The sequence below is a fragment of the Balaenoptera physalus genome (genome assembly GCF_965194825.1).
Source record: "Balaenoptera physalus genome assembly, chromosome: X".
NCBI lineage: Eukaryota > Metazoa > Chordata > Mammalia > Artiodactyla > Balaenopteridae > Balaenoptera > Balaenoptera physalus.
Window position 1 is genome coordinate 133,600,277 of NC_138903.1, and position 112,439 is coordinate 133,712,715.

Sequence of the window (112,439 nt, forward strand, 5' to 3'; positions counted from 1 at the left end):
CCGAAGCAGCCACTCACCCGCTTTCTGGCTGTGCGGTTTACCTTCTCTAGACATTTACTGGGGACGGACTCCCAGGCCCTGTGGCTTTTTGTGTCTGGCTGCTTTCACTCAATGTCGTGTTCGCGTTAGTTCACCCACAGCATAGCACGAGTCAGTGCCTCCTGCCTTTCCACGGCCGAATGGTGTTCCATCGTACAGATAGACCACATGTTAGGCGTCCAGTCATTTGTTGACGGGCATTTGGGGTTTTTTCACCTTTTGGCTGTCGTGAGCAGTGCTGCCGTGAACGCTCCAGTACAGGTGTTAGTGCAGACGAGTGATCTCATCGCTCTGGTTGGATAGGTAGCGAAGGGTGGCGGCATTGCAGCAGCGTGTGGTTGCTTTACACGTCACTGTTCAAGCAGCCACCAGGCGACTCCCCAGGGTGGGCACGCCATTTTGCCCCTACTCCAGACTGGTCATGCCCCTGCACTTGCCCCCGTGCCCTGCAGGTGAATGTGGGAGCCGGCAGCCACCCAAACAAGGTCAAGGTGTACGGCCCAGGAGTGGCCAAGACGGGACTCAAGGCTCACGAGCCCACCTACTTCACTGTGGACTGCACGGAGGCCGGCCAGGGTAAGGCCCTGCCTCGAGAGCGCGGGTGGGCGAGTGGGCGAGGCGTCCCCGTGAGGCCCCAGCCTCCACTCCCTCCTCGCCCGCAGGTGATGTCAGCATCGGCATCAAGTGTGCCCCCGGCGTGGTGGGCCCCGCCGAGGCCGACATTGACTTCGACATCATCCGCAATGACAACGACACCTTCACGGTCAAGTACACACCTCGTGGGGCGGGCAGCTACACCATCATGGTCCTCTTTGCTGACCAGGTGGGTGCTGCCACTCCCGGCCCCTAACGCTGCTGGGTGTTGGGGTGCTGCTCTCCTCTCAGCCCTTCTCCTCCTGCCCCCTGCAGGCCACGCCCACCAGCCCCATCCGGGTCAAGGTGGACCCCTCCCATGACGCCAGCAAGGTGAAGGCCGAGGGCCCTGGCCTCAGTCGTACCGGTGAGGACAAGTACCCCATGGGGAGGTTGGGGAGCCCTGAGGGGGTGTGGGGCAAGGTGCCCCTACAGGGTAGCTGTGTCTCCTCAGGTGTCGAGCTTGGCAAACCCACACACTTCACGGTCAATGCCAAAGCTGCCGGCAAAGGCAAGCTGGATGTCCAGTTCTCGGGGCTGGCCAAGGGGGACGCGGTGCGTGATGTGGACCTCGTTGACCACCATGACAATACCTATACCGTCAAGTACACTCCTGTGCAGCAGGTAGCTACCTTGACCCCCTGTGGCCACGCCTGTCCATACACCTGCTGAGCCCGTGGGCCCCCTCACGTGGTGGGCTGGGTGGGCAGCTCCAGGGGGCTTCCCGCCCACTCTCGTTTTCCACCTGGGAGAGAGCGGGCATGGAAGTCCAGGGGGTGCAGTGGCAGAGAGAAGCCATTGTCTCTGAAGCCCCCTCCCCATGCCCAAGTTGGGAAGCCATGACCCACGACCCTGCCCTTCTGTACCCTTCCCAGGGCCCAGTGGGTGTCAGTGTCACTTATGGAGGGGATCCTATCCCCAAGAGCCCCTTCTCGGTGGCGGTGTCTCCAAGCCTGGACCTCAGCAAGATCAAGGTGTCCGGCCTGGGAGAGAGTAAGTAGTTGGGGCCTGTCACAGCCAGCCACTGAGCGTGCCCCGGGGCTGCCTGGGCCCATGTCACAGTTCTCGCCTTCCTTTCATCGTGTCAACAGAGGTGGATGTTGGCAAAGACCAGGAGTTCACAGTCAAGTCGAAGGGTGCCGGTGGCCAAGGCAAAGTGGTGTCCAAGATTGTGGGCCCCTCAGGGACAGCAGTGCCCTGCAAGGTGGAGCCAGGCCTAGGGGCTGACAACAGCGTGGTGCGTTTTGTGCCCCGTGAGGAGGGGCCCTACGAGGTCGAGGTGACCTACGACGGCGTGCCTGTGCCTGGCAGCCCCTTTTCTCTCGAAGCTGTGCCCCCCACCAAGCCTAGCAAGGTAACTGGGGCATAGGCGCCACCCCCTCTCTTCTCCAGACTCGCCCTCGCCCCTTCTCATTTTTGTCCTTTTGAGTGGTGGCCCTGCTCAGGCCTGCCTGTGCCCGTCTGGCGGGGGAGGGGAGCCAGAACGAGAGGAGGCAGGCGGAGTCAGGCTGGGGGTCTGAGGGTCGAGGGTCAGGGAGGTGGCGTGGCTTTGGCTCCTGACCTGCCCCTCCTCCCGCAGGTGAAAGCCTTTGGGCCGGGGCTGCAGGGGGGCAGCGCAGGCTCCCCTGCCCGCTTCACCATCGACACCAAGGGCGCTGGCACAGGCGGCCTGGGCCTGACAGTGGAGGGCCCCTGTGAGGCCCAGCTTGAGTGCCTGGACAACGGGGACGGCACATGCTCTGTGTCCTACGTGCCTGCGGAGCCTGGAGACTACAACATCAACATCCTCTTCGCTGGCACCCACATCCCCGGCTCCCCGTTCAAGGCCCACGTGGTTCCCTGCTTTGACCCGTCCAAGGTCAAGTGCTCAGGCCCCGGGCTGGAGCGGGCCACCGCCGGCGAGGCGGGCCAGTTCCACGTGGACTGCTCGAGCGCGGGCAGCGCAGAGCTGACCATTGAGATCCGCTCCGAGGCGGGACTGCCAGCCGAGGTGCACATCCAGGACCATGGCGATGGCACGCACACCATCACCTACATCCCCCTGTGCCCCGGGGCCTACACTGTCACCATCAAGTACGGCGGCCAGCCCGTGCCCAACTTCCCCAGCAAGCTGCAGGTGGAGCCCGCAGTGGACACCTCAGGCGTCCAGTGCTATGGTCCCGGGATCGAGGGCCAAGGTGAGAGGCCTCCCACCATAGGGCATGCGAGCGGGGAGAGCCGGGGCCCCTGGAGCCCCATTCTTCCTCTCCCTGCCCCCCTGTAGGCGTCTTCCGAGAAGCCACCACTGAGTTCAGTGTGGATGCCCGGGCTCTGACGCAGACCGGAGGGCCGCACGTCAAGGCTCGCGTGGCCAACCCCTCGGGCAACCTGACCGAGACCTACGTGCAGGACTGTGGCGACGGCACGTACAAAGTGGAGTACACGCCTTACGAGGAGGGTGCGTGCTGCGGCGCTGGAGGGATGGGCCGGGGGCGGGGGCAGGGCGACCTGGGCTCCTCCTGACCCAGCCTGCCCTCCTGCAGGACTCCACTCTGTGGACGTGACCTACGACGGCAGCCCTGTGCCCAGCAGCCCCTTCCAGGTGCCCGTGACCGAGGGCTGTGACCCCTCCCGAGTGCGCGTCCACGGGCCGGGCATCCAAAGCGGCACCACCAACAAGCCCAACAAGTTCACCGTGGAGACCAGGTGAGCGAGAGCCCCAGAGGCAGGGGCCGCAGTGGGCCTTGGAACCCAGGGGATAACGGGCTGTCTGTTTGGACCAGGGGAGCTGGCACAGGGGGCCTGGGCCTGGCCGTAGAGGGCCCCTCCGAGGCCAAGATGTCCTGCATGGACAACAAGGACGGCAGCTGCTCGGTCGAGTACGTGCCCTACGAGGCCGGCACCTACAGCCTGAACGTCACCTACGGCGGCCATCAGGTGCCAGGTGAGGAGGCAGGTCAGCTGGGGCCGGGCTGGGACCACCCGTCCGCCCTCCACTCTGTCTCACACAGCTGCCATCCCTCTGCCCGCCTCCAGGCAGTCCTTTCAAGGTCCCTGTGCACGATGTGACAGACGCGTCCAAGGTCAAGTGCTCTGGGCCTGGCCTGAGCCCAGGCATGGTCCGTGCCAACCTCCCTCAGTCCTTCCAGGTGGACACGAGCAAGGCCGGCGTGGCCCCGCTGCAGGTCAAAGTGCAGGGGCCCAAAGGTGAGTGTTCCTGTGCCTGGGAGCGGGGGTCAGGTCAGGAGAGTGTGGTCCTCTGAGGGAGGGGACCCAGCACACGGTGGGGGCGGGGGGCGGGGCCGGTGGGCAGGCAGTTGACGGAGGAGCCTCAGGTGACCCCAGAGCCAGTGCCCTGGGGCAGGGGACCAAAAGGAGGTAGAAGAGACAGGACTCGGCCACTGAGCAGATGTGGCAGGCGGGAGGCAGGTAGAGCGGGCAAGGGTCTGAGATGTCACAGGGGCTCAGGGCTGTTCTGGGGACGGGCAGGTGAGGGCAAGTCGAGCCCCCCTGGGGTGAGGGCTGGGTGCGTGGCCCAGACTCGGCTTTCTAGTGTGGTGGGACTAGGGGCCCAGGGCACCGGCTAAGGCTCTGTCTGTGGGACTGGGGCCAGGCCTGGTGGAGCCAGTGGATGTGGTGGACAATGCCGATGGCACGCAGACCGTGAACTATGTGCCCAGCCGTGAGGGGCCCTACAGCATCTCAGTGCTGTATGGGGAAGAAGAGGTGCCCCGAAGGTAAGAGGCTGGGCCCTCTGCCTGTGGGGAGGGGCCTGGGCTGGGCACCAAGAGCCTTCCTGACCGCTCACAGCATCCTGGCCCAACAGCCCCTTCAAGGTCAAGGTGCTGCCTACACATGATGCCAGCAAGGTAAAGGCCAGCGGCCCCGGGCTCAACACCACTGGCGTGCCCGCCAGCCTGCCTGTGGAGTTCACCATTGACGCAAAGGACGCGGGGGAGGGCCTGCTGGCGGTCCAGATCACGGTGAGCTGGCCGTGCGGGTGGCCGCCTGGTCCTGCTGTTTTGCAGCTCCGGGCACAGGGAAGGCGAGGGAGGGGAGGGGCCCAGGCTGCAGCGGGGTGCAGCGCGGGGTCCGCGGCCTGGGGCAGATGGGCCAGTCCGGCTCTCTGGTCTCCCTTAGGAGCTGTGCCAGCCAGGGCAGGCCCCCCCGCCACACAGGCTTCCCCACGCACGCACTTGCTCACTTCTGATGTCACCAAAGCCCTTAGTGCCTCAGCTTTTCTGCCTGTAACATTCTCTGGGGCCAGGTATTAAGGCTAGGACTCTGAGATCTTCGGGGGAGCTCGTCCTAGTGCTGGGGCAGGCCCTGGGGTAGAGGATGGGAGCTGAGAGGTCCTCGTGGGGGTAAAGCAGGATGGGCGCCAAGTCCCTGGCCCTGCCTGTTATCACGCAGGGTGGGGAGGGGGGCACTGGGCATTTTGGCGCTTCCCTTCTGGACCTTGCCCGTGGGGAAGTAAAGGACAGTGGTGGATGCAGGCAGCCGTCTTGGGCCATGGTGGTTGAGCGGCTCGGAGGCTGTCCCTGCAGCAGTGGTGCTTGACGTTTGGTCCTTTGAGAGGGCCTGAGGGAACCCCAGGCCTGGCTGGGCTTGGGCCAACTGCCTCCCCTGTGCTCTGCCACACAGGACCCTGAGGGCAAGCCCAAGAAGACGCACATCCAAGACAACCACGACGGCACGTACACGGTGGCCTACGTGCCAGACGTGACGGGCCGCTACACCATCCTCATCAAGTACGGTGGTGATGAGATCCCCTTCTCCCCGTACCGCGTTCGGGCCGTGCCCACTGGGGATGCCAGCAAGTGCACCGTCACAGGTGAGCCAGCCCGCCAGCGGCCACGGCGCTCAGCACGGGGCTTGGGTGTGCCTGTGTGCAAGGGCTCGCTGCTTGGGGCGGCGTGTGGGAGTGGGGGCCGCCCCCTTGAGTGACTCACCTGACCTTTCTCCTTGCTCTCTGCCCTCTCACCTCAGTGTCAATCGGAGGTCACGGGCTAGGTAAGCTGCTTGCTGGGGCCACTCCCAATGCCCCTCCTGCCCAGAGGGCAGCTTCCTTTCCTCTTCCGTGCTGATTCCCAGGACAGTTCCAGCTGCAGCTCTTGGCAGGGACAGAGGGGGGAGCTGGAGGATTAGGGCCCAGGGGGGCCTCTGGAGCTGAGCATGAGCGCTCCGGCCCTCCCCCTCTCTGGGCCTCCGTTTCCCCATCTGAGAAGTCGGGTTGCAGCTGAGAGCTTTGGGGTGAGGTGCATCCTGAGAGGCACCCCCCTGGGGGCTCTGGGGTCTGGGGATCTTGGCTTCCCGGGGAAGTCCCGGGGGCGGGCAGCAGGCCCTTTCTTTTCACTTCCTCTTTCCGCGTCCAGGGCTCTCGCGTGGGGTCTCCCCAAGCAGCGGGAGTCCCCGGCCCTGGCCGGATCCACAGACCCCCATCCCCACCTCCCAGGGGCCTCTGCGTCCCAGGCCGGGGGAGGTGCAGGCTGCATGAGTGGGTGGGGCTGGCTGGTAGTGCCATAGCACCAGCGTCGACTGCTTGGGCGGCCAGCATGGCGGGGCCTGGCCCGGCCTCAGAGCCCCAAAGTGCACTCGGTGGCCCCCCTCCCCCCCCTCCCTCCCCCTATTCCCCAAGCAGTGACGTTATTCAGATGGTCCCCAACCAGGCACGGAGGTTCTCCTGCTCAGGCATGGGAGGGGAGAGCCAGCCCCAGCCAGGGACACCAAGAAGAGGCAACGACTACATGGGAGCCTCTGAAGGCTGTCGGCCTGGACCTTGGCCGAGGCAGCCAGGGAGAAAGTTAGAGGGTGGCTGGGGCTCCACGGCAGGGGCTCGACGACTTTGGACAGCAGGCCTCGGGGTCTGAGATGCCAGCCCTGCATGCCTAGGGCAGGGGGTAGGGCCTGGGGGGGCAGGGGCAGGGGCAGGACTGGGCTGAGGGAGTGGTCTCGGTTTACCTGGCCACCGTGTGCAGAATGGAGACAGGGCGCCCAGCTGGGGAACCGAAGTCACTTCTGGACCAGTCGGAGGGGTGGCTTGGGCTAGGCTGCTGGTGGTGGGGCTTGAGGGGGAGCCAAATTGGGGGGTTACTTTGAGGATGGAGCAGCTGAGGGGCTGGGCGCTGGGCAGGGAAAGCGGGGAGTCGGGGCTGACCGTGAGGTTGGGGCCCGAGCTACTAGCTAGGTGGCAGGTCCAGGTTCTGAGCCAGGGAGACCAGGTGTGGCTGTGTGCGAGGTGAGGCCTCCCAGGGCAGGGGGGGCAGCAGGGGGGGCCAGGTGTAGAGCTCAGGAGAGCCGCGGAAGGCCAGCATGGAGCCCAGCAAAGTGGGAGCCCTCGGCGGACAGAAGAGTTCAGTGGCAGGCTGGCCGGGGGACCCCCTTGCACTCAGCCCTCGAGCTGGTCTGGTGCTCCCAGCTGCTTCCCCGGCAGGGGCTCCAGAAAGCACTCTCTGCCAGGCCTCACAGCCCACAGCCCCCCCCGAGCCTCCACGGCTGAGCCCAGATCATAACGTCACTGTCCCTCCCCTCTCCTCGGGCACTCTGGGGCCCCGGAGGCTGCTCCGCTGCTCTGCTCTCGCCACCTCGCAGCCGCGGCTCTGGCTCGGGCCTCCTGCCCCCCTTCCCCCTGGGTGCTGCCACTGCCTGCTGCGCTGTGCTGCCTCCCTGCTTCCCTGCTCCCAGCTCCCTGCCTGCGCCGGGCCGCGCCCGGCCGCCCCTCTCTGCAAGCCTCCGGTCGAGCGAGCGTTCTCAGTTGTCAGGAAACTCCAACTTCACCTTCAGGCCCGGGGGGCGGGGGGCGAGTGTCACGTTCCCCACGCTGCAGCAGGACTCCGCCTCACCGCGTCCGCACACGGCACTGGGGGCCAGGGCCAGGCCGCGGGGGCGAAGGCAGCTGTGGGCCCAGCCGGAGCGCTGGCGCCGGTCAGCATGGTCCACGGCGCAGGCTGAAGCCAAGTGGGCGGGGGCGGTGGCAGCAAATGCTTGTGCCCTGATGGCGGCGGTGGCCTCGTGGGCTTCCCGGCCCTTCCTTCCTCTCAGACTCCTGGGTGCCACCCGTTGGGCCTTTCCCATGTGGGGGACTCCCCCGAGACAGGACTCCCAGGCTTGAGGTGGCTCGGGGGAACCTTTCCTGCCTTCTGAGAAATCACTCACCATCCCAGCTTGGGGGGGGGGCGGGAGCGGGAGGCCTGGCTGTGCTTGGTGGTGGCAGTAAGAGGCCTGGGCGGGTGGCAGGTGGACAGGAGTGGCCCGAGCGCTGAGCTCATGCACTGGCCCCCCCTTTGGGGACCCACCCTGCCCCACCAGGCGCTGGCATCGGCCCCACCATCCAGATTGGGGAGGAGACGGTGATCACCGTGGACACCAAGGCGGCGGGCAAAGGCAAGGTGACCTGCACCGTGTGCACACCCGACGGCTCTGAGGTGGACGTGGACGTGGTAGAGAACGAGGACGGCACCTTTGACATCTTCTATACGGCCCCCCAGCCGGGCAAATATGTCATCTGCGTGCGCTTTGGCGGCGAACACGTGCCCAACAGCCCCTTCCAAGTGACGGTCAGGAGGGGTCAGGGGTGAGGCGTCCGGGCGGGACTCACCTGCGATGACAGAGTCTCCAGCTGTTGTGCGTTGCTCTGCAGGCTCTGGCTGGAGACCAGCCCACGGCACAGCCCCCATTACGGCCTCAGCAGCTGGCCCCACCGTACACCTACGCCCAGGGCGGCCAGCAGACCTGGGTATGGCCTGGCCCACCTCCTCCCAGCCCTAGGGGACACTCGGGGACCGGCCAGCTGGGTGTCCCGTGAGGCCCTGTTCTGCCACCTGTTAGGAGGGACCCCAGATCCTCCCACACGGGACTCCCTTCCCTCCTGCAGCTCCTCACTCAGGCCCTCTGTCTCCACTGCAGGCCCCAGAAAGACCCTTGGTGGGTGTCAACGGGCTGGATGTGACCAGCCTGAGGCCCTTCGACCTTGTCATCCCCTTCACCATCAAGAAGGGCGAGATCACTGGTGAGCGGGGGCGGGAAGGAGCTAGGGGGCCACAGAGGCCAGAGTGTGCCAACGGGCTGCCCTGACCCGGGCCCCACTGCCCTGCAGGGGAGGTGCGGATGCCCTCGGGCAAGGTGGCGCAGCCGGCCATCACCGACAACAAGGATGGCACCGTGACCGTGCGCTACGCACCCAGCGAGGCCGGCCTGCATGAGATGGACATCCGCTACGACAACATGCACATCCCAGGTGCGCCCCCCAGCATGCCACCACCACCTTACAGGGGCGTGGGGCTGGGGGAGGGGCTTGGGGGCAACACGAGGCCCCCATTCCACGTGGCCCCTCTTCCTGCCTCAGGAAGCCCCCTGCAGTTCTATGTGGATTATGTGAACTGCGGCCATGTCACAGCCTACGGGCCTGGCCTCACCCACGGGGTGGTGAACAAGCCTGCTGTCTTCACCGTCAACACCAAGGATGCGGGAGAGGGTGAGCGGCAGCTCTCGTCTTGACCTGCCTGTGTGTCGCGGGCTACTGTCAGCCGGTGGGGGGCTGGACACTGGAGATGCTCCCCAGATGAGGCTCCCTGCCCCACCCCCGGCCTCTGCTTGCCCGTTGGGCTTCTCCTCATTGGCGCAGTGTCCCTGGGCACAGTTCCCACCCTCACCCACAACTCTCTCCAGGGGGCTTGTCCCTGGCCATCGAGGGCCCATCCAAAGCAGAAATCAGCTGCACTGACAACCAGGACGGGACGTGCAGCGTCTCCTACCTGCCCGTGCTGCCTGGTGACTACAGCATCCTGGTCAAGTACAACGAGCAGCACATCCCGGGCAGCCCCTTCACTGCCAGGGTCACAGGTAGGTGATACCCAGCGCAGTGACAAAAGGAGGCAGGTGGCAGGGTGGGTGCAGTCTCCCTCTGTGCCTGGACACACAGTGACCGTCCCCCGCCAGGTGACGACTCGATGCGCATGTCCCACCTGAAGGTGGGCTCTGCAGCTGACATCCCCATCAATATCTCGGAGACGGACCTCAGCCTGCTGACAGCCACGGTGGTGCCGCCCTCGGGCCGGGAGGAGCCCTGTCTGCTGAAGCGGCTGCGCAATGGCCACGTGGGTAAGAGGCTGGGGAGCAGGGCCTTCTGGGAAGGGGGGAGGCTGGGGGTGGGGGCACGCCTCTCCCCAGCTGACAGCCCCTCCCCGCGTCCAGGGATCTCATTCGTGCCCAAGGAGGCCGGGGAGCACCTGGTGCACGTGAAGAAGAGTGGCCAGCACGTGGCGAGCAGCCCCATTCCCGTGGTGATCAGCCAGTCGGAGATCGGGGACGCCAGCCGCGTGCGGGTCTCAGGCCGGGGCCTCCGTGAAGGCCACACCTTTGAGCCTGCGGAGTTTATCATCGACACCCGCGATGCAGGTAGGTGGTGGTGGTCTGGAAGCTGGGCTGAGCCCACTGTACTTGGCCCCCCAGCTCAGGGGTGTCCCTCCCGCAGGCTATGGTGGGCTCAGCCTGTCCATCGAGGGTCCCAGCAAGGTGGACATCAACACAGAGGACCTGGAGGATGGCACATGCAGGGTCACCTACTGCCCCACGGAGCCTGGAAACTATATCATCAACATCAAGTTCGCTGACCAGCACGTGCCTGGTGAGTGAGGCACCCACGCACCTTCCCCATGGCTGGGCAACCCTCCTTGCCACGCCCCAGGGTCCACCTGCAGAACGTAACTTGTGTGGGATGTGGGTTGTGCTTTCTTCCTGCAGGCAGCCCCTTCTCCGTGAAGGTGACAGGCGAGGGCCGGGTGAAAGAGAGCATCACACGCAGGCGACGGGCCCCTTCGGTGGCTAACGTTGGCAGTCATTGTGACCTCAGCCTGAAGATCCCTGGTAGGAGCTACAGGAGCCAGGGAGGGTCCCAGGGAGTCCCAGGTGCCAGCCCGAGGTGGTCCCAAACAGAGGGGTGGGCCCTCGGTCTCCTGCTCACCAGGCTGTCCCCCACCTACAGAAATTAGCATCCAGGACATGACAGCCCAGGTGACTAGCCCATCAGGCAAGAGCCATGAGGCCGAGATCGTGGAAGGGGAGAACCATACCTACTGCATCCGCTTCGTGCCCGCTGAGATGGGCATGCACACCGTCAGCGTCAAATACAAGGGCCAGCACGTGCCTGGCAGCCCTTTCCAGTTCACCGTAGGGCCCCTGGGGGAAGGGGGAGCCCACAAGGTCCGCGCCGGGGGCCCTGGCCTGGAAAGGGCTGAAGCTGGAGTGCCAGGTAGGCCCACTTCCCGCGGGGCTCTTGCCACTCCTGGGCGGGGGCTGGGGGGGAGGAGGGGGCTAGCAGCCATGCTTGGCGGGGGCCGATGCCAGGGGAGCAGCCCTCCGTGAGGACACACTGTACCTTCCCACAGCTGAATTCAGCATTTGGACCAGGGAAGCTGGCGCCGGGGGCCTGGCCATTGCTGTCGAGGGCCCCAGCAAGGCCGAGATCTCCTTCGAGGACCGCAAGGATGGCTCCTGTGGCGTGGCCTATGTGGTCCAGGAGCCAGGTACTGAGATGTGGCTGGGGCTGGGAGGCAGCACCCGGGTTTGGATGCTGGTCTGGGTCTACGCGGACAGCCCTGCCCGGCTCCCACCCTCCACCTTGAGGTCCCAGGGCCACTCAGGCTGTTCGTGGGAGGCGGCAGGCTCGAATGCTGACAGGTGGGGACCTCCCGGCACGCCCTCTGTTCTCTCTCCCTGCTCAGGTGACTACGAGGTCTCAGTCAAGTTCAACGAGGAGCACATCCCCGATAGCCCTTTTGTGGTGCCTGTGGCTTCTCCGTCTGGTGACGCCCGCCGCCTCACTGTTTCTAGTCTTCAGGTGAGGCACCGAGAGAAACCGCCCGCCTGGGGCTCCTGGGCCCGGCCAGACCAGAGCCGCCGCACAGAGCAGGCCTTGGCCCTGTGTCGAGTGACCCGCCCAGCCCAGCTCGGGGCGCCGGGCTTCTGCTCTGGCCGGGTGCAGCCCACGCTTGGGGTCGGAGGAAGTACCCCTGACCGTCGCGTGGAGTTTTTCTCGTGTCTCAGCTCTAAAGGCTTTGAACAGAAGCCTGTGCCCCTTGAGCACCAGGGCTGAGGTTTAAAGAGGGACAGCCTGCCAGGGCTGAGTGCTGCCCGCAGGGCGGGGCCACCCCCTTTCCTGCCGCCCGGTGTGTGACTGTAGAGCGTGGGTCTGGGAGCGGGGGTGTGTGCCTGTAGCTTGCTGCCCCTCGAGAATCAATGGCTCTCCCTCTTTAAACCAAGCTGGACGCCAGATGGGTAAGTGCAACCCCGTGGGCCTCCTGCTTCTGGAGCCCTGCCTTCCCTTGCCCCGCCCCAGCCCCTAACCGCGTCTGCTGTGCTTCCAGGAGTCAGGGCTAAAGGTCAACCAGCCAGCCTCTTTTGCAGTCAGCCTGAACGGGGCCAAGGGGGCAATCGATGCCAAGGTGCACAGCCCCTCAGGAGCCCTGGAGGAGTGCTATGTCACAGAGATCGACCAAGGTGAGGCCCTGTCCCTTCCCGGCCACCCAGCCGTCTGCCCTGGCCCCACTGGGAGCAGTGGGCCTCCCCCGGGCCTGGCCCACTGGCTGGAAGCAGGCTGAGAGTACAAAGGGAAGGCACAGATTCCGGAAGCAGCTGAGACAGGGCCCAGAGGCCTGGGCTCCTTCAGCCGGGCTCCTTCAGCCTTCAACTTGTGACCCAAGCCCTTGGGGACCTGGCTCAGCAGCCATGCTGCTAGAAAAGAAAACGCCTTCTGCAGGCCGTATAGCGCAGTCTCTTGAGGGAGAGACCTGAAGTCCAGTGATGGGGGCTGCCCAGGCGCCTGGAACCTGGGGACAGGCCCGGGACAGCCCCGGGGGTGGGGGGAGCTGCTCAGCCCAGTTTCACTAGTTCACAGCCTAGTCCTGCCCCTTCCCAGCTGCGTGACCTCAAGCAAGTTCCTGCCTGTCTCTGGGCCCCAGTGAACACGTGGGGGATAAGGCACTCATGGTACCCTTTGGAGAAGGAGGCATCGAGGTGGGCGTTCTGCCTACAAAAGATTCCAGTCCGAATGAGTCCTATCAGTAGCTTGGGCATCTAAGCTTCACCCCTCAGGCTTCAGGAGGTCTGTGCAGTGGGGTGTGGGTGCCCAGCACGGTCTCCAGAAAAAGCTGAGTGGGCCCCCTAGACCTGCTGGGCTCAACGCTGGCGGGCAAGGGAAGCCCCTCGCCGATGCCAGCTGCTCACTTTTGGAGAGACCCCAGGCCCACAGCACGCTCCTCTGCTCCTCAGATAAGTACGCCGTGCGCTTCATCCCACGGGAGAATGGCATCTACCTGATTGATGTCAAGTTCAATGGCACCCACATCCCTGGAAGCCCCTTCAAGATCCGAGTTGGGGAGCCTGGGCATGGAGGGGACCCAGGCCTGGTGTCCGCTTACGGAGCTGGCCTGGAAGGCGGCGTCACAGGTAGGTCAGTGGGTGCAGCTTCCGGTGTGTGAACACAACTGCTCGGGTCCCTCCTCCGAGCTCTCAGTGACAACAGGAGGCGTGCGGAGGTGACAAGGCTACACTGGGGGGCTGGGGTGGGGAAACAGGCCAGGCCAGCTCTGCCTAACCTCCCGTGCCCCCAGGGAGCCCAGCTGAGTTTATTGTGAACACAAGCAATGCGGGCGCTGGTGCCCTATCGGTCACAATCGACGGGCCCTCCAAGGTGAAGATGGATTGCCAGGAGTGCCCTGAGGGCTACCGCGTCACCTACACCCCCATGGCACCTGGCAGCTACCTCATCTCCATCAAGTACGGCGGCCCCTACCACATTGGGGGCAGCCCCTTCAAGGCCAGAGTTACAGGTGAGCCTTGTACCAGACTGCTGCTACCCAACCCAGTGCGTGACACTCTGGCCACCTCTTAGCCCCGCCTGCTCTGCCCTGCAGGTCACCGTCTGGTCAGCAACCACAGCCTCCATGAGACGTCATCAGTGTTTGTGGACTCCCTGACCAAGACTGCCAGTGCCCCCCAGCATGGGGCCCCAGGCCCAGGTCCCACCGACGCCAGCAAGGTGCTGGCCAAGGGCGTGGGGCTGAGCAAGGCCTACATGGGCCAGAAGAGCAGCTTCACGGTGGACTGCAGCAAAGCAGGTGGGCGTCCAGGCCGTAGCCCGCTTCCAGAAGATGAGGCTGGAAATAAGAGCAGACAGCCAGTGCCTGGGAATACGAGAAGGGGAGTGAGGGGGCGGGAATGCCTTTGGGAGCGGGCCACTTCCAGCCTGGGCCTCCCTGCTGTCTCCTCTACCCTTCAGGAGAGTGCCCTGGAGGAGCTGGAGTTTCCTTTGCTGGTCTTGCCGGGCGGGTGCGGGGGTGGGGTGGGGGTTGCTGGCAGCTCCTTAGGAAGGGCTGTCACCCCGAAACAGGCGACGAGGTGGGAAGGGGAGGAGACAGGACAGGAGAAGGGAGTCAGCGTAGTCACAGCTGTGGGGAGGGACTTGGGGCCTGGCACTGAGGCCCCTTCCCCCACCCCCAGGCAACAACATGCTGCTGGTGGGGGTACATGGGCCCCGGACACCCTGCGAGGAGATCCTGGTGAAGCACGTGGGCAGCAGGCTCTACAGCGTCTCCTACCTGCTCAAGGACAAGGGGGAATACACGCTGGTGGTCAAATGGGGCGACGAGCACATCCCAGGCAGCCCCTACCGCGTCCTGGTGCCCTGAGTTCTGTGTCCGTGCCAGCCAGCAGCTCCCAGGATGAGAAGTGCCCCTGCGCCCGCCCTCCGCCACCCAAGCAGCACCCGCCCCAGCCCTGGCCAGCCCTGGCCACCCTGTCACCGCAGCCGACCCTGCCCTGTGCTGCGCTCACCTGCCTCCACTTGGGCAAACGAGAGAGGCGAGCAGAGGGAGGCTGCCTGTCTTCTTTGCTCCTGGGAGGGGTGAGGGGTGGGGGTCTTGTGCACAACTGCCCGCTAGTTCTCTTCTCTAGCCAAGAGGAATAAAGTTCTGCTTCCATTCTCCTGAGGGTGGCTCGAGCTCTCTGGCAAGGGTGCTGACACGGTAGACAGGCTGGACGGAGGCACGGGCCCAGACCACAGGCTGCTGGATCTCCAGGCCCGGCCCCCTCCCACTGCCCTGGCACCCAGCGGGTCCTGACTCGGGTCCCATCTGCACTGGCCTCCTCTCTGCCTCCCTGAGTCCAGACCAATGTGGGGCAAGGGGTGTGTCGTGCCTCCAGAACAGGGCCTGACGCTAGTGTGCTTATCCCAGACCCCACCAGCAACGATGCTGTCCCGGGGGAAGGCCAGGCCATGGCCAGGCTACAGGAGGTAAAATGCTGGGTGGGAGGACCAGATAAGCAGGACCTGAAGTCACAGCGAGCCCTGGCCATCCCGCAGACAGCTTAAACGCGCCACCATCCCCCGAGGAGGGACTGTCACCAGGCCCCCCACCCGGGGGGCAGGCTGTGGGTCTCCAGGCCCCTCAGTGGGCAAGTGGCAGCAGGTGGACGCATTCCAGGCACTGGCCACAGAGTCCACCCCATCCCAACTCCAGCCTCAGGTGTCTGCGCCTGTCCTGCCCTACCTCCCTGGGTGGGCCCTGCCATGGCTCCGCCTTGCCATTGGTGCACAGGGGTGATCCCAGCCACTCAGGCTCCTCTGCATCCCTGCTCAGAGCCTCCCTCACCTCTGTGCCCAGTGCCACAACCGTGCTTTTCCGCCCTCTGCACACAGCTCTGATGTCCCTCCCGCGGCCGCACAGCCACCCTGCTCCTCCCCTGGGCGGCGGCCAGCCTCGCCCCCTGGATGTAGGGAAGCGCCTTAAAGCCAGCCAAGGCTCAAGCTTTCAGGCCTCCTCTCCCAACTGGGCAGCTGGAAACATGCTGGCCATGCCCCCCTTCTGGAAGCACTTTCTGGGCCACCATGAGCCCAGATTCAGATCACAGTTGCTTCTCAGCCACAGCCCAGTAAAAAAAAGCATGAGCTCAGGAAGGGAGAGGAAGAGGAGCAGGCAGGGGCCAGTGGCCAGCTCCCCAACACCCAGGCCAAGGGCTCCACCCAGCCTCCAGCCCCACCTCCCGAGCATGCAGGGAGCAGGCAGAGCAGGGGCAGTCACTGATCTGCAAGAAAGGGTCGTGGTCCCCACCGCTACTGCCCCTGGGCTGGCCTGCGGCCAGTCCCTGGAGACTCTTCTTCTAGAAGCTGCTCAGGTGGAGAAGGGTCAGAGCCAGGCCCAGAGAAGTCCAGCCCCAGTGGGGGGGATAGAGGTGGTCCCCCCCAGGCACCGCCTTCTCCCCTCGGCCCACCAGGCACCCCTGCCGCCGACTCACCCAGAGCCTCCTGCCTGCTCCCCGTACCAGTCGGCCAGGAGGAGACAGTCCTGTCTCCCGTCCTTTCCGAACCCCACCTGCTGGACGGGCCCCCATGGGAGAATGGCCCCAGAGCCAGGCTGAGCTTAAACAGGAGGCTCCGTCCCCGCCCCGGACTCCACATCACACCCAGGCAGCCATGAGGCACGCTAGGCGGCAGCGGGGGAAAAGATGCCACCCTGGATGGGGGGAAACAGGACCCTGACGACAGCCCTGAGGACAGAGGCCACGGGACAGACCAGGCCTGAGCCTGAGGCCTGCCCGGGCAGGGGTCAGGAGGGAGCGAGACTGGGGCGCCATCCCTGCCAGGGCTTCTGGGGCGGGGGGGAACAGGCAGATGGCACCAGGAAAAGGACCACCGAGACCCCATCCTGCTGGGGGCAAACGGCTTGGGACCTGGCCCCACTGAGCAAATCCCCCAGAGGACACCGCGGCCGCTAGGAGACAGGGAAGTGCGAGGCCTGGGCCTCAGCCAGGTTCACACGCAGGGTGTCCAGCCCAGGCCACCCACCCAGAGCCAGCAGGGGTGGTGGCCCAGCTCCAACAGGCCCCACGCCCATGCCCGAGCCCCGCTCACCAGCAGGTGCCAGGAGCAGAGACGAGGTCCCAGCCACACGCCTTCCCCCAGGCTGGCCCCATCTCACCTACTAAGTCTGCGGAGGGGGTGGCTGGTCGCCCCAGTTGGCAGCAGCCCCGCATCCTGCAGGTCCTGTCTGGCCTGAGTCCAGGCAGGGCAGGGGGATGGTGGAGCTGACCACCCACACCCCACGGCCAGCCTCCACCCCTGCTCTGGCCACACCTATGCAACCGACCCTCCCTGTTGCCCGCTCCCCCAGGAGGATGGGAGGGACCCGGCTGAGGAAAGGGGAGCACCGGCCCCTCAGGATGGGACTGCCACCCACCCGACAGTGAGGGAGCCCCAGCACTTCAACAAGGGAGACATCAGTCTGGAGACCCTTGGGATTCCCATGCAGGCCCCCAGCACGGGCGGCCTCACCCAACTCCAGGGCACAGGGCCACGGCGCTCCAGGGCAGCCACCTCCACACCCCCCAGGAACCCCGATGAAGCCAGTGATGGGAGTGTGTGTGTGTGTGTGTGTGTGTGTGTGTGTGTGTGTCTGGAAGGTCCCCACAAGCCCAGCGAGGCCACAGCCAGGGGAGCAGGACTGAGGACAGCGCTAAACAATGGGCGGGGCTGCGGGACTGCCCTTGGGTCGGCGCACCTACTGAGGATGGGCCAGGTACAGACGCCCGTGCTCAGCGGGGGGGGGGGGGGGGGAACCCAGGTCCTCAGGCGGGCGGAGAGGGTGAGGGCCAAGGATGAGCACTGCAGGGGGGTAGCGGCTGGGTGGGGACAGGGCCTGGCTGCTGCCCTGATTATGCCCATCCACAGAGCGGGCTGCTAGGAAGAGCTCCCCCGGGCAAGGGAGGACCCGTGTCCACGCAGTGCCCTGGGCCCCCGTGGGCAGGCCGCCTCAGAGGGAAGACTGCAGGGAAGCCGGGCCCGCCTCGTCGTTCCTTCTGCCTAGGGCTGAGGGACTGGAAGGTGGCTCTACTTAGGGGGACAGTCAGATGGCCCAGGAGTGTGGGGCTGCAGCGGGCCCGAGCATCTTCCGGAGCCCCAGGACCCTGCGGCCCCCCATCCCGGCCGGAGGGTGTCCCTGGCAGCCACCACCACAGCCAGGAGGCCGGGCCCAGCAAGCACGGCCTCGGCCTCGGCCTCTGCTCATGGGACGGAGACAGAGAGCCCGGCTCTCCTGACACCCACGGTCCTGGGGTTCAAGAAGTGCATGGCGGCCTTGGACGGGGCCGGGGAGCTGTCGCCAAGGGCCCCGGCGTTGCCCAGCAGCGAGAGCCAACAGGAAAGGCACTCACCGCCCACAGAACCTGCGTGACAAATTCAGAGCCACCAAGCGTGTCATCAGGGAGTCACGTCTGAGTCCCAGCCAAGAAGGATGCGGCGGGCACCTCTCCCTTGGCCACAGTGGGAGCTCCTTCCTGGGACCAAAGGGACACTCGGCTGCCACCCCAGGCTGGCGCCTGCCACTGCTGAGCCATCACAACCCAGCCCGGGGCTACCTGGCATGGTCACTGAGGACAAGGGGCTCGCCAGCCTGCACCCTCACAATGGGGCCCACCCCTCTCTGCTCCCTGCCCCTACCCACTTCCCAGCTGCACGGTGGGAGGCTGGTGGGGTGGGGAGGGGAGCGGGGAGAGGAGGGCCTGCACCTATGGGCACAGAGAGGCCACCCCAGCCTCAGGCAAGGTAGCTGCCCCCGCCCCCACCCCACTGGGAAGGAGAGGGGGTGGGGACCTTGGAGGTCAGAGAGCACTGGGGCCCAGGCCTGGGTGCGCACTTGCATGGCCCTGGCAGTGGATGGGCTGCTGTGATGAGAAAGCGCTTCCGGCCCCCGCGCCCACGGCAGTGCAACTAGCCAGGACTCCCACCAGAGCTGCAAACTCCTGGGCAGGGGGCACGCACCGCTGGCTTTGTGGGCCACGCTGGGGTCCAGTCACATGTTCTTTCTTTCCTCTGGCTCTTTTTTTTTTAACTTTTGTTTTTAAAATTTTATTTATTTTTGGCTGAGGTGGGTCTTCGTCGCTGCGGGCGGGCTTTCTCTAGTTGCGGTGCGCGGGCTTCTCATTGCGGTGGCTTCTCTCGTTGCGGAGCACGGGCTCTAGGTGCACGGGCTTCAGTAGTTCAGGCTCGCGGGCTCAGCAGTTGTGGCTTGCGGGCTCAGTAGTTGTGGCTCGCGGGCTCAGTAGTTGTGGCTCGCGGGCTCTAGAGCGCAGGCTCAGTAGCTGTGGCGCATGGGCATTGTTGCTCCGCGGCATGTGGGATCTTCCTGGACCAGGGCTCGAACCGGTGTCCCCGGCCTTGGCAGGCGGATTCTTAACCACTGCGCCACCAGGGAAGTCCCTCTTTCTCTGGCTTTTTGTGTGTTTTGTCTGCGACCGTTGAAAGGTGAAAAGCCACTCTCTGCCCTTACAAACACAGGCCTTGCCTGTCTCAGTCCCGGGCTGGAACCTGCCACCCCCGCTCAGACAAAGGACGCATTCCCAAGGGGCCTGTGCGGACCAGGAGTCCCGCACCCAGATTCAGGAGTGAGGACACTCCTTGGAGCCTTCTCATCCGCCATGAACGCGAACAAGCTACGCCCTAGCAGGTACCGTCCCTTCCTCCGCTGTTCCTGGGTTGACCCGTGTGAGCCATAAAAATACAGCAGAGGTGAGGGGGTGTCACTTCGAGCTGAAGTTCTTAGAGAAACACTGCGGCCTTGATCTCGGGGCTGCTCTGTCCTAGGTCGTGGGCTCTGGCGAAGCCCCGCCCTGAGCCGCCCTAGGGAGAGGCCCGGGGGAGGGGGAGGCCCGAGGCCCCGCCACAGCCACACAGCCACGCAGGCCATCTTGGAAGCAGAGCTGCCCCCGCCCATCCCCACACCCTAGGCAGACCAGGGGGCTGTGGCCCCAGCGGAGGCCTCGACTGAAGCCTGTGATGGACCCCAAGCCAGAAGCCCCCAGCCAAGCCTTCTAGAATCCTGTCCTTCACACACGCAGGAGAGTACGACGGTTGGCTGCGTTAAGGTGCTACGATTGGGGTAATCTGTTATGCAGCAACGGGTAACTAATACAGGATGACTTTAAATGGAGAAGACCACTCCAAGTCAGTCTGAAGCAAACAAACCGACGAGAAGCCCCAGGAGCCATTAGGAGAAGCCTGGAAAGTCTGATGATACAAACACTAAAATCGTATGCCTGGCCAAACACAAACCCCAAACCACAAAGTCAAGACACAAGTGACAAAGCGGGGCAAAAAAATAGTAGCAAGACGCGACTCAGGGCTCATATCGTAACGCATAGAGAGCTTGAACCAGTCAACAAGGAAAGCCCAACGACGCAAAGGAAAAGGGGGTGCAGGAGGGGGCCTTGGAAAATGCAAGCCAAAGGCTACCCCCCCATCTGATCCCACAGCCAGAACGTGCTCGGGTGTTGGGGTCCCAGAGCTGCTGGTTCCGGGCACCCATGGGGGCTGGTGACTGGCACTGCATTTGCTCTGCAGCTCCAACTAGAAGGCGGGCCATCCTGGAGCCGAACAAAGAGCAGCCACCGCAACGACTGGCCAGAACGGTGGGTGGTGGCGCTGGGCGTTGAGCAGGTCTGGGCAGCGTCACCCAGGAGCTGGGAGACCCTCTTGGTGAGGAACGTTTGGCAGGAAAGGCGGCGGCGGCGGCTGGAGAGGGCTGGCCACGCCCACAGACCAGACAACTGTCAGGGCAGTTCCCGGGCAGACAACCCCCAAATCCACACTCTTGGTCTCAGGGCCCGTGTTCCTTTCCCATCTCTGAGCTAGGCGGTCAGGTCTTTTTCCTCTGCCTCATCAGAGAGTTCTTCCCATCCCCACGCCCAGGCCTCCGCCCCTCCCTCCTAAGTGTCCAGATGTTATCAGCCCCAGTCCGGGAACTGCTGAGCACGTGTACGAACCTGACACCTGATCCTGCCGGGGCGGGTGGTGGGGGGGAAGGGGGAGCGGGGTGCTGTGGACCACATCCTCAGGCAGGGAAGGGTGAAGGCTGCTCAACGGGAAGCCCCAGATCTCGCGAGAGCCAGCACCCTCCTGGCGCTTCCCAGGCCCGTGGGGACCCTGCAGAGGAGCCAGTGTGGGGTAGGGCAGGGGGCACACACCTAGGAGTCTCAGGCCTCTAGAGCAGTGCTTCTCACAGCGGGGTCCCTGGGCCAGCAGCAGCATCCCCCAGGATTGCTGGACTAGCAAATTCGCAGGCCCCGCCCCAGGTGTGCAAGATCGGAGCCTCTGGGGTGGGGCCCTGCAACCCAGGTTTGAACGCGCCCTCCAGGTGTTCTTACGCGCCTCTCAGCGTGAGAACCACCACCGGGACGGACGGTTCCTGATCGCACCCTCTTCTAGAGAAGCCATGAGCTTTCTCTCTCTGCGGGGCTCACCTTGACCTCCCAGGTGAGAGGCAGGCAGGCAGGCACTGATGGCCGATGGCTGCAACCACAGGTTGTCCTGGAGAACAGGCGTGCTTGGGCAGGACTCCTTCCCAGCAGGCCACACCTGTCAAGTGACATGGGGAAGACTTTGTTACTTCGTGCCGTCCCCCCCTCCAGCAGCATGGACAGACACCCCTGGAAGACACCAAGTTTCCGGGCACGGCCGCAGCTCTGCCCACCTCTCCCTGGATACCACGTGTGTGTGGAGCGGGGAGGATCCGTGCTTCACAAGGAACCGTCCGAATCACACTCAGGGGCGCTGGAACACAGTGGGCCAGGCAAGGGGTGGGGTGGCGGGAGGGTGGAAGCTCTCAGGAGCGCGGAGCCAAGGCCGCCCTCAGAGGCCAGGACTGGGGCGGGGGGGCCGCAGACGGAGTGACCGTGCCCTTTGCCATCCCGGTGGGGTCGCCGTCCTCCTTTCCCCCCTCACCAGGCCCCTGGGGACCCCCAATACACTGTGTCTGGCCATCTCGAGCGCCAGACGCCCTCAGGACAGTGCGGGGAATCCTGCCGGGAGCGGCGGGAGGGGCGCCCGACGGAGCCCCCGAGGTCTCCAGGGGCCTGGACTCGGTGGAGGCTTCTCCTCGGCCTCTCCCCGGGAGAGGGCGTAGGCTCCCTGGGGACTCGGGGAACGGGGACTCTGGCCAGGCCCAGGAACCAGAGGGGCGGGGGGCGGAGTCCGGGGAAGGTGGGCGGTGACCACAAGGCCGGGGCGTCGTCCCGGCGCGTCGAGCCCCGCCCTGACCGCCCCCGCGCCGGCCTCCTCACGTCCCTTCAGCGCGCCCACCGGAAGCCGCGGAGCACCGCCTTCCTGCCCACCCCTTCCGGCTGGCTTCGCCAATGACCAAGCTCGACTCGTGACGAGACCCGCCCCCAGAAAGCCCGGCCCCTCTGGTGTGACGGGCACCTCCGTTGCCCAATCAAAAGAAGCCCCCCTTGCGCGCTCCTCTCGGCTCTGCCCCCGCGCGGTTTCTCCGCGGCCGCCGGCTGGGCCGGCTGCGGCCTCTAGGTGTCCCCACCAGGAGAGCGGGGACTGTCCGTGCAGAGTCGCGCGAGTGGTCCGATGTGTACACTCTAAGCCCTGCTTGTGTGCTTTTGGTGTGAACTTGTATTCTGAAGGAATTAAGTTCACAGGAAGTTACACGGAAACGTCCAAGAGGCCGGAGCACCTCCCGCAGTTCCCCCAGCGTCAGCCTGTTGCACAGCTAGTGGGACCGCACACCAGGAAAGGGCATTGGTGCCAGCGGAGAGCTGCTCCGGGTTTTATCCCCGTTTGTGTGTGTGTGTGTGTGTGTGTGGACTCAGGTGACCACCACTGCCATCAATATCCAGCCCGTCCCCTCACAAGGACCCCTCCTGTAGACCTTTCATAGCCACAGCCCCCTCCCTCCTCCTCCTCCCAACCCATGGCAACCGGATTCTATTCTCAGCTCTGTAATTTTGTCATTTGAAGACATTACATAAGGACTTCCCTGGCGGTCCAGTGGTTAGGAGTCCCCGCTCTCACTGCCAAGGGCGGGGGTTCCATCCCTGCTCCGGGCCGGAGCTAGGATCCCGCGAGCCACCAGGGCTTTTTTTCACTCACACACTGCTCTTGAGATCCATCATCCATCGGAATGGTTGCAGGTATCAATAGTTAGTTGTTCCTTTGTATCGCTAGCTGTCGTCCGCGGTGTGGATCAGCCACAGTTTGTTCGGGCCTTCACCCACTGAGGGACATGTTGCCGATTCCCACTTTTAGGCTTCTACAAATAAATCTGCTATGAACGTTCGTGTACAGGTTTTCCTGTGGTCAGAAGTTTCCATTTCTTCGGCATGCCTGCCCAACAGTGCAACTGCTGGGTTCGAAGGAGGTGGAAGTTTAGCCTTGGAAGAAACTGCCAATTTGCATTCCACGGTGGCTGGACCATTTTACACGTTAGCAACCCGCATATTTTTAAAGCACATAACTGAAAATTTTTACAAAACATTATCTTAAGCAAGACTGTTAACAGTTCTGTTTCTCACTTCTAACTATGTTCTTGTATGCAATCACCAACATAGTTACTCACACAGTTTTAAAAAACACAAACCCTGTACATTCAATTGTGATTTTCTTTTAACTAGCAATAATATAGCTTCGAAATTCTTCCATGTCAGTACAGAAACATCTAGCTCATTTCTTCTCTGGCCACGCGGTATTTGATAGAGTACACGTCCTATAATTTACATAACAAATCCCCAACTGATGAACTTTTACCTTTTCCCTTCTTCTTCTTCGTCTTCTCCTTTTTCTTTGTTTTTGCTACCTGCTCTGAACATGTGTCAGTGTCACCCTAGAATAATTACGTCTAAGTGGACCTGCCAGGTCAAAACCTATGGGCATTTACAGTTTCAATGGACACTACATAATTGCCTCCCCAAAAGACCCTGCTTGTCATGCACTAGGGCTGTTAGTCCTTTGTTCCATATGTTGTAAATATTTTCCCTCAGTCTGTCTCTTGTCTTGAAAGACTAGGCTAGTTGGTTTGGGCTGTCAAGAAGCTATACAATTTTATATGACCAAATTTATTAAACTCTCAGTTGATGATTTCTGGGTTTTGTATCTTGGGCACAAAGGCCTCCTCCCACGTGTGAGGAGAGTGATGCGACTGCCGGGGGCGGGGCGGGGGGGATTTCTGAGTCCCCACAGCAAATTCCTCGTTGACCCTGGCTGGCGGGTCGGCCTGCCGGCCAATCACTCTGTGTGTGTGTGTGTGTGTGTGTGTGTGTGTGTGTGCGTGCGCGCGCGCGTGCGTGTGTGCGTGTGTGTGTGCGCGCGCGTGTGTGTGTGTGTGTGCGCGCGTGTGTGTGTGTGTGTGTGCGCGCGCGCGGGGGCAGATTGGGGGGAGGTGGTGTTTGTCACATGACCCCACGCTATGTAGACCGGGGCTGGGGGCAGTGCCTCTCAGACACCCAGCCCCTGCCCTCCAGGGGTGCCAGTCCAGTTGCGGAGAAGACAAGCAAATGTGTAACGAGAAGAGTTTAGCTATATTATTTAAACGCATAGGTGGCCCGCAGGGGAGCGAGGGAGATCCATGGGGGAAACCACAAGTGGAATCAGTGGGGTGGCTGGGGCCGAGGCTGGGGCTGGGAGAGGAGCTGCGGGCGGGCTTTCCGAGGGGCTCAGAGTTAATGGGCCGCAGAAGGTGAGAGAGCAGAACTGAGAATCCGCCTGAAACCAGCGCTCTTGAAAGGTCCCCTGCACAGTGAAAAGGAAGGACAGGGCTGTAAGAAGAAGTGGGTCCATCCCAGCATGGGTCTGAGTGAGCAGGAGAGGAGCCCCCTGGCCCCATCATCCACAAGCTGGGGCTGCCTCCCCTCCCCACTGCCGCAGACAGAGGCGCTTCAGAGAACCGCAGGCTGAGAGGGAGAGGACGCCCACCGCCCCCCATCGTGGTAGTACTGCTGGGCTCCCCGAAGAGCAGTCGCTCCCTGGACGGGGACACCTCACCCCTGGCTTCCCCCTCGGGACTCCCAGAGGCCCAGCCGAAGATGGGTCTGCCATCTCAAATTGAAGACACCGCCCACCCTCATGGAACATCGGAAGACTGGCCCTGTCAACGTCCCGTCCCCAGGGCATCCCGGTCAGAGGCCAGATAATATAGTTTTCGGTGAGGGCTGCGAGTGTCTGCTCCGTGCCTGGACTCGTCCATCCCACCCTCGCGGTGGCCCTAGGAAGTTGGGAGCGTGTCCTCCCCATTCTCCAGATGAGCAATGAGGACAGCACGACACAGAAGGGTTGAGTAGCTTGTTCTGAATCACTAGCTAGCAGGTGGCCGAGGCGAGGTGTGGATCAAGGACACTGGCCTCCAAGCCTGACCTCCTTTTGCGGGCCAGGCGCTGCATCTGGATCGCTCCCTCGCAGGGAGCCTCCTGGGCCGTGGTGGTGCGTGTGGCACATCAGCTTGCCCTGAAGGCATCGGAGGTGAGTCCTGGTGACTATCCCCGCCCCGGCCTCGGGCCAGCCCATAAAGGAAGGAGGGTGAGAAAGAGAAACGCCTTCTACTCTTGTGCTTAATCAGGGGGGCCTTTGAAACACAGACTGACATTACCTTTGGATTCTCCTGAGATCAGAGAGCAGTTCTCATGGGTATTTACAAATCGTCTGCATTATTGTGACAGAAGGCTACTCCAACTCCCCAGCCTCCGAGACACAAAACAAAGATACCAAGGAAGGAATCACAAAGACAAGACTAATTTTAAAAGCCCAGGCCGATTTCAAAAAGAACTTTAGAAGTTAAAAACAAAGCCACAGTCATTGAAATAAAAATCTCAACAGATGAATCAAACCACAGATCGGATGCCACCGAAGAAGGAACCAGTGACCTGGAAGATAGGTGGTGCCTCGGAAATCCCCTCCTGCCCCTCCTGCCCCGTTGCCCCTCTTAGCCGGTGCTGTTGCTCTCTCCTTCCCTGAGAGACTGCAGCAGCCCCTCCTCAGAGATCCAGCCTCTGTTCTTCAAGGCCCCTCATCCTGGCTTCTAGGCTGCAGATGACGTTAACCCCCTCCCTTTTTCCCAGGCTCTGGGGGTGGGGGCAGCTTCTTCCTGTACTATCTCTGTTCATCCAGCCCTCCGATCCCCGAGTAACCAAGTGGGGCTCGAGGCACCCATGACCTGCGGGGGCCTCACCATTCATCAAGCTCTCCCCTGTGGTTGACTGGGATGAAGGGCCAAGTGCAGCAAGTGCCCAGGGGAGCCGGACCGGCTGCTGCCCTGAACTGTCGTGGAAGGGACGCTGGGGAATCAAGGCTGTGCTGTGGGGTGACTCCAGAGTGTCCCCGGGAGGGCACAGAGAAAAAACTGACAAGGTCAGATTCCTTACCTCTCAGCTCAAGGCACAGTATGACAGCCAGAGCACTTCCATGGCAGCCCTAAAAATTCTCTTCCTCCTGTACCTGCAGGGCTGAGGGTGCTGGAAATCAAACACTACAAACACAAACAAAACCTGCATCATTGTGCAGAATCCCAAGGTCACCTGAATTCCCAGCCTCTCCATGTTTCTCGTGTGAAAGGTACGGCACTGGGTGGAGGAGTGGGACCTGAAACCTAGAATCGGGACATCTGGTTGCCCTCAGTGGGGGTTGACAGTCGGGAAGCCCGCAGTCCCCTTGAGCCTCCCTTGCGGGTGGAAGTAGCCTGCCCTCCCGTGTCTGGCAGGCTGGTGTTCTCTCCCTTGGGGACTGTGTCATCACCTCACCTGGCGCAGATGCCTTGCAAGGGGACACCCACTGTCCTCCACACCCTCTGCCACCACACCCTGTTGCCATTAGACCCGTAACTGGGGCCCAATCACAGCATGATCCAGGGGGACAGACCAAAGCCTGACCCTAGAGGAAACAGCTCATACGTCAATAAATATTTTCCATAAGGACATAAAAAAAATATTTTCCGGACTTCACCGATACCTACCAACTGAACTGTATTTGAACATTTGTGGTAGTAGGTTCTCAGGGTGTGCGACTCAGTAGGGGAGGTGGGCCACTCGATGGGGTGGATTAACTGATAGTGTATTTACTAGAGGTTCCAGATTAAAAGTATTAGGACAGGGACTTCCCTGGTGGCACAGTGGTTAAGAATCTGCCTGCCTAGGGACTTCCCTGGTGGCGCAGTGGTTAAGAATCCGCCTGCCAATGCAGGGGACACGGGTTCGAGCCCTGGTTCGGGAAGATCCCACAGGCCGCGGAGCAAATAAGCCCGTGCGCCACAACTACTGAGCTTGCGCTCTAGAGCCCGTGAGCCACAACTCCTGAGCCCGCGGGCCACAACTACTGAAGCCCGTGCACCTGGAGCCCGTGCTCCACAACAAGAGAAGCCACCGCAATGAGAGGCCCGCGCACCGCAACGAAGAGCAGCCCCCGCTCGCCGTAACTAGAGAAAGCCCGCACGCGGCTACGAAGACCCAAGGCAGCCAAAAATAAATAAATAAATAAATTTAAAAATAAAAAAAGTATTAGGACATGCAGCTGGTGTGTAGTCTAGCACTCGCATGCTTGGCTTGGACCTACGACTGACCTGCATTTCATGGGTTTTGATGCCAGAAATGCCCTGACAGGAGGTGCAGGACAGAATCCATAAGCTTAGGGAGAGAGGAATTTGAGAGTAGATTCATCATATCCAGCCTGAACACTCCACCCCCCAACTGTGTTCCAGGGATAGGTCCAGAAGCAGCTCTTTTCAGCAAGGCGCTGAGAGAGCCATTAGAGCAGGAGCACCAGCCTAAGGACTGAGGACCAGCCGGAGCCAAGGCCCCGACCCCAAGGAACAATCTGGCATGTTCCAGGAAAAGCAAGAATGGCGGGCTGGAGGCAAGCGAGCAAGGCGCAGAAAATGAGCCTCTAAGCAGGAAATAGTTGGGCAGCCTGCTACAGGACTGCTTGATGCGTATAACCCTAAACCCTCTAGTTCTGGGAGCAAAAACCTGACTTGAGTTGCCCCCGTGGAGAGTCACACCTTCTCACCCAGTTTCCAGACCCAGAGCCCCCCTGATGGAAGGGGAGGCCGTGTTCCCTGGGAAGGACCTTGTTGCAGCATTGCTGGAAGTGCACACCGCAAATCTTCCCAAGCCTTCCTAAAGGACCCATTCACTAAAGTGACAGGTCGTCCTGGAGAAGAACAGGTGTGTCACACCTGTCAAGTGACATGGGGAAGACTTTGTTACCTTCTTGCTGTCCCCACCTCTAGAAGCGTGGGCACCTCTGGCGGATACTTAGATCCCTGGTGGTATGGGTACTAGCTCTGGACACTTCTCTGGCAGCTATCCTTGGGCAGGCGGGGGAAGGATCCGTGCTTTATCTTAGAACATCTCAGAGGCACACTCAGGAGGCGCTGGAATTCAGTGGGCGGGGAGAGAACTGTGTGTGGGGGTGGGTGCCACATTCTGGGCCGTGGGAGGGTGGAAGCTCCCAGGAGTACAGATCAAGGCAGCTCTGAGAGGCCAGGACTGGGGCCCAGCCGGACAAGGAGTGACAGTGCTCGTTTGCCATCTGGGTGGGGTCGCCACCTTCCTCTTCCCCTTCTCCAAGTCACCCTGGGGAGCACAACGTCTCTTTTCTCTGCCGGGTCAGGGTGGGCCCAACGGTGCTCACGGGGTCTCCTGAGCCCTGGATCTTGGGGGCGGCTTTTTCTTGGCCTTTCTCGCGGGAGGGCGCAGACCCCGCCCCGGGTCTCCAGGGAAGGAGGACTTCTCGTACAGCCCGCAAAGAAGAGGGCTCAGGACTCTTCGGTTATGGCGGGGGTGGGGGGTGGGGTGTGGAGGCGGGGCCTATCTTTAATTTACCTGGCAGGTATTTTCTTCTTGTATTCCGGCCACATGGTTTACATGCTCAGAGCTAAATTAAGGAGTCAGCTCAGGGCTGGCTTTTCAGGCTGTATACTGTCCTCTAGTGGTGCATCTCCTGCCCAGTACCATTTCCAGGGCTTGTTAAGGGACATGGCTCTCTGCTGGTTTAGATAACAGCTCCTTCCTCATTTAGGATTTTGTCAAGGAGAAACCAAATTACACATACAAGGCACAAACGCAATAAAGCAGGTAGCCGGTTCTTAATTGCTTTATTAACATTAACTTTAACTAGCATGCTTAGCAGATGAGTACAGTTGAGATAACAGTTCGGGTTGGTCACTGGGCAAATGAGACACTTCTGAGATCTCACAGGACAGTGAGGGGTGGAGACGAGAACAGGCTGTGTCCTCTCCGCGGAGCAGTCGTCGCAAGCAGCACGGGACACACTAGGCGCAGCCTCCTCGCGGAAGAGAGGAGATGAAGGCAGACACCAGAGGAAGTTCCAGGGCAACTGCGCTGACACAGTACCTGGGAGGCTACAGGTAGGATGGCAGCAGGTGGTCTGAGCTGGGACAGCGGTGCGCAGCATGGGGGTATAGCGCTGCCAAACCTGGGCAACTGCAGTCTACAATTCAATTCGCATTTTCTTTACTTATGACACACATTTAAGAAACTGTTACCTTATGTTGGTCCCCAGCCCAGTTATCTGTAGTCTCATCAGAAAATTTATTAGGTGGTTGTTTTGTTAGCTATTCTGTCACTTAAAACCTTGTCTTGTAACCCACATTTATGATTCAAAGGTGAAAGTTACTCTTGTGTACGTAGTTCTGGCTTAACAGGAAAGTAGTTAACTGGCTTTGCTTTTAAAAAGAATAAAGCGCAACAGTATAGATTTAAGTGATGGTTTGGCAATGAGCATAAATGTAAGGTAAAGAGGCCAGTCTTCTAAGACCAAAGCCAACAGCTATTTTAATTCATTAAGACCCACTTCACAGCCATTATGATGTGTCTGGCACTGATTCCAAACATACTGAGCAGCTCACTCGGCCTTCCGCTCCGAGGCACTCCTGACACTGCCAGCTGATGGACCAGGATGTCAGGCTCCATGGACACCGCTGCACAAACAGCCTCCCCGATGCCACCTGGGGAAGCAAGGGACATCAGGCTCTGTTCTGGAAACAGCTAGTCAGCCTTAAAACCCCATCACATAGACGCCTTTGAATTTGTGGTTCCCAGGGAAAGATATTTTTCACTGGCTGTTGATTCATAAACAACCATTCCCCGACTGACCAGAAGCGTTCTCGTTCAAAAGTGCGAGTCTCCAAATTGCTCCCAGCCTCACTTATGGCAGGGGCTCTTTCCACTGGGGCTCCACGGATGCAGGCGTCTGTGGAACTCAGATTCTCAAAGCTGTCAGGAACCTACGAACTGGATGCCGGCTTCGGAAGGGCCAGCTGGCAAGGCTGCCCCTGGGGTGGTGCCCGGGCAGTGGGCTGGTGCGAGTGCCCTGCATCGACGAGACACTTTCCCTACTGATAAGGGTGGTCCCTGTGCCTGGACTCTGGCACCACAGGGTGGTTTATGGGGCACACCTGCTTTCCCCTGGGAATCGGGAAGTTTGGCACGCGCCAGGCTGCGACCAGCCCTCAATGAAACCCGGGGCGCTGAGTCTCGAGTGGGCTCCCTGGGTCCCCAGGGCGCTGAGTCTCGAGTGGGCTCCCTGGGTCCCCAGGGCGGCATCTGTGACTGCCGGCGAAGGGAGAGTGCTCGGCTGGCCCCTCATGGGAGGGAGAGAGGAAGCCGAAGGGGTGGGGCTCTCCACCCCCGACCCGTGTCTTCTGTCCTTGGGGGTGCTGGCGTGTGCCCTTTCCCTGCCATCAACCTCAGCCGGGAGGGCACTGGAGTGCTTTCCTGCAGATCACGGGGGTGCTCTTGGGGCCCCTGACACGCAAACACATGAAGCTCCCCACTCCCTCCTCTGCCCCACCTGACCTTCCCTGGCCAAACACTGCCCAGCCCCCTCTCCCTGGCCACACTTTTCCTGCCTTTGCTGTGTTCTCTGCTTGCAAGGCACTATTGCCATTTTTCTGTGGGGGGCAAACTATTAATCATTCAATACTCAAGAGCAACTGTGAAGCTTCTTATGACGCCTCCCCTCACAATGCCAAGTTAGACACTCCTCTGCACTGCCACTGAGCCAGCTACCCGGGGACCAGGCACTGCACACTGTGCTGAGCACACACAAACGAGGATGGGCACGGCCCCACCCTTAGCCAGCCAGTGCAGGCGGGCAAGAGACCCTATACCCATACCGTCGCAAAGAGCAAGTAATACAGGTTGCTGGGTGAGTGGTTGGCTGGAGGTGCCGCCCACGATCATGGCACACCTCTGGTCAAGGAAAACAAAAACACGCTGCACCAAAGCAGACTTTCAAAGTGGTCCCCAAGGCCTGCACACACCTTCTGAAGAGTGATCCTCCACTGTGATAATCTGGCCACCTGTGGCTTTTGCGTTGGAGATGATGGTGGCTGCATCCAGGGGTTTAACAGTAAACAGGTCGATGACGCGGATAGAAATATCTGGAGAACAGAGATAACCAGCTTGGTGTATGAAGCAGACTTAGAATAAAAGACAGATTGGGGCACACAGGCAGCCCAAGTCCTACCACTCCCAGCTTGAACTTCAGCATTCAGCAACAACCAACTGACCTTCTTGCTTAGAAAGATCATCGGCGGCTGCTAAGGCCTCATGCAAGGTCACTCCAGCTCCAACAACTGTGAGCTTGTCGTTGACACCGTTGCGGACGACCTGGTGTTGCACCCACAAAACAAAAATGCTGTGCTTACTACACACAGAGTGTGTCTCAAAGTGGAGGACACTCTGCTACACTGCTCTCCTGAGCCTACCAATTTCACTCCTTAATAGTTCACTATAAAAAAGGCCGAGTCAGCACACTGACCAACAAGGACATATTCTTTTTAATAAGCCCCACTTCATGTTTGTTTAACAAATTCACCTACTTTTCCTCATGATTCACGATGCCAAATTACTAAGTTCTTTTACAATACGTATGCAAAATGACCCTTTAGCAAAGCAGGTGCATTTCCAACTGGGATGTGAAAGGCTGAAGGCCAGAAGCGAGTTGTACAGCCCATCTGCTCCAGAGCACGGACTCACGCCCACCAAGGGGTCTGCAAAGGCGCCACCTCTGGGCTGCGTGAACATCTTGCTGGGGCACTCACACAGACTGGACTCCAATCACGAACACGCGAATGGGGACCATTTGGGGGCATTTTCGAGGTGCATGCCCAAGTGCCCTGTGAAGCCCGTGCATTAGCGGGCCCCTTCTGTGGCTGTGGAAAGCAAATCTCAGAACAGGAGGAACTCGCCCAGGGCAGGGCTGAGACCAGCAGCCAGGCCCATCTGACTTCAAAGCCCATGCTCCCAACCACCCGCTATTCTGTAAGCAGACAGGGTTCTCTGCTCTTTTTTCCATCGTTTTGTTTCCTCCAAAGTCACCCAACCAAAGGCATCTGGAAGTCTGCATTGCATTCCTCTGTATAGCTTTTCCTGTGGCTTAAGAACCATTGCTGACTACAGATATTCAGGGCTTCAAACCACTCACCCCCATTCTTCGAGAATGTTCTAGTGTTTTCATACACACACACAGACACACACACACAAATATACATGTATAGATACATACATATACACACATACATACACACACCTACGTCCCCCTTTGCAAATCCAGCCCTTGAATTATCCATGGCATGCATATTATCACACACGTTTTAACTCACATCAGGAAGTTTACTTCATTTTGTCAGGACAGGACAAACATCAGGGGGGGGAAAAAAAGAAGAGAGATATGAGAAAGCTTTGAAAACCATATAACTATCACCAAGACACACTCCCCACCACCCCCGGAGGCAAACATATGGCTTTGAGTTAAACGTGGGAGTCCAGGGAACAATAGTGTGAACGTGTAGTTCACACTGAAGTGAATAATACAGCTTTTCCATTCAGCAGAATGGAACTATGGGGGACTATTAACTGCTCTGGGTACACCTGCTCTACTGTGGCGCTGAAGCCAGCCAGCGCTCACTCACTCATTCTGAGCACCAGCCACTGTGAATCCTGGAGCAGCCTGGCCCGTAGCAATCAGGTTGGAAGTCACCTATTGCTCTTCAAGAGTGGCTATCAGTCTTTCACATACTTAAGGAGAGTATTAATGACGTTCTAAAAGGCTTATAAGATAAAGACAGGACATAAAACTTTCCTATGCAGTATGATCTCAACTAAGATATACACATATATATACGTGTATATAGAAAAAGCCAGGAAGAAAACGCGGCCAAATGTCTGTAAGCCCTGCTCTCTAGGTGGTGGGCAGTCACTTATTTTCTCCACAGACGCTGCTGGTTTTCTGCACACGCAGCTCAGACAGGCAGGCACACAGACGTCGAGCTGCCGTAGGGGCTTGAATCCTGGTCTTCCTGAACACCTTCTCTGGCCCTCATCTACAAAACATGGCTGGCTGCTAACAATCTGTGCTTCTAGGGCTTTCTCAAGGATACAGGAGATAGGAGGCACCTTGCAATGCCAGCCTTTATCAGCAGGCCTGGGGGCGAGGCCACAATCCATGTGCAAAACCAACCGCAGGGTCACACAATGGCCAGAGGCAAGATGGTTCATATTTGTTTGTTATATTCCTGGCCTTGGACCTGCAAAACCAGAACCTAACAGATATACTATTCATCTGAAATGGGTTCTATTATTTTGTTTAGCTTGAGGCTGTGATAAGGTACAGCAAAGCAACTCAAAAGCCTTCAAGTTGTTACCAGCTTATCTTTAAGGGCTCAACAAAGAGACTCCTTTCAGAAAGGAGAAAAGTTCAGTTCAGGCTGATATTGGCAGAATGTTCCTTCCTGAAGAAAAGCAGGCAAAGGTCATGAATTTTTTTTAAACTAGTGCAAAGAAAGAATGAAGCGTCAACTGTGGATGTCTCTAGCGCTGGCTTTAAGAACAGTGCTCTCCACGTGAACTGATGCTGGAAGACACTGGAGAACTTAAGGCCTTACCTTGGCCCGTCCAACCTCAAAGTTTTCGTATACGGTGTAAATAACTGCAGTTGCTGGCCGACTGGTCCGAATGTAGCACATCCCCTAGGGTGTAAATGAACACCAGAGCCACAGTTTAGAAAATCAAACTAAATTTCCAACTAATAAACCTCAAAAAGAAGCGGGGGAGGACCTAACAATTCTTTGTACTAAAAACAAAATGTGCCTTCTGGAGTGAGGGCCAACTGTCACGGGGTCAGGTTACTACGAAGGGCCCTGCTGGGTGCCCTGTGACGAGCTCTCCACGCTGTCCTGCTCACCCGTTTAGGAAAGCTTTCTCAAGTATAAATCGATCTGTTGTGTCTCCACAGAACATAAACGTGGAGCAGGAGCGCTGACTCACCTTGACTAGAAAGCCTAAAACACATGGGAAACAACTTTTGTCACAACAGCTTGTAATGAATGCTCCATCCTTAGAAGTACCTTAGACACCGGAATATAAAATGACTATTTCTCCAATAAAAAGATGTAAATACGTTTTTTATCACCTTGAACATATAAACAGGAATGTAAATGAATACTCAAATGTCTAGTATTTGTTAATTTACATACATATTTAAATCGTACATGATAAACCCATACATTAATTTAGGAACACTGATTCCTTTTGTTCATTTACATGTTATGAACTAGTTCTATTCGGTGTATTTTTACAAGGTAAAATTTACTTAAGTGGAGCACGCCCCGAATTCTGATAAGTTATACACCATGTAACCATCTCCTGAGTCTGGACAGCATTTGCACCTGCCCAGAAAGTTCCCTCATGCCTCTCTCCTGTCACTCTCCCCACCCAAGAAGCAACCTCTATTCTGATTTCCGTCACCACAGCTTTGTCTCTTTTGAACTTCCCACAAATAAGACCCTGCAGCACACGAGATTGCACTGTACATGCAAGGACATAGAACAATGTCCCGGATATAGCACGTAGAAAAATCCAGAACAATGTGTGAGGCCACTTAGGTTTAAAGGAAAACAGTAAAAGAAACTCATGTCTCTAACACGTTGGAAATGCTTGGAACGGAACTCGTACGACCCACCCCAACTGTGCCCAGGTTTGCCTGCGCAGGGGCACGGGTGCGCGCAGGCCTGGGGGGTGAGGTGAGTCTGGCGGCCGCTAGCTAGAGTGGTTAGAAAGGTAAAGATTCTGTCCCCTAGCCTCTGCTGCGGCTGGGTTCTGGACAGGAGTTAGGTTGTGTCCATCTGATGCCCCTGGGTGAGACTTCAGGAGGGGCAGGCAGGGCAGAAGCCAGACTTGTAGCCTTCTAAGCTGTTTCTGAGGGCGGGACAGGGCTGGGGACCCCAGGGTTTGTCTGCAGTGGCCTCCCACTGGCAACTGTCCAGTTTTCTGATATCACGAGGTGGCAGCTGCACGGGCTGTGTCTAAGGCCAGCACATGATGGCTTGTCGCTGGGACCCACTTCCGTGGCCCTGCCAAGGGCTCCCTGTCTCAGAGCCCCAGGGCACCCCCTCTTCTTGACCCAAGTCCCACCCGATACAGGTCGTCAGGGGTTCGAAATTCTTCTGCACTGCTTTTTACAATGCGAATGTATTCATGTTCTTCGTGGTTCATCACCCTTTTCTGGGGCAATGGTTCTACTTTTAAAAGGAATCCTACAACCAAATTTCCTATAACGAATATCTATTTTCTTTATGCTGAGAAAAAAATGGGGGAAAAAAAAATCAAGCCATCAGTACCAAAGCAGCATCAGAGCCCAGCAATGTTTTCTGTCGGCGCCAGTGCCCCCTTACGGATACCTCGGTGTTGGCCGCCAGGAGCACGGCGTGCTCCGTTGAGATGGCATCGCTCGGATAGAAAATCGTGCAGTTCGGAACCGCTCGGAACATGGCCAGATCCTCCAGGGCCATCTGGGAGGGGCCGTCTTCACCTGAGAAAGCAAAGCCACAGCCCAATGGAAAGGTGAGCCCGCCCCGTCAGCCAAGCACGCGTGCCACCGGGGTGGCCGCCAGCGCAGCGCAGGTCACTGCCACGCCCCGCCTGAGGCTCCCAACTGACGCTGCAAGCAACACGGCACAGGCCTCTTCTCGGCCCCAAGCCTCGCCAACCCCTGGCACACGGTCCTAGCGCTGCTGCCCTGAGCGACCCAACACTCGTCCCCGAGCACCAGGTCTCTGGCCCTGTGCACTTCTCCCTAGGAGGCCCCCTCAGACTCTGTCATTTCTTCTCTGCTCTTCTACCTTCTCCATCAAGAGACTAAAGTTTTCAGACTCAAATGGTCTCATTCATTTCTCATGGCCTTCAAAGTAGCTGAGAATCACAGAACATAGCCTTTGGGGTGCCCTCGGGGTGCTGCTGGAACTCAGAGGGCCTTCGTGTGGGGGGGAAAGAGACTCTGTGCAAAGAGAAAGCCCGACGTACACCAGGGCGGCCTAGCTCTTCCAGCTAGGAAGGGAACTGTCGCCGCGTACACCGCCTGGCCTGGGACCACTGTCTCTCCTCAGAACCCCGGCTCCTCTGGTCTGGACCTAGAGCCACTTCTCCACTCAGCTGAGTCTAAAACTTACTCCTCACCCAGCCCCAGGCAGAGACCCCGGACCCCTGTCCAGGCCCTCCTCCCTCCTTGCTCTCTTCCCCTGCATCTGGCCATCCAGAGACTTCTTAGCCAGTCTTGCTCTCCCAGGAAGTCCCCAAGACGACACCCAAACACGCACGTCCAGCCCTCCCCTCCAGCATTCTGGCAGCAAGCGTAAGCTGCCACATCTACCTTGACCTGCCCCGCCACAGGAATGTCAGGTGCCCCGTCTCTCTAGACTCCCCATTTCTGTCATCCCGGACGTTTCCCAGGCAAGAAACCCCCGGGGACTGGGGTTCTGCTGTTCCTGCCGTCTGAGACTCCTCCTGTCAGCAACGCTGAAATCCTTCTTCAGGTTCTCACAGACTCGCCCGATTTTCTATCCACTGCTAACACACGCCTCGGTCCTCCTCCCGGCTCCCGTGTTTCCCCCAGCTTCCATGTAGCCCATCCACGGTTAATGCCCACGTGTTGGGCGCCTCGAGGTTTCCCATTCTGTCCAAGCAGGCTGCTCGGGCCGGGGGAGCCCTGGCAGGCTGTGCTGCTCACTTTGCTGTGCCCATGCAGCTTGTCCCCACTTAGACTAAGGCGACCAGAGAGCAGTAAACAATTCGGTGATGCCAGGGTGACCCAATCTCTACCTAGTACGTGGCTTGACAAAGAAGAGGCACTCAGGACAGATAATTATTTCTCGATGACAGAAAAAATGGGCACTTTTCAGTAATACCAAGAGATCGGCTCAAAAGTTACCCAGAGTGTCTGGAACTTCTAAAACATGACATGGCTTTTTTCAAAACGGAGGTTATGATAATCAAACATTATGGAACCTTAAGCACGCTGGCAGTTCAGCCTCTTACAGGCTAATCTTTCTCTGTAAAGGAGGAAGGCGATTAAAATGATGGCATTGAGAACTCATACCTATGGATACCCCGCAGTGGGACCCAATGAGGTTGATGTTGCTTTGAGAGATGGCTCCCATCCGGATCTGATCAAATGCTCGGCTCAAAAAGGCAGCGAAGGTGCAAACAAAAGTAACAGTCCGACCACGGGTGGCGCATCCCAGAGCCACGCTCACCTGCAACACAAAGCAGGTGAATCAGAACACTCCCGGACACCACTGCCCCTTCCGTTCCCCAGCACAGAGTGTGGGGATCTCAGGGAAACCTCTACTCTGCACCCTCTCACCTTGCCACCCCTCCCCCAGGCACCTACCTGGGAAAACCCCAAACCTGGCAAATCCACGGTGTCCCCTGAATGCTGCTACAAAAGAGGAGCTGCAGTGCTGACCCTGCTCCTTCAAATCCAAGATGTGGAAGCTCGAGACACTCAAGGCTGCCCCTGCAGTCACCGTGGGTCTCCTTCCTATTCTCTTCCCCTACCTTCTGTCCCCTCTCTCCCTGCCCCTTCGCATGCTTCCCCTGCGCATTTCCTGGGGAAGAGAGGTAAACAACGGAGGCTCACCCATCCCGTCCCCACGTCCCCGCCGAGTCAGTAGGAGATGGGGCAGACCGGTACCTACTAGAGGCCCACTTGCCCACCGTGCTGAACCTCAGCCTTCTCTAGCTTCCTCAAGGGCATCTCTGAATGTGCAATCATTCCCTCCCCTCCCATGTTCCCTCAGTTTCTCCCTCTCTGATCACTGAAGTGTGTGCTACTATCTTCCATCTTCCCCCCACACTTTCACCTTGTCTTCCCGCGCCAGATGCTGCCCTTCGTCTATGTTGTACTTCACAGGAAACTTCGCACACTTCCTAATTTCCCACTTTCTGCCCGTTTCCCTTCATCTAGGCTGCCATTCCCTGTGAGGGACCCAGAAGCTGCCAAACGGAGAGGACACCTGACCCTGCCTGCATCGTACCTGACCTCTCAGGAGCGGCCAGCACTACAGACCCTGCCGACATCGTACCTGACCTCTCAGGAGCCTCCGGCACTACAGACCCTGCCTACATCGTACCTGACCTCCCAGGAGCCTCCGGCACTACAGACCCTGCCTGCATCGTACCTGACCTCTCAGGAGCCTCCGGCACTACAGACCCTGCCTGCATCGTACCTGACCTCTCAGGAGTCTCCATCACTACAGACCATGCCTGCATCGTACCTGACCTCTCAGGAGCCTCCGGCACTACAGACCCTGCCTGCATCGTACCTGACCTCTCAGGAGCCTCCGGCACTACAGACCATGCCTGCATCGTACATGACCTCTCAGGAGCCTCCGGCACTACAGACCATGCCTGCATCGTACCTGGCCTCTCAGGAGCCTCCGGCACTACAGACCCTGTCTGCATCGTACCTGGCCTCTCAGGAGCCTCCATCACTACAGACCATGCCTGCATCGTACCTGACCTCTCAGGAGCCTCAATCACTACAGACCATGCCTGCAACGTACCTGACCTCTCAGGAGCCTCCAGCACTACAGACCCTGTCTGCATCTTACCTGGCCTCTCAGGAGCCTCCAGCATTACAGACCCTGTCTGCATCGTACCTGACCTCTCAGGAGCCTCCGGCACTACAGACCCTGCCTGCATCGTACCTGACCTCGCAGGAGCCTCCAGCACTACAGACCGTGCCTACATCGTACCTGACCTCTCAGGAGCCCCCAGCACTACAGATCCTGCCTGCATCGTACCTGACCTCTCAGGAGCCTCCAGCACTACAGACCATGCGTGCATCGTACCTGGCCTCTCAGGAGACTCCGGCACTACAGACCCTGCCTGCATCGTACCTGGCCTCTCAGGAGCCTCCGGCACTACAGACCCTGCCTGAATCGTACCTGACCTCTCAGGAGCCTCCGGCACTACAGACCCTGCCTGCATCGTACCTGACCTCTCAGGAGCCTCCGGCACTACAGACCATGCGTGCATCGTACCTGGCCTCCCAGGAGCCTCCGGCACTACAGACCCTGCCTGCATCGTACCTGACCTCTCAGGAGCCTCCGGCACTACAGACCATGCCTGCATCGTACCTGACCTCTCAGGAGCCTCCGGCACTACAGACCCTGCCTGCATCGTACCTGACCTCCCAGGAGCCTCCGGCACTACAGACCCTGCCTGCATCGTACCTGACCTCTCAGGAGCCTCCGGCACTACAGACCATGCCTGCATCGTACCTGGCCTCTCAGGAGCCTCCGGCACAACAGACCCTGTCTGCATTGTACCTGGCCTCTCAGGAGCCTCCGGCACTACAGACCATGCCTGCATCGTACCTGGCCTTTCAGGAGCCTCCAGCACAACAGACCCTGCCTGCATTGTACCTGGCCTCTCAGGAGCCTCCAGCACTACAGACGCTGCCTGCATCGTACCTGACCTCTGAGGAGCGTCCAGCACTACAGACCCTGCCTGCATCGTACCTGACCTCTCAGGAGCCTCCAGCACTACAGACACTTCCTGCATCGTACCTGACCTCTCAGGGGCCTCCAGCACTACAGACACTTCCTGCATCGTACCTGACCTCTCAGGAGCCTCCAGCACTACAGACCATGCCTGCATCGTACCTGACCTCTCAGGAGCGTCCAGCACGACAGACCCTGCCTGCATCGTACCTGACCTCTCAGGAGCGTCCAGCACTACAGACACTTCCTGCATCGTACCTGGCCTCTCAGGAGCCTCCAGCACTACATACCCTGTCTGCATCGTACCTGACCTCTCAGGAGCCTCCAGCACTACAGACCCTGTCTGCATCGTACCTGGCCTCTCAGGAGCCTCCAGCTCTACAGACCATGCCTGCATCGTACCTGACCTCGCAGGAGCCTCCAGCACTACAGACCGTGCCTGCATCGTACCTAACTTCTCAGGAGCCCCCAGCACTACAGATCCTGCCTGCATCGTACCTGACCTCTCAGGAGCCTCCAGCACTACAGACCATGCGTGCATCGTACCTGACCTCTCAGGAGCCTCCGGCACTACAGACCCTGCCTGCGTCGTACCTGACCTCTCAGGAGCCTCCAGCACTACAGACCCTGTCTGCATCGTACCTGACCTCTCAGGAGCCTCCAGCACTACAGACCATGCGTGCATCGTACCTGGCCTTTCAGGAGCCTCCGGCACTACAGACCCTGCCTGCATCGTACCTGACCTCCCAGGAGCCTCCGGCACTACAGACCCTGCCTGCATCGTACCTGGCCTCTCAGGAGCCTCCAGCACAACAGACCCTGTCTGCATTGTACCTGGCCTCTCAGGAGCCTCCGGCACTACAGACCATGCCTGCATCGTACCTGGCCTTTCAGGAGCCTCCGGCACAACAGACCCTGCCTGCATCGTACCTGGCCTTTCAGGAGCCTCCAGCACAACAGACCCTGCCTGCATTGTACCTGGCCTCTCAGGAGCCTCCAGCACTACAGACGCTGCCTGCATCGTACCTGACCTCTGAGGAGCGTCCAGCACTACAGACCCTGCCTGCATCGTACCTGACCTCTCAGGAGCCTCCAGCACTACAGACACTTCCTGCATCGTACCTGACCTCTCAGGGGCCTCCAGCACTACAGACACTTCCTGCATCGTACCTGACCTCTCAGGAGCCTCCAGCACTACAGAGCATGCCTGCATCGTACCTGACCTCTCAGGAGCGTCCAGCACTACAGACCCTGCCTACATCGTACCTGACCTCTCAGGAGCGTCCAGCAGTACAGACACTTCCTGCATCGTACCTGACCTCTCAGGGGCCTCCAGCACTACAGACACTTCCTGCATCGTACCTGGCCTCTCAGGAGCCTCCAGCACTACAGACCCTGTCTGCATCGTACCTGACCTCTCAGGAGCCTCCAGCTCTACAGACCATGCCTGCATCGTACCTGACCTTGCAGGAGCCTCCAGCACTACAGACGGTGCCTGCATCGTACCTGACCTCGCAGGAGCCTCCAGCACTACAGACCGTGCCTGCATCGTACCTGACCTCTCAGGAGCCTCCAGCACTACAGATTCTGCCTGCATCGTACCTGACCTCGCAGGAGCCTCCAGCACTACAGACAGTGCCTGCATCGTACCTGACCTCTCAGGAGCCTCCAGCACTACAGACTCTGCCTGCATCGTACCTGGCCTCTCAGGAGCCTCCAGCACTACAGACCCTGTCTGCATCGTACCTGACCTCTCAGGAGCCTCCAGCACTACAGACCCTGTCTGCATCGTACCTGACCTCTCAGGTGCCTCCAGCATTACAGACCCTGCCTGCATCGTACCTGACCTCTCAGGAGCCTCCAGCACTACAGACCCTGTCTGCATCTTACCTGGCCTCTCAGGAGCCTCCGGCACTACAGACCCTGCCTGCATCGTACCTGACCTCTCAGGAGCCTCCAGCACTGCAGACACTGTCTGCATCGTACCTGACCTCTCAGGAGCCTCCAGCACTACAGACCATGCCTGCATCGTACCTGACCTCTCAGGAGCCTCCAGCACTACAGACCATGCGTGCATCGTACCTGGCCTCTCAGGAGCCTCCGGCACTACAGACCCTGCCTGCATCGTACCTGGCCTCTCAGGTGCCTCCGGCACTACAGACACTTCCTGCATCGTACCTGGCCTCTCAGGAGCCTCCAGCACTACAGACCCTGTCTGCATCGTATCTGGCCTCTCAGGAGCCTCCAGCACTACAGACCATGCGTGCATCGTACCTGGCCTCTCAGGAGCCTCCATCACTACAGACCCTGTCTGCATCTTACCTGGCCTCTCAGGAGCCTCCAGCACTACAGACCCTGCCTGCATCTTACCTGGCCTCTCAGGAGCCTCCAGCACTACAGACCCTGTCTGCATCTTACCTGACCTCTCAGGAGCCTCCAGCACTACAGACCCTGTCTGCATCGTACCTGGCCTCTCAGGAGCCGCCAGCACTACAGACCCTGCCTGCATCGTACCTGACCTCTCAGGAGCCTCCAGCACTACAGACCCTGACTGCATCGTACCTGACCTCTCAGGAGCCTCCAGCACTACAGACAATGCCTGCATCGTACCTGACCTCGCAGGAGGCTCCAGCACTACAGACCCTGTCTGCATCGTACCTGACCTCTCAGGAGCCGCCAGCACTACAGACCCTGCCTGCATCGTACCTGACCTCTCAGGAGCCTCCAGCACTACAGACCCTGACTGCATCGTACCTGACCTCTCAGGAGCCTCCAGCACTACAGACAATGCCTGCATCGTACCTGACCTCGCAGGAGGCTCCAGCACTACAGACCCTGTCTGCATCGTACCTGACCTCTCAGGAGCCTCCAGCACTACAGACCCTGCCTGCATCGTACCTGGCCTCTCAGGAGCCTCCAGCACTACAGACCCTGTCTGCATCTTACCTGGCCTCTCAGGAGCCTCCAGCACTACAGACCCTGTCTGCATCTTACCTGACCTCTCAGGAGCCTCCAGCACTACAGACCCTGCCTGCATCGTACCTGGCCTCTCAGGAGCCGCCAGCACTACAGACCCTGCCTGCATCGTACCTGGCCTCTCAGGAGCCACCAGCACAACAGACCCTGTCTGCATTGTACCTGGCCTCTCAGGAGCCTCCGGCACTACAGACCATGCCTGCATCGTACCTGGCCTTTCAGGAGCCTCCAGCACAACAGACCCTGCCTGCATTGTACCTGGCCTCTCAGGAGCCTCCAGCACTACAGACGCTGCCTGCATCGTACCTGACCTCTGAGGAGCGTCCAGCACTACAGACCCTGCCTGCATCGTACCTGACCTCTCAGGAGCCTCCAGCACTACAGACACTTCCTGCATCGTACCTGACCTCTCAGGGGCCTCCAGCACTACAGACACTTCCTGCATCGTACCTGACCTCTCAGGAGCCTCCAGCACTACAGAGCATGCCTGCATCGTACCTGACCTCTCAGGAGCGTCCAGTACTACAGACCCTGCCTACATCGTACCTGACCTCTCAGGAGCGTCCAGCAGTACAGACACTTCCTGCATCGTACCTGACCTCTCAGGGGCCTCCAGCACTACAGACACTTCCTGCATCGTACCTGGCCTCTCAGGAGCCTCCAGCACTACATACCCTGTCTGCATCGTACCTGACCTCTCAGGAGCCTCCAGCTCTACAGACCATGCCTGCATCGTACCTGACCTTGCAGGAGCCTCCAGCACTACAGACGGTGCCTGCATCGTACCTGACCTCTCAGGAGCCTCCAGCACTACAGACTCTGCCTGCATCGTACCTGGCCTCTCAGGAGCCTCCAGCACTACAGACTCTGTCTGCATCGTACCTGACCTCTCAGGAGCCTCCAGCACTACAGACCCTGTCTGCATCGTACCTGACCTCTCAGGTGCCTCCAGCATTACAGACCCTGCCTGCATCGTACCTGACCTCTCAGGAGCCTCCAGCACTACAGACCCTGTCTGCATCTTACCTGGCCTCTCAGGAGCCTCCGGCACTACAGACCCTGCCTGCATCGTACCTGACCTCTCAGGAGCCTCCAGCACTACAGACACTGTCTGCATCGTACCTGACCTCTCAGGAACCTCCAGCACTACAGACCATGCCTGCATCGTACCTGACCTCTCAGGAGCCTCCAGCACTACAGACCATGCGTGCATCGTACCTGGCCTCTCAGGAGCCTCCAGCACTACAGACACTGTCTGCATCGTACCTGACCTCTCAGGAGCCTCCAGCACTACAGACCATGCCTGCATCGTACCTGACCTCTCAGGAGCCTCCAGCACTACAGACCATGCGTGCATCGTACCTGGCCTCTCAGGAGCCTCCGGCACTACAGACCCTGCCTGCATCGTACCTGGCGTCTCAGGTGCCTCCGGCACTACAGACACTTCCTGCATCGTACCTGGCCTCTCAGGAGCCTCCAGCACTACAGACCATGCGTGCATCGTACCTGGCCTCTCAGGAGCCTCCATCACTACAGACCCTGTCTGCATCTTACCTGGCCTCTCAGGAGCCTCCAGCACTACAGACCCTGCCTGCATCTTACCTGGCCTCTCAGGAGCCTCCAGCACTACAGACCCTGTCTGCATCGTACCTGACCTCGCAGGAGCCTCCAGCACTACAGACCGTGCCTGCATCGTACCTGGCCTCTCAGGAGCCGCCAGCACTACAGACCCTGCCTGCATCGTACCTGACCTCTCAGGAGCCTCCAGCACTACAGACCCTGACTGCATCGTACCTGACCTCTCAGGAGCCTCCAGCACTACAGAGAATGCCTGCATCGTACCTGACCTCGCAGGAGGCTCCAGCACTACAGACCCTGTCTGCATCGTACCTGACCTCTCAGGAGCCTCCAGCACTACAGACCATGCGTGCATCGTACCTGGCCTCTCAGGAGCCTCCAGCACTACAGACCCTGTCTACATCGTACCTGGCCTCTCAGGAGCCTCCAGCACTACAGACCCTGTCTGCATCTTACCTGGCCTCTCAGGAGCCTCCAGCACTACAGACCCTGTCTGCATCGTATCTGGCCTCTCAGGAGCCTCCAGCACTACAGACCATGCGTGCATCGTACCTGGCCTCTCAGGAGCCTCCATCACTACAGACCCTGTCTACATCTTACCTGGCCTCTCAGGAGCCTCCAGCACTACAGACCCTGTCTGCATCTTACCTGGCCTCTCAGGAGCCTCCAGCACTACAGACCCTGTCTGCATCTTACCTGACCTCTCAGGAGCCTCCAGCACTACAGACCCTGCCTGCATCGTACCTGGCCTCTCAGGAGCCGCCAGCACTACAGACCCTGCCTGCATCTTATCTGACCTCTCAGGAGCCTCCAGCACTACAGACCCTGCCTGCATCGTATCTGGCCTCTCAGGAGCCTCCAACACTACAGACCATGCGTGCATCGTACCTGGCGTCTCAGGAGCCTCCAGCACTACAGACCCTGCCTGCATCGTACCTGACCTCTCAGGAGCCTCTGGCACTACAGACCCTGCCTGCATCGTACCTGACCTCTCAGGAGCCTCCGGCACTACAGACCCTGTCTGCATCGTATCTGGCCTCTCAGGAGCCTCCAGCACTACAGACCATGCGTGCATCGTACCTGGCCTCTCAGGAGCCTCCATCACTACAGACCCTGTCTGCATCTTACCTGGCCTCTCAGGAGCCTCCAGCACTACAGACCCTGTCTGCATCTTACCTGGCCTCTCAGGAGCCTCCAGCACTACAGACCCTGTCTGCATCGTACCTGACCTCTCAGGAGCCTCCATCACTACAGACCCTGTCTGCATCGTACCTGACCTCTCAGGAGCCTCCAGCACTACAGACCCTACCTGCATCGTACCTGGCCTCTCAGGAGCCTCTAGCAATACAGACCATGCCTGCATCGTACCTGGCCTCTCAGGAGCCTCCAGCACTACAGACACTGCCTGCATCGTATCTGGCCTCTCAGGAGCCTCCAGCACTACAGACCCTGTCTGCATCGTACCTGACCTCTCAGGAGCCTCCAGCACTACAGACCATGCGTGCATCGTACCTGGCCTCTCAGGAGCCTCTAGCAATACAGACCATGCCTGCATCGTACCTGGCCTCTCAGGAGCCTCCAGCACTACAGACACTGCCTGCATCGTATCTGGCCTCTCAGGAGCCTCCAGCACTACAGACCATGCGTGCATCGTACCTGGCCTCTCAGGAGCCTCTATCACTACAGACCCTGTCTGCATCTTACCTGGCCTCTCAGGAGCCTCCAGCACTACAGACCCTGTCTGCATCTTACCTGGCCTCTCAGGAGCCTCCAGCACTACAGACCATGCGTGCATCGTACCTGGCCTCTCAGGAGCCTCTATCACTACAGATCCTGTCTGCATCTTACCTGGCCTCTCAGGAGCCTCCAGCACTACAGACCCTGTCTGCATCGTACCTGACCTCTCAGGAGCCTCCAGCACTACAGACCCTGTCTGCATCGTACCTGACCTCTCAGGAGCCTCCAGCGCTACAGACTCTGTCTGCATCGTACCTGACCTCTCAGGAGCCGCCAGCAATACAGACCCTGCCTGCTTCGTACCTGACCTCTCAGGAGCCTCCAGCAATACAGACCCTGCCTGCATCGTACCTGGCCTCTCAGGAGCCTCCGGCAATACAGACCCTGCCTGCATCGTACCTGACCTCTCAGGAGCCTCCGGCACTACATACCCTTTCTGCATCGTACCTGACCTCTCAGGAGCCTCCGGCACTACAGACCCTGTCTGCATCGTACCTGGCCTCTCAGGAGCCTCCGGCACTACAGACCCTGTCTGCATCGTACCTGGCCTCTCAGGAGCCTCCGGCACTACAGACCCTGTCTGCATCGTACCTGGCCTCTCAGGAGCCTCCGGCACTACAGACCCTGTCTGCATCGTACCTGACCTCTCAGGAGCCAACAGCACTACAGACCCTGTCTGCATCGTACCTGGCCTCTCAGGAGCCTCCAGCATTACAGACCCTGCCTGCATCGTACCTGACCTCTCAGGAGCCTCCAGCACTACAGACCCTGTCTGCATCATTCCTGGCCTCTCAGGTGCCTCCAGCACTACAGACCAGCCGTCTCGCTGAACGCTGCTGACCCTGCCTAGGCCGCTTCTGCTGGGCGGCGCATCTAGACTGAGTCCTGGGCCTCGGGCCACACTCCTCCTCATCTGCCCCCTCCACAGGGAACCAGCATATGGTCCCACTGTGTCAGTCTGATGTGCTTGATGCTAACCACGCCTCTCTCTCTCTATTCTTCACCTCCGCTGGAAGGGCAGGCTCACATACCTTGGTAGGCTTCAAATTAGAAGATGAACATCTTGGGGTAAACAAAGACTGTCCAAGGGGCACATGGCTGTGGCTGGTCTCAACGTCAAGATCCTTGACTCCCATGTCCATCTGCCAGCAAAAGGGCCCAGGGCCTACTTCCCGCTGTCTCCCTGATAATCGCCTCCCAGTCACTGACTGCCGAAAGGCGCTCTCTCACCCTCATCGGGTCCTTCAGTTGGGCAACACCCTGGAGTGTAAGAGCTCCGGATCAAAACAGAAAGGACAATTCGAAATAATCATAGCAGCCTTGAGAAACTACAGAACTCAAAAGATTGGATAACAAATTCTTTTTTAAGTCAGGGGTTTTCCAATTCTTTTAACAAAACTGAAAGAGAACCTAATGTAACTGTCAACCCTTTACAAATAATTTTCCACCAACAACTTAACATGAAAGATCACTGTGTGATTTTTGGCTTATAACTGGGAAGGAATTCAAATGAATTGAATGATGTTGCCACAACAAAACTCTTTCCCTTCCCATCACCTTATTTATGTAAACAAGGTTTCTTGGCACTTACATCATTAAAATACGAATAGATTTTGTTCTGAAACTTGTCTCATTCTAGCTTTAAGTGTACTTAACCAATGCTACACAAGCTAATAATTATAACTGTAGCTCAGTCTAGAAGAAAACAAATTGTAATGCTCCAAGGCCTATGGACATAAGAAAATTTTTAAAAACTGTCAATGTATATGCATATTTTTATTGCAGAAAAGAACTGTCAACAAAAGGCTTTCATGCATAAATATATTTGGGGAAGCAGAACGGAAATAAGAATTCAAGTAGAAAAACGGATTTAATTTCTGACAAAGAGAGCCTTCATGTAATTGGATGATTTGAGTGTTAAAGTGTCACAAATTTCAATATACGGGAAATTATATCCTTTGCATCTACTTAAATCTGTGATGAAAAATTTAGATGTTAACTTAAAGCTAGGCAGAAAAAGATCTAGTTTAGAAACACACATTCAGCAGTTTGGAAAGCAAACACATTTGGAGATAAATGATCTATCCTCTAAGCTACCTGGCACCCCCATCCCCAGTCTAACAGGTACCCTGACCCCCCTACCCCAGGGCCCAAAGAGAGCTCCTGACTGCGTTCCCAAAACCCATTCCTCCCCCAGTCTTGTCCATCTCAGGAAGCAACACTCCTCCGCTCCCAGGTGCTCTGGCCTCTGCCCTAGCGCCAGCCTTGGTTCCTGCCCTGACACCTACCCCATGGCATCCTGCCGACTCTCCCGGCAAAGCAGATTCTGGATGAGTCTGCTCCTCTCCAACCCCACAGCTGCTGCCCTGGTCCAAGTCGCCATCTCCTGTCACCTCCCCCGCTCCCCCCAGCAAGCTGTTCTCCACAGCGGCCCTCCCTTCTGCTCCCTGAACAGCTCAGATTTGGGCGTGCCACAGAGCTAGCTGGGCCCCCTGCTGGGAATACCGTCCCCCAAAGATCTGCGCATGGCTGACTCCTTGTCACTTAAGTCTCAGCTTAAACGTCACGTCCTCTGAGACCTTGCTGCTGACTGGCCCTAGTCACGCTATCACTGTAGTCACCAGTTTCACCTGGTAGCCCTGGATGCTACCCACTTGCTGGCTGCTGCTTTATTCGTTGCCTTCAGTTGCTGACTGAAAGAATCAATGAGTTAGGAAGCAAGCTTTTTGATAGGTGGCTCAATTCAGAAAATTATGAATTGTATTTTTTTCCATTCAAAATGGAAACAGCTTAGCTTAATGAGACCCACAGAAAAATGTACATATTCTTACAATTGCAATGACCTACTTTACTGAACAGGGGGGCTTAAATTCCAACACTGACAGGGCCAGGGAAGCACCGTGAACAAATGAGTGGGCCAGCAGGACGCAGGGACATGGTGAGCTGGCTGTGGACCCCCATCTAAATGGGGCCCCTGCTTGGCTCCAGCTAACTGGTGGCAGGAAGGAAGGAATGTCGTCCCAATGTTGCCAGATCTTCCCATTCTTCAAGAGAATCCAGAAATTTGGATTCCATATAAAATTTCCTGACTTTTAAAAGCTGGCAACTGGGACTTCCCCAGCGGTCCAGTGGTTAAGACTCCGTGTTTCCAACACAGGGGGGCGCGGGTTCGATCCCTGGTCGGGGAACTAAGATCCCACATGCCACATGGTACAGGCAAAAAAAAAAAAAAAAAAAGAAAAAAAAAAGCTGGCAACTAATTTAAAATATCTGTAAATACTACTTGTTCCAAATACAGTCTCTCTGGTGGTCACGTAAGGCCTGCTGGCCCATAGATTTCTGGCCAGTGCTGTTTTTGGCCTCTACGATGTGAAGGTACATGTGCGCTGGCCTCTGCAGTGGCACAGAGCTTTACAAGTCAAGGCGTTTACTTGCACAAACTCCTTTCTCTCTCTCGAGGGGAGTGTGTGCGGATATGTGCATGCATAAGAGACTCCTGCGCTAATGTCGTCCTGGGAAGAGACTGAAGCACAGATAAGCAGAACAGCTCTACCTAAGGCCACAGCACTACTGACATTCTTGAGGCTGCAATTAGGGCAACATTTGAATATCTAGGATATATTAGGCCCCATGCAACAAGGTGGAGAGAAAAACCACAGTCCCTTGTAGCTTTCAATCTATTGGCCTCTGGGATGTTGTAGGATTGCCTGGTTGTGGGACGGGCAGGGCAGGAAGAGTGGGGTCACCTAGAGCTACCAGGGAGCTGGGCAGGCTTTAGGCCTGGAGACCTGAGGGCAGATGGCTGGAGCCCCTCCCTGCGGTCCTGGAAGTCACCCCTCAGACTCTGCCTGGCTGCTCTGTACTTGTTTCCCCCGACACTTTTTTCCTCCAGTTCCTTTGCTTTTGTAAGTGGAAAGAAAAACTGTAACACAGCGCAGCCCTCCTATGTCTGGTGGGCCACTGTTTGTCAATGAGAAGACTCAAGATGGATGTCCCCAGCATACATACCATGTTTTGCTCAGCAATACAACACTCAACGAAGCGCTCAGGGTGTTCCTTCTTGAATATCTCAGAGAAGGTGGAGTTCTTGCTGTCACCGTGCAGCACAACGACTCTGTCATTTGCATGGCCCAGCTTAGCCAGGGCCAAACTACATGCTTTCCGAGTAGCTATCTGGAAGTTAAACAGTAGAGTTTCTTAGAATGGGTTTAGAAGGAAGGTGAATTGGTAGAATTATAAACTGTCATCTACCTTAATGAAGAAAGCAAATTTGTGATTCACCAATAATCTCCTTCAGGGTCATAAAAAAGGACTGCTAGCCAATTTTAAATCCATACTTGGCTCACTGGGTATCAATTTCCCCCAAATAAATTTATTCTTCTGTCCCATTCCTATAGTTGATTTAAAAATTTACATTTCCCAAAATGCAAATGCCTCTGTGAGTGTTTAACTATAAAACTGATAATACTCACTGTAAATATTAAAATGTAGAACTTTAGAAACATAATACAAATAATAAACAATTCCATTAGGATATTGTTTGAGATTGGACTCAATCTATGGATTAATTTAGGGGAGAACTGACATCCTTACAATATTGAGTTTTTCTATTAAAAAAAAACAAGGTTTGGCATTTCCTCAAAGAGTTAAACAGAATTACTACGACTCAGCAATTCTACTCCTAGGTATATACCCAAGAGAAAAATACATCTATACGAAAGGTTGTACACAAATGTTCATTGCAGCATTATTCACAATAGCCAAAAGGTAGAAACAACCCAAATGTCCAGCAACAGGTGAATGGATAAATAAAACATATGATATACCCATAAAATGGAGTACTGCCACCACACGGATGAACCTCGAGAACACAGTGCTAAGTGAAATAAGCCAGACTCAAAACTTTGCATATTATATGATCCCATTTACATGAAATGTCTGGAATAGGCAAATCCACAGACACAGAAAGTAGATTAGCAGTTACTAGGGGCTGGGTGGGAATAGAGAGTAACTGCTAATGGGTATAGGGTTTCTCTCTGGGATGACGGAAATGTTGTAAGATTGAGTGTGGTGATGGTTGCACAACTCTTGTCAGCATGCTAAAAACCATTGAATTGTACATTTCAAATGGGTAGATTATATAGAAATCTATAGCTTTATATAGCTTTATTATCTCAATAAAGCTGTTATTTAAAAAAACAAGGTTTGCCTCCGCATTTGTCTTTGTTCGTTCATCTAAACACTCCTAAAAATATTTTTTAAAACAGGCAATTCATGTAGATGAGTACAAAAGTCAGGTTATGAAAGGATATCGAGTGAAAAGGCCATCTTCCTCCTGCTCTCCCAGTTCCTCTCCCCAGAGGTAAGGGAAATGACAGGTTTGTGTGGCATCCTTTTGGCAATGGTCTACTCACAAATACTTGGTGAGCATCTCATGCATACAAGGCATGTGAGCTTCTTTTAGGGCTATAGTTTTATAAGTATCTTAACATAGACCTTATATACTTAAGTTTATTTTTAGTTATTTTAGTTTTTATTGCCATTGTAAAAGGGATAATCTCTCCATTTTATTAATATAAGAATCAATCTTTGTATATTAGTTTTGCTACAAGTTCTCGTTCTGGACTCCTCTTATTTCTAACCATTTTCTGTCGATTCTCTTGGGCTTTCCAGACATACAACTCTACCACCTGCAAATAGGCTTGCCTTTTCATCATCAGGACTGAGTCTTTAATTGTTAATGATCATAATTTCCCCCCTCCTAATACTGGGGAATGATATGCATTACTAATTTGAACTTCACTGATTCATATACCTCTTTAAGGTACTGAGTTGAGACCAGCGAACATTTTATTTAGAATTTTTACATCAATATTCATAAGTGAGGTTGGCCTGTAGTTTTTTCCTTTGGGCTAGCATTATAACATTTCGGCTTCATAAATGGCTTTTTCCATATTCAAGAAGGTTTGAAATAGCCTAGGAATTAACCCATTCCTTGAAGGTTAAAATTAAGTCACTCTTGCAACTTAGTGAGCCTGGCACTTTGGAGGTACAACTCTTGGACAGTTTTCTCAAATTTTTCTATGGCTGTTGATCTACTTAAGTGTTTTGTGTCTTTTTAGTCAATTTTGGTATTTTATGTATTCCTAAAAGAGGTCCTTTTTTTTTTTTTTTTTTACAGGTTTTCATACCAATTAGCATAGTTTTCTCAAAATTCTGTTTTCCGCATCTGTGGTTATCTCCTCTAGTGACTAATTTTATTCATTTATGATTTTCATCTCTTTAAGTAGGCTAGATAATGGTTTGTCTACTGTATTAGTAATTCAAAGAGCCAACTCTTTGATTTGTGTATTAATGTGACTTCTTGTTCTTTAATTCATTAACTTTTTACGAACTGGCCTGTTTCCTTAATTTTTCCTATTAGTAAAATATATACACGTCTTTCAAAAAATGAAAAGCTCCCATAATCCCACCTACCTTCCAGACATAAACATTTCATCATAATCAATGCTGCAATTGACATTCATTCTATTCTGCACACTTGCACAGGTGTTCCTGTAGGACAAATTCCTGTGAGTTGCACTGCTAGTTTGAAGGGTGTGAACAGCTAAAGTGTTAACACATATTACCAAAGTAGCCTCTGTTTATATGTACTTTTCCCTTATTAATAGCGTTCTTCTGTTTTTAAATTTGTTTTCTAATTTCTCAAATAGTCAATTCATTTATTTTAAACCCATATTACCAGGCTAAGAAAACGTAAGTAACACTCAAAATGTCCCCAAATAAATAAGTATTTCCTTCCTCCCAGGCTCACCACCTTATTTCCTTAGGTTGTGAAGACCCTGCATACTTTGAATACAAAAATGGTAACAAAAAGCAGAAAGGTTTTATGTTCAGCCTTTCGTGCCTAATTTGTTTCCTTTTTGAAGAACTGGTCTTTGATGAATTGGTGTGTTTCCTTGTGTAATCCAGGGAATAAGCCCAACGGATCAATCCAGCCAGGCCCCCATCCTTTGAGTAGACACAGAAGCAAACAAAAGTTGCACAGCACTGGACACAAATAAGTAGTGACTGACTGGTAAGAAAATTCAGACCTGAGTTAAGTTTGAAATCAAAGAATAAATATCAGAAACAGTAAAAGAGAAGGTAAATCCATATTTATTGCTTATAATCTTTAGTTAAATACCACATCACCTAACAATTTGTTCATTCCTGGAGATCAGAGTAAACAGAGTCCTCTGTATTTACGAAAAGCAGAGAAAAAAGCAGTTTGCCTACCATGTCACCAACATTGTAAGCAGGTGGAGAGGTCATTTCTATATCTGTGATGTTGATTGGAGGCGAGTCTTCAACAGGGGGTTTTGGGTCAAGCTTCTTCTTGGTCTGTATCTGGCTCTCAATTAGTTTGATAATTGTATCCACTCTTTCTTTTGGCATTGGCCTTTCATGCCAATTTTCTGAATCCTCAACTTCTGCAACCCAATGGATAAAACACATTCATTCCCTAAGTATCTAATGAGCTCCTATTTGGTCATCTGAAAGACATCCAGATGGAAAAGATGTCAGCCACAGAGTAAAAAGCTGGCACAGGGGGCCTGACATGGTACTGCAGTCGCAGGAGACAGCCTTGACAAAGGCCGAGAGGCTCTTGAGGGGGCCGCTGGCCCATGTGCTGGTGAATGGAGGGGAGAGTGAGGGAGATGAGGCTGGACAGGCAGAGCAGACCATGGAGGATCCTACGGGTATAAGGAGTCTGAGTTCTGTCCAAAGCAAGATGGGAACCCACTGACGGGTTTGGAAGGGGGATGGTGACTGATCAGATCCGTGTTGTAGAAAGATCACCACGGCAGTCGTGTGGGGGCTGGCTTGGGGAGACTGCAGTTAGGGAGAGGTGACTGGGCCTGGGCAAGAGACATGGAGAGGAGCGAACAGACTTGAGACGTACGTCAGGAGCAGAATCAATCAGAATCGATGAAAGACTGGGTATGTGTGTAGGGGGCACATAAGGGAGAGGTGGAGGCAAGGACAATACCCAGGTTTCTGCCAGGAGCAAACCGGTCCAGTCGTCATTTACTGAACGGGGGTACCAGAATAAGACTGTATTTTGAGAAGGAGTCATAGAAGAGTTTTATTCTAAAATGTCAACACTAAAAACACACCAGGGATCACACCTACTGCAACTATTTATACTTGAGATGAACAACTTCAGAGGTCCACTTTGAAATCTGCAAGAAGTTAAGACTTTCAAAACCCCCTCCCTTCCCCGACCCTCAGTTCCACAGTTACCTTTCCCAGAGGCGCTGCTTTACTAGTGGCCTGTGTGTCCTCCCAGGTAGCGTGGGCACAGGCTAGGGCGCTCGCAGGCACGTACACTCATGTTTACGTATCTGCTCACGCTCAGCCCCCCTCTGGCTCTGCACTCCCGTGGAGATGGCTCCCTGCTGGTCCTCTAACTGAGGGACTATCCTCTCAGCCGCTCCCTTGCGCTCGCTTGCTGGGGGTCTGGGCTCCCTCCCCCTTGCCCTAACCAGATCTGCTATCTACAAGCATGAGAAAGAGCAAGAGCGCTGGGCGCACGTCACAGGCGTAATCACCGTGCGTGAAGTCAGCTGTCTGCCCAGCTAGCCTAAGCCTCCCTCCACCTCATATGCTAGGCAGAGGTTTTTGACAACCACAAGCAGAAAAGCAACACTTCCTTACGTGGCATGCCGTGGCCCCTGAAGGTCTTGGCAACTATAGCAGTGGGCTTGCTCTTCACTTGAGCCGCCTGCTGGAACACCTGGCACAGTGCCTCCACATCGCGGCCATCCACCACGAAAGTATTCCACCTGTCAACCGAGAAGTGGGCCAGGTTAGAAGGCGAAGGGGGGATGGGGCGGAAAGAAGGTGCCACAAAACAGGACAGTTACCCAAAGGCTTCACAGCGCTTCTGAAAGACGTCTGTGCAGTGCTTGAGGGGCAGGGTGCCGCTGTGGTACAGGCGATTCACGTCAAAGATGGCCACGAGGTTGTCCAGACTGTGGTGGGAAGCAAAGGCCATGGCCTCCCAGACGGAGCCTTCCGAGGACTCGCCACCTCCAATGAGGCAGAACACCCGGTAGCTGGGGCAAGCCGAGAGACGTTAGGACCGTGCCTGGGGCTCCTCTGGGCAGCTCGAGCAAATATATTTCATGGAGAGAAACAAAGGAGGAGACAGAAGCAGCTGCTTCAGACCTAAGACAATTTTCCCTGTCAACGCTGCCCAAATTCCACAGCTGAGGAAACACAGCTTTAAAAGCTTGGGCCTCACGACATGGGCTGCACCTTTGGCTAGTCTTCTCATTCTAGCTGTAAAAGTAGTTTCTACGTTCTTCTGCCACTTCCCTGGGCCCAACGAATAAGAGCGGATGGGGAGAAGGCAGCTCCCTTAAACGCCCAAACATTTACATATATGGTTTCTTGATAAGCTCCGTGTTAAGCACTGCCACCTTCTATTTCTGATCTTACAAATTTATATACAATAATAACAATCAAAACAGCCTACCTCAGGAGCGTATGTTCTGTTACAAATATTAAACTCCTCCGCAGCAGAAACATGAAATGTTTAAAGCACTAAAACACAACCCAGACCCCAAAAAATGCTATAAATGAGGTATAAAAAAAGTGATTAACCACAGGATAGGGACTAACAGAGGCAACAGTGAGAGATGAAAAAGGTCAACAGTGGAGGAAGCACAACAAAGTGCCTCCAGAGGGGCCACCTGGGCTGGAACCTGGGACCGAGGGGCTGCAGACTCAGGCACCCTGGGTGAACCATGGGAGTAGAACATGCACACCATCATGGCCAACCCTGAGCCCCCCAGGATCCCCCATCTTGCTGCTCCTACATCAGCAGCACCTGGGCACACACCCCTGCAAGAAAGGCATGGATCTGCCTGTCTTCAGGAAGGTGGACCATTCCAGAAAAAGAGACCTTTGATTAACATGTAGGGGTCCCCAATGGAAAGGCAAATACACCATCTGTTCACTCTACAGTGAAGCTCACTGAGATATGGGAAACAGGAAGATGTCTCTCTTAGTAAAAACTTGAATCCTAGGACTTCCCTGGTGGTCCAGTGGGTAAGACTCCGCACTCCCAATGCAGGGGGCTCGGGTTTGATCCCTGGTCAGGGAACTAGATCCCACAATGCTGCAGCTAAGACCTTGTATACCACCACTGAAGATCTCGCATGCCGCAACTAAGACCCGGCGCAGCTAGCTAGCTAGCTAAATAAACAAACAAGTAAATAAATAAATGTTTAAAAAAAACTTAGACTTGAATCCTAATAAACTGTTTTCTTTCTTTTTTAAAATATTTATCTATTTATTTTGGCTGTGCCGGGTCTTAGTTGCAGCATGCGGGATCCTACAGTTGTGGCATGTGGGCTCATAGTTGCAGCATGCGGGCTTCTTACTTGCGGCATGCACGTGGGATCTAGTTATCTGAACAGGGATCGAACCTGGGCCCCCTGCATTGGGAGTGCGGAGTCTTACCCACTGGACCACCAGGGAAGTCCCTAATGAACTGATTTCTATACTGCAGGCAGCACTTAGAACCCAACAGGAGATGCTAGAACCGCTTCATGAAATATGATTTCTTTTTACTCCTTGAGTACTTGGTAACCTGAACTTTTAACACAATCACTGCCTTCCCAAACTAATAAGCGATAAATAAAGCCAAAGTGCTGGGGGTGGGGTGGGGTGGGAACAGTTAAGTGGTTTCTGGGTAAGCGCCTTACCTGGCCTTGTCAAAGTACTTGCCAGTATATGCCATCCCACACGCGACCCCCAGTCCTTCCCCCAGCCATCCAGTTGCCACGTTAACAAACGACAGACTCTGTAAGAGAAAGCACCAAATGAATCTACACACCCTCATGCACCTCAAAGTGTCAGATCAACGTCACAAAGACAACAGAGTCACAGGTAATCCATGCAGCTGGTGAGGGCAACTGGAGCTCTGACAACATAGAAGTGGGAAGCTTCTGCACACAGCAGTCTAAACAGAGCCCAAGAGCAAAGCAGAAAAAAACATAAGCAGAAGTCCTGCCATTTCCACAAGACCTTTTATCTAGCTGTACACAGACCAGATGTTCAATGTTTTTGGAGAATATGGACTCTTAAACAGAAACTAGAAACACTGAAGAAGATTTCAATTTCCCTGGTTTGTAAAACTCAAGTCAACTGAGATTTGGGAAGTGGTGATGTAGGAGGTTATGCTAGAAATAAGTCACTTTCTACCACCACTCCATTTATCCCCACTGACCTGCTTGTACGCACAGGCTATCACGGTCCCACGGAGAGAATGTGGCCCTCTGAGGGCCACAAGGTGGTGCCAGTGCCAAAGGTCTGCTGCACTGAGGCCTCACTCCCTCCCAAGCTTCTGAAGAGATATCAAACTTATTCAACACTTCTGCTGCCACCATCTTGGCCTGGCCACAAACATCTCTTGCCTCTGTCAGAGCAGTGGCCTCCCTGCTTCCCTCCACAGTCGTTCTCAACACAGCCACCAGGCGGAGCACAATAAAACCGAAGCCCGCCCCTCAATCGCTGCGGAGAACTGTCCAAGGTCTTGTCGTCTAACGTCAAGTAGAGCTCAAGTTCTTGCAGTGGCCTGTTCACTCCAGACCCCCATCACCTCCCACTGCTCCGGGTGCCTGGCCTCCTGGATGTCCTTTGAACACGCCACGCACATGCCTGCCTCAGGGCTTTAGCACGTGTGGCCCCCTCTCCCCCGAGTGCTCAGCGCTTGTGCCTAAATAAGGGCACAGCTCACTCCCTCACACCCTCCAAGTCTCTGCTCAAATGTCAACACCAAGGCTTTCCTGGACCATCTCTTTCACCCAGTACCTGCCCTCCACTTCCCTTGGATCTAGGATACTCAGCCCCATCTGACATGCTATTTCTGGGTTTGTTTCTTGTCTGCCCCCTTCCTCCATTCAGATGTCAGCTCCATTCAGAGACTGGTTTGTGTTGTCACTACCACGGATGAGTGGATGGTACTTGTTAGTCTCAGATCCCTCTCCTGTCTTGCTCCACCCTACTGTTCTGCTCTTCCTGGGGCTCTTGACCTTCCTTAGCTTTCTCTACGTGCTTTGTGCCCTCACAGATTTGTTTTGCATCTCTAGCTCCGAGAACTGTCCCACTGAAGTCTCTCTTGACAACATCGCTAGCTTAGTCTTTCTCCCTACAGCTCCTATTTTACTCCTGTAACAAGCTCTGGCTCCCAGGTGCCTTACGTGCCCTTGGAGCGAGCCTGCGCTCTACACTCAGATCAACTCCACTTCCCCCCAGCTTTAACGCAGGGGACAAGTAAGCCCACTTCCATAAGGCTTTGCTCTCTGGGTATGATGGTGAGGAAAGCCCTGTTCAGGAAGCAAAAGGCTGTAGGATTACTTGAGAAGATTGGTGGGGCATCAGCATGATGTCTGGCATGGTGGAAGCACGCCCACAGGGGTTCCCTTTCCTTTCCCAAGAATCCTTTCGCTGTGGGGGGGACACTCACAACTGAGGGGCCAAGAATAAAGATGCACACAAGCTGCTGAGGGCACCCAGGAAAGAAAGCTTTCTCTTCCAGGTGGTACTTCTCATCTTTGTTCTGACACAAAGTGTGCTTCAAGAACAAATTTACAAGAAGGCTTTTTGGTTACTTCCCAAGCCTCCTTGGCTAAAGAAAACAAAAGAGCTGATAAAACAAAAACTAAGGCCTGGGTGGTGGACGGAGAGATCATGAGCACCTCAGTCAGTGCCATGGCCAGGCCTTAGCAAGCGGCCTCCTCACGCAGCTGTCTACATGGACACTCCTGCCCCGGGAGCACAGATTATGGAGACCCTGGCTTCTCGGCCTCTAGCGAGTCCATTTACTCCATTCCCAACCAGAGCCAAGATGGACTATGCTCCTGAGTGTTTTTTTTCTTAAACTAAATTTATTTATTTTATTTATTTTTGGCTGCATTGGGTCTTCCTTGTTGCATGTGGGCTTTCTCTAGTTGCGGTGCACGGGCTACTCACTGCAGCGGCTTCTCTTGTTGCGGAGCACGGGCTCTAGGCGCACGGGCTTCAGTAGTTGTGGCACGTGGGCTGAGTAGTTGTGGCTCGTGGGCTCTAGAGCGCAGGCTCAGTAGTTGTGGTGCACGGGCTTAGTTGCTCCGTAGCATGTGGGATCTTCCCGGACCACGGCTCGAACCCGTGTCCCCTGCATTGGCAGGCGGATTCTTTTATATATATATATATATATATATTTTTTTTTTTTTTAATTAATTAATTAATTTACTTATTTTTGGCTGTGTTGGGTCTTCGTTTCTGTGCGAGGGCTTTCTCTAGTTGTGGCAAGCGGGGGCCACTCTTCATCGCGGTGCATGGGCCTCTCACTATCGCGGCCTCTCTTGCTGCGGAGCACAGGCTCCAGACGCGCAGGCTCAGTAGTTGTGGCACACGGGCTTCGTTGCTCCGCGGCATGTGGGATCCTCCCAGACCAGGGCTCGAACCCGTGTCCCCCTGTATTGGCAGGCAGATTCTCAACCACTGCGCCACCAGGGAAGCCCAGCAGGTGGATTCTTTACCACTTCGCCACCAGGGAAGTCCCCTGAGTGTTTTTTCTTGTCTTCAAACTTTATCTGCTGCGTAAGTCTGATGAACACACAAATCTGGCAAATGAGTAGAGCCCAGCCTGAGGCTACACGCCAGAAAGTCTCTCTATCCCTCTAAGGCCAATGACTCTGATTATATGATAGCAGCGGTTATGGGATAGTCTAGGCATCTTTTTTTTTTTTTTTTTGGCTGTGCTGCGCGGCTTGCGGAATCTTGGTTCCCTGACCAGGGATCGAACCCAGGCTCCCAACAGTGAAAGCGTGGAGTCCTAACACTGGACCACCAGGGAATTCCCACATCTTTCCCTTTTTTAAAGTAAAGCTCTAAACACCCATACTTTGTTTGTACACCTATAGTTATTCAGTTTTTATGATGAAGGAAATTCAAGCTTACAGAAAAGTTGTACGAATAGTACAATGAAGTTCCATATACTCTTTACCTAAATTTGTCAACTATTACTAATGGACTTCGTTTGCTTCAACTCTCTTCCTCTACACACACGTTTTATTTATCCTTTGCCAAACCTCATTTGAGATTATGTTTTAGACACCAAGGCAAGGATCATAACTACGGCTCCAGGTACTCTGCCTATACTCTGCCTTTGTCTTTACTTCCCGCTGCCCAGATTTGGGGTTTCTATTTGCACATGTCGTTCTACCAGTTGAGCTTTAAATGCTTTGCTCAGAACACAGCAAACTTTCAGACAGCATCAAAAGAGCTGCTTGTTCTTCTAGATCGACCTTGCTTTTAATATTTCTTTTCTTTCCTGTCCCCCAGTGTCATGAGGTTATCTCGTACTATAGCTAGCCTAATGAGAAACTCCTTATTGGTATCAGGTCAGATATGCAGAGAAATGGAAGAGAAAGCTGACTGACGGGTGGGACAACCCTCCAAATCAAGCTCAACGCTCCTCGAGCTCAACAAGTTGGATTCACTCATGTGGCCCTCCTCTACCCAGGTGGCAGAGGATCGGAGCAGCATGACCCTGACAAGGGGGGCTTTAGTGCTAGGTGGGGTAAAGTGAGGCACCATCAAAGGAAAAGAAGGACTGCCAGCTGCCGCAAGTCATCCTTCCCACCACGCAGTCCTCACTAGAACACCTTTTAGATCTTTATGAGGTGCCATGGTCTGAATGTTTGTGCCCCCTCCCCAAAATCCATTATGTTGAAAACCTAATGCCCAAGGTGATAGTATTAGGAGGTAGTGGTCTTTGGGCAGTGATTAGGTCATGAGGGCAGAACCCTGAAGAGTGGGGTTAATGCCCTTATAAAAGAGAGACCATTTCTCCTTACATCACACGAGGATACAGTGAGAAGTCTGCCACCAGGAACAGGGCCCTCACCAGAACATGACCATGCTGGTGCCTTGATCTTAGACTTCTAGCCTCCAGAACTGTGAGAAATAAATTTCTATTGTTTATAAGCCACCCAGTCTTTGATGTTTTATTATATCAGCCTGAACAGATGAAGACATGAGGCAAAGAGAGAAGCACCAAAAGGATAAACAGAGGCCATTTCAGGTCTTGTTGCCACATGGTGGCTTTTAAAATGAGTTCAGGAACCAAGTGTCTGAGCATGGGTTCCCATGCCAGCTTACCTTGGAGAGGACGAATCTGTCATTGTTCGGGTTCTCCGGGTCCATCTGTTTATACCTCATGATGTAGAAAAACAGCACAGACATGATCTCAGCAGCACTGCTGCACACTGTGGGGTGGCTGAAAGACATGGCACAGGTCGTTTCTCACAGGCAAGTGACTCACCAGGGACACACACAGCGCATGAGGAGGCCTTTCAGCACATGGTCTCCTCAAACTGGAAGCAGCAGTCATTTCTGCCAGTCCTGAAAGAATCCAGCCAAGGGAAAGGGATGCTGGGCCACTGCCCGCCAAGTTCACAGCTTGTAAGGATGCTTTCAGGCCCAGGAACCTCACAACTCCTCTCCCTGTAGGGAGCAAGACCTCACAGACCAGCCCCCTTCTATCAGTGGAGCACCGGCATACTTGGGGAAGTTCGCCTGGTGACTCTGTAAGCATTTGAGTGTCATTTCACTTGTTTGAATTCATCTGTGATATCATTAATCAGAAATTTCACAAAGCAGAAATAAACCCACACGTATGTGGTCAACTAATTTTTGATGAGGGAGCCAAGAATACTCAAGGCAGAAAAAACAGTCTCTTCAACAAGTGATACAGGAAAAATTGGATATTCACATGTAAAAAAATGAAACTGGACACCTACCTTATACCACTCACAGAAATTAACTTGAAATGGATTAAAACTTAAACGTAAGACCAGAAACCATAAAACTCCTAGAAGAAAAACATAGGCACTACGCTACTTGACCTGAGTCTTAGAGAGGGTTCTTTGAATCGGACACTAAAAGCAAAAGCAAAAAAAAAGCAACAAAAACAACAAACAAAAACCAAGTGGGACTGAACCAAACTCTTCATGGCAGAAGAAACCATCAACAAAATGTAAAAGCAACCTACTGAATAGGAGAAAGTATTTGCAAATCACATATCTGATAATGTGTTTATATGGAAAATATATAAAGAACTCACATAATTCCATAACAAAACAACAAAAAATCCGCTTAAAAATGGGCAAACGATCTGAATAGGCATTTTCCCAAAGAAGACATACAACAGGCACATGAAAAGGTGCTCAACACCATTGATCATCAGGGAAATTGCAAGTCAAAACCACAATGAGATATCCCCTCACACCTATCAGAACGGCTGTCATCAAAAAGATGAGTTAACAAATCTGGCAAAGATGTGGAGAGAAGAGAACCCTTGTGCACTGTTGGTGGGAATGTAAATTAGAGGAGCCACTATGGAAAACAATATGGAGGATCTTAAAAAAAAACACCACCATATGATCCAGCAATTCCACTACTGGGAGTATATCTGAAGAAAATGAAAACACTATGTGGAAGAGATATCTGCACCCCTACGTTCACAGCAGCACTATTTACAATAGCCAAGCTATGGAAACAACCCAAGTGTCTGATAGATGAATGGACAAAGGAGATGTGGTACAGATATATAATGGAACATAATTCAGGCACAAAAAGGAAATTCTGCCATTTATGACAACATGGATGGGCCTTGAGAACATTATGCTAGATGAAGTAACTCACAGAAAAAGAAATACTGTATTATTACACTGTGGAATCTAAAAAAAAACCCAAACCCAAACTCACAGAAAAAGAGATCACCAGATTTGTGGTTACCAAAGGTGGGGGTTGAGGGGATGAGGAACTGGATGAAGGTGTCGAAAGTTACAAACTTCCAGATATAAAATAAATATATACAGGGCTTCCCTGGTGGCGCAGTGGTTAAGAATCCGCCTGCCAATGCAGGGGACACGGGTTCGAGCCCTGGTTCGGGAAGATCCCACAGGCCGCGGAGCAAATAAGCCCGTGCGCCACAACTACTGAGCTTGCGCTCTAGAGCCCGTGAGCCACAACTCCTGAGCCCGCGGGCCACAACTACTGAAGCCCGTGCACCTGGAGCCCGTGCTCCACAACAAGAGAAGCCACCGCAATGAGAGGCCCGCGCACCGCAACGAAGAGCAGCCCCCGCTCGCCGTAACTAGAGAAAGCCCGCACGCGGCTACGAAGACCCAAGGCAGCCAAAAATAAATAAATAAATAAATTTAAAAATAAAAAAAGTATTAGGACATGCAGCTGGTGTGTAGTCTAGCACTCGCATGCTTGGCTTGGACCTACGACTGACCTGCATTTCATGGGTTTTGATGCCAGAAATGCCCTGACAGGAGGTGCAGGACAGAATCCATAAGCTTAGGGAGAGAGGAATTTGAGAGTAGATTCATCATATCCAGCCTGAACACTCCACCCCCCAACTGTGTTCCAGGGATAGGTCCAGAAGCAGCTCTTTTCAGCAAGGCGCTGAGAGAGCCATTAGAGCAGGAGCACCAGCCTAAGGACTGAGGACCAGCCGGAGCCAAGGCCCCGACCCCAAGGAACAATCTGGCATGTTCCAGGAAAAGCAAGAATGGCGGGCTGGAGGCAAGCGAGCAAGGCGCAGAAAATGAGCCTCTAAGCAGGAAATAGTTGGGCAGCCTGCTACAGGACTGCTTGATGCGTATAACCCTAAACCCTCTAGTTCTGGGAGCAAAAACCTGACTTGAGTTGCCCCCGTGGAGAGTCACACCTTCTCACCCAGTTTCCAGACCCAGAGCCCCCCTGATGGAAGGGGAGGCCGTGTTCCCTGGGAAGGACCTTGTTGCAGCATTGCTGGAAGTGCACACCGCAAATCTTCCCAAGCCTTCCTAAAGGACCCATTCACTAAAGTGACAGGTCGTCCTGGAGAAGAACAGGTGTGTCACACCTGTCAAGTGACATGGGGAAGACTTTGTTACCTTCTTGCTGTCCCCACCTCTAGAAGCGTGGGCACCTCTGGCGGATACTTAGATCCCTGGTGGTATGGGTACCAGCTCTGGACACTTCTCTGGCAGCTATCCTTGGGCAGGCGGGGGAAGGATCCGTGCTTTATCTTAGAACATCTCAGAGGCACACTCAGGAGGCGCTGGAATTCAGTGGGCGGGGAGAGAACTGTGTGTGGGGGTGGGTGCCACATTCTGGGCCGTGGGAGGGTGGAAGCTCCCAGGAGTACAGATCAAGGCAGCTCTGAGAGGCCAGGACTGGGGCCCAGCCGGACAAGGAGTGACAGTGCTCGTTTGCCATCTGGGTGGGGTCGCCACCTTCCTCTTCCCCTTCTCCAAGTCACCCTGGGGAGCACAACGTCTCTTTTCTCTGCCGGGTCAGGGTGGGCCCAACGGTGCTCACGGGGTCTCCTGAGCCCTGGATCTTGGGGGCGGCTTTTTCTTGGCCTTCCTCGCGGGAGGGCTTAGACCGCCTGGAGCCGACGCACGCCCCGCCCCGGGTCTCCAGGGAAGGAGGACTTCGCGTACAGCTCGCAAAGAGGGCTCAGGATTCTTCGGTTATGGCCGGGGGGCTGTGGAGGCGGCGCGAGGGCGGGCCTCCCGCTCCGGCCTCCCGGTCGACAAAGGAACGCGCGCAGAGCCTCCAGCAGGGCGCCTCCGTGTTGGGCTCTGGCGCGCAGGTGAATGTACAGAGGGCTTGTCCCAGGCTCCGCCATGCCCGAGAACACGCACGCAGCCGCCGTAAGCCCCATTCGGCATTTTCCTTCTTTCAACTGTAGGAACATACGTCTTTCATAGTTACGGCAAAGCCTCGGGCAAGAGTACTACGCCCAAAATGGCCAGCCGGAAGCCGGCTTCTCTCGCCGATGTGGCGAAGCCTCATTCGCCAGCTGGCCGCCTGCGGTAGGGGACCCACCCGCCCACCCGCTCTGCGCTTGTCCCCAGCCAGTCCCGCACGCAGGCGCAGAGCACCTCTGTGACTACGGTCCGGAAGTCTGACAGAGTGTCTATCCGCCCTCACCCGGACTCTATGGTTCCTACGCGTGAAGATTAGACCGCCTATATAAGGCCTGCGCAGGCGTAAGAGTATCTCTTTCCGTTCGGCGCGGTGAGTAGTCGGTGTTTGCGGCTCGCGCGTTGCCCTTGCCATTTCTCTTTCGTAGTTTGAAGTCTGTCTTCGACTGGTCTTCCGACCTTGTATGTTTTGTTTCAGCCACTGAAGATCTTGGTGTCGCCATGGGCCGCCGCCCCGCCCGTTGGTGAGTGCCTGTTTCGCTGCTGGGGAAAGGGAGGGAGAATTGCATTTGGCTGCTAAAAGCAGTCGTGGGGTGGGGTCTCCCTAGTGCGGCTTTCCTGTCCTGGGAACGGACTCCGCGTATTCCCCAAGAACTTGCAGGTCGCTTTTGGTCTTTGTTTGTACCGTTTGGTTTTAAAAATTCATGCTGGTGTTTACCGCTTCCCCCTTTTTGTTGGAGTGGCCGGTTGACCCAGGTCTGCATATGTTAGCCCCAGTTTAGGACTACAAGCGACGTACGCCTTGCGTCCCGCGTTCAGAGCTGAAAAGTCGCTTGCCTTTTAGGTTCGGTGCCCTCAGGGCCTTTGTGTCCCATTCCCGTTTTATTTCTAGGCGACGTGCCGTGTGGGCTCCTCGGACGCCAAGGGCAGTCCCAGAAGAGCGTGTTCAGCCGCCTCGTGTGCCCTGCAGGGGGCGCCCTTCACGAGGCTTGGAGCCCGACTTAATGCCACGTGCCCAAAGGTCTTTAGGTGGATGGCATGAAGTGTGTTACTCTTACGTGGTATTTAAATTGAGAAAGTCCGTTTCAGGATGTTAGCCTTATAGGAAGTTGAAAACACAACAGGGCATAGAGTGGTTTTTTTGTTTTTTTTACTTTTATAAGCTCCTAGCATAGGTATCCTAATTTCTGGCTACATCTTGTTTTAGCACCAATTTCCAGGAATGAAGACCAAGCTTAGAGATGACATGTGTCATCTTCTCCTCTCTCAACGCCCCTTTGGTCGTAGATTGAGGAAGCACTCAAAGTGCCTATTGTGGAGTTCACTTGTGAATCCCTGCTAACTTGGGTTCCCCCCCTTCCCTGCAGTTACCGGTATTGTAAGAACAAGCCGTACCCAAAGTCTCGCTTCTGCCGAGGTGTCCCCGGTAAGTGGTGGGAAAGCTCCCAAACCGGTTTGGCTGCACTGACCCAGTTGCTATGGCACACCCACACACGAACCAGTTTTTTTTCAGATGCTAAAATCCGCATCTTTGACCTGGGGCGGAAGAAGGCAAAAGTGGATGAGTTCCCACTCTGTGGCCACATGGTGTCGGATGAGTACGAGCAGCTGTCCTCTGAAGGTGAGGCAGGTTTCCTTGTTAACCATTCCTGGGCCCTTGTATGTGCTCCCCCAGCCAGACCTAGAGCTCGCTGCACTGGAATTACCAGGTCATTAATCACGAGCACCCAATCATGAGCCTCTCTACTAAACTCACGCAGCCACTACAGGTGTTCCCAGAGAACCATGGTAAGTGCTTCTGTGCCATTTTGTCTCACTCTGCTGCCTCCCCCACTCCAATAGCCCTGGAGGCTGCTCGTATTTGTGCCAACAAGTACATGGTGAAAAGCTGTGGCAAAGATGGTTTTCACATCCGAGTGCGGCTCCACCCCTTCCACGTCATCCGCATCAACAAGATGTTGTCCTGTGCTGGAGCTGATAGGTGAGCTGGGCCCTGAGACTCCTGGCCTTTTCAGATGTTTTCCCATATCTTAAAGCCTGGGCTTGATTATTTTTTCCATCAGTCAGGGCAAAGAGGTGGCCTCACAAAGACTCAACCACCCATAGCAAAGCCAGGCCAAAGAGCTAGCAAGTGGACACTGAACAACCCAGAGTCCCAGAGACAAACACAAAAGGCGTCATGGCTCTGGGCAACAGGTAGAGGGAGCTGCTGCTGCGGGAGTAGCTCTTCTTTGAGCCTCATGACATAACCTGCAGGCAGGCAGGTTGCTGCCGTGGTCACAGGTTGGATGGCTTTCAGATGAGCCCAGTAGCACCTTGCAGGGACTCTAGCTAGTCTGTTTGGGGTACTCTGTGTCCTTTGCAGCCAGTTAAGCCGACCGTGCTCTTCTCTCCGTGGGGGCCCGGTGTGCAGTGGCTGCAGACAGCAGCCTCCTGGGTAGTGTATGCAGCCTGTTGCCTGTGTGGGTTGCCCTAAGGGACCTTGGAGACAGCCCTTTCCCGTGGACATTAATGACTGGCATGCTGTCCCCAATCTAGGCTCCAGACAGGTATGCGTGGTGCCTTTGGAAAGCCCCAGGGCACAGTGGCCAGGGTCCACATTGGCCAGGTCATAATGTCCATCCGCACCAAGTTGCAGAACAAGGAGCATGTGATTGAGGCCCTCCGCAGGGCCAAGTTCAAGTTCCCTGGCCGCCAGAAGGTATGTAGTGCTGCAGCCTTGGTCTCACCTTTCCCTGCTCCTGTCTCCATGTCTCCTGACTCAGCTGTTTGTCTTTCTCTAGATCCACATCTCCAAGAAGTGGGGATTTACTAAGTTTAATGCAGATGAATTTGAAAACATGGTGGCAGAAAAGCGGCTCATCCCAGATGGCTGTGGGGTCAAGTACATCCCTAATCGTGGCCCTCTGGACAAATGGCGGGCCCTGCACTCGTGAGAGCCTTGGCGCTGCCCCCTGCCTACCCATGCCCACCAATAAACTCTACTTTCTTGTCCCTGTCTTTGCATCTGGATTCATGGGGGGTGGGGAGCCTCTGGGAGCCCTAGGGTTGCTGTTCCTTCTCTTCAGAAAAAGGCTGACAACCAAGCTGGCCAGTTGGCACTTAGCAGGGCCAGCACCAGGACCAGCACTTGGACCTGCCTTAGATTCCAGGCAGTAGGTTCACAAGTCCCCCTGCATGTGCATGGAGCACTTCCTTAGTAAAGCACCCACCCTGGGTGCTGGAAAAGGGTCTCAGGCAGCTGTGGAAGCTCTTCCCCAAGGGTCCCAGACCAGGACAGGAACATTGTTGGACATGGGGAGGAAAGAACCAGACCAGACATGGTTCTGGCTGTATTTTCACCAGTTACTCCTGGAGTAAACATTTGTCCTGGGCCTAACCACATATCCCTGTCTACAGAGTTGAGAAATCTCGTCACCCCGCCCCATCCTAAGCCTAACCCACTACCCCTTATAGGGCCTCACTCCCAGGGCCCTTTACTCCTGATATCAAGCTCCTATGGCTGAGATAGGGCTTGGCGACAAGAGACCTTTGGGCAAATAGTGTGCAGTGCCCTCTTTGGCCCAGGGGATCCTGGTGTGCTGTCTGACACCAACTGCCAGGGCCACCCTGCTGTAAGAGCAGCTGAGTCCCAGAGCTCTGCTCGGTGGGGTGGCCTGAGGCTGTGAGCCCAGGAGAAGAGGATCCTAAAGGGATTCGGTTCCAGAGCCCAGCATAGTAGCCGGAGAGCCTTACTGCAGTCTGGCTGTGACTGAATGCAGCACTTGGCCCCTCAGCCCCTGAGAGGCCTCTGGCATTTTGTAATCCTTAGTAACTGCCATTTCTAAAGTTTAAAACTACCTTTTAACCTAAAGTAGATGTTTCTAAATTATAAAAACATAACTTGCATTTAAAAAACAGCTCTGATGTCCTGCTAGCCATCTTTTTTTAAAATTTATTTTATTTATGGCTGTGTTGGGTCTTCTCCCTGTGTGCGAGGGCTTTCTCCAGTTGTGGCAAGCGGGGGCCACTCTTCATCGTGGTGCACGGGCCTCTCGCTATCGCGGCTTCTCTTGTTGCGGAGCACAGGCTCCAGACGCGCAGGCTTGGCAATTGTGGCTCACGGGCCCAGCCGCTCCGCGACATGTGGGATCTTCCCAGACCGGGGCTCGAACCCGTGTTCCCTGCATTGGCAGGCGGATTCTCAACCACTGCGCCACCAGGGAAGCCCTCCTACTAGCCGTCTTTAATGAGCTCTGTTCTCTGGGAAATGGAGCTGGGGAAGGAGGGGTTCTGTGATAACACTAAGTGGAGTCATTGTTACTTCAGCGTATGTTGTATCCTGTAGCCCTTTCCCCTGGGGGACCACATAGTCACATAGTAGCTATTATGGTTGCACAGTAACTTTTGTAGATACTATAACTGGTTTACGTAGCTACTTTGTGTGCAGCACCTGTAGCCTTGGCAACCAGCCTCTTCCAGGCAGTGCCGACAGCATCCTGGGGGGTGGGGGCCAGACTGCATGGTGGTTCTGAATATGGACTTGAACATTGGTGTCAGGGCAGCTAGCTGGGTTACAATGAACTTAAACATTTCCTGTTGACTAGTTACTGTGTGTGTGTGTGTGTGTGTGTGTGTGTAAACCGCTTATCTCCGTCCTTGTATCTAGTGGGGTCTTGATATTGTTGGTTCATATGAGTCCCATGTACGATAAAGATGACCCTTTGCCATGTCTGCTACACACACGTAATATCCCTGCAGTCTAGCTTTCTGTTCTCAGCGTGTATGGTCTTGTTATACAATAAATTTTTTTATTTCTTTGGCTGCATCGGGGTCTTAGTTGTGACACGTGGGATCTTCATTGCGGCATGGGGGATCTTAGTTCCCCAACCCCCGCCCCCCAAGCCCTGGAGCCTGCTTTTTGTCCTCACTCCTGACACTACCTGGGGGAAGAGTGGCACGGTTCCAGCCTCAGGGCCCCTGCCTTCCTCTTCCACATTCCGATGCCAAGCACAGGCCCAACCAAAGAACATGAGGCAAAGCAAAGGCACACAGGAGTGGCAGGGCAGGATAGAAGGGGGCGGGGGTCTGAGCCCAGGAAACAGCACAGGCCTCACATCTGTGGGCAGCTGGTACGCCCTGGCTTCAGGCCACCAGGCCCAGCTGGGGGGACAGGAGTGGCAGGAGAAGCAGGAGTGACAGTACCGGAGTGGCCAGGCTGACGGGCTGGACCCCGCGCACCGCACAGCTCAGCTCCACCTCCACCTCCACGGGGAAGTGATCGCTGACGTTGAGGGCCTAGGGGTGGGCAGTGGGACAAAGCATCAGTCTCAGGGCCTAGGGACTTCCCTGTGAGCCCATTCCTGCCTCAGCCCTTTACCTCCTCCTCGGTGAGCCCAAAGCTCCGGGGGAAGTCGAAGGCGGCTGTGCCGCGCAGCAGGCTCTGGAGATGCTCCCCGTGTAGCACTATGCGGTCGTAGGTGCAGCGGGTGCTGGCCCGCACCGTGGTGTCCACGCCATCAGCGATGGCCCAGTGGAAGGCAGCCTGAGTCCGAAGGACTAGGCCATCCAGGTGCTTTTTGGTCAGCGAAGCACAGTCAGCGTTGAAGTCCCCAAGCAGGATCACGTCCTGGAGGGGGAAGCAGCAGTCGGGCCTGGCCAGCTGGCCGTCCTGTCCCCTCCCTCCCGTACAATTGGCCCAGCCCTACCTCGCTCTGCCAGCGCTGGGAGGCGTCCAGAAACACGTGGTACAGGGCGTTCAGCTCCGTCTCTACGGCCTTCGGCGTGGTGTGCAGTGGGACCAGCACCAGGCTGGGAAGGACTGCAAGGCCCCAGGGATGGAGGGCTCCCAGCCACTCCTGGCCCTCCTCTGCCCAGCACCCCCCGGCCCGCCGTAGAACCCACCAGAGCCCCATTCCTGCTCCCTCATAACGGGCCACCCTTCATCCCTACCTACCCTTGCTGGGCAAAGAGAACCGGCACACAAAGGGCTCCCGGGCAAAGAGGTCATCCTGATCGTCGTACACGTAGGAATCCAGGACCTGCGTCTTGTGTGACCTGGTGGACCACAGGTTTTGGTTTGCAAGTGCCAACATCAGACCTGGCACTCAGGGAGGGGGCCCTCCACCAGCAGCTCCATTTCATGTAAGCACAGCCTGCCTAGCCTGCCTTTCTAGAACTTCTTTTAGATTGAGATATAATTTGCACATTGTAAAACTCACCTGTTTAAGATGCACAATTCAGTGGCGTTCAGTACATTCACAAGGTTGTGCAACCATCACCACAATCAATTTTAGAACATTCTTATCACCCCAAAGAAACCTCGCCCATGAGCAGTTCCCGATCCCCTCCCCGCCAGCCCCTGGCAGCCCCTGATCTGTCTTCTGTCTCTGTACATTCGCCTCTGCTGGACATTTCATGTGAATGGAATCCAATAATACAAAGTCTTCTGTGTCTGGTTCTTTCCCTTAGCACATGTGTTTCAGGTTCATCCAGGCTGCAGCCTGGCTCAGACTTCCTTCCTTCTTAGGCTGAATGATATTCCACTACGTGGAGAGACCGCCTTTTGTTTATCTGTTCATCAGCTGACGGACACTCGGATCATTTCCACTTTGAGATTGTTATGAGCAGTACTGCTGTATGGGCGTGTCTCTGTTCCCCCATCATTTTGGAGTAAATTCTAGACATTATGTAATTTCATCTATGTATAGGAACAGGTCTCCTTCCCTGACTGCCACCCTTGCCCTCTCAATCCTGACCACCCCCTCCCCGAGGCTATCCTCCCAGGGACTTAGGGCTGTTTCCGGAAACTGGGTCTGCCCAGGACCCACGACAGGCCCCTGGTAAGCCTCTTCCCAGAAGCTGCAACCAATCACTCCCAAAGAGGGAGCCAGCCTCACCCCGAGCCCCTGTGGCTTCCACAGGAGAGAGGCGGGGGGCCCCACTTCTGTGCTTGCAGAAGGCCACCTGCTGGAGGGACACATGGGCACTAAAGCTGTCTGGGGTAGAGGACAAGAAGACCCCAGGGTAAAACCACTGAGGAGAAAAAGTGTGATGCGGAGGTGAGGGCCACCCTTGGGGCTATTGCGCCACCTCACACCGGGCCAAGTGTCCAGACCGCCCCGGTTACCATCTGCACTCACCGGTAGATATACACGTATTTCTCCTTGTACGTGCCACGCCCCAGCAGGAGGCTGCTCAGGAAGCTGTAGGGCCCAGAGTCATCAAATCTGCCAGGAAAGGGGAACCTCGGGTCAGCGGCCCTGAGGCTCGGTGGGGCCCCCAGTTTAGACCCCCAGAGCCCTCCTCACCGATTGAGTTCTCGAAGCAGGAGCGGGATGGCACTGCCAGTAGAGTCCACCACCTCCTGCAGCACTGTGATGTCACAGCGAGCCAGGATCTGCAGGACACCAGGAAGGCCAGCCCCACTCAGTGCCAGCCACCCTGGGAGAGGGGTGGTATCCCTGGGGACCTGGCACCAGCGCGGCCAAGAGTGTCATGACATGCTGGCTGCAGGCCAAACAGAGCAGCGAGGCTAGAAGGGACCCGGGAGAAGACTGAATGCCATCTCCACCAACACCACACCCACTTTATGGAGGAGGAGACTGAGGCCAGCGACAGGGAAGAACGGTGCTCCATGTCTCCACACCATGTCTCCTGATGTCCCCTCTTCTCTGGCACATGCCCCTGGTCAGGTAGGGCTAGGGGCTTTGGGTCATGGTCCTTAGGGGCACAGCTTCTCTGCAGTGATGAACCTACCCGAACTAAGGTGTCCAGCACAGGCTCCTTGGCCACCTTGTTGAGCGTCAGCCGCTGGGTGTTAAAAGCACAGATGTGAAAGGTCTCAGCCCCACCAGCCAGGAGGAGGAGCAGGAGCAGTGCATGGCCGTGTATGGGCTTCTGGAACCCTCCAGAGGAATCCAGGTTGCTCCAGGTTCAGGTCCCAGTCGGGCTCAATTCTAGTTCCAGAAGGACATGGTAATATGCGACAGAGAAAGTGATGCCATCCTGCTGCTGCCCAGCACCAGCCTCCCAGAGCTGCCAGCACCACACATTTCCTGCCTTTCTTCCTTGTGGACACCTTCCAACATCAGCATGTATGGTTCAATCTCATTCTTTTAAATTGCGGTCAAATACACATAGCATCAAGTTCACCATCTTAACCATTTTTAAGTTCAGTGGCATGAAGCACCTTCACATTGTTGTGCAACCATCCCCACCATCCATCCCCAGAACTTTTCCATCTTCCCAAACTGAAACTCTGTCCCCATTAGACACTAACCCCCACCCCCTCCCCCAGCCCGTGGCCCCCCATCCTGCTTTCCGTCTCTAGGAATCTGACGACTCTAAGCAGCTCATACAAGTGGAGTCACACAGTATCTGTCTGTTTGTGACCGTTTGATTTCACTGATCATAATGTGCTCATTTCATCCATGTCAGAATGTCCTTCCTTTTAAATTCTAAATAACATTCCACTGTATGGATGGACCACATTTTGTTCATCTATTCACCTATCCATGGACACTGGGTTGCTTCCACTTTCTGGCTACCATCAATAGTGCTACTGTGAACGTGAGTGTACAAATATCTCTTCAAGTTCCTGCTTTCGATCCTTTTGGTTAGATACCTAGAAGTGAAATTGCTGGAACATATGGTAATTCTATATTTAATTTTTTTGAGGAACTGCCATACTATTTTCCACAGTGGCTGCCCCATCTTACATTCCCACCAGCAGTTCACAAGGGTTCAACCTTAGAGTTGATTCCAACTTTTCACCGCCATTAGCAACTAGAAGGACCATCTTCGTGCATCTCTGTCTCCTCACTTGGCAGACATTATGTTTAAGACAAACTCCCAGCAGTATAATTGCTGGATTCAAGGGCGTATGCATTTAGAATGATCTCGGATACAACAAATCACACTGCAGTGTGTGATGGAGCCCCTCTCCCCATCCCCTCTACCACTGGTGAGCCCTACTTGTTCATCTTACCAGCTGGAGCCCCCCTCTTCCTGAGTGTCTTTCTCAGTTTATCTTTCTCTCAGGCTCCCAGGCTTTGCCCTGTCTTTTGGGCTCAGGCCCTTGCTCAACTCCCTGTTGGTGTTGCCCTCATACAGCGACGTAAGTCCCTCTACTTCTGTCTGCCTGCTTTTCTCTGTTGCCTTGTCACCTTCCCCCTTGGTTTCACTTTCTGCCTGCCTGGGCTCCATGCCTGTTTCTCCCTAGCCACCTGCTCTGTCATTCATGCTAGTTTGGGTCCCCTGCCCTGGTATCTATTCTGGGATGTATGTAGGCCTTTAGGCAGCCCTGGGCTGGCGAGGGCAGGCCTGGAGGCTGTGGGGCCAGGGGCTCCCAGGTGGGCGGAGGAAAAGAACTAGAGAGTTCCTGGCCTCAGCCCAAAGTCGGTCCGGGCTCCCAACACCAGCCCTTAGCCCCAGCCCTGGGATTCCCTTCCCCTCTCGCCTTCCCTCACAGGCTGGGGGCAACTTCCTCCTTCCCTCTGGCCAGAGGGCTCCCATACCTGCACAGACCGGGTCGTCTCCACACCACCTTCCTGTGCTGTGAGCGGATCGCGACTCCCCACGGAATCACAGCGTCTGCCTGGGCAGAGACCGCAGACGAAAAAAGAGGTACAGGCTCTCAACTCTCCCCACCCGTCCGGGCTGGTTCGGCAGCCCCACCCTTCCCGGTGGGCGGGCCCGGCCCTGGCTCCGCCGCGGAGGCCGCAGGGAGGTTGGGCAGCGGGCCTGGCGCGGACCTGGCCGCCCACTTTCCCACCAGACCCCGCCTTCCCCGCCCGGGTGGGACAGGGCGCTAGCGGAGGCGAAGGCGGGGGAGGGTTTGAGCAGATGACCGAGCTGTGAGTCAGAGTTTTGCCTGTGCCCAGGGCGCGCGGCGAGGGGCTGCGGGCGCCCGAGCGCAGACTCCGTTCTGCGCTCTCCCAGGCCCGGCGCTCAGCCCCCGTCCCCGGCCGCCTGCAGGAAGGATACGATGGGGAAGACTCCAGAGCTGGAGCGTGTGCCCGACAGAGGGAAGCCCCGCGGCGAGCCTGGGCACCCCCGAGGACAAGAGCCTTCTCTCCAAGTCCTCGGGCCGGGCCCGGTGTGGCTGCGCACTTCTGAGCGCTCTGAATACCCAAAGCGAGCGACAGTCGGCGCAGGAACTGGCCATGGTGGTGGAAGCCGAGGGCGGACTAAAAAACTGTACCTGAGAGATTAGAGCGCTGGCAGCTCAGTGCCCCGTGGGGGTCCTGCACTGTCGCTGCTGGGACAAGTGGGGGACTCAGGCGGTGTCTGCGGGCGGGCGATGGGTCCTTACTGGATGGTTGCAGTGCGGTCTTCGGGGCAATGTCCCCGTTGGCAGGACCTACGTGCTAATGGATTTGGGGTGGTGATGAGCCGAAGATTGGGAATTTTTTTATTTTTCCGCGTCTTGCTGGATCTTAGTTCCGGACCAGGGATTGAACCCAGGCCCTCCGCAGTGAGAGCACCGACTCCTAACCACTGGACCGCCAGGGAATTCCCGGGAAAAATATTTTTTAATCAATAAAATTATACTTTGCTTTAAAAATAAAAAATAGACTGCTTAACGACTACAGGGCTTTCTTTTTGGGGTGATGAACATGTTTGGACCTAGTTAGAGGTGGTGCTTGACCACACTGAGGGTGTACTAAACGATATAAAATACTGTAATATATATAGTATTTCCTATTGTATGTTATATGCCGCTATATATTACATATTGCATCACATGTTACATTATATTACATACATACATTCGTATAGTAAAATGCTGTCATATTGTGATTATATAAAATTGTAGGGCTTCCCTGGTGGCACAGTGGTTAAGAATCCGCCTGCCAATGCAGGGGACACGGGTTCGAGCCCTGGTCCGGGAAGATCCCACATGCCGCGGAGCAACTAAGCCATATGCCACAACTACTGAGCCTGCGCTCTAGAGCCCACGAGCCACAACTACTGAAGCCCGCGTGCCACAATTACTGAAGCCCTCGTGCCTAGAGCCCACGCTCCGCAACAAGAGAAGCTGCCGCTGCCGCAGTGAGAAGCCCGCGCACCGCAACGGAAGAGTAGCCCCCGCTCCATGCAACTAGAGAAAGCCCACGCGCAGCAACAAAGACCCAATGCAGCCAAAAATAAATTAATTAATTTAAAAAATTAAATAAATTGTATGGGGACTTCCCTGGTGGTGCAGGGGTTAAGAACCCGCCTGCCAATGCAGGGGACATGGGTTCGAGCCCTGGGTCTGGGAAGATCCCACATGCCACGGAGCAACTAAGCTCGTGCGCCACAACTACTGAGCCTGCGCTCTAGAGCCCACGAGCCACAACTACTGAGCCTGCATTCTGCAACTACTGAAGCCCGTGCACCTAGAGCCCATGCTCCACAACAAGAGAAGCCGCCGCAATGAGAAGCCCGCGCACCACAACGAAGAGTAGCCCCCGCTCGCAGCAACTAGAGAAAGCCCGCGTGCAGCAACGAAGACCCAACGCAGCCAAAAATAAATAAATTAATAAATTAATTTTTTTAAAAAATAAATAACTTGTATGTAGCTAATTATGTAAAATTACATAATGTAACATATACAACATATAACATGACATATGTTACATACATAAAATAATGTATGAATATAAAATGCTATAAAATACTATAAAATGGTTAATTCCATGTTATATGAAATTAATGAAAACAAAGGGAGAAAAAAACTAAAGTAAAAGTGCTCCGCCAGTCCCGATCTTTTTTTTTTTTTTAATAAATTTATTTTATTTATTTATTTTTGGCTGCATTGGGTCTTCGTTGCTGCGCGCAGTGCACGGGCTTCTCATTGCAGTGGCTTCTCTTGTTGTGGAGCACGGGCTCTAGGCGCGCGGGCTTCAATAGTTGTAGCACGTGGGCTTAGCTGCTCCGCGGCATGTGGGATCTTCCCTGACCAGGGCTCAAACCCGTGTCCCCCAGCATTGGCAAGCGGACTCCTAACCACTGCACCACCAGGGAAGCTAGCCCTGATCTTGCGTGGTGTCAGGTAATCGTGCTGCGCAGCCCGTGTTACTCACGGAGCCTTTACCAGGGAGGAACTAATGAGACAAAACGGACCTGCAGCCAGACGGCAGCCTCAAATCCGGACTGCTCCGGAGCGGGGCGGGGCTACGCGGCCCGCGGGCCCGCCCCCGCTGCCGTCAAGCGGCCCGGGCGCGTTTTGCGACAGACGGCGGTAGAGCCCGGCGCCGTTCCAGGCTCGCTTTCCGGCGGGTGCGGGGGCCTCGCGGCTGTTGCCCCCGTCCGCGCTAGGTCCTCAGTGCGCACCCCGTGTCCTGGCTCCAGGGCGGCTAGTGTGTGGCGAGAGATCGGGGCCGGGCCCGGTTCTGGCCTGACCCACTAGGTGACCTTGGTCGAGTCCCCTGTCGCGCCGAGCCGCGGCGCCCGTCTGTGGCGCGGGCCTGTTAGGGACCCATTCCCCGAGCGGTTGAGGACACAGACCTAGAGTAGCCCCACAGCCTGCCCCAGGGCAGGGGGAGCGCCGGGCCGCCGGGGGCGGTGGGGGAAGCTTGGTCGGGGGGGAGATGCCCCTACATGTGAAATGGCCGTTCCCCGCGGTGCCGCCGCTCACCTGGACCCTGGCCAGCAGCGTCGTCATGGGCTTGGTGGGCACCTACAGCTGCTTCTGGACCAGTGAGTGGACCCAAAGCCGAGGCAGGGTTGGCCACGGGTCTCCACGCCCAACCAGAGTTGGTGTTCGGGGTTGGGGGCGCTGGCAGGGGCTGGCTTGGCCGGGGGTGGGGGGAGCCCTGGGCTCCCCGGAAAGGAGGCCAAGATCCCGACCCTTCCCCTCTCCCGCCAGAGTGCATGAACCACCTCACCGTCCACAACAAGGAGGTGCTGTACGAGCTCATCGAGAACCGAGGCCCAGCCACGCCCCTCATCACGGTGTCCAATCACCAGTCCTGCATGGATGACCCTCATCTCTGGGGTACACGGGCCAGTGTGCTGGGTTTGGGGAAGCAAGGAGGGAACCTGGGACAGGGCCAAACACAAGCAGAACAAACTCACTCCTCACGGCCTGCTTTGCATAGCTCTGGCACTCCTGTTTCTGGGATGTCCTGCCCCAGGGATGAAAGTTTGATTTGTGGCCCCTTCAGCATCCTCCTAGGGAGTGTAATTTGGAGAGGGCCTCAGATATTTGGAGGGAATGGCTGCAGGGCAAGGTCTGACAGCTTCTTTACTCTGATGTATCAGGCCCAATGTGTCAGACCCTCCATTCTCTAAACTGTTGACGGTTCCAAAGAGCCTTGGGAATAAATCTGAGGACCACAGAGTGTCCTGTCAAGGCAACTCTGGGCTAGGGGCTGGAAGACCTGTGTCCTGTTTCCAGGTTTGCCCCAGGCTGGGTTTGTAGCCTTCCACCAGCCTCGTTTGGGAGCCGGCTTCCCCACCTAGAAGTTCCTGCTCTGCTGACTTCACAGGGAGTGGCTTGGCTCCAGTAACCCAGATGGCTGGTTACAGGGGTGCCCGGGGCTCCCACTGCTGAACTCAGGAGGTCATAGACTAGGAGGTAGAGCTCGTGGGGAGCCATTTGGTCAAATCAGAGCCTTTCATAGCTCACCCTTGCCGCCGGGCAGAGCATGGCCCGCAGGGTGCCACAGGCAGATTCCAGGAGACCAGGAAGGAGGCTCTAGAGCCATCCAGTAACCTGGACCAGGGGTGTGGCAGTGACAATGGGGGAATGGGTAGAAGAATAGGCAGCGTCAGAATGTATCGGGGAGGTAGGCAGACCAGCTGTGGTGACTAATAAGACATAGGGGGTGAGAGAGAGGGAGGGGCCAGGGAGAACTTGGGGGTCCAGCCCAAGGGTCGGGAAGATGCCACTTTGGGCCGTAGGGAAATGGTAGTGCTGCTGTCCATGTCCCTCATTCCCCGAAACAGGGTGACAGAAATCGGCGCCCCCTAGGTACAAGGTAAGTTGAGGCATGAAGCCTTTCCTCTCCTTCTCCAGGGATCCTGAAACTCCGCCACATCTGGAACCTGAAGTTGATGCGTTGGTGAGGAGCAGTGGGCCCCTCGTGGTGGGCTGGCAGGCTTCACCCGTCTCTGCCCAGGTCTGCCCTCCCCCTACTGTGCCCAGGAGGAGCCTCCAGCAGTCCAGACAGGGCACGGGGTGGGGCCCCGCAGGCCCCCCTGTGCCTCCATTCTGCACTGCCCACGATGTCAGGCCTCATGCTGGGAGCAGGGCAGAGAAGCAGGGTGCAGGGGAGGCCACGGTGACCGCGTCTGTCCCCGCTCCAGGACCCCCGCGGCCGCAGACATCTGCTTCACCAAGGAGCTGCACTCCCACTTCTTCAGCTTGGGCAAGTGCGTGCCCGTTTGCCGAGGTGAGCTGCTTCTGGGGACTTCTCTGGCCTCCCCTGGGGCCGGGAGACTGGTGGCCCGTGCCTCTGGCTTGGCAGTGCTGGGAGTAGAGGGACCCTGCTGGGACAGGGAGCCGGGGGCCGCTGCCTCACTCCCGTGAGGCCCAGCTTCATCCTGCGGCGGGAGGGGTGGCGGTGGCTTCTTGGAGAGCACTCCATTCCCTGCGACTGCCTGAGGATTGTGTGCCCCCGGCTCCGGTGTTAGAAGTGGACGAGGCGTTATCCCTGGTTCCTTCTCTTGAGGACGTTGCTGAGAGAGACTCACTGACGGCAGTGTGGTGTCATCAGTGTGTGATGGTGGTGGCCTGTGCTGTAGGGTGAGGGGTGTGACGTTGAGTGATTACTCAGCACCTCTCAGCTTCCGGAGGTAGGGCCCATTTTCATCCCCCTTCTCCAGACAAAGGGGCTCAGAGGGATAAAGGTGCTGGCCCAAGGTCACAGGGCAAGAGGTGGCAAAGCCAGGATTCAAATCCAGGTTACTTTTTCCTCTGGGGAAGCAGGGTTTTTCCAGGGAGAATATGAAAGGAAAGGCATCCTAGACACGGGAAGCATGTAGCAGACACTGGAGAGGTACGTGATAAAGGTAGAAAATGTGCATTGCAGGCTGAAAGTGAAGGTTCTGGAACAATCATGTGAAGAATTTGGGCTCCGTTTTCTCATCAGGGTAGTGACGGGGCTTTCGAGTGTGGTTAGAGAGAGAGCCCCCGGCTGCAGTGTGCCTGGAGGGCAGAAGCGGGGTCGAGGATTGTAGCTGGGCCTCTGGCGGTCACCACGGAGAGCAGAGATGAGGCGGCTTTGGGATACGCTCTGGAGGCGGAGTGGACAGGACTTGATAGGTTGGGTGTAGGAGGGGGCGAGGAAAAGGAAATGCAAAGATGACACTAGGTGATGTCTGGAAACGGTGAGCCACTGGGAGGATGGGACTAGGGGAAGGCAGCATGGCGCTTGAGAGGGGCCTGTCACCTGGGGAGGCGAGCGGTCCAGAGACAGTGAGATGCGCAGCTCTGGAACTCAAAAGAATGCTTGGGAATAAAGATACCGGAACTCAACCGCAAACAAAGTCACAAACATACAACTGAGATCGTAGACGGGGAGAGCACGGAGAGAGCAGGGGCCCAGGACAGCACCTCAGCACAGAAGGAGACACGAGCCACCAAGACAGCAGAGAGCAGTGGCCAGAGAGGAAAGAAGCAAAGCAGGGCCCCTCGGTACTGTGGAAGCCTCCGGTGACCCTGGAGAAGCCATTTCTCTGGACTGACGGCCACAGGAGCTTCGGGGCGGGGCGCGGGGTGGACAGCGGGCTGGCCACTCCTCCCAGAGGTTGGGTTGTGAAGAGGAAGTAACCAAAGGGCGTTGGAGGTCAGGGAAATCTTACTTCTAGTAGATGGAAGTAAAACATGGTAAAATCCAATAAAGTAACCTCAAATAATAAACAAGGTTCTTTAACGAAAAGCTGCAGCGCCCACCCTCCAGATCCGCAGACCTGGTTACTCCCCAGAGATAGCCACCTGGAACACTTTCTCTTTGTGCTGCTTTTGGAGGCTGCTTCCTTTCACTAAAACACAAGCAGAGGCTACAACGTCACGGCAAGTGACCGTGGCGTTGTTTATCATGCACTGCTCTGAGAGGTGGCGACTCTGCTCGTGTACCCCATCCCTGAGTCTCAGTTCCTCCTTTCTGCGACCTCAGAGGCCTTCCATGTCCACTTCTAGTCTCATTCTTCTTTTTGACCCGCATCTAAGTTTTATTGCACAATAAAAGCAGCACGTGAAATCTTAATCCTAAGCACCTTCTGGTGAGAGAAAGTGGGCAGGGACAAGCTGTTTCTCAAATGCATTTGACATGCAGCAAAGATCTAACAACACGTATTGAAGCAAAGGAAGTATCTGGCATATGTTGCTTCTGTGTTCCAGAAAATTCCCCTTTCCCCCCAAGCATAGGCCTTGTGATAGGACGTGAAGTGTCAGAGTGATCTTGCACAAGCTATACAAGTGAGTAGAAGTAGCATTTGCAAAAGCTAAACATGAAGTGTTGCTCCCAAAGCACGGTATTTGTAAATTTTGATTCCAAGCTGGATGGCTCGGTTGCACCAGTGGGGTTTTGTAGAGCGGGAGCCTGCGCCCCTGCAGCCCACCCCTACCGGCTAATGCGAGCCCAGGTAGCGAAACTGCTGCTCTCAGCCGCGACGCCCTGAGAAACTGCAGTGGGTGACTGCTCCCCAGCTCCAGCCCCCGAGGGAGCTGCCGGGCCGGGTTCCCATTTGGGTTGGGTTGAGACTCCTGGATCCCTATCTAGCACCTTCCAAAGACTCCGCCTTGCACAGAACAGGTTGAAAGTCCATTTCTTAGTGCATTGGCCCAAATAGTCCCGGTGTCAGTCTGTCTGTCTGTCTCCCTCTTTGTGATGCGGCTCTCTACTCCTTGCTTGATAACATAAGGATATTTACCCCGCTTCTTCAACCTCCCCCCTCCTCTGTCTCCGTCCACTCTACGGACAAGGTTGACGAGTGAGGCTCTTACTGCGCATGGGTACAGATTGCCCCCACGTGCCTCCAAGTCAAGAGCCAGCATGCGGCATTAGGCATTCATGTCTGTGTTGTTGCTGACCGCCGGGCCACCTGGGTCCAGTGTCGTGGTCTCAGGGCAACTCCAAGGCGAGTGTTGCTAGCATTGGGGGCGGCTCAACCCTGCTGTTTTCCATGTAGCAGGGTTGAGTTTTCCCCAGCTCTCAGTGACACTGTGTTCCGTCAAATGTTCTCCCGTGCCCGAGAGGCCTGGCTGAGGGTGAGTCTACTTTTCAGGGGGAGCCCTTCAAGGAAGGGGCCAGCAGGAGGCAGGGCCAGCAGAGGCTGAGGGCTCAGGAAGGGCTGGGGGGCCTGTGAGGAGTGGCTGCGGGAGCTGGCCTGGCAGAGACCCCGGGGAAAGGGTCGCTGTCCAGAATCTGGGGCCCACGTGAGGCTGGAAATCACGAACAGACTGGGCCAGAGGCAGCAAATGGTAGGCTCGCCCCAGGGGTGGCTCATCCTAAAGCTCCAAGAGCCCAATCAGGGAGGCAGCTGAGCAGGCCCGAGAGGGACCGGCCTTGGAAGGTGTTCGTGTGGGCCACCCGCTGGGGGATGGGGAGCTGCTGCTTTGCGCCCAGGGAGGGCGGAGGAGGGGCCCTGGAGGATGGAGACTGAAGGGAGGGACTGCCTCTTGGCAGGAGATGGCGTCTACCAGAAGGGAATGGATTTCATTTTGGAGAAGCTCAACCACGGGGACTGGGTGCATATCTTCCCGGAAGGTCAGTGGGGCTGGCAGGGCCGTGACCCTCAAGAATACGGGTGGGACTGCCCCCCCGCCACCGCCCGGCAGCCCCCAAGCCTCACCTCCATCCTGTCTCTCAACAGGGAAAGTGAACATGAGCTCCGAGTTCCTGCGCTTCAAGTGGGGTAAGAGCCACTGGCCCTCCCCGGCTGGGTTGGACTGTGGCAGCTGGGGCAGAGGAGCACGTTGGGGGCAGCGGGAAGGGCAGGCGCCGAGACGAGGGCTTGCCTTGCAGACGTGCTGGCCCAGGGCAGCTGCTGGGGGAGGGCAGGTGTGGCCCCGGCCGTAGGCTGGCACCGAAGCTCCGCTCATGCCACCATTCCTGCCTCTCCCTGGGGTAGGAATCGGACGCCTGATCGCCGAATGTCACCTCAATCCTGTCATTCTGCCGCTGTGGCATGTCGGTGAGCCAAGGCTGCGGCCCAGGGAGAGGGGCTTCGCTCGGTGGTGTTGGCGGGTGGGTCTCCTCTGGGTGGCAGAGAGGGGGTGCCCGGGCTGCCCTGCTCCACCCCACACCTGCTTCCCAGCCTTCTGTCTGCTGTGCTACAGGAATGAACGACGTCCTTCCTAACAGCCCGCCCTACTTCCCCCGCTTTGGACAGGTGGGTAGGGCTGCTGACCTTGTCTGTCTGTCTGTCTGTCTGCCATCTGCCCCGTGACTCCCACTCAGCACCACTGAGGCCAGATTCAGGAGGCTGCAGCAGGGGGAATGGAGTGAAGCGGGGTAGGGGGCTTCCTGGCACCAAGGCCGGGGCAGGGGCAGGGGCAGGCCTTGGGATTGGGACAGGACAGGATGGGATGACTAGGGCATGGGCCCCGGCACTGCGATGGCCCTTGGATGTCACTGATCCCAACTACCTCATTTTAGAGAGGTTAGAGTGGACCCGAGGGAGTACTCAGCAAGGTGGGGACAGGATTTGGCCTCTGGCTCCCCAGGGTGCTGGGGCTGTGGGCACCCCCCGCTCCTGTCACCCACCAGCGGCCCGTCTCCCCACAGAAAATCACCGTGCTGATTGGGAAGCCCTTCAGTGCCCTGCCTGTGCTTGAGCGGCTCCGGGCAGAGAACAAGTCAGCTGTGAGTTTCTCCCCCAGGCCATCCCAGAGCTGTCCTAGCCCATCCCAGTGCCCTTGGCCTCCCAGGGACCCTGGGCGAAGCTCCCTGAGGGCTGCAGGCCAGTCCCAGTCCTTCCCCTCAGGTGGAGATTCGCAAAGCCCTGACGGACTTCATCCAGGAGGAATTCCAGCGCCTGAAGAGCCAGGCCGAGCAGCTCCACAACCACCTGCAGGCCGGGAGATAGGCACCACCCCGCCCAGACCCTGCCCCGGCTTCCTCTTGGACTGGAGCGGGGGCGGGGAGGGGTGGCGAGGCCTGGGACAGAGGCAGCTCTGGGACCTGAGTCCCAGCTGCCGGGCGATCGGTGCCGCCTTTGGGTTCTCGCCCTACACAGGGCTGGGCTGGGGGATGGACTGATGCTTTGAGCTCAGATACGGTTTTTTAGACAGATTTGTACAGAACCCTTAACGGGTGCCCTCTCCTAGTTGGTGAGCGTTCCAGCTCCTCTGTGGTTCTTCAGCTGAAAGAAGGGTCTCAGCTGCTCCTCCCACTTGGCCACGCAGGGAGGAAGACATTTAGGCAGGGGCCTCCTTCCTTCTTGCCTTCAAGGTGTTCTCTCCCAGGGCCGGGCACTGGAGGAGGGTAGTAGAAGTGGGGCGGTGGCCAGGCCTGGCTTCTACCCGCCTGCCCTGATCCAGGAGCTGCTCACCACTTCCTCAGGGATGGCTGTCAGCCACGTCTTCCTTCTGCCCGCGCTCCCCACAGGCGTGGGACCCTCGGGCAGGGCCCAGCCCTGGGCTGCAGGTAGAAGAGCTGCCCTTTCCCAGAAGTGGAGCCCAGCCAAGTGGAGCCTGCAGCAAGGGCCCAAGACCCGGCCCCTTGCCCCCATGCTGGGGCCCACCGACTTCTCCGTCCTTTCCGCCTCCCTGGCGTCACTTGAATCCCCTGGGGCCTGGGTTTTCATGTTTTATAAACAATAAAGCATCTGTGTTGTGCTCTTTTACATCTGGCCTCTCTGTAGGGGTGGGGGTGGGAGGTGACCCTCTGGACAGGAAGGCTGGACCTTAGAGCTCTGGGCACATCAAGAGCACTTGACCAGATGGGCTCTCAGTGTGTACCAGTCACCTAAGACTTCCGTCATTGTCTATAATCCCCATACAACCTTGCAAAAGTAGGGATTAATCTCATTCTGCAAAGGATGCAGAGCGAGGTTAATGGACTTGCTTCAAAACCCAAAGATTTGTAATACATGTAACCAATGCAGGGCTCACACCCAGCATAAATAAATAACTCCTATAAATCAGTAAAAGCATAAACAATCGGATAGAAAAACGGGAAGACTGATGTGAGCAGGCATTTCATAGAAGAGGAAACACAATGGCAGAGCTGAAAATACATGTACTGTATGAGTTTGCTGTAACTGCAGTAACAAAGCACCCTAAACCGGTAGGGTTAAGACAACAAAAGATTTATTCTCTCACAGTTCTGGAGGTCAGCAGTCCAAGGTCAGGGTAACAGCAGGGTTGGCTCCTTCTGGGGGCTCTGAAGAGGGATCTGCCTCTCTCCTAGCTTCCAGTGGTGGCCAGCAATCCTTGGTGTTCCTTGGCTTGAAGACACAAGTTCACTCCAATCTCTGCTTCCAGCTTCGTATGGCCTCTTCTCTGTGTCTGTGTGTCCCTTTTTCTCTTCTTATAAGGACACCATTCGCTGGATTAGGGCTCGCTACTCCACTATGACCTCATCTTAACTAATTATACTCACAAAGATCCTTTTTCCAAATAAAGTCACATTCTGAGGTTCCAGGTGGACATGAACTTGGGGGGACACTATTCAACCCAGTACATACACTCTATGACCTGATACATATACCCATTGAAATGCACGTACATGTGCACCACATACGTAAGTATTGGCAGCACCACTAGCCATGCTAGCTAAAGTGGGAAACCACTCAAATGTCTCTCAACACTAGAAGGGCTCAATGACTGGCAGAATATCTATCTAGGGGAATAGCCGTCATGTCACTGTTATGCAATGACTCACATTAACCTCCCAATTTTTTTTTTAATATTTATTTATTTTGGCTGCACCAGGTCTCAGTTGCAGCATGCAGGATCTTCGTTGTGGCATGCGGACTTCTTAGTTGCGGCTTGCGGGATCTAGTTTCCCGACCAGGGATCAAACCCGGGCCCCCTGCACTGGGAACGCGGAGTCTTACCCACTGGGCCGCCAGGGAAGTCCCTAACCTCCCAATTTTGAGCACAGAATCTAGACACAAAATGTAATACTGAATAATTCCATTTATATAAAGTCCGAAAACAGACAAAACAAAATCAGCATATTGAGGGATGCCTGCTTATCTCTTGCGATGGCCTGGATGTTTGTGTCCCCTCCAAATTCACTGAAACCTAATCCCCTAATGGTATTAGGAGGTGGGGCCTGTGGGAGGTGCTTAGGTCATGAGGTCATGGGGGTGAGGTCCTCATGATGGGATTAGTGCCCTTATAAAAGAAGCTCCAGAGAGTTCCCTCACCCCTTCCACCAGTGAGGATACAATGAGAAGTCTGCAACCCGGAAGAGGGCCTTCCCCCACCCGGATGGCACCCTAATTTCTGACTTCCAGTCTCAGGAACTGTGAGCAATAAACTTCTGCTGTTTATAAACACCACAGTCTGTGGTACTTTGTCATAGCATCCTGGACGGACTGACACAATTGGTAAAATTATAAAAACCAAAGAGATTACCACAAAAATCAGGTTTGTGGTCACTTTGGTGGAAGGGAGAAGGAAGTGACGGGAGGGGGATGACAGGGTTTGGGGAGGTAGACATTTGAGTTCTTGACTTGGGTGATGCCAAGGGAGTGTTTGCCTTGCTAAGTCATTGTGCCGTACACCTGGATTTTGCAACTTTTCTTTTTTTGGCCAGCGTAGGGGTGGGGGGCAAGGAGTGTGTGGGGAAGGCAAGCCTGGGAGGGCTGAGCAGTGGTCTGGGTGAGCAGGCTCAGGGTGTGGACTCCACCTTGCCTGGGGACACACTCAAGATGATGTGGGATGCAGGGGTGAGGAGGTGGCGCCCTTCCCGCCCCTTCACCTGTCTCACACCCAGAATAGCATGGAGTTCAGGGTTTCAGCAGCAACGTTCCAGTGCCTAGTCACTTGCTGTGCAGGTGTTGTAACACAGGGCCCCTGGTGGTCTCCTGATCCCCGGATCCCAGCTACGGTGGGGTGCCCTGGAACCTGCCTCTTCCAGTGTGTCTCCTGGCTGGCGATGGGCAAGGAGGGGTGCTCCTAAGGGAAGGGGGAGACTGAATCACTGTGAACGACGGTGCCGTTTGCCACGGCCCCTGAGACATCTTGCGTTCATAGGTCATGAAAAGCCTCCTGGCAAACAGGGCCAGTAGGGAGCACCAGCATCTGCCAAGGGGAGAGTGAAACCAGGGGTCGCGGAAGGCTCACCACCAGACTAGCAAGGATGGCACGATGCCACCCGCGTCCCCTGCGCAGGACTACGAGCAGGACGATGCCATTTCGTCAAGCTCAAGTATGAGCAGACTGAGCACTAGACTGTTTAGTGGTCAACCTGTAAGAGAAATAAAGAGAGAATGATAAACAGCAAATTCAGGGTAGCCATTACTTCTGGGCGTGGGGCAGGAAAAAGGGATTGGGGGAGACAGATTCTTGCCCAGGAACTGGCAGCGCTCTGTGAAGTCTGGGGTGGGTGATGAGGGCTCCTTTTATTGTATATTTCACATACAATAACGTATCATGTGTAACGTGTGTAAGACACAGGCCACACATGTCTATGTAACATATGTAATCTATGTAGCACACAGATATTACACATATTTTGGGGTGTGTCCAATATTATATTAAAACAATTTAAGAAGACATGGAGATGATGAGGGCCCAGAAAGGTTTTAATGAAGAAATGCTTTTACCCTAAAAATGAAGCACCGGACAGAAGGTGCTTGTGGGCGCTATCAACATTTAGTGAGTGACTCAGCTTAGATGTCACCTTGTGGTCAAAGCAGACTCAGGTGGTGCCCCTCTTTGTGCCTCCCTCCCAGCCCTGTGTCTCCCCCTTTTGAACATCCATCACCCTGGGTTGTGACCCACTATTCTGCATCTCCTCCAGATCAGATTGTGAACTTGAGGGGCAGGGTCCGAGTCTGACTCAGTGCCTGGCCCATAGCAACCGCTTCAGGAAGCCTCGAGGGTCACCACTCCAGGGACCTCCGGGAACTGAGGGAAGAAGAAAAGTAGCCACGGGACTTTCTCCCTTAAGGATGGTGAGCAAGAGACTGCTGGCCACCAAGGTCACACTTTTGAGAAAGTCTTTGCCTTGAAACTTTATTTAAATGGTGCCCTTTGTGTTCCTAAGTCTGCCCATGGCCATTGGCTCCTCTTTTTTAAAAAATATTTATTTATTTATTTGGCTGCATCGGGTCTTAGTTGCGGCATGTGGGATCTTTAGTTGCAGCATGCGGGGTCTTTAGTTGTGGCATGTGGGATCGAGTTCCCTGACCGGGGTCGAACCTGGGGCCCCTGCATTGGGAGCGCAGAGCCTTAGCTACTCGACCACCACAGAAGTCCCATCAGCCCCTCTTGTCACCCTGTGTCACTGTTCTGATCCCTGGGGCCTCTGTCCCTTCCCTCGACAGCTTTCACTCCTGTGGCATCATTATAGAACTTTCCTCTCAAAATGTGTCCCTTGCCGGGTCTGTCCTGGGCCTGGAGGACTTTGACTTTACTGTGATGCCCCAATTGGGGGTCCTCATTTTTTTCCCCCCCAGGCGCTGGGCCGAGCAAGATTTCTAGGACTTTGGTGAGTGATGGAATGACAGACCGAGGGGATGCAACTGACCCCCAGGGCAGCGCGTGAGAGCAAGAGCAAGGCCAGGGAAGGACTTGAGCATGCGGGGATCTGGTTTCCCCACCCCCCGCTGGCTGCCCTGGCTTCGACCTCTCACTTCAGATGCTCCTGGGGCCCTTGCCCCACCATCATGCCACCTGGTCGAACCTCAGTCCCGCACCAACAATGAGGCAGCGACCTCTGCAGTCTCTTTCGCCTTCCCTCTCTGCCCCTCCATTACCCTGGCCAGGCCCCCATCATCTTTCTCCCAGACCATGGCGACAGCCTCCTCCTGGTTTCTGCTGGCACTCCCATCCCTATAATCTGCTCTGCTCCCACAGCCAGATCCGACTTTTCAAATACAAATCAGATCGTGGCACTAGGACTTCCAACCTCTCCCAGGGTTCTGGGGACACAGCAAGCTCCAGCACAAACCTCTCCCCTCAGCTGGCCCGGACATGGCCAGTTGGGGGCCCCACAAACAACCCAAACTTAACTGTCCCCAACTGACCTCATCTCCCAGTCCCCAACTCAGAGACATCCAAGAGCCACCTTCAGCCACTGTCCTCCCCGACCATGGCAAGCCCACCTCCTGTCTTCAGCTCAACTGCCACTGTCTTAGTCTGAGCCACATGTGTGACAACCATGACTACAATCTCATAAGCAGTTTCTCAGACAAGTGCAGGTGATCAATGGCCTGTCAGCTCCGTGGGGCTGGGTGGGAGTCATTGTGTACACGGTGTGGCGGCTCCCAGCATCTAGTCCCCCTTCTGGTGTGCTTTCCTGTGCTGCATTGAGGGTTCCGCACGCAGATCGAATCCTGCCAAGGAGATGGTGTTTGAGGGGCAGGGGCGGCAGCAGCAGTGGCGGGGCACAGTGTCCCGGTGTCTAGTCACAAGTGCCCACATCTTTGTAACTACAAATGGCGCTGCAATGGATCTCTTTGTATGTGCATCTTGTGCTTGGCTGAGTATTTCTGCTGAATGGATCCCTAAGAGGGAGACTGCTTGGTTAAAGGTCATACACGTTTTAGTTTGTTAGATGCTGCCAAATTATCCTCCAAAAAAGTTCTACCAATTGATACTCTCACCACTGTGTAGGTGAGACTCTATTTCCTAACATCCTTGCCAGCAATGGGCCTGATTAAACTTTCATCTCTCTCTCTATATATATATTTTTTTAAATAAATTTATTTATTTATTTATTTATCTTTGGCTGCGTTGGGTCTTTGTTGCTACGCGTGGGCTTTCTCTAGTTGTGGCGAGCGGGGGCTACTCTTTGTTGTGGTGCGCAGGCTTCTCATTGCGGTGGCTTCTCTTGTTGCGGAGCACAGGCTCTAGGTGCGTGGGCTTCAGTAGCTGTGGCACGTGGGCTCGGTCGTTGTGGCTTGTGGGCTCTAGAGCGCAGGCTCAGTAGTTGTGGCGCACGGGCTAAGTTGCTCCGCGGCATGTAGGATCTTCCCGAACCAGGGCTCGAACCCGTGTCCCCTGCATTGGCAGGCGGATTCCTAACCACTGCGCCACCAGGGAAGTCCCTCCCTATATGTTTTATTATGAAAAATATCAAACATATAGTGTGTTAGTTTCCCAGGGCTGCCATACAGATTACCACAAACTGGCAGGCTTAAACCAACAGAAATTTATTCTCTCCCAGTTCTGGAAGCTAGAAGTCCAAAGTCAGCAGGGCTGTGCTCTCTCTGAAAGCTCTAGGGAAGAATCTTTCCTTGCCTCTTCCAGCTTCTGGTGGCTCCAGGAGTTCCTCAGTTGGCAGCTGCAAAACTCTGTCTCCATCATCAGTTGGCCTTCTTCCCTGTGTGTCTGTGTCTAAATTTCTCTCTTCTTGTAAGGACACTAGTCACTGGATTTAGGGCCCACCCTAATCCAGCATGACCTTATTTTGATCACATCTGCAAAGATCCTGTTTCCAAATAAAGTGACATTTACAAGTTCTGGATACACATGAATGTTAGGGGGATACTCTTCAACCCAGTACATGTATCAAGGTCAAAAAAAGCTTACAGTGAACACCCATATACTCACCCGCGAGATTTCAATGGTCACTAATATGAGAAACAAAAAATGGCACAGAAAGGGACTTCCCTGGTGGTGCAGTGGGTAAGACTCCATGCTCCCAATGCAGGGGGCTGGGGTTCGATCCCTGGTCAGGGAACTAGATCCCACATGCATGCCGCAACTAAGAGTTCACATGCCGCAGCTAAGGAGCACGCCTGTTGCAACTAAGGCCTGGTGCAACCAAATAAATAAATAAATCTTTTAAAATGGCACAGAAAAAGATGAAAGTCTCCCAATTTATTTGAGGTGGTGTCTCTCATCTTCTGACTCTAGCTGTCACTCTGTCTCTTTCCTCTCTTTAAGGCAAACTTCGAGAAAGGACAATCTATACCGTGTCTCCACTTCCTCACACTGACATCGCTCTCACCAAACTGGTGTTGCTAAGTACAAGAAAGTTTTCTGTCCTCATCTTACCTGCTTCCTGGCAGCAGTCGAGAATGACGTTGTTAACCATGGTGTGCTTGAAACTTCCCTGGGTTTTCCCCTTCTCTGTGATGCCCCTTCTCCGAGCTCTCTTCTGGATCCTCCTCCTCCCTGCCCGTAGTAAGTGCTGGTGTTCCTCTGGACGCTATCCTGGGCGTCCTCTTCTCTCCTTACCTGTATAAAGGAGGGTCCATCTGCAGGAGAAGGTCCATCTGCAGGAGAAAGAAACCACTCTTGCTACTTTAAGCATTAAGAAGATTAAAACAGGGAAAGGGGAAGCTGTGCGTGTGGAAACCAGCAGAGCCCACTCCGCTCCGTTCCTTCTGCAGGGTTGGAACCCGCGGCGTCCGCAGAGGTGCAGGAGGCTGTGGGAGCCGGCGGAGCTCGGTTCCGCCCCCTTTCCTACTTGGAGCGTGCGCGCCTGGAGACACGTACAGCCAACCAGTGAAAAGGAGCGGCTGTGAGTGGCATCCACTTCGTCCAATCACTTGAGGGTATGGAAAGCGGTCTTGCGCCCGGGCCAATGGCGGCTCGAGGCGGAGCTCGGGCGGGGGCGACGGTCACCTGATCTGCGGCGGCCGCGGCGGGTCCAGGCAGTGGAGGCTGAGAGGTTATGATGGCGGCGACCGTGGTGGATCGAGTGCGGGCGGGGATGCGGCGGGCCCCGGCGCTCTGGCAGATGCCATGGCTGCCGCTGGTGATGGTGGCGGCGGCGGCGGCGGCGTCGGAGCAGCAGGTGCCGCTGGTGCTGTGGTCGAGTGACCGGTGAGCGGGGCGGGCCGGGGCGGGCCGGGGCGGGCTGCGCTGCGCGCCGCGGCGGCTGAGGTGCCCTCGCCCGACTCCGGGGCTGTCCTTGGCGAGGGGCGGCGGGGCCCAGAGGGGGACTGTCCCTTGCTCGGCGGCTCCATAGCGAGTGGGCTGGGTCTGAGCTCTGGGCCCCACGCATCAAGCTGGGAGCCCGTGGGTTTCCGATCTCAAGCCATGAGCCCCCGCTTGACAGCACCTCTTCTATCCCCTGCCAGAGACCTCTGGGCTCCTGCGGCCGACACCCACGAGGGCCATATCACCAGCGACATGCAGCTCTCTACCTACTTAGACCCCGCCCTGGAGCTGGGCCCCCGCAACGTGCTGCTTTTCCTTCAGGACAAGGTGCGCCTGCCACAGCCCTCTCTCGGTCATCAGGAGGCAGACAGCCCCCCCCCCCCAGGACACTGAGGCCCATTCCTCAAGAGAAGCTTCAGTGACCTTGTCCCAACTCTAGGGAGGTGTGGTTCCTCCCTTGGGAAGGCATGTAGGAGAACGTTCAGTGGGAATGGTGAGGGCCTTGAAATGGCACCCACTTGATTGGGGGAAGTAAAGGGTCAGAGGCCAGATGCCCAGTGAGTGCCAGACCCTTATCTGATCTACTCTACATGGTGGGGATGATGAACCCTCTTTACAGATCAGAAGAGTGATGCCCAAGGATGGCAAATGACTTACCCAAGGTCACACAGCTAATGGGTGGCAGAGTCGTGATTCTAACTGTAATCATCGTGAGGGAGAGAATCGAAGAATGATCACTTACTGAGTGCTTCATTCGCACTATGCTGAGCTGATGTCATTATCTTGGTTTTACTGCCAAGGAAGGATTGGCTGAAGTTGTGTGGCTTGTGCAAGCCACAGCTGGTTCCAGCCTGAGTCTGTTGGACACCCCTCCACCCCAGGTTTGTGCTCATATCCAGCACACTGTTTACCCTCCCATCTGGGTCTTTATGCTCCCAAAGCAGGCCTGTAGACCACAAGAAGGTTCGAGGGCAGTGTAGGATTGTCGTTTGGGAGGTTATCGAGCTTCTGCTTGTCTGTTCCTCATTGGTGGCCTGTATGGCTCATTCCCCTTTTGGTCCCCTTTTGGTCTTGCTCTGTCGTTCTGTGGGCAGGTGGTGGTGGCTGTGCTGGCCTGTAGTCCTTCCAGGAGGTGGTAAATAATGTAGTCAGACTGGAACTCAGTTCTAGTTGTACTACTTACCGGCCTTTGGACACGTGAAATACTCTGCAAATGCCCCTTTCCGCATCTGTAAAATGAAGACACCACTGACATCAGAGGGCTGTGAGGAGCATTCCTCATAGGCCATGTAAAACGTTTAGCTGGCGTCCCCACCCTGCCTTGTGGCATTCCTTCAATTCATTCATTTGTCAAATATGGACTACCTACTGTGTACCAGGTATTAAGTGTTGGGGACACAGCAGTGAGAATAACCCAAGCCCCTACCCTGGAGAAGCTGACACTCTCGTGAGGGTGACAGGTAAATGCTAAGTTGGTGTATGATACAATGTCAGTTCTGTAGTCCTTAGAGAAGGAAGCAGACTAAGGGGACAGAGTGACTGGCAATGCTGTTTAAGATAAGGGTGACCAGGCAAGCGCTCGCTGGGGAGGTGATATCTGAGCAGAGACCTAAGTGGAGGGAGGGATGGAGCCGTGTGGCTGTGGGGGAAGGGCATTGCTGACAGAGGTAACAGCAGGTGCAAAGGCCCTGGGCAAGGAGCGCTTCTGGTGAGCCCGTGGAAGAGCTGGTGTGGCTGGAGAATAGTGAGCGAGAGAAAGGGGTAGGAGATGGTCAGCCAAGGAACCAGGAGACAAGGGGGGAAGACGTTGGTTGCAGTTCTAAATGTGGCAGGAAGCCTTGGGTGATTTCGAGCAGGGAGTGCCATGAGGACACAGCGGTGGTTCCTGGGCTTTCAGAATGAGAGCTTAGGTGGCCAGACAGGGTCAAGATTCCTGCCCAGAAGGGAGAGGAGGCCGGGCAAGTATGTATACTAAACAGGATGAGGTTAGGGAAGCTGATTAAGATCTCCTCTGGGCCTAACTGGGAAAAGCCAGAGGAAGCTGGGAGTTGGGATGGAGGGGCAGAGGTTGAAGGACACCTCTAGGTTGCAGAGGAAGAGGGACGGGCTTGGGGTTACTGTGGTCCAGAGAGCTCAGAAGACTGCAGTGCTTTCTCCAGCACGTTATGAGATCCTCACCTCTCTCTCGCCTTCCACCAAAACCAGGCAGGGAGGGGCACTTCTCCCCCTCCTTTGCAAAGGGTCTCATCCAGACCGGACGGACGCGGCTCTACCTGTGGCAGCTGGCGCGCAGGCTCTCCTTGTCTCTGACTTCTGCCCTGGGGGGCGTGCAGTCAGTGCTCCTGGCTGCCCCCCAGCTCCTCCCCACAGCTTCCCTCTTCCCTCCGCAGCTCCTCCTGTCTGCTTGCGGGGGGCGGCTGACTCTTACTCCCGAGGTTACCGTGAATCAGCTGCCCACAGACTTCCTTCCAACCCCGTGACCACCTTCCTTGTTCCCTCACCCTGCCAAGAGGGTGCCGGAGAAAAGAGAACCTTCCACCGCCCCACCCCACCCCTAAAATGTACCCTCGCTCACTCTTCGGAACAGATCAAATTTGACTCTAAATGAGATTTTGCTGGCCCTGCAAATGCACAGGGAAGGTGTCTGCCCCCTGCCCTGGCCCTAGCCCAGCATTCTGAGGCCGTCTCCCTGCTTCCCTACTAGCTGAGCATCGAGGACTTCACAGCGTACGGTGGCGTGTTTGGAAACAAGCAGGACAGTGCCTTCTCTAACCTGGAGGTAAGGGTCCTCTCCCAGCTGCAGGCCCTGGAGGCCATCCTGCGCCCCCTCTCCCAGCACAGTAAGAACCGTCCCCTCAGGAGCCAGAGATGCTGGCTGAAGGTAGAAAGGCCTTAGTGTCAGGGCCAGGGGTGTGGCGTGTTTTCTTTGCCACCTGGAATGAGAGCTGGTGTGGGTGTGGGCGTGGCTTCCCAGAGAGGTCTGGGAGGCTGGCCCGGGTCCCCTGGCCCCTTGCTAACTCATCCTCTCGCCTGCCCCTCTGTCCCCAGAATGCCCTGGACCTGGCCCCCTCCTCTCTGGTGCTTCCGGCCGTCGACTGGTACGCGGTCAGCACTCTGACCACTTACCTGCAGGAGAAGCTCGGGGCCAGCCCCCTGCACGTGGACCTGGCCACGCTTCGGGAGCTGAAGCTCAACGCCAGCCTCCCGGCCTTGCTGCTCCTCCGCCTGCCCTACACGGCCAGGTACGGCCCGGCCTCTAGCCTCAGGGCCCAGGCTCCGGTGGCGCAGCTCAGCCAAGGGGAGCAGTCCTCCCGTTAGCACCTTGAGGCCCTCCCAGAAGGTGCCTGTGTGGCCGGACGAGGCGGACGTGGGCCTTGCTGGCGGGGAGCCGGCCCGCCTAGCGGGGACCATACACGGGGCAGGTGGCAGGGACTTGAGCGGGACTCCGAAGCTGGGGGAGGAGGGCCGGGGGATTCCAGGCAGGGCTGTGAGGTGAGCAAAGGTGCCGGTGGTGGGAGTGAGCCCCCCCAGCTCGAGCGTGCTAGGTGGCAGGGCTACCAGGCAAGGACGGCGGCCCAGGGCGGTGGCCCAGGGCGGCGGCGGCCATTTGGATTTGGGCGCCTCTAACGTTCTGTCTCTTCCCTAGCTCGGGTCTGATGGCGCCGAAGGAAGTGCTCACAGGCAATGGTGAGCGGGGGCGGGGCGGGGCGCGCTTTCTGTCCTCATCCCACCCTCAGCCGCAAGGAGCCCGCGCTCCTCAGCCCCTCCGCCCTCCCAGGGTGGCCCCCCTGCTTCTTGGCAGCAACCGGCCAGCTGAGCAGGGCCCCGCCGGTCCCCAGGCCTCGGCCCTCTCTGGCTGGGCCCAGCCTGGCAGAGCTGTTGGATGTCCAGGGGCCTTCTGCGTGCCGCCTGGAGCCAGTTTCCACTCAGGCGGCCTGAATCCTAGGGTTTGGGCTTGAATATACCAGCAACGTTTCAAAAAACAGTTCTGAGGACTGGTCTTCCTTTGGCCGTAAAGGACAGTCATTCCTCCTGGCAAAGTCACTGGATACTTTCCGGGGGTGGAGTTGGAGTTTTCTGTGTCTGTCTGTCTCTCCTCCTTCCGCTGAGTTAGGGTGTGGCATTAGGGACTCAGTGACTGGGGCCATGGTGGCCGGGGGAGGCTGGGGCTGGGGGGATGGTGAGAAGCGGCTGCTCGAAACAGCGAACACTAGTGAAGGTTGCGAGGGTCTCAGCGTCCCACCAGAGGACGTGCCAGGTGCTGGTGTGTGGGGACTGCGCAGGGCAGACGTCCGGTGCGCCCCACCTCGACACGGCGACCCCACTGAGCACCGTGCAGAGGCGGCGCCGAGAAGGTGCATGGAAGGGCCCAGCCTTGCCTCTGCCGCGCCACAGTCAGATGGGTTCTCGTGGGCAGGGGGAGCGTGGCCGTGAGTGGCCGCCTGCGACTTGCTTCTCTGCTCTCCCCGTTGCTCCTCAGATGAGGTCATCGGGCAGGTGCTGAGCATGCTCAAGTCGGAAGACGTTCCGTACACGGCGGCCCTCACGGCAGTCCGCCCTCCTAGGGTACGTGCCCTTGCCCGGGGCTCCGGGAGGTGTGGCCGGGGGCCTGGAGGGGGGCTGGCTTCTCCTCTGGGCAGATGTCGGGGGCGGGGGGCGTGCATGAGCCGTGAAGTCCTGCTTCCTCCTTCCAGGCGGCCGCTGCCCATCTCACCCCAACAGCCTTACTGGCTGGCGTATTCGGACCATAAGTCCAAGTGTTCCTAAGGTGCAGAGACGAGAAACCTCACACAGGCTTAGGGGCCACCAGGGGAAAGCTTCGCAAAGGAAGCTTTGAGTGTGAGCGTGGCTGGTGGGACTTGCGATGGTGGAGAGAGTGCCCCGCGGGGACCGCGAGGGCAGGCCGCTTGGTTCAGGGCCTGCTGAGAGACCCAGGGCTGTTGAGAGAAGGCTTGTGGGCTCTTTCTGCAGGTGGCCCGTGATGTAGCCTTGGTGGCTGGGGGTCTGGGTCGCCAGCTGCTGCAAAGACAGTCGGCATCGCCTATGATCTTTTCCCCTGTGAGTTACAACGACACTGCTCCCCGGATCCTGTTCTGGGCCCAAAACTTCTCGGTGGCATATAGGGACCACTGGAAGGACCTGACCTCCCTCACCTTTGGGGATCAGGACCGCCTCAACCTGACCGGCTCCTTCTGGAATGACTCTGTTGCCAGGTAAGGGCGAAGTACATGCCACTGGGGGGGTATGTGTTGGGGGCTGTTCGCCGTGGGGATGCAGGTGGCATTGTGGCGGGGGGAGGCTGGCGGAGGGCTCCTGAGTGGGCGTTGTTCAGAGTTCTGCCTCCTCACGCCTTCTCGTCCTTGGCCCGACCTCGGTGCTTAACACCTTGGATCCTGCTGCTTCCCCCTTGAGCAGCCTCAGCGATCCCAAGGGGGAGCTGAAGGGAGTAGCCGTGGGTTCAGGGGAACCAGAGGGAGGAGCTCTCAGCTGGAGGTAGGGAACCTGTGTGCTGGCTGGTTCCTGACTTAGGGTGTGATGGGGCCTCAGTTTTCCTATCTGTCAAGTGGAGGCACTGCCTCTTCAGGTGGCTGTGAGGACCCCGTACAGCTTAGGTAGAAGGATACCTGAGGAACTTGCTCTAAGATGCTCAAGGCCATCCCAGAGCCTGATAACTCACCTCTTCCTCTGACTCCGCAGGCTTGTGCTGACCTACGAACAGCTCTTTGGTACCACGGTGACATTCAGGTGAGTCCGAGAGGCAGGTGCGGGTGGGCTCGTGCGGCTCCGGCCTCTCCAGCTGCCTGACACCTCCACGGCCTCCCCCAGGTTCATTCTGGCTAACCGCTTCTACCCGGTGTCCGCCCGACACTGGTTTACCCTGGAGCGCCTTGAAATCCACAGCAACGGCTCTGTCGCCTACTTCAATGCGTCCCAGGTCACAGGGCCCAGCATCTATTCCTTCCACTGCGAGTACGTCAGCAGTCTGAACCAGAATGGCAATCTCCTCGTGCCCGGCACACAGCCCTCTCTCTGGCAGATGACTTTTCAGGACTTCCAGGTAGGAAGGGGGAGGGACCGCGCCTGGAGGTGGGGAGCCCAGGTTGGAGGTAGCCCAATACTGGGAGGGGCTGGGGGAGCAGAGGCCTGAAGAGTCTCAGTGTCCTTTGGGTTGGGGTTAGGGCTTGGGAATGTAGTTGAGAGTCCTGTCCCCTTGGTGCTCCCACACCCTTACTGGGCCTCCCTGTGTGGGGCCACTTGGTGCTTTCTGCCCCCCAGATCCAGGCCTTCAACGTGACGGGTGAGCAGTTCTCCTACGCCAGTGACTGTGCAGGCTTCTTCTCCCCGGGCATCTGGATGGGGCTGCTCACCTCCCTGTTCATGCTCTTCATCTTCACCTACGGCCTGCACATGATCCTCAGCCTCAAGACCATGGACCGCTTTGACGACCACAAGGGCCCCACCATAGCTTTGACGCAGATCGTGTGACCCTGCGCCTGTGGGGGGCTGAGGGCATGCTGGTGTCCAGGTCGTCGCGTTCCCACCAGAGGCATGCTGGGCAGGAGGGCTTCCCCTCTTCCTACGGTAGCATGACTCCTGGCTCCCCTCAGCCTGTCTGGCTCTCTGTTCCACCTGCTGAGGGTCTTCCCTGGGCTGCCCACTCCCCACCTCTATCACCAAGCTGTATGTATTCTGCGTAGATAGTAGGCACATTTCCCAGGCTTGGTCATTGTGAAGGAAGGGGCCGTGAGTTCTAGGGCCCGTCCTCCTCCCCCTTTCTCCTTATTTATTCTCATCTCTCTGCCTTCGCCCCTTGCTGTTTATAGTGCTTTTGTGTAGCCGGTGCTCCCTCCCCAGGCTCTATGGGGCTCCTTCTAGCAGCCAGGAGCTGGAAGTTCCCTGAGTTTGGGGGGTGTGGAAGTACTATTTAACTGTCTGTCCTGCTTGGCTGGTGTTATTGTTTTTTGGTGATGTTGTGCTAAGGATAAGCAGTGCACTGGGTTTTTTTTTTTTTTGGTCTGAGAAGGAAGGGACCTCCATGGCAGGGGGGCTGGGTGTGATCACTGGGTGCCTGGCAGGAGCCTGGGGTGCTCGCGGTTTCCTTCCTAATAAAATAAAGACGGGTCGCCATGCTTGGGCCTCTTGTTACTCATTTCTGCGCTGGGCACAAGGGAGGATGCGCTTGGCTGAGGGCTGCCGGAGGAGGCGTGCGAATGTACCCGTAGCCTAGCGCGACCAAGAGGGAGGCGGGAAGGTCTCGCACGGGTCCGTCCTGCGGGCTGCTTTTCCGGGGGCCAGGGGAGGCCGGGAGGGTTGTTAGCAAGCTGCGTCCCTAACCGATTAAAGGAGGGCGGGGGCGGTCAGCGCCCGGGAAGGGGCTGGAGACGGCCGCGACAATGGCCGCCCCCACGTCCCTAGGGGGCCGCCTCGGGCTGCCGCAGCGGCGCGCACCCAACCCGCGGGGCCGCGCTGAGCTTCCCGGGGGGCGGGGCGCGTGCGGCTCCCGCGCACGGATCCCTCGCGGACCTCAGCACCGGCTGCCGGGCCGCCCCGCCCGCCCCGCCCCGCCCCGCCCCGCCCCGCCCCGCCGCTCTCCCCTCAGGGCCGTTGGCGAGCGGGCGCTGCCCGCAGAGCCGCGCTGGTGCTGGAGCCCGGGCCCCAGCAACCCTCACGGGAGACAACCCGGGGAGGCGGTGGCCCCGGTCGGCGCGGCGGGGGCGGGGAGGGGCCGGGACTCTTTGATGCGGCGGAGGGGTCGGGCTACGGCCAAAGCGCCGCCATCTTTGGTCCAGTGCGGCGGCGGCGGCGGCGGCGGCGGCGGTGAAGGAGGAGGAGGAGGAGGAGCCGACGGGCGCTGACACCGAGGCCTGACCATGGACGAGGAATATGATGTGATCGTGCTGGGGACCGGCCTTACCGTAAGTGCGGCCTCTGGCGTCCGGGGCTCCGCATCGCCCTCTCCTCCCCGGGATGCTGCAGCCCTCGGCCCCATCCTCCCATCATTGCCATCGCGGCGCTGCCTCCCCCGGCGTTCGTGTCCCCGAAAAGACAGCCCCATGCCCATCCCCCCTCGACGTTGCTTCTACCCACTGCCATGGCCCATCTCCAAGAAGCGGCCCCTCTTCTGGCCGCCCCCCCCCAACTCCCCGGGCCCCGACCCCTGGCCCCTCCCGTTCTCCCTATTCCGGCCGGCAGGGCCGGAAAGCGCACCCCCGCTCGCCCCGATGTCTCCAGTTGCTCCCTGACCCCGCCCACCCGGCCCCCACCCAAGGCCAGCCCAGCATCACCTACCATCTTGCGCTAATTCTGGTGGGGATGTAGTAGTACAAGGACCGCCGGTCAGGTCCGGGGACCTCACCAGGATGGGCCCTCATCCCGCCTCGGGGCCCGGGGACCCATGGAATGTTCCAGAAGGAGCAGCAGTGGGGGCAGTGACCACATTCCCGTTACCCCACCCCGGTTTCCCGTGGAGACCTCAGGCTGAGTCGTATTTGCAGCCTTTGTCCTTGGGCTGGTGACAGTGACTGGTGAGGGTGTTTACCCTCCCCCAAACCCCCTCGGACTGCTGCCTTGAGAGATGCATCCCCTTCAGTCGGGCGCAGAAGCCCCTCCCGTGGCTGGGAAGGCTCACGGTCAGGGGCTCTCCTCTTTGAGGAAAGAGCAGCCCAGGGTGGGGCCTGGGATTTCAGTACCATGCTAACTAAGCCTTTCTTCGCTTCCCTTTTGGGTCCCTTTGGCTGTGCAGCTAGGTCTTCCCTGTGGTTCATTGTGTTTTATCTGCTTTTCTGTGGGGCTCTACATAGGTAGATGATTTGCTTGGTATCTGGGTTGCTGGAAGACCGTGCGTGTGTCTGCTGGATACTCTCTTCCTTGTTCACCTTTTTGCCCAGCAAGGTTATGAAAGGAAATCGTGGTCAAATGAAGCACCACTGCCAATTTTAGGCAAGGCGACCAGCCACGGATGGAAGGAGCTGTCCGTTGGGGCACAGTCCTTCCAGCTTTGCTCTCCTCTCAGGGTTGGGGTGGGGAATACATCAGCGCTGCTGGTGGGAATGTGGGCAGGTAGGAGTGCAGTGAACGTCGCCCCTCGCCCAGGAATGTATCCTGTCGGGTATCATGTCCGTGAACGGGAAGAAGGTGCTGCATATGGACCGGAACCCCTACTATGGGGGCGAGAGCTCCTCCATCACCCCCCTGGAGGAGGTAGGGTGCTTGGGGCCCAGGCCCATCCCTTGTTAACCTCACGCGTGGGGTGCAGAACGAAGCAGCTCCCCAGGTTTTCTGGGCGGGGGGTGGGGGCGGGAGGGGGGGTCCTTGAGGTGCATCTCTGTCTCTCTCTCCTGCCTGCAGCTGTATAAGCGTTTTCAATTGCTGGAGGGGCCCCCTGAGACGATGGGCCGGGGCCGAGACTGGAACGTTGACTTGATCCCCAAATTCCTCATGGCCAACGGTGAGGGAGATGAAGGAGGTATTATGGGGGGTGATTGGGATGACCAGAGGAGGGTCAGACTCCAGAGAAGGGCAGCCAGACCAGCTAGAGCTTCTGGAGTGAGCCACGCTGACTCTGTTGCCTTGCCCACACCACCCCGCAGGACAGCTGGTGAAGATGCTACTGTATACAGAGGTGACACGCTATCTGGACTTCAAGGTGGTGGAGGGCAGCTTTGTCTACAAGGGGGGCAAGATCTACAAAGTACCGTCCACCGAGACCGAAGCCTTGGCTTCTAGTGAGTGCGGGTCCCCTGAGCCAGGGAATCGTGGGGGGGGGCAGCTGTCCAGAGCAGGGCGCCCCTTGCCCAAGGTCACGTTCCTCACGCCGTACCAGAAGCCTCTTGCTCTGTCGTCCCTCTGTGCCCTGGGCCATGCCTCCCACTGGTTGCCAGGAGGGGAGTCCACGTGCGGAAGGGATGTGGGGTCCTTGACAGACTTCAGTTTTTGACAGGGGCTCCATCTGATTAGTGAAACATCCCCAGGTGTCGGAGCCGGGAGGGCCCTCAGAGCCTGTCCAGCCCGACTCGCTCTTCGTACATATGGGGAAACTGAGGCCAAGAAGCACAGAGGGGTTAATCTGAGGTCACATGGAGGTCAGCAAGAGAACTCAGCTGGGAGCTAGGGTGCCCGCTTGCTCTGCCTGCTTGGTGGGATGGAGAGTTTCATTGTCTGTGGTGCAATGATTGTTTTCACGTTGCCCGCATAGATCTGATGGGCATGTTTGAGAAACGGCGCTTCCGCAAGTTCCTTGTGTTTGTGGCAAACTTTGATGAGAATGACGCCAAGACCTTTGAGGGCGTCGACCCCCAGAACACCAGCATGCGTGACGTCTACCGGAAGTTTGACTTGGGCCAGGATGTCATCGACTTCACCGGCCACGCCCTGGCGCTCTACCGCACCGATGAGTGAGGGGAAACCGGCATGGCAGAGCACCCCTCGTCCGGCCCGCACCCTGCCCTCCCTGCTCCTGCCTGCTGGCCTCTCGTACTCAGCCTCGTGCTCGCTTGCCTGTCACCTTTTCTGTCTCTTCCCTACATTTGACCCGTGGTCTTCCCCGGGCCATTGAGGGTGGTGGGAAGGCTGGCCTGGTGCCTGGGTGGGGTGCACTGGGGGTCCTGCTGTTGGAGCCTCTTCTGACCCCATTCCCCCAGCTACCTGGACCAGCCCTGTCTTGAGACCATCAACCGCATCAAGTTGTACAGCGAGTCCCTGGCCCGGTATGGCAAGAGCCCGTATCTGTACCCACTCTATGGCCTTGGCGAGCTGCCCCAGGGCTTTGCAAGGTAAGGGCGTGGCTTCGGTCGGTTGGCGGTCCCAAGAAGGACTGAGGCCAACGATGGAAACGGCCCCCTTGGGTATCTCCACAGCATTTTGTACTTTCCCACTGTGATCCTAGTTCATTTCACACCATCCTTGGGTGATGGCACTACGGTGGGGTATTGACGTGCAGAGTTGAAGGACCACAAATGGGGGCTTGCTTGGCTCCTGGCCTGAGTCAGGCAGTGCTAGGACTGTGCGTGGGGCCTGGAAACCTCGAGTCGGATTCTCCAGAGCCCTTCGTTCTGTCCCCCAGAACATTTCCGTGAGGAGCCACCCTCACGCTAGCCCTTTGCAGAACACTCTGGCGTTAAGCTCCAGAGAGAAAGGAGCACTCCAGGTTCAGTCCTGAGTTTGTGGTGGTGACAGAGTTGGGAAGGACCACCAGGTCTCCTGAGCTCTGCCTGCCTGGGGCCGCCTTCTCTGCACCCTCGTGCTGGTAGGGGCAGGTGGTGCAATAGCACTGGTCCCCGTTTGTCCTGGGAGGGCGCCCTCACCTTCACTCTCCCCACCACAGGTTGAGTGCTATCTACGGGGGGACCTACATGCTGAACAAACCCGTGGATGACATCATCATGGAGAATGGCAAGGTGGTGGGCGTGAAGTCCGAGGGAGAGGTGAGCCGTCCCCGCCGCGCAGGCATGCTGGTCTGGGCGGGGTTCGCCCCCTCCTTAGAGGTGCTCTTCCCAGTGACCCTGGCTCTGCTGGGTCTGCTGCTGCTCGGCTCTGAGGGCCTCAGGCTGGGGACCGGGGCTCCAGAAGAAGACTATGTAGCCGATCCTGTTGGCAGACATCTGCGTATCAGGGCCCCCCTCCCCGAGGTGCAGGAGGAAGCTGCACGTTGTGGGAGTGTCCCGCCTGCCGGAGCTGCCAACCCTCATCGTGAGTCCGGGCCCTGAAACACTGAGGGGTGTGATTAGATAGGGACAAGGCCTTTTGGTGCTTTCATAGGTGGCCCGCTGCAAGCAGCTGATCTGTGACCCCAGCTATGTTCCAGACCGCGTGCGGAAGGCTGGCCAGGTTATCCGTATCATCTGTATCCTCAGCCACCCCATCAAGAACACCAACGATGCCAACTCCTGCCAAATCATCATCCCCCAGAACCAGGTCAACAGGAAGTCAGGTAGGCCAAGCCCCATGTGACTTCCTCCAGCGTGTTCTCTTTGGTGTGGCTCAGGCCTGTCCCCCTCAGCCTGGGGGCTGGCTCTCTGCCAGATCCCTCCATGGAAGAACGGGGACCCACACTGCAGTCCCCATGACCTGAGGTTCTAGGGGTTGGCTGGCTTGGCCTCTTCTCCTCTGGGAGGGCGGCAGCTTGGATGCTTCCTGCTCTGCAGGGCTGGGGCGGGCGGGCGGGCCGAAACTGAGCTCGGTCCCCCACATGCCCGCGTTAACCGAGCCCTTCCTGCGGGCAGACATCTACGTGTGCATGATCTCCTACGCACACAACGTGGCCGCGCAGGGCAAGTACATTGCCATCGCCAGCACCACGGTGGAGACCGCAGAGCCCGAAAAGGAGGTTGAGCCGGCCCTGGAGCTGCTGGAGCCCATTGACCAGAAGTGAGGGGCTGGGGGGCGGGGGCTGGGGCTGAAGCTGGGGGAAGGAAGGGAGCCAAGGAGCCGGAGGGTGGGCATCAGGGAGGGCAAGGCTGGTTGTGAGACCTGTCTCGTCCCTTCCATCTGCCCGTCAGGTTTGTGGCCATCAGTGACTTGTATGAGCCCATCGACGATGGTTCCGAGAGCCAGGTAAGCAGCCTGTCCTGGCCCCGGCTCCTAGCTGCCCGCCCAGGGCCCCTGCCCAACTCATCTCGGGCCCTGGGCGCTGGCTCTTTCCAGGTGTTCTGTTCCTGCTCCTATGATGCCACCACACACTTTGAGACAACCTGCAACGACATCAAAGACATCTACAAGCGCATGGCAGGCTCCGCTTTTGATTTTGAGAACATGAAGCGCAAACAGAACGATGTCTTTGGAGAAGCTGACCAGTGATTGCCGACCCCCGCCCCAGCCCCTGGTGCCCTCTGCCCCAACCTGAGCCTGTTCTCCTCAAGGGCTGGGGAGATGGGCGTGGCTGGGCACCCCCGTTTCCAGCATCCTCTGCTTCCCCCACCACATTCCTGTCACCCACCTCATTGATTCACTGACCAAATCCTTAACCTTAGTGATGGTTTGGGAGATGGCGGGGGGGGGGGGGTTGGTTAGTATCCTCTTTCTTGGCCCTTCCTTATTCTGGGATAAGGGGGTTCCTCTCCTTGTGTGTGTCTCTCCCCCCACCCCTAAGTCTTCTGCTCTGTTCGGGAGGAACGTGGAGGAAAAGCTGACTTCTGCCCCCACCGCTCTTACCCCCGCTCTAGTGGCCTTTGGAGATGCCCCCTGCCTCCCCCCACCAGCTCTTGTGTGTTGGAGAGAAGGGGCCCTCCCAGCACAAAGTTGCAGTCCTTTCCCTACCCCACTCCCGTAATTTATTCTAATTTATTAACTTGGGCCCACCCTGTGTGAGAAGGGGGCACTGTGCCCCGCGGCCTCATGGTGCGGCCTGGGGCTGTGGAGCAGCTACCCTGGCCTGGCCTTCCTAACCCTGGCGACCCTGGTGCAGCCTGGGAAGGAAGAGGGCTTGGGTGTGGCCCCGTTGGAGGTTGATTTGGTTTTTGTTTCTTGTCTTTGTGTTTGCTGGTACTTGCTGAGAGAGAAAAGACATGTGAGCAAAGCAGAAGGAGGTGGGAAAATGGATCCAAACCCCGTGTGCCCTGCCCTATTCCTTTCCCTTAGTGGTGGGAGACCCTTATCTCGCAAAGTGAATGTGTCCCCTTCCCCAGCCTCTAGCGTATTTCACAGAAAACAAAACCTCCCAATAAAACTGTGTTGAAACCTGAGCCCATATCGTTAGTTTTATTTCCCCAAAGCTGCATCTGGGGCGGGGCCTTGGCTCCCTGGGCTGTCCTGCTCTCCTACCCAGGCTTGGGACTGCGTGTGGCTTAGCTTTGCTCCTGATGGCTATAAGAGGTGACTTTCTTCATCAGGAAATTGCAGAGCCCCTGAACTGAAAGGGCCTATAGAGGAAACAGGTCACATCACCCTGCCCAAGGGGTTAATGTGAGAGGACTCGAGGGAGAGGGGTTTGGCCTGGGGTGGGGGCTGAAGTGGAGGAAGCAGAAGCGCAGGCCCAGCCTCGTGGCCTGGGGAAACGCGGGACTGGGGCCCCGTCTTGGGAGGGGAGTCAAAGCCAAGGAAGCAGGGGGAACCAGGGCGCCCTCAGGCAGGGAGGCAGCGAGGGGATTGGGGGGATCTGCCCTTAGACTGGGATCAACATCGAGGACGTGAAGGGCCCGGGGGCCCAGCCTTGGGGTCAACAGAGGGAAGCAGGACTGGGGACCCAGCCTCGTACCGGCGGTTATTGTTGAGGAACTGATGGGGAACCTATAAAGAGAGGGACCGGCGTCCAGCTTCCGGCGGCCGGCGGGGCGGGGCCGCTAGCGGGGCGGGGTGGTGGGAAGTCACGTGCCGGGGGCGGGGCGCGGTGGCAACGCTTCTGGAGGCGGACGTTAGGGTGCTGAGGTTAGTTGACTGAAAGGCCGCCTCTGCAGCCGGCGCAGCCCCTGGGACTCGGCCGGACCGCTGTCGCCGCCGCCATGGCTCAGTACAAGGGTGCCGCGAGCGAGGCGGGCCGCGCCATGCACCTGATGAAGAAGCGGGAGAAGCAGCGCGAGCAGATGGAGCAGATGAAGCAGAGGATCGCGGAGGTGCGGGCCGGGCCGGGGCGCCTCGGCGCATGCGCGCAGACCGCCGCCCGTGCTCTGCTCCCGCCGCCCGGGGTCTCGCGGGGCCCCGGGGAGCGGGAGCAGAGCGCGGGCGGCGACGGGGGGTTGGGACCGTTGCTCGCCGATCTCTAGCAAGGGGCGGAAATGAGCCGGCGACAGTCTGTTCGTCTGTAAAATGGACGCAGAAGGCTGAGAGGAAGTAGTTTGTGACAAGGCTCCAGCAGGAAGGAGCCACACTCAGTGGTTACATTTTTGGCATTGGGGCGACCGTTGAGGGCACCGAGCATTGTTTCTCTGGCCCTTCAGCCCTGAGAGTCAGGCCCAGACTCAATGGATATCAGGAAGGGTGGGCCCCAGCCAATGCACCGGACTCATTCTGGAGCCCTTTCCACGGGACAAAGGCAGGCAGGAAGGTCTGGGGTGCTCGCGGTTCACTAAGGGCTTCAGTGAGTGGCCAATGGCAGTGGGCCGTCAGGAAGGAAGGCGCCCTCCACTTAGGCCTTTGGGGGCGACTCGGTGGAAGAGGAGGGACTCGGCGCAAGGGGAGAGCAGGCCTTAGGTGCTGTGGCAGCTGGGCCCAAGGAAGCGGCTGCATGCCGAGGCCTGGTGCTGCCTCGGTTTACACTCATGCCCCAGCCCCACCGTCTCAGTGCGAACTCAGTGGCGGGACGGAGGTACATTTCTCTGCTGGCCACCTCCTGTGGAGGCTGCTGGCCAGAGAGGGACCTGCTTGGTACCAAGTGGGATGGGACTGGGCTGGAGTGAGGAGGCCTCGTGGGAAGCTGTTGGCAACATCTGGGGCCAAGAGGGAGCAGCATTGCTCGGTGAGGGGCTCGGCCGTCAGCCACTCTCTGCTCCCCTTGTCACTCCTTGCCTTGGGTCTCCAGAGCTTCAGCTTAGGAGCTGGGCGTGAAGAACACCAACGGCAGGGAGGACCCACGGCTCCAGACCACTGAGTGAGCTCTGGTTCCCAGCGGGACCTGTGGAGGGGCCGGAGCAGCGCAGATGGCGCGGGGAAACGGCCCCACTTGGTCCCCTCGGCACTGGAAGAGCCTCTCACAGCCCCGTGGAGCCTTCCATCAGTCAAGGGAAGGGGACATGTCTTTCCCAAGGTCACATCATAGTGAGTCTAGGGACACACCTGGGACTAGAACCCAGGTCCCCACTTGCATGGTGGGGTGGCAGGTGGCCCTCACTGCTGCCTTCCCTCCCGGACAGGAGAACATAATGAAATCCAACATTGACAAGAAGTTCTCTGCGCACTACGATGCCGTGGAGGCGGAGCTCAAGTCCAGCACCGTGGGTAAGCAAGGCGCGCGTGTCCCCGCTCCCGGGCTGAGGCCGGCTGCGTGGCTGACTCTGGGTGACCGCCTCTTGCCCCCGCGTCTCCTCACCTCGCAGGTCTTGTGACGCTGAACGACATGAAGGCGAAGCAGGAGGCCCTGGTGAAGGAGCGGGAGAAGCAGCTGGCAAAGAAGGAGCAGTCGAAGGAGCTGCAGCTGTGGGTCGCCTCCTCCCAGCCGGCGGCCTCCCCCTCTGGGCGGGGGGCGGGGCTCGTGCTTGGGGGCGGGTCAGGCTGGTGCTGCATGTGGAAGGGGAGGGAGACCCTTCGTCATCATCAGAGCCCTGCCCGTGAACTTGAAGTGCCCTGGGCCAGTAGGACTCCTCTGGGCCTGCGCTGAGTGGGACCCGCACTGAGCACACAGGTGGCTCTGGGTCGGGGAAAGGGCCTCGGGGGTGGGGACATGCATGACGGCCACCCATGCCTTGGCAGGAAGCTGGAGAAGCTGCGCGAGAAGGAGCGCAAGAAGGAGGCCAAGCGGAAGATCTCCAGCCTGTCCTTCACCCTGGAGGAAGAAGACGAGGCAGGCGAGGAGGAGGAGGAGGCGACCATAGACGAGGAGGAGCTGGAGAGGGAAGGTGAGGGCAGGCTGCGGACGGGGTGCGGTCCCGCTGGCAGAGCTCTGTCCTGGCTTCTGGTTCTCAAGTGGAGAAGCACATCTACCAACAGCCTCGACGGCCCGCCGCATTCGGGGTCCCGGACCTCACAAGTTGGGGCAGGAGGGAAAGGGCCAAGTCTTCACCACGGCAAAGTTGAGTGGGGGGCTCGCTTTCAGTGGCCGACAGAGTGGGAACCAGCTGTGCGGTCCCTGGGCAGGTGTGTGGGACTCGTGTGGCTGGGCACCAAACTTAATTCTGTTTGAATAATTTCAGTGTAAATTGACCCAGCCGCAGAAAGTAAGCGGCTGCTCGCTGGACAGTGCAGGCCTTGCCCAAGGGAACAAGGGGCCACAGGAGCGACTCGGGAAGGCTGAGGCCACCACAGAAACCCTTGTGTTTCCTTTTGCTCCAGAGATCACCGCAAAGAAGAGGAAACTGGGGAAGAACCCAGATGTGGACACGAGCTTCTTGCCTGACCGAGACCGGGAGGTAAAGGCGGCCTGACCCCGACCCTGGCAGAGGCTTTTGCTCAGGAAGTGGGGCCCTGCGTGCCCCCCTGGGCAGCCCTGGGCCTCCCTCCTTTGCCTCTTTCTCTTCTAGGAGGAGGAGAATCGGCTCCGGGAGGAGCTACGGCAGGAGTGGGAAGCCAAGCAGGAGAAGATCAAGAGTGAGGGCTCCTGGAGCGGGATGCACGTGGCCCGGGGCTGGGAGCCACGCCCGCTCTCCTGTCAACGCTGCTCTGGGCAGTGCCCCGAGCCCCAGGGAGCTGGCAGGGAGTGGGGACACCGGGGTCTGGAGGCCAAGAGGCAATTCTGTTTTGTAGGCGAGGAGATCGAGATCACCTTCAGTTACTGGGATGGCTCTGGGCACCGGCGCACAGTCAAGGTGACGCTGCGGGGCCTGCGCCCCGTGCCCCATGCCCCTCGCCCTTCGGCCCCAGCCTCCTTTGGACTCGGTGGGAAGGAGCTGTCAATCCCGACAGAGCCCTCAGGCCCCTTGGTGTGGGTGGCCCCTGGGGGTTCAGGGGGAGCAGGGAGGAGGGTTCCGGGCTTCTGTCCTCCCTTCCCAACTCCTCGGTTGGTTTCCCCACACGGTTTCCCTCTCGCCTCTTCTTGGGTCACTCACACAGATGAAAAAGGGCAACACGATGCAGCAGTTCCTGCAGAAGGCCCTCGAGATCCTGCGCAAAGACTTCAGCGAGCTCAGGTGGGGCTGCGCGGGCGTGCGACGGGGTGCACCGGAGTCTGCAGCCTCAGCCCTGGCGCTCGGGACCCCAGGTGGCAGCTGCTGCTCGCGGCACGCTGGGCGCCGCGCTCCTGAGAAGGGGGCCGGGCCCCTTTTCCCATCCCCCTCCCAGCATTGCGGGCCTCTGCCTCCTGGCTCTGGTGCCCCGGTGTCCTTGGCCACCTGCTTCCTGGTCCTTTCTCCCTCAGGTCGGCAGGGGTGGAGCAGCTCATGTACATCAAGGAGGACCTAATCATACCCCACGTGAGTCCCTTCTCTGTCCCCGCAGCCCCGCCCGGGTTGCGGGGAGGGTCTTGGGCTGTGGCACACCCGGGGGCTTCGAGGGGGGGGCCCGCCTGCTCTGGGTCTTCGGCTCAGGTGGGCAGGGCTGGAGCCCAGCTTGCAGGCGGCCGAGATGGCTCCCCTGCCTTTGCTTTCCTGCCCTCTGCTCCTAGCACCACAGCTTCTATGACTTCATCGTCACCAAGGCGCGAGGGAAGAGCGGTGAGTGTGCCCGGCCCCACCCCCCAGCCACTTGCCCGTGTCACAGGGCGGCAGCTGAGGGGGCCTGGCCTCTTGTCTCCTTGTCCCTGCAGGGCCCCTCTTCAATTTCGACGTTCACGATGACGTGCGGCTGCTCAGCGACGCCACTGTGGAGAAGGATGAGGTACGGTGGGCGGGGGCGCCACGCGGGTAGGAGGGGGCCAGCCGCGTGGCCCTGAGCCCTGAGCCGCAGCGCCCGGCCCTCCTCCCGTCCTCAGTCGCACGCGGGCAAGGTGGTGCTGCGGAGCTGGTACGAGAAGAACAAGCACATCTTCCCTGCCAGCCGCTGGGAGCCCTACGACCCTGAGAAGAAGTGGGACAAGTACACGGTACAGAAGCCCTCGAGCGCTGAGTGGGAGCTGGCCTGGCTGCCCGTCAGGAGGCCCGCCCGGCCCTGCTCAGCTCGCTTTTCCTTCTCTGTGCCCTGGTCCTGCACCAGATCCGGTGATGGGGCAGCAGCGCGGCCCCAGCTCCTCCGGCTCCCTGCGGCCCCCTGCCTACGTCCCCAGGATTCCGGGCGCCCGGCTCCCCGCTCCCAAGACGTGACGGGGCCTGCTCAGCCCCTGCCCCTGGCGCTGTTGTTTACCGCCTTTTTCTTTTACGACAAAGAGATACACGCGTCAGAGCTGGAGCACCTGTTGTGCGTTTTATTTTAAAGATTTTTTTGTTGTTGAGGTAAAATTCACATAACATAAAATTCACCATTGTGACCATTTGAAAGCGTACCATCCAGGGGTACTTAGTACGTTCATAATGTGAATCACCCCGAAAGGAGACCCCACGTCCATTAGCAGCCGCCCCCCAGCCCCTCGCACCCCCTAGTTTACTTTCTGTCTGTATGGATTTGCCTATTCTGGAAGTTTCACATAAGTGGAACTATACAATATCTCTGCTCTCTGTGTCTTGCAAGAAAGTGTGTGTTTGGCAGGGGTGGGAGGGTGGAAGGGATATTTGGGATCCACTGGGGCCTCAGCAGGCCCAGCTGTCCCTGCAGCCATCTCGTCCCCACCGCGGCACCTACATGGGTAGGAAGGGCATTCCCCCCCGTGCTTCCCGCCCAGGACTTTGGGCTCCTTTGTGTCTCCTAGCTGCCCGTTCTATAAGGGACACGGCTGTCCTGTGGCTCCCAGCCACCCTGTGTCCCTGTCGCAGCATCTCTCCCCAGTCTGGACACGGGAAGGCCGCTGTGGATGCCTGTACTCACGGCTTGCCCACCCCACCCACGGCCAGCTCTGCTCAGGCTGCCCTGGGGCTGGTCGCTGTCGTGGCCCCAAGGGGGGGAACCTGGCTTGGGGGCGCGTGCTCCTGCTTCCTGCCCCGCCTTGGCGGCCAGCTCCCCTGGTTCCCCTGGGCCCGGCTCCAGGAGGCTGAGGAAGGTAAGCTCGCCACCCCTGCTCCCCTCTTATTCCCCTTGCCTGAGACCTGGCAGAGGGGACGGGACAGACCCCAGCTGGCAGGGAGCGTCTCAGCTCTGGGTCCGGCCCACCTCCCTGGCCAGTGTGCAGATCTGACGGTGGTGGCGGGCTTTGCCGGGTGCACAGGCTCTTGTGCCTTCCTCCTCTGCGGCAGGGCCCTCTGTCCTGTTCAGCTGTGGCCTGGGGAGGCCCATCTGGCAGCTAGGAGCTGTCACTTGGGCTTCCTTACCCTGTGTCTGGGGCGGGGCCGTCCAGGGTCACTTGGAGGAGGGAGGAGGGTAGACTAGGCCTGGGCACCTGGGGCACAGCAGGGAGGGGTGGCCAGGCCTGACCCTCAGTCCTGGATGTGGGGAACAACTCTGAGGAAGTCGATGGGGCTTTTTGTTGGGTTCCAGGAACCCTGGGGAGGGGATCCTCTGGCCTGCGCCAACCCCCTCCTGCCCTGTTTGAGAAGCCACCAGAAGAGGAGGCTTCCTCAGGAGACGGAGCCCCTCAGCCAGCTCACCCAGTACTGGATGATTTGAGGGAGCCGCCTTTGGCCCGGCAGCTTCTGGAAAACAAGCCCCTTGAGGCCCAATCTTGGGTCCTGTCAGGGAAGGAGCTGGTTTTTAGAAACAGCCCTAAGTTGCTGGGAAGTCAGGCTGGGAAGAAGGGAGACGTTTGGGGTCAGGGTCAAGGGGGCAGGGAGACTGTCAGGGGAGGAGACCCCCTTCCTTGTGGCCATTGGAGGGATGGAAAAGACACCATGGTTGGCGGGGCCCAAGGGAGGAGCCCCTTATCTTAAGAAAGGGCTGCGGCAGGGCCAGCTTTCTGCCGGGCAGTCTTGGGCTCCCTACTTCTGCCTAGAGGCCAGCGCAGGCCAGCACTCCTGCCAGGAGGGGCACTGTCGTGCTGGGGGCCCTCTCCTCGGGACCTTGAACTCGTGTGAGTGTGGCGTGTAGGGGAGGGGTCTGGGGGCCGCAGAGGAAAGTTGGGGGCTGCTGGGACAGGTTATTATCTGATGCTTTAGAACTACACGAGGTCACCAAGTCCATTGAGTGGTCACCAAGGCTTCTGGGGACTAGTGTTTGTGGGGGGGTGGGCTAGGTGGTGAGAAGAGCAGGTGTGGCGACACAGGCGGGCAGGCTGGAGGTGAGTGGGGTGGAAGGGAGGGAAGGAGAGAGGGGAAGGCGGGGAAGAGAGGAAAGGTCAGAGAGGCAGTGCCGGGAATGAGCGGGAGGGGCAGGGCCAGCTCTTCACCCTCCGGGTCCAGTTGCCCCAACAAAGCATCCGCGTTTGTCGCTTAACAATACATCCCCCAGCAGCCTACGTGTCTCTCCAGATCTGTGCATACAGAGCCTCCTCCGTTTTAAATCTTTTTAAAATTTTTTGGCCGCGCCATGTGGCCTGCGGGATCTTAGTTCCCCAGCCAGGGATGGAACCCGTGCCGCTGCAGTGGAAGTGCCAAGTCCTAACCACTGGACCGCCAGGGAAGGCATAATTAATTTTCCAGACAGTGGCAGACTCCCCCC

General features: G+C 57.0%; 8 protein-coding genes and 4 long non-coding RNA genes across 28 annotated transcripts in view; 7 read left to right on the forward strand and 5 right to left on the reverse strand.

Annotated features, from left to right (window-relative positions):
* The window catches only part of FLNA (filamin A), a 25,623-nt gene extending 10,987 nt beyond the window's left edge, over nucleotides 1-14,636 (forward strand). The window contains exons 16-48 of one of the 2 annotated variants that reach the window (XM_082446203.1): nucleotides 492-615; nucleotides 702-862; nucleotides 949-1,039; nucleotides 1,127-1,296; nucleotides 1,548-1,665; nucleotides 1,764-2,026; nucleotides 2,252-2,849; nucleotides 2,936-3,109; nucleotides 3,195-3,357; nucleotides 3,435-3,595; nucleotides 3,688-3,858; nucleotides 4,265-4,388; nucleotides 4,478-4,634; nucleotides 5,296-5,485; nucleotides 5,641-5,664; nucleotides 7,960-8,207; nucleotides 8,291-8,386; nucleotides 8,557-8,659; nucleotides 8,747-8,887; nucleotides 8,996-9,124; nucleotides 9,319-9,492; nucleotides 9,589-9,750; nucleotides 9,844-10,047; nucleotides 10,124-10,276; nucleotides 10,393-10,515; nucleotides 10,634-10,900; nucleotides 11,037-11,174; nucleotides 11,373-11,488; nucleotides 12,015-12,147; nucleotides 12,919-13,095; nucleotides 13,260-13,478; nucleotides 13,563-13,766; nucleotides 14,149-14,636. In XM_082446203.1, the coding sequence (XP_082302329.1) occupies nucleotides 492-615; nucleotides 702-862; nucleotides 949-1,039; nucleotides 1,127-1,296; nucleotides 1,548-1,665; nucleotides 1,764-2,026; nucleotides 2,252-2,849; nucleotides 2,936-3,109; nucleotides 3,195-3,357; nucleotides 3,435-3,595; nucleotides 3,688-3,858; nucleotides 4,265-4,388; nucleotides 4,478-4,634; nucleotides 5,296-5,485; nucleotides 5,641-5,664; nucleotides 7,960-8,207; nucleotides 8,291-8,386; nucleotides 8,557-8,659; nucleotides 8,747-8,887; nucleotides 8,996-9,124; nucleotides 9,319-9,492; nucleotides 9,589-9,750; nucleotides 9,844-10,047; nucleotides 10,124-10,276; nucleotides 10,393-10,515; nucleotides 10,634-10,900; nucleotides 11,037-11,174; nucleotides 11,373-11,488; nucleotides 12,015-12,147; nucleotides 12,919-13,095; nucleotides 13,260-13,478; nucleotides 13,563-13,766; nucleotides 14,149-14,336 (5,664 nt within the window). In that variant the 3' untranslated portion in view covers nucleotides 14,337-14,636. The remainder of the gene's footprint in view (nucleotides 1-491; nucleotides 616-701; nucleotides 863-948; nucleotides 1,040-1,126; nucleotides 1,297-1,547; nucleotides 1,666-1,763; nucleotides 2,027-2,251; nucleotides 2,850-2,935; nucleotides 3,110-3,194; nucleotides 3,358-3,434; nucleotides 3,596-3,687; nucleotides 3,859-4,264; nucleotides 4,389-4,477; nucleotides 4,635-5,295; nucleotides 5,486-5,640; nucleotides 5,665-7,959; nucleotides 8,208-8,290; nucleotides 8,387-8,556; nucleotides 8,660-8,746; nucleotides 8,888-8,995; nucleotides 9,125-9,318; nucleotides 9,493-9,588; nucleotides 9,751-9,843; nucleotides 10,048-10,123; nucleotides 10,277-10,392; nucleotides 10,516-10,633; nucleotides 10,901-11,036; nucleotides 11,175-11,372; nucleotides 11,489-12,014; nucleotides 12,148-12,918; nucleotides 13,096-13,259; nucleotides 13,479-13,562; nucleotides 13,767-14,148) is intronic. The other variant, XM_082446204.1, reaches the window with a different exon arrangement.
* A 5,202-nt stretch (nucleotides 14,637-19,838) lies between these two features.
* On the reverse strand, nucleotides 19,839-23,780 carry LOC309652435. Its single transcript, XR_014258705.1, has 3 exons — nucleotides 21,422-23,780; nucleotides 21,171-21,250; nucleotides 19,839-21,055 (listed from the first exon to the last, which is right to left on the reverse strand). It is a non-coding gene; the product is annotated as an uncharacterized lncRNA (long non-coding RNA).
* Nucleotides 23,781-28,545: 4,765 nt separating this feature from the next.
* LOC309652146 (transketolase-like protein 1) lies at nucleotides 28,546-64,538 on the reverse strand. Its single transcript, XM_082445669.1, has 13 exons — nucleotides 63,557-64,538; nucleotides 60,768-60,885; nucleotides 56,324-56,421; nucleotides 54,476-54,667; nucleotides 54,267-54,394; nucleotides 52,845-53,038; nucleotides 49,575-49,739; nucleotides 36,866-37,022; nucleotides 35,172-35,302; nucleotides 33,378-33,461; nucleotides 31,002-31,101; nucleotides 30,753-30,872; nucleotides 28,546-29,435 (listed from the first exon to the last, which is right to left on the reverse strand). Exons 1-13 carry the CDS (start codon nucleotides 63,772-63,774, stop codon nucleotides 29,263-29,265), a joined length of 1,878 nt encoding a protein of 625 aa, XP_082301795.1. The 5' UTR covers nucleotides 63,775-64,538; the 3' UTR covers nucleotides 28,546-29,262.
* A 136-nt stretch (nucleotides 64,539-64,674) lies between these two features.
* Nucleotides 64,675-67,315, forward strand: RPL10 (ribosomal protein L10). Of its 2 annotated transcripts, XM_082445670.1 has the most exons (7): nucleotides 64,684-64,839; nucleotides 65,208-65,336; nucleotides 65,683-65,741; nucleotides 65,829-65,936; nucleotides 66,158-66,296; nucleotides 66,854-67,016; nucleotides 67,099-67,315. In XM_082445670.1, the coding sequence occupies exons 1-7, from the start codon at nucleotides 64,817-64,819 to the stop codon at nucleotides 67,249-67,251; spliced, it is 774 nt and encodes a 257-aa protein (XP_082301796.1). In that variant the 5' UTR covers nucleotides 64,684-64,816; the 3' UTR covers nucleotides 67,252-67,315. The 2 variants fall into 2 exon arrangements, with proteins under 2 accessions (XP_082301797.1, XP_082301796.1); XM_082445671.1 differs by lacking the exon at nucleotides 65,208-65,336 and having other exon boundaries at nucleotides 64,675-64,839.
* Nucleotides 67,316-69,085: 1,770 nt separating this feature from the next.
* Nucleotides 69,086-72,229, reverse strand: DNASE1L1 (deoxyribonuclease 1 like 1; the record flags this gene model as incomplete). The annotated part of the gene is made up of 7 exons (XM_082445721.1): nucleotides 69,086-69,592; nucleotides 69,675-69,923; nucleotides 70,003-70,115; nucleotides 70,251-70,351; nucleotides 71,437-71,523; nucleotides 71,605-71,693; nucleotides 72,053-72,229. Coding segments are annotated over 7 exons (969 nt in total), but the record flags the coding sequence as incomplete, so codon positions are not given.
* LOC309652260 lies at nucleotides 72,114-77,142 on the reverse strand. The gene is made up of 4 exons (XR_014258628.1): nucleotides 76,920-77,142; nucleotides 74,499-74,664; nucleotides 73,813-73,892; nucleotides 72,114-72,252 (listed from the first exon to the last, which is right to left on the reverse strand). It is a non-coding gene; the product is annotated as an uncharacterized lncRNA (long non-coding RNA).
* Nucleotides 73,807-74,883, forward strand: LOC309652261. The gene is made up of 2 exons (XR_014258629.1): nucleotides 73,807-73,921; nucleotides 74,179-74,883. It is a non-coding gene; the product is annotated as an uncharacterized lncRNA (long non-coding RNA).
* TAFAZZIN (tafazzin, phospholipid-lysophospholipid transacylase) lies at nucleotides 76,500-84,076 on the forward strand. 11 transcript variants are annotated; one of them, XR_014258626.1, is made up of 10 exons: nucleotides 76,502-76,981; nucleotides 77,151-77,279; nucleotides 78,303-78,348; nucleotides 78,593-78,678; nucleotides 81,916-81,996; nucleotides 82,103-82,144; nucleotides 82,255-82,423; nucleotides 82,569-82,621; nucleotides 83,017-83,094; nucleotides 83,683-83,719. XR_014258626.1 is itself a non-coding variant. In XM_082445869.1 (10 exons), exons 1-10 carry the CDS (start codon nucleotides 76,873-76,875, stop codon nucleotides 83,764-83,766), a joined length of 771 nt encoding a protein of 256 aa, XP_082301995.1. In that variant the 5' UTR covers nucleotides 76,506-76,872; the 3' UTR covers nucleotides 83,767-84,076. The 11 variants fall into 11 exon arrangements, 7 of the variants coding, with proteins under 7 accessions (XP_082301997.1, XP_082301996.1, XP_082301991.1 ...); XR_014258627.1 differs by lacking the exon at nucleotides 83,683-83,719 and adding an exon at nucleotides 83,216-83,275; XM_082445869.1 differs by having other exon boundaries at nucleotides 76,506-76,981; nucleotides 82,361-82,423; nucleotides 83,683-84,076.
* Nucleotides 84,077-84,525: 449 nt separating this feature from the next.
* Nucleotides 84,526-90,836, reverse strand: LOC309652262. The gene is made up of 2 exons (XR_014258630.1): nucleotides 90,411-90,836; nucleotides 84,526-86,652 (listed from the first exon to the last, which is right to left on the reverse strand). It is a non-coding gene; the product is annotated as an uncharacterized lncRNA (long non-coding RNA).
* A 131-nt stretch (nucleotides 90,837-90,967) lies between these two features.
* Nucleotides 90,968-98,371, forward strand: ATP6AP1 (ATPase H+ transporting accessory protein 1). Of its 2 annotated transcripts, XM_082445861.1 has the most exons (11): nucleotides 90,968-91,184; nucleotides 91,442-91,568; nucleotides 92,042-92,122; nucleotides 93,946-94,020; nucleotides 94,290-94,483; nucleotides 94,888-94,928; nucleotides 95,722-95,807; nucleotides 96,213-96,454; nucleotides 96,939-96,986; nucleotides 97,068-97,299; nucleotides 97,518-98,371. In XM_082445861.1, exons 1-11 carry the CDS (start codon nucleotides 91,033-91,035, stop codon nucleotides 97,725-97,727), a joined length of 1,488 nt encoding a protein of 495 aa, XP_082301987.1. In that variant the 5' UTR covers nucleotides 90,968-91,032; the 3' UTR covers nucleotides 97,728-98,371. The 2 variants fall into 2 exon arrangements, with proteins under 2 accessions (XP_082301987.1, XP_082301988.1); XM_082445862.1 differs by lacking the exon at nucleotides 92,042-92,122 and having other exon boundaries at nucleotides 90,971-91,184.
* A 595-nt stretch (nucleotides 98,372-98,966) lies between these two features.
* On the forward strand, nucleotides 98,967-104,920 carry GDI1 (GDP dissociation inhibitor 1). Of its 2 annotated transcripts, XM_082445864.1 has the most exons (11): nucleotides 98,979-99,157; nucleotides 100,335-100,442; nucleotides 100,590-100,689; nucleotides 100,832-100,966; nucleotides 101,437-101,635; nucleotides 101,882-102,013; nucleotides 102,565-102,664; nucleotides 102,999-103,170; nucleotides 103,463-103,607; nucleotides 103,739-103,793; nucleotides 103,884-104,920. In XM_082445864.1, the coding sequence occupies exons 1-11, from the start codon at nucleotides 99,113-99,115 to the stop codon at nucleotides 104,034-104,036; spliced, it is 1,344 nt and encodes a 447-aa protein (XP_082301990.1). In that variant the 5' UTR covers nucleotides 98,979-99,112; the 3' UTR covers nucleotides 104,037-104,920. The 2 variants fall into 2 exon arrangements, with proteins under 2 accessions (XP_082301989.1, XP_082301990.1); XM_082445863.1 differs by having other exon boundaries at nucleotides 98,967-99,157; nucleotides 103,739-104,920.
* Nucleotides 104,921-105,551: 631 nt separating this feature from the next.
* Nucleotides 105,552-110,406, forward strand: FAM50A (family with sequence similarity 50 member A). 3 transcript variants are annotated; one of them, XM_082445902.1, is made up of 13 exons: nucleotides 105,552-105,787; nucleotides 107,024-107,108; nucleotides 107,207-107,306; nucleotides 107,580-107,725; nucleotides 108,159-108,235; nucleotides 108,347-108,413; nucleotides 108,570-108,631; nucleotides 108,876-108,952; nucleotides 109,180-109,234; nucleotides 109,426-109,474; nucleotides 109,567-109,637; nucleotides 109,732-109,842; nucleotides 109,953-110,406. In XM_082445902.1, exons 1-13 carry the CDS (start codon nucleotides 105,677-105,679, stop codon nucleotides 109,959-109,961), a joined length of 1,020 nt encoding a protein of 339 aa, XP_082302028.1. In that variant the 5' UTR covers nucleotides 105,552-105,676; the 3' UTR covers nucleotides 109,962-110,406. The 3 variants fall into 3 exon arrangements, with proteins under 3 accessions (XP_082302028.1, XP_082302026.1, XP_082302027.1); XM_082445900.1 differs by having other exon boundaries at nucleotides 109,732-110,406; XM_082445901.1 differs by lacking the exon at nucleotides 105,552-105,787 and adding an exon at nucleotides 105,857-106,004 and having other exon boundaries at nucleotides 109,732-110,406.
* The last annotated feature ends 2,033 nt before the right edge of the window (nucleotides 110,407-112,439 follow it).

What these genes read in the sequence shown, in the direction of transcription:
- LOC309652146 (XM_082445669.1), bottom strand. Translation starts at nt 63,774, where the DNA reads ATGTGGCACCCACCCCCACACACAGTTCTCTCCCCGCCCACTGAATTC. An exon ending in AAGTACTTTGACAAGGCCAG is followed by an intron (nt 54,668 to 56,323) that starts GTAAGGCGCTTA and finishes GGCTTGCCCCAG; the next exon opens with CTACCGGGTGTTCTGCCTCA. An exon ending in TTGAGGTTGGACGGGCCAAG is followed by an intron (nt 31,102 to 33,377) that starts GTAAGGCCTTAA and finishes GTGCAACACCAG; the next exon opens with GTCGTCCGCAACGGTGTCAA.
- RPL10 (XM_082445670.1), top strand. Translation starts at nt 64,817, where the DNA reads ATGGGCCGCCGCCCCGCCCGTTG. An exon ending in GGCCGCCGCCCCGCCCGTTG is followed by an intron (nt 64,840 to 65,207) that starts GTGAGTGCCTGT and finishes TTTTATTTCTAG; the next exon opens with GCGACGTGCCGTGTGGGCTC. An exon ending in TCCTGTGCTGGAGCTGATAG is followed by an intron (nt 66,297 to 66,853) that starts GTGAGCTGGGCC and finishes TCCCCAATCTAG; the next exon opens with GCTCCAGACAGGTATGCGTG.
- TAFAZZIN (XM_082445865.1), top strand. Translation starts at nt 76,873, where the DNA reads ATGCCCCTACATGTGAAATGGCCGTTCCCCGCGGTGCCGCCGCTCACC. An exon ending in AACCTGAAGTTGATGCGTTG is followed by an intron (nt 78,349 to 78,592) that starts GTGAGGAGCAGT and finishes TCCCCGCTCCAG; the next exon opens with GACCCCCGCGGCCGCAGACA. An exon ending in GTTCCTGCGCTTCAAGTGGG is followed by an intron (nt 82,145 to 82,360) that starts GTAAGAGCCACT and finishes TCCCTGGGGTAG; the next exon opens with GAATCGGACGCCTGATCGCC.
- ATP6AP1 (XM_082445861.1), top strand. Translation starts at nt 91,033, where the DNA reads ATGATGGCGGCGACCGTGGTGGATCGAGTGCGGGCGGGGATGCGGCGG. An exon ending in TGCTTTTCCTTCAGGACAAG is followed by an intron (nt 91,569 to 92,041) that starts GTGCGCCTGCCA and finishes TTTACTGCCAAG; the next exon opens with GAAGGATTGGCTGAAGTTGT. An exon ending in TGGAATGACTCTGTTGCCAG is followed by an intron (nt 96,455 to 96,938) that starts GTAAGGGCGAAG and finishes CTGACTCCGCAG; the next exon opens with GCTTGTGCTGACCTACGAAC.
- GDI1 (XM_082445863.1), top strand. Translation starts at nt 99,113, where the DNA reads ATGGACGAGGAATATGATGTGATCGTGCTGGGGACCGGCCTTACC. An exon ending in GCGCTCTACCGCACCGATGA is followed by an intron (nt 101,636 to 101,881) that starts GTGAGGGGAAAC and finishes CCATTCCCCCAG; the next exon opens with CTACCTGGACCAGCCCTGTC. An exon ending in CTGGAGCCCATTGACCAGAA is followed by an intron (nt 103,608 to 103,738) that starts GTGAGGGGCTGG and finishes TCTGCCCGTCAG; the next exon opens with GTTTGTGGCCATCAGTGACT.
- FAM50A (XM_082445900.1), top strand. Translation starts at nt 105,677, where the DNA reads ATGGCTCAGTACAAGGGTGCCGCGAGCGAGGCGGGCCGCGCCATGCAC. An exon ending in AGGACCTAATCATACCCCAC is followed by an intron (nt 109,235 to 109,425) that starts GTGAGTCCCTTC and finishes CTCTGCTCCTAG; the next exon opens with CACCACAGCTTCTATGACTT. An exon ending in CCACTGTGGAGAAGGATGAG is followed by an intron (nt 109,638 to 109,731) that starts GTACGGTGGGCG and finishes TCCCGTCCTCAG; the next exon opens with TCGCACGCGGGCAAGGTGGT.